Source organism: Arachis stenosperma, chromosome 1 (assembly GCF_014773155.1).
Source record: "Arachis stenosperma cultivar V10309 chromosome 1, arast.V10309.gnm1.PFL2, whole genome shotgun sequence".
Taxonomy (NCBI): domain Eukaryota; kingdom Viridiplantae; phylum Streptophyta; class Magnoliopsida; order Fabales; family Fabaceae; genus Arachis; species Arachis stenosperma.
This window is the reverse complement of record NC_080377.1, coordinates 9,422,265-9,565,073: the sequence shown is the minus strand read 5'-3', so window position 1 is coordinate 9,565,073 and position 142,809 is coordinate 9,422,265. Positions and strand designations below refer to the sequence as shown.

Here is a 142,809-nt window from a genome sequence, read left to right as displayed (position 1 = left end):
GCGTTTAACGCCAGCCAGGGCACCTGGCTGGGCGTTAAACGCCCAAAAGGGGCATCAAATGGGCGTTAAACGCCAGAATGGGTGCCATTCTGGGCGTTTAACGCCAGAAAGGTGGGGGGACCACAATTTCGTTTTCAACTCAAATTTTTTCAAACTTTCCTTTTATTACCCATACTCTTCTACATAAATGCACTTCAACCTTTCATCATTCACTCTCAAATCTTCACAAATCAAAACCATTCTTCAAATCTATCTCAAATTAATCCCAAATCTTCTTCAAAAACTCACCCTTTTTTCAAATTCTCTCCATATCTTCTCAAATCTCTTCTTATTTTTTTCAAAATCTCCTTCCTTCCCCCTTATAAGAACACGTTCGGCCCCTCATTGCCCACACCATTCGAATTTGCTCCTCTCTCTCTCTTCTTTCCTTTCTTTTGCTTGGGGACAAGCAAACCTCTAAGTTTGGTGTGCTTTTCCGTGATCACTAAGCCAAGATTCATCAATATCATGGCTCCTAAGGGAAAACAAATCAATTTAAGAGGCAAGAAAGAGAATAATCCAAAGAATCTTTGGAATCAAGAGAAGTTCTTAACCAAAGAACATGAAGACCATTATCACAAAATAATGGGTCTGAGGTCAGTGATCTCGGAAGTAAAATTTGATCTGAAAGAAGATGAATATCCGGGGATCCAAGAGCAAATTCGAAACAGAGGATGGGAAGTTCTAACCAATCCTGAGACAAAGGTTGGAAGGAACATGGTTCAGGAATTCTACTCAAATCTGTGGCTGACAGATAAGCAGAGAATGACTGGAACCGCTTACCATACCTACAGAACCATGGTCAGAGGGAAAGTTATGTACTTCCATCTGGACAAAATAAGAGAAATCTTCAAGTTGCCTCAACTGCAAGATGATCCTGACTCCTTTAATAGGAGAATGGTGAGAGCAGATAAAGGGTTGGATCAAGTTCTAGAGGACATATGCCTCCCTGGAACTAAGTGGATAACTAATTCTAAGGGTGTCCCAAACCAACTCAAGAGGGGAGACCTCAAACCAATTGCAAGAGGATGGCTAGACTTTATTGGGCGTTCCATACTGCCCACTAGCAACCGTTCTGAGGTAACTATCAAGAGAGCAGTGATGATTCATTGCATTATGCTTGGAAAAGAAGTGGAGGTTCATCATGTGATTGCTTGTGAGATCTACACAATTGCAAATAAGAATTCCACTGAAGCCAAACTGGCTTACCCAAGCTTGATCTCCTTGCTCTGTAAAGAGGCTGGGTAAAAATGGGAGTAGATGAATTCATACCCATTGAACACCCAATCACCAAGAAGTCAATGGAAGGACAAGTGCAAGACAACTCTATCAAAAGGAGGGCGCAGGAGTTCCTCCCTGAATTTCCTGAAATTGGCTACTGGGCCAGCCTAGAAGCATCTATCACCAAGTTGCAAGAGACTATGGAGCAACTTAAGGAAGAACAGCAGAATCAGAACTGCATGCTCTGTAAATTGCTGAAGGAACAAGAGAAGCAGGGGCGTGAACTCCAAGAGATGAAACGCCAAAAGCTCTCCTCTCAAGTCGAGGGAGCATCCACTTCTCAAAATCAAGGTTGTTGAGTCCTAACTCTGTGAAAACCTCTATCATTAGGAGCCTATGTTTTGCGTTTTTTTTTTGTTTTGTTTTCTATTTCTAGTTTCATCTTATATTTATTTTCTGAGTCTTGTTCTTAATTCATAATTAATAAAATTTGAAGTTTATGCCTTAAAGCTATGAATGTCCTATGAATCCATCACCTCTCTTAAATGAAAAATGCTTTAACCACAAAAGAACAAGAAGTACAGGATTTCGAAATTAATCCTTGAAACTAGTTGAATTAGTTTGATGTGAAGACAATACTTTTTGTTTTCTGAATGAATGCTTGAACAGTGCATATGTCTTTTGAATTTGTTTTTTTGAGAATGTTAAAATTGTTGGCTCTTGAAAGAATGAGGAGAAAGAGAACTGTTATTGAGGATCTGAAAAATCATCAAATTGATTCTTGAAGCAAAAAAAAAAAAATCGAAAAAAAGAGAAAAAGAAAGAAAAAGAAAGAAATAAAGTTGCGAACCAAGGCAAAAAGAGTGTGCTTAAGAACCTTGGACACCTCTAATTGGGGACTCTAGCAAAGCTGAGTCACAATCTAAAAAGGTTCACCCAATTATGTGTCTGTGGCATGTATGTATCCGGTGGTAATACTGGAAGACAGAGTGCTTTGGGCCACAGCCAAGACTCATACACTAGCTATGTTCAAGAATCATTATACTTAACTAGGAGAATCAATAACACTATCTGAGTTCTGAGTTCTCATAGATGCCAATCATTCTGGACTTCAAAGAATAGAGTGAGATGCCAAAACTGTTCGGAGACAAAAAAGCTACTAGTCCCGCTCATCTAATTGGAACTATGTTTCTTTGATATTTTGGAGTCTATAGTATATTCTCTTCTTTTTATTCTATTTTGATTTTTAGTTGCTTGGGGACAAGCAACAATTTAAGTTTGGTGTTGTGATGAGCGGATAATTTGTACCCCTTTTGGCATTGTTTTTAGTATGTTTTTAGTATCTTTTAGTTAGTTTTTAGTATATTTTTAGTAGTTTTTAGTTAAAATTCACTTTTCTGGACTTTACTATGAGTTTGTGTGTTTTTCTGTGATTTCAGGTATTTTCTGACTGAAATTGAAGGTTCTGAGCAAAAATCTGATTCAGAGACTGAAAAGGACTGCAGATGCTGTTGGATTCTGACCTCCCTGCACTCGAAGTGGATTTTCTGGAGCTACAAAAGCCCAATTGGCGCGCTCTCAATGGCGTTGGAAAGTAGACATCCTGGGCTTTCCAGCAATATATGATAGTTTATACTTTTCCCAAGATTTGATGGCCCAAACCGGCGTGGCAAATCAGCCTCAGAAATTCCAGCGTTTAACGCTGGAACTGGTATAAAACTTGGAGTTAAACGCCCAAACTGGCATGAAAGCTGGCGTTTAACTCCAGAAAAGGTCTCTACACGAAAATGCTTCAATGCTCAGCCCAAGCACTCACCAAGTGGGCCCGGAAGTGGATTTTTCTGTCATTTACTCATTTCTGTAAACCTTAGGTTACTAGTTCACTATTAATAGGATCTTTTGACATTGTAACTGTACCTCATGACATTTTTACACATTTCATTGTATACCTTCCACGGCATGAGTCTCTAAACCCCATGGTTGGGGGTGAGGAGCTCTGCTGTGTCTTGATGGATTAATGCAATTACTACTGTTTCTTATTCAATCATGCTTGCTTCCATTCTAAGATATCACTTGCTCTTAACCCGGATGAATGTGATGATCCGTGACACTCATAATCATTCTCAACTATGAACATGTGCCTGACAACCACCCCTGTTCTACTTTAGATTGAGTAGATATCTCTTGGATTCCTTAACCAGAATCTTCGTGGTATAAGCTAGAATTGATGGCGGCATTCAAGAGAATCCGGAAGGTCTAAACCTTGTCTGTGGTATTCTGAGTAGGATTCAATGACTGAATGACTGTGACATGCTTCAAACTCCTAGCAGGCGGGGCGTTAGTGACAGACGCAAAAGAATCAATGGATTCTATTCCGGCCTGACCGAGAACCGACAGATGATTAGCCATGCTGTGACAGAGCATAGGAACGTTTTCACTGAGAGGATGGGAGGTAGCCACTGACAACGGTGAAACCCTACATACAGCTTGCCATGGAAGGAGCCTTGCGTGTTTGATGAAGAAGACAGTAGGAAAGCAGAGATTCAGAAGATGGAGCATCTCCAAAGCCTCAACCTATTCTCCATCACTGCAAAACAAGTACTTATTTCATGTTCTTTTGCTTTTCACAATCAATCCTTATAATTTCTGATATCCTGACTAAGATTTACAAGATAACCATAGCTTGCTTCAAGCCGAAAATCTCCGTGGGATCGACCCTTACTCACGTAAGGTATTACTTGGACGACCCAGTGCACTTGCTGGTTAGTTGTGCGGGATTGCAAAAGTGTGATTGCAATTTCGTGCACCATGAATCAACCCTAAACACTTGAGAGAATAGAGTGCAAACACTACCGGTGAGGGTTTGATGCTCAATTACATGTTTCCACCTATGATCATCTCTTTTCATGCAAGTTTGTAAAAATATTTAATAACTCAATTCAATTGTGGATTAGACTTGCTAGTCCTTAGCCCTTATGCATATATGCTTCTTGAGAATTGATTTATTTTGACCAAGCAATTGCATTCATGTAGATAGTTGCATATAGGTAGATTGCATTTAGTTAGTTTTCATTGAATAAATGTTGATCCCTTTGCTTTCTCTTGGTTTAAGCATGAGGACATGCTTGGTTTAAGTGTGGGGAGGTTGACAAACCCCATTTTGATGGTTCATCTTGTATTGATTTTAGGGGATTTTATAACCTTTTACCCACATTTATTCAATGAAATAGCATGGTTTTATAACTTCTCCTTTAATTGTGCTTAAGAGTGAAAACATGCTTTTTAGGTCTTAAAATGAATAAATTTAATTCACCTTGATTCCATTAGATGCCTTGATATGTTTGCTAAGTGATTTCAGATTTAGAAGGCAAAGATTGGATCAAGGGAATGAAGAAAGAAGCATGAAAATATCTGAAAATAACTATAGGCTTTTCTCTCAAATGTATCACTCAGCCTTTTTCCACCCATGGCTTTTACTTAAGTTTTCTCACAGTGCCTTTTCTCACAAAAAATTACAGAAAGATAAACATAAAAAAGCACATTACAATCTGTAAAACATGAAGGTGATTGACTTCATCAACAGCCTCTTTGCTATGTGCAAAACCATATTTGCAAACCTCAGATACAGTTCTTCAGTGTTGGCCGAATGCTTCTTTGAAAGAGAGCATTATCCAAGTAGAGGAACTTCTCAGAACTCAACTCACCAAACTCTGGTTTTCTCTCCTTGGTTCTGAATGAGCAGAAAATCTTCTTTTATCTCCTTACATGTTGATGGGTTCATCTTCCTAGGTCAACTCCTTGAGCCCTGTGCTTTACCAACCCACAAGCTCACTTTTTCTCCTTAAACATCAGAGTAGGACCTTTGCTTCTGACTTCTCCAACTTGACCGAAAGCCATGAAGGAGTAACCGAAATTGTCTTTCAATGGTCAACCAAATCTGAACCGTAGAGATGCAACTTGGTCTCCAAGAATCTCTTGTGACCGTGAATTTGTAGCAGTGAAGAACAGAGATCAACTTTTCTTTGTATCCCATTTTGGATCGAGCAGAGAGTTGGGAAGAAGAGAAGAAACTTTGATGCATGCAAGAGGAAATGGGTTACCTTTAACCTTTTCTTAAGCCAGATTTGGTTTGAACTTATTGAGATGACATCTGCCTTTCAAGCTTAATTTCTCTTTCTTGCTTCTTTGGTGATTTGCTTAGGGAAGAAGCTCTCTCTCTTTCTCTTTCTTACTTTTCTGAAGCTCTGATTTGACTAAGACAAAAGAGAGAGGAACGTTGCTTTGGTAAAAGCAAGATGGAGGGAACTGAACTCAACTCGGGCTTGGATCGGATATGGTTTATGTAACCCGTTTGGCCCATCTGACTTCTTTCTTTATTTTTCATTGGGCTTCATTTGATTTACTAACCCACCAGCTTTGTTTTATTTTCCATTCCATTTGATCTGTAATTCAAATTTTGGCCTACAATATTTTATAAATAATTAGTAATATACAATTATCAATAATCCACACTAATTATTTATCTTGCCAAAAATAATGTTTGTCATCACTGATTAATTTGGTTAATTTCTTAACTCAACATAGGCGGCTAAAGTTTTTAAAGGAGAGACTTAAGATTCTTACGAAGACCAATTTTTAATAAAGGTTGAAAATGATGAATTTGTATATGTATAAATAAGGCTTCATAGCGTGAGATATAAGACACAATATAGTAACAATAAAATCACTCTCTCCTTCTTCATATAGTATTTTTCTCTTTCTCTTTTTTACAAATAAGTTGCTACACACACATATATATATAAATTATCTCTATTATATTGACATAATTATATTGGTGAATATTAATACTAAAGTTATCTATTTATGCTTCTTTATTTTATATCTATTTTCTCTTCCTTATTAATTTATTTTACAACACGTTATCAGCACGAGACTCTGATCAAATTTTTAGAAAGACTCACGTAATAAAATTTTATTATGTTAAAACTCCCTCATCTTGAATTTAATACTCTTGATATATCTGAAAATAACTATTTATCATAGATACTAGATGCTGAAATCCATCTTAATTCAATGGATCTTGGAGATACCATTAAGGCTGAAAATAATGCATCACAAAGTGATAAAGCCAAAGCCATGATCTTCTTTCGTCATTATTTTGACGAAGGATTGAAAAATGAATATCTCACATTAAAAGATCCTGCAGATCTGTTAAAAGACTTTGAAGAAAGGTATAATCATCAAAAGACAGTGATACTTTCTCAAGCCTGATATGAATGGACGCATTTGCGTCTACAGGATTTTAAATTCATAAATGAATATAATTTAACAATATTTCGAATCACCTCACGAATGAAATTATGTGGGGAAAAGATAACTAATAATGACATATTAGAGAAAACTTTCTCGACCTTCCATGCGTCGAATGTGCTCCTGCAGCAGTAGTATCGAGAAAAAGGATTTAAAAAATATTTTGAGTTAATTTCTTGCTTTCTTGTTGCTGAACGCAATAATGAGTTACTTTTAAAAAATCATGAAGCACATCCAACTGGCACCGTCCCATTTCTTGAAGTAAATACGACAAATCATAACCCCAGAAGAGGTAAATGGTAAGGTTTTGGCAACAAGAAACATTAGGGAAGGAAGAAAAATTATGTTCACAAGAAAGGATCTCACCAGAAGCGGGATAAAGAAAGAAATAATGGGCAAAATAAATTAACAGAGGATAAATATTTCTGTTGTGGTGGAAATGGTCATTGGTTGCGTACCTGTCATACCCCAAGGCACATAGTCGATCTTTATCAAGTATCTTTGAAAAATAATGACAAAGGAAAGGAAACAAATATTGTTTCAAATGATGTTGATGAAAATTACACCACTCATTATTATGTATCTGATTTCTTTGAAGATCATGAAGGAAATATTGGTCATTTGATTAATGATGGAATAATTTAATATGTGAGATTGTTAAGTATTCATGTAAATAAATAATGTAAGAAACTTCTTGTTAAATTTTATTTTTTATGCATATGAATTTCAAATATGATGTATATAAATAATGTTTAATAAAATATTTATAAATTTTAAAATTACTAAATGTGCCAAGTTCTAAAATTATAATAATAAAATTTTTAGTATATGATACTATGTATAGTGTTTCTCAGAAAAATAATCAAGAAAATAATTTTACTACACATATACTTCTACTCATTTTATTATTATTATTTGTCTTTGAAGAAAATGACAAGGACATTTAGCGAAGATATTTGCCTTGCAGATAGTGCAAGTTTGCATACTATTCTCAAAAGTAATATATATTTTACTCATCTTGTGCCAAAAGAAGAATATGTTAATACTATTATTGGCCCAGACAATGTGATAGAAAGTTTCGGAAGAGGTATAATTTTGTTTCCTGAGGAACAAAATTTATAATAAATAATAAACTATTGTCTACTAAGTCTCTAAAAAACTTATTGAGCTTCAAAGATATTTGCCGAAATGGATATCACATTAAAACAAGGAATGAGAAAAATTATGCGTACATATGTATCACAACTTATATTTCAAATAAAAAGGTTATATTAGAAAAGTTATCCTCACTTTCATCTGGGTTATATTATACTAAAATTAGTACAACTGAATCACATGTCATTGTAAACCAGAAATTTACTAGCTCAAATGAATTCATAACTTGGCATGATCGATTGGGTCATCCGAAAACAGCTATGATGCGAAGAATTATTGAAAACTTCCATGAATATTTACTAAAGAAGCAAAAGATTTTTAAATTTAGTTGTTGAGTTAAGAAATTAACTAAATTAATTAGTGATGACAAACATTATTTTTGGACAAAATAAATAATTAGTGTTGATTAATTATATTTGTATATTACTAATTATTTATTATGTGTTGCAGGCCAAAACTTAGTTTAGCAGCCCAAATTGAAATGAAGATAACATAGCAAGGCTGATGGGTCAATGAATAAACGAAGCCCATAAGGAAACAAGGCTGAAAAAATCAAAACGGGCAGAAAAGAAGTGATCCGATCCAAGCCTTATTTGATTTCACCAAATCCCTCCAACTTGCTCCCAAAAGCAACGTTCTTCTCATCTCTGTCCCAGTCAAATCATTGAACTTAGAAAAAGTAAGAAAGAGAGCTTAGTCCCTAAGCTAGTCATGAAAGAAGAAGGAAAGAGAAGGTTAAGCAAAGAAGGGTGAGGTCTAATCAACCATATCAAGAAAAGATCAGAAAGCTCAAGGTAATCTATTTCCTCTTACATGCAACACACTTTATTCTCTTCATCTTCAACCCTCTGTATCTCCGTTTTGAGCTATATGAAAAAAGGGTTTATGTTCCTCTCTGCTGTATATCCACGGTCTCAAACATGTTTTGGGGACCAAGTTGGTTTTCAAGAGTTCAGATTAAGTTGACTACTAGAAGACTTTTGTGGTTGCTGCTTTATGGCTTTCGGCCAAGATGAAGGAGTCAGAAGTAAAGTTTTCACTCTAAGGTTTAGTGAGAAAAAAGTGAATCTGTGGGTTGGTGAAACTCAAGGCTCAAGATGTTGACCTTGGAAGAAGAACCAAGCAACATGCAAGGAGATAAAAGAAGATTGGTGTTAATTCAGAAACCAATGAGAGATAACCAGAGTATTGAGGTTTTGTTCTGAGGAGTGTTATTTGAGAAAGTTCAACTAACTGGACAGTGTAACCTAATCAAAGGTGCATTCTGCCAGTATGAAGAACTGAATCAGAGGTTTGCTAATCTGGTTTTCGCATAGCACAAAGGCTGTTGATGAAGTCAATCTCCTTCATATTTTACTGATTGTAATGTACTTTTCTATGTTTATCTTTCTGTAATTTCTTGTGAGAAAAGGCATTGTGAGAAAGCTCAAGTAAATGCCATGAGTGGAAAAAGGCTGAGTGATACTCTTGTGAGAAAAGCCTAAAGTTATTTTCTGATTTCTTTAGGTTGGTTAAGTGTCTTTTATCTTGTACCTGTTAGGTATCCCTTTCTTAGTTGGGTTAGCACTAAGAGTGAATAGTTAGGTGTTAGCATAGCCAATGTCAAGTTAGGTTAGAACTTGGATGTGAAATTGGTGTATGTAATGCTTTTAACTATAGTGGAAATTCCTCCATTGTTGTGGAGGAGACTGGACGTAGGTTGCATAGCACAAGGCAACCGAACCAGGATATATGCTGGTGTTAGCTTTTCTCTTCTCTGTTGTGTTTTGTTTTCTGATATTCATGAGACAAAAATAAATTGTCTCATAAATTTCCACTGCTAAGTACAAACAGAATCAGAATTGAAATTGTTGATTTAAAAAGGTTATAACAGCAACTAAAAGAAAGGCATAGATTCAACCCCCCTTCTCTAAGCCTACCACAACCTTCAATTGGTATCCAGAGCTAAGGTCTCAAGAATCAAGCTTAACCGCTTAGAGCAAAGATGCAATGGTGAACAACTTGGATACAACCACAGTTGCCTACACCCTCACTGAAGGCCAGTCAAACAACCGGCCACCTTTCTTCAATAGGAAGAACTATTCCTACTGGAAAGAAAGGATAAGGATCTTCATCCAATCCATTGACTACAACATATGGAAGATTGTTGTGAGCGGTCCCAAGATCCCAACAAAAACAAGTGTTGATGGAGTGGTAACTCCAAAAGAAGAAGCTGAGTGGAACGAAGATGATAAGAAGAAGATAGACCTGAATGCTAAAGCAATCAACCTTCTTCACCGTGCTATTAGCTTTGAAGAGTACCGGAAGGTGTCTAGATGCAAGACAGCCAAAGAAATCTAGGAAAAAACTCCAAGTTACACACGAAGGCACTAAACAAGTCAAAGAAACGAGGATTGATATGCTGCGAAAAGAGTACGAGATGTTTAGCATGAAGGATGGAGAAAGCATTGATGAAGCGTTTGAGAGATTCTCAATCATAATCAACAACCTTAATGCTATGAGTACAAACTATACAGAACAAACCTTGGTGAGAAAACTCCTTAGAAGCCTCACAAAAGAATGAAAAAACACTGTCACTGTCCTAACCGAGAGCAACAACATAAGTCCCATAACCTATGATGAGATGAGAGGAAAACTCCTTGCCTATGAAGCCACACACACAAACACAGACTCAAAGAAAAAGAGAATAGCCCTCAAATCACAGATAGAACCGAAAGAGAGTGAGTCTAGTGATGGTATTTCTGATGATGAGCTTTTGTTTTTTGCTAGGAGATTTAGAAGGATGATGAAGAACAAGGGCAAATACAAGGGTTCAAGTTCAAAGGAGCACAAGTTCGACTTGAGCAAGGTGACGTGCCATCACTGCAAGGAGGCTGGACACTTCAAGCTAAATTGTCCAAAGCTTAAAAAGGAGGACAAAGGAAAGAAGGAAAGGAAGATAGTACTCATGGCAGCTTGGGAGGATCTTGAGAATGACTCAAATGAAGAAGAAGAATTTGAAGGTGAAGAAAAAGATTATTTCATGGCTGGAAACAACAATCTTGATGAGGTAAACTACTATGATTTGACCATAGATGATTTACATGCTACTATTGATGATCTCACCTTAAATACATCAAAGTTGCTAGATAAATACAATGAGTGCAGATTTGAAAGAGATGTGTTAAGAGCTGAAAATGATTTTTTGAAAGAAAAAGTGAAAGAAACTGAATGTGCTTTGGACATTATTGAAGAAAACAGATTTTTAAAATCTGAACTTGAAAAATTAAAAGGAAAGCACATTATGGATCCTTCCCAAGAGCTAATTGTTGAAAATAAAAGATTAAATGATATGATTAAAAGGCTAAATGGTGACTTAGCAAAATTTGCTCAAAGTTCTAATAACTTGGACAAATTACTTGCAAGCCAAAGACCATTGTTTGAAAAATCTAGTTTAGGTTACATAACCAAGAAAAGTGCAGTTTTTAATAATTCCTCTATAAAATTTGTGGCTTCTTCATCAAATACAAAAATCACATCTAACAAATCTGGTATTGGGTATGTTCCCACACCTGAGGAGAAATTTGATGAAGATCACACAAGTAAAACTGAATCTTCACCAAGAACCGAACCTACTTCAAACAGGCCAGGTTTGGGATATTTTTCGAAAAATGAGGGTGCCTTAAAGAAACCACCATTTTACAACAAAACCTCATATTCGAAAAATCCAAAGGTTTTCAAAAATTCTGGTGAAAATGCTTTTGCAAAGAGGAATAATTGTAACAAAAATCAGTTTGTCAAAAGAAATACACTTCTTCTAAAAACCAGAAAATTTCAATCATTCAATCATTTTCAGCATGGTAGCTCATCTAAATTTCAGTGATACACATCAAAAAATTATTGTGTTAATTGCAAGAAATTTGGTCACTCATATGCACAATGCTTCATTGAAAAGAGAGTTGTAGGAAACAAAGTTTACAATGTTGTTTGTGATTTCAATGCACTTGGGCAACCAAGATGGATTAACTTCAAAGGATCCAAATTAATTTGGATACTTAAGGCTACTTGAAACTCATTATGCAGATTTGCCTAGCATCCAAGAACAAAAAGGACATGTGGTATATGGATAGTGGATGCTCAAGGCACATGACTAGAAGGTTAACCTACTTCATCAAACTAAATAAGTATGATGGAGGTTTTGTGACCTTTGGAGATGATGGTAAAGGTAAAATTATTGCTGTTGGAAAAGTAGGTAATGAGTAATCTACCTTCATTAATGATGTACTTTTGGTATGTGGTTTGAAGCACAATCTTTTGAGTATAAGTCAGCTGTGTGATTTAGGATACTTAGTGACTTTCAAAAGACTTGAATGTTGTGTTGTTAATGAAAAGACAAATGAAGTGATGTTTGTTGCCAAGCGTTTTAATAATATGTATGGACTTACTCTTGATGAACTAAAGGATCAAAATGTAGCTTGTCTTCACTCTAAAGAATCTGAAAAGTGGTTATGGCACAAGAGATTGGGCCATGCAAGTATGTTTTAAATAAACAAACTTGTAAAGAAAGAAATAGTAAGAGGTCTTCCTTTGATAAAGTTTGACAAAGACATCACTTGTGATGCTTGCCAAATGGGAAAACAAACAAAAAGTTCTTTTAAACCAAAGAAAGACATCTCTACTAAAAGACCACTTGAGTTGCTACACATTGATTTATTTGGTCCAACAAGAACTCAAAGCCTAGGTGGTAAACATTATGGTTTAGTAGTTGCGGATGACTATATTAGGTTTGGTTGGGTTTTATTTCTTGCACACAAAAATGAAGCCTTTTCGGCCTTTCAACCTTTTTGCAAGAAAATTCAAAATGAAAAGGATTTGAAAATCTCTTCTATAAGAAGTGATCATGGAACTGAATTTGAAAATGATTTATTTGAATCCTTTTGTGAGGAATTTAGAATATCTCACAACTTCTCTTGTCCAAGGACACCACAACAAAATGGTGTGGTAGAAAGGAGAAATAGAAGCATACAAGAGATGACAAGAGCTATGCTTTGTGAGAGTAATGTTCCAAAATTCCTTTAGGCTGAAGCGGTTAACACAGCTTGCCACATTTTGAATAGAACAATCATAAGGAAATTTTTGAAGAAAACCCCTTATGAACTTTGGAAAGGCTACCTACCAAACTTAGACTACTTACACATCTTTGGATGCAAATGTTTTGTTTTAAATAACAAGGATAATTTGGGTAAATTTGATCCAAAGGCTTATGAGTGTTTGTTTGTAGGATATTTCACAACTAGTAAAGCATATAGGGTTTATCATCAAGATGCTAGGATTATTGAGGAGTCTATACATGTTACATTTTGTGATACTAACTTGGTACAAAGCATTTTGGAAGATTGTGATGCAGGAAATCAAGCTCAAAAGGATGTTGAAACTAGGCAAAATCAAGAAAATAGAAATTCTGCTCAACTTGACCCAGAAACTGCAGTTGCTAAAAATTCGAGAGACAATTCTATTTTGTCTCATGAATCTGAGGGAGACCCTAAAGCCAGCAGCACCCAAAATCCCTTGGTAGCTGAATCTGCCTCCAAGTCCACCAGACCTCGCGAATGAAGACTCTTGAAGAATTATCCAGAGGAATTTGTCATTGGGGACGTCTTTCAAGGGGTTAGAACTCGATCATCCACTAGAAAGGCAAATGAAGAATCAAACATTGTCCTCCTCTCACAAATAAAGCCTCAAAATATCAAGGAAGCCCTTAGTGACCCTTATTGGGTTAAAGCAATGGAGGAAGAGCTTCTTGAGTTTGAGAAGAACCAAGTGTGGACTTTGGTTCCAAGGCCAAGTGGAAAGAAAGTGACCGGCACCAAGTGAATATTTCGGAACAAGTTAGGAGAAGATGGCAGCATTGCAAGAAACAAGGCGAGGCTTGTGGCACAAGGATATGACCAAGAAGAAGGAATAGACTTTGATGAATCCTTTGCCCCTGTTGCCCGAATGGAAGCCATAAGACTTCTTTTAGCCTATGCTGCATTTTGTGGTTTTAAATTATATCAAATGGATGTGAAATGTGCATTTTTGAATGATGTGATAGATAGAAAAGTGTATGTGGAGCAGCCACCTGATTTTAAAAATAAATAGCATTCTGATCATGTTTTCAAATTATCTAAAGCTCTCTATAGTTTAAGACAAGCTTCTAGAGCTTGGTATGAGAGACTTAGCTCTTTTCTTTTGAAAAATGGCTTTCAAAGAGGCACCACAGGCACAACTCTATTTATCAAGAATTTTAATGATTCTTTTATTCTAGTCCAAATATATGTTGATGACATTATTTTTGGATCAGCAAATGAATCCCTTTGTTCTGAATTTGAAAAACTCATGACAAGTGAATTTGACATGAGTATGATGGGTGAACTTAATTTTTTCCTTAGGTTGCAAATTAAACAAACTAAAAATGGTATTTTCATTCATCAAGAGAAGTATGCCAAGGAATTAGTTAAGAAATTTGGTATGGAAAATGCCAAACCCATGGGAACTCCCATGCACCCTAATTCTAAATTAGATAAAGGAGAAACTGAGAAAGATGTAGATGAGACTAGGTATAGAGGAATGATTGGTTCTCTTATGTACTTAACATCCTCTAGACCTGACATTGTGCAAAGTGTTGGATTGTGTTCAAGGTTCCAATCCAAACCTAAAGAGTCACATCTTTTAGCAGTTAAAAGGATCATTAGATATGTTCATGGCACATCCAATTTTGGTCTTTGGTATCCTAAGATTGATGATTTTTCTGTAGTTGGTTATTGTGATGCATATTTTGCTGGTGATAGAGTTGATAGAAAGAGTACTTCAGGCCTATGTTGTTTCCTTGGAAGGTCCTTAAATGTTTGGTCAAGTAAGAAGCAACCAACAGTGGCCTTATCCATTGTAGAGGCTGAGTATATAGCTGCTTCTTCTTGTTATTCTCAGCTTTTATGGTTAAAAACACAGCTTGCTGATTACAAATTAAATGCTGAAAATATTCCCTTGATGTGTGACAATATGAGTGTCATCAATATTTCTAAAAATCTAGTTTTGCACTCTAGGACTAAGCATATTGAAGTGAAATTTCACTCAATAAGAGAACATGTCCAAAAGGGGGATATTAGTATTCAATTTGTTAAATCAGAGGAGCAATTAGCAGATATTTTTACAAAACCATTAGCTAAGGATAGATTCTGCATGCTTAGGACTTGTCTAGAAATTTTGAGTTATGATTCTCTATTTGAAAAATGCTGATGTATTTGCTGGAGCTTTTTGTCTCATAAACAGGTATGAGACAATTCTGGGCAGGTGATGAACGTTTCCTTCAAATCAACGTGTTCTGGGCCTGTTTCAAGTGAAAGTTAATCTGGGCCAACCTCAAAATCAGATCTCGAGTGGTCCAATGTGTTTTCTTAAATCCAACCATCTCTGGGCCCATATATGAATGTTACAATTTTTTGTTTGGTTGTTGTATTTGTTGGGCTGTGTGCTTAATTTTTTTTGAAAGGATTTTCATTTAATGTTCTTGATCCAAAAAGATTTTCAGTTTGATTTATTTTAAAAAAAAGGTTTTCAAAATTTAAAATTAATTTCCTGTTTTAATTTTTAAATCAAATAAAATCTTTCCTTTATGAGGTCAGGTCTTTTCATGTCATTTCAAAAGGTGATGCAGTTGCATGGTTTTAGAAATCCACTTTTGGTACGATTACCAACACTCCCTCTCTTCCCTCCATAACTTCTCCTCAAACCCTTCGATTTCTTCCCACTCACTCTCCTGCTTCTCTTCCCTCAAAAGCCTAAATCTAACCAAATGGGGAAGAAAGTTATTGCTAAAAGAGCACCGCGTGAAAAGATCCATAAGCTTTCAGGATATCCTAGACCATCAACTCGCTCTCAAGACTCCACTTTCACTCCCTCACCTTCTCCTCCTACCTCTCCTCCTCGCACTGCTTCCATGGCACGGACCAAGACCACACCATGATTCCCAGCCCCTGCCAAGCCGACGCCACCACCTAAGGCAGCGCCAACCAAACCAAGTTCTTCGAAACCTAGTTCATCCAAGGGTAAGCGTCCTGTTGTTGAAGACCCTATTCCTGAGACAACAAAATCTAAGCCAAGGTCTGTTCCTGTGCGTTCACAAAGAGGTAACCCTCATCTCCCTCTTAAATCTGTTAGAGAACCTGACATTGATCTTTTTGCTCACAAATCACACTTCATGACATCTCACTCAGACTATAACCCCCATCGTTTCAAATCTGCCATGAACCACGATTTTTATGAGGGAGCTATTCAGTATTGTACTCTGTGTCCATCTTTTCTTGTGGATTTACCTACTTTGAAAAAGAAAGGTTTTTCTTTTGTTGAAAATTTAGAATTTTTAGACTGGAATCACCTTTTCAAAATAAAAAAAACCTGTGTATCCTCTGTTAGTCAAAGAATTTTATGCAAACATGACTTACCATAAAGGAAGTGTGCACTCTTATGTTAAGGGCAGAGACATTCTTTTAAATAATGAAACTATCAGTGATTCTTTGAAGTACATTGATGTTGGGCCGTGTGCTTATACGTCTGTAAAGTGAGATGAAGGAGTTGGTATCTCTTATCATGATGCTTTGTCTCACATCTGTGAACATGTTTCCTTAATTAACGGCATCACACCCACTCACAAAGCCCTAGGATATAAACGTGCTCAGTTGCACCGAATTGTCAACCACAGTTTACTTCCTCAAAGTGGTTCATATCAACGAGTTTTTTACACAGACACACTTGTTTTGTATGCCCTAATCACTAAAACAGAAATCTCTTTTGCCTATTTGATGGCTAGATACATGTTTGATTCTGTGAGAAGTGAGAAAGATAAAGTACTACCTTATGGCATGTTTTTAACTTACATATTTGAGCATTTTGGTGTTGACCTGTCAAATGAGGATTATGAAAACATACATTCATACCTAAAAGGGGGTGGTTCAGTGAAACAGCAAAAAGTACCAACTCGATCTGAGAGAGTGGTTCTAGATGATGATGATGAAGAGTTCATTTCAGATGACTCTCCTCCTCCTTCCACCGAGGGTACTTCCATCTCTACTGGGAAGCAATCCGCTCTGCTGAATGTTGTCAAAGATGTGGTCCAGGAGTTTGTCTCCCAATCCAATCATATGATTGCCATGAGCAAAGAACAAAGGAAGCTAGCTAGCAAGCATGAGAATTTTCTCTGAAAATCAAGTGATAGAGTGACTGTATTTATGAAGTTCATTGATAATCTGAACCAGGATGAAGATCATGCCACTGAGGATGAAGAAGAAGCTGTTTCGGAGGGGAATAGTTCTGATGCCTAAGTTTTGTCTCATGAATACTGCTGCTGCCGTGATCTCATTTTGTCTCATGAATTCTATTTCATGTGCTACTATTGAACTGTTTTATCTTAGATGATTGTAATAACTCTAAATACTACTGCTTTGTTAGACTAGTTAGAACTTTGGACTGTGATCTAACCTTTTTTTGTAGGGATTAAGATGCTGTTTTTTGTTGATCTTGCTTATTGTTCACCCTTGATGACAAAAGGGGGAGTAATAGCAATAGAGTAAGAAATGTTGCTTTTGCTTTTGACAGATGAAGTTTATTGGTATTACTGCAGCTACTATTATTTTTGTGTGACTTCTATTTGACTGCTGCATTAGAAATTGCTTTCATATGATATCAGTTTGCTCTTGATTAAATCTTGATATTTTGTCTTTATTGCTGACATGATGCGTTGGGCTGATTCTGTGGTGATTGTTTGTTCTATATCTCTTAGACAGATAAATGTGTGTAGCTCTTTATTATGTTCTCTTTAAGTACAATGTAAATCAGGAACAAAGAGGAAAGCATAAATCTAGGGGGAGCTACTATTGAAAAGGAAAGGGGGAGCAACACAAAAGTAAGAAACATTAATCAAAGGAAAGTTTACAACTTTACTAAATTTCAATTCCTTTTGGTTAATTAAATATGTTTGTCATCAAGGGGGAGATTGTTGAGTTAAGAAATTAACTAAATTAATTAGTGATGACAAACATTATTTTTGGACAAAATAAATAATTAGTATTGATTAATTATATTTGCATATTACTAATTATTTATTATGTGTTGCAGGCCAAAACTTAGTTTAGCAGCCCAAATTGAAATGAAGATAACATAGCAAGGCTGATGGGTCAATGAATAAACGAAGCCCATAAGGAAACAAGGCTGAAAAAATCAAAACGGGCAAAAAAGAAGTGATCCGATCCAAGCCTGATTTGATTTCACCAAATCCCTCCAACTTGCTCCCAAAAGCAACGTTCTTCTCATCTCTGTCCCAGTCAAATCATTGAACTTAGAAAAAGTAAGAAAGAGAGCTTAGTCCCTAAGCTAGTCATGAAAGAAGAAGGAAAGAGAAGGTTAAGCAAAGAAGGGTGAGGTCTAATCAACCATATCAAGAAAAGATCAGAAAGCTCAAGGTAATCTATTTCCTCTTACATGCAACACACTTTATTCTCTTCATCTTCAACCCTCTGTATCTCCGTTTTGAGCTATATGAAAAAAGGGTTTATGTTCCTCTCTGCTGTATATCCACGGTCTCAAACATGTCTTGGGGACCAAGTTGGTTTTCAAGAGTTCAGATTAAGTTGACTACTAGAAGACTTTTGTGGTTGCTGCTTTATGGCTTTCGGCCAAGATGAAGGAGTCAGAAGTAAAGTTTTCACTCTAAGGTTTAGTGAGAAAAAAGTGAATCTGTGGGTTGGTGAAACTCAAGGCTCAAGATGTTGACCTTGGAAGAAGAACCAAGCAACATGCAAGGAGATAAAAGAAGATTGGTGTTCATTCAGAAACCAAGGAGAGATAACCAGAGTATTGAGGTTTTGTTCTGAGGAGTGTTATTTGAGAAAGTTCAACTAACTGGACAGTGTAACCTAATCAAAGGTGCATTCTGCCAGTATGAAGAACTGAATCAGAGGTTTGCTAATCTGGTTTTCGCATAGCACAAAGGCTGTTGATGAAGTCAATCTCCTTCATATTTTACTGATTGTAATGTACTTTTCTATGTTTATCTTTCTGTAATTTCTTGTGAGAAAAGGCATTGTGAGAAAGCTCAAGTAAAAGCCATGAGTGGAAAAAGGCTGAGTGATACTCTTGTGAGAAAAGCCTAAAGTTATTTTCTGATTTCTTTAGGTTGGTTAAGTGTCTTTTATCTTGTACCTGTTAGGTATCCCTTTCTTAGTTGGGTTAGCACTAAGAGTGAATAGTTAGGTGTTAGCATAGCCAATGTCAAGTTAGGTTAGAACTTGGATGTGAAATTGGTGTATGTAATGCTTTTAACTATAGTGGAAATTCCTCCATTGTTGTGGAGGAGACTGGACGTAGGTTGCATAGCACAAGGCAACCGAACCAGGATATATGTTGGTGTTAGCTTTTCTCTTCTCTGCTGTGTTCTATTTTCTGATATTCATGAGACAAAAATAAATTGTCTCATAAATTTCCACTGCTAAGTACAAACAGAATCAGAATTGAAAGTGTTGATTTAAAAAGGTTATAACAGCAACTAAAAGGAAGGCATAGATTCAATCCCCCTTCTTTAAGCTTACCACAACCTTCACTAGTGAATTTTGTTGTGCTGCATATTCTCAAGAAAAGCTGATTTTAAGGCCATCACCAGTAAAGATGTGATTTAAGTCCTCTGAATTCCTAGAAAGGATTCAAAAAAATATATGTGGACCTATTCATCCATCATGTGGATCTTTTAGATATTTTATGGTCTTAATATATGCATCTTCAAGATGGTCACATGTGTGTTTATTGTCTTTTTGTAACCTGGTATTTGCAAGATTACTTGCTCAAATTATTCGATTAAAATCACAGTTTCCAGAAAATCCAATCAAAGCAATTCGTCTTGATAATGCTGGTGAATTTACTTTCCAAGCCTTACTTTGATGCTTTTTGTATGGCTAATGGAATAAGCGTTGAACATCCAGTAGCTCATGTTCTCACACAAAATGGGTTAGCAGAATCACTTATTAAACGCCTCTAATTAATTGCTAGAACCTTACTTGCAAGAACAAATCTTCCAACCTTGACTTGGGGGCATGCTATTTTACATGCCGCAGCACTTATTCGTTTGAGACCAACAAGTTACCATCAATTCTCTCCTATGAAAATAGCTTTTGGCCAGCAGGCAAATGGTTCCCATTTAAGAATATTTGGGTGTACGATATATGCTCCTAATGTACCACCTTCTCACACCAAAATGGGACCCTAAAGAAAATTGGGGATATATGTTGGATATGATTATCCTTCTATAGTGAGGTATCTTGAGATACAAACTGGAGATGTATTTAGAGCCCGATTTGCAGATTGTTGGTGCACGAAATTGTGATCAATACTTTTTCACAGCTCAAATAATCCCTAGTAATGGCTCCAAAGACTTGGTGCTCAATACCATGGCATAAACACAACTTCGCACAACTAACCAGCAAGTGCACTGGGTCGTCCAAGTAATAAACCTTACGTGAGTAAGGGTCGATCCCACGGAGATTGTTGCTATGAAGCAAGCTATGGTCACCTTGTAAATCTCAGTCAGGCAGACTCAAATGGGTATGGTAGTAAACGAATAAAGCATAAAGATAAAGATAGGGATACTTATGTATATCATTGGTGAGAGCTTCAGATAAGTGTATGAAGATGCCTTCCCTTCCGTCTCTCTGCTTTCCTACAGTCTTCATCCAATCCTTCTTACTCCTTTCCATGGCAAGCTCGTGTAGGGTTTCACCGTTGTCAATGGCTACCTCCCATCCTCTCAGTGAAAATACGTCCCTGATGCTCTGTCACAGCATAGGCTAATCAGCTGTCGGTTCTCGGTCAGGCCGGAATAAAATCCATCGATCCTTTTGCGTCTGTCACTAACGCCCCGCCTGCTAGGAGTTTGAAGCACGTCACAGTCATTCAATCATTGAATCCTACTCAGAGTACCACAGACAAGGTTAGACCTTCCGGATTCTCTTGAATGCCGCCATCAGTTCTTGCCTATACCACGAAGACTCTGATCTCACGGAATGGCTGGCTCGTTTGTCAGGCGAGCACTCGGTTGTCAGGCGATCAACCATGCATCGTGTATCAGGAATCCAAGAGATATTCACTAAGCCTCATATGCTTGTAGAACAAGAGTGGTTGTCAGTCACTTTGTTCATAAGTGAGAATGGTGATGATCCGTGACAATCATCACCTTCATCAAGTTGAAGAGCAAGTGATATCTTGGACAAAGAACAAGCGGAATTGAATAGAGGAACAATAGTAATTGCATTAATACTCGAGGTACAGCAGAGCTCCACACCTTAATCTATGGTGTGTAGAAACTCCACCGTTGAAAATACATAAGAACAAGGTCTAGGCATGGCCGTGAGGCCAGCCTCCCAGTGATCTAAGATAGCATAAAACTCAAAGATAGCTACCCAGATTCTCCGATCAAAATACAATAGTAAAAGGTCCTACTTATAGAAAACTAGTAGCCTAGGGTGTACAGAGATGAGTAAATGACATAAAAATCCACTTCCGAGCCCACTTGGTATGTGCTTAGGCTGAGCAAATGAAGCTTTTTCGTGTAGTGACTCCTCTTGGAGTTAAACGCCAGCTTTTATGCCAGTTTGGGCGTTTAACTCCCATTTGGGTGCCAGTTCCGGCGTTTAACGCTGGAATTTCTTGAGGTGACTTTGAACGCCGGTTTGGGCCATCAAATCTTGGGCAAAGTATGGACTATCATATATTGCTGGAAAGCCCAGGATGTCTACTTTCCAACGCCGTTGAGAGCGCGCCAATTGGGCTTCTGTAGCTCCAGAAAATCCACTTCGAGTGCAGGGAGGTCAGAATCCAACAGCATCTGCAGTCCTTTTGAGTCTCTGGATCAGATTTTTGCTCAGATCCCTCAATTTCAGCCAGAAAATACCTGAAATCATAGAAAAACACACAAACTCATAGTAAAGTCCAGAAAAGTGAATTTTAATTAAAACTAATAAAAATATACTAAAAACTAACTAGATCACACTAAAAACATACTAAAACAATGCCAAAAAGCGTACAAATTATCCGCTCATCACAACACCAAACTTAAATTGTTGCTTGTCCCCAAGCAACTGAAGATCAAATAGGATAAAAAGAAGAGAATATGCAATGAACTCCAAAAACATCTATGAAGATCAGTATTAATTAGATGAGCGGGGCTTTTAGCTTTTTGCCTCTGAATAGTTTTGGCATCTCACTTTATCCTTTGGAACTCAGAATGATTGGCTTCTTTAGGAACTCAGAATCCAGATAGTGTTATTGATTCTCCTAGTTAAGTATGATGATTCTTGAACACAGCTACTTATTGAGTCTTGGCTGTGGCCCAAAGCACTCTGTCTTCCAGTATTACCACCGGATACATACATGCCACAGACACATAATTGGGTGAACCTTTTCAGATTGTGACTCAGCTTTGCTAAAGTCCCCAATTGGAGGTGTCCAGGGTTCTTAAGCACACTCTTATTGCCTTGGATCACAACTTTATTTCTTTCTTTTTCTTTCTTTTTTTTTCTTTTTCTCTTTCTTTTTTTTTTCTTTTCGGTTTTTTTTTTCGCTTGCTCCCCTTTTTCTCTTTTTTTTTTTTGTATTCACTGCTTTTTCTTGCTTCAAGAATCATTTTTATGATTTTTCAGATCCTCAGTAATATGTCTCCTTTTTCATCATTCTTTCAAGAGCCAACATTCATGAACCACAAATTCAAAAGACATATGCACTGTTCAAGCATACATTCAGAGAACAAAAGTGTTGCCACCACATCAAAATAATTAAACTGTTATAAAATTTAAAATTCATGCAATTCTTTTCTTTTTCAATTAAGAACATTTGTTTAAGAAAGGTGATGGATTCATAGGACACTCATAACTTTAAGGCATAGACACTAATGATCATAAGACACAAACATAGATAAACATAAGCACTAAAATTCGAAAAACAGAAAATTAAAGAACAAGGAGATTAAAGAACGGGTCCACCTTAGTGATGGCGGCTTGTTCTTCTTCTTGAAGGTCTTATGGAGTGCTTGAGCTCCTCAATGTCTCTTCCTTGTCTTTGTTGCTCCTCTCTCATGATTCTTTGATCTTCTCTAATTTCATGGAGGAGAATGGAGTGTTCTTGGTGCTCCACCCTTAGTTGTCCCATGTTGGAACTCAATTCTCCTAGGGAGGTGTTTACTTGCTCCCAATAGTTTTGTGGAGGAAAGTGCATCCCTTGAGGTATCTCAGGGATCTCATGATGAGAGGGGTCTCTTGTTTGCTCCATCCTTTTCTTGGTGATGGGCTTGTCCTCATCAATGGGGATATCTCCTTCTATGTCAACTCCTACTGAATAACAGAGGTGACAAATGAGATGAGGAAAGGCTAGCCTTGCCAAGGTGGAAGACTTGTCCGCCACTTTGTAGAGTTCTTGGGCTATGACCTCATGAACTTTCACTTCTTCCCCAATCATGATGCTATGAATCATGATGGCCCGGTCTAGAGTAACTTCGGACCGGTTGCTAGTAGGAATGATTGAGCGTTGGATAAACTCCAACCATCCTCTAGCCATGGGCTTGAGGTCATGCCTTCTCAATTGAACCGGCTTGCCTCTTGAATCTCTCTTCCATTGTGCGCCCTCTTCACATATGACTGTGAGGACTTGGTCCAACCTTTGATCAAAGTTGACCCTTCTAGTGTAAGGATGTTCATCTCCTTGCATCATGGGCAAGTTGAATGCTAACCTTACATTTTCCGGACTAAAATCCAAGTATTTCCCCCGAACCATAGTAAGATAATTCTTTGAATCCGGGTTCACACTTTGATCATGGTTCTTGGTGATCCATGCATTGGCATAGAACTCTTGAACCATCAAGATTCCGACTTGTTGAATGGGGTTGGTGAGCACTTCCCAACCTCTTCTTCGGATCTCATGGCGGATCTCCGGATATTCACCCTTTTTGAGTGAAAAGGGGACCTCGGGGATCACCTTCTTCAAGGCCACAACATCATAGAAGTGATCTTGAGGCACCCTTGAGATGAATCTATCCATCTCCCATGACTCGGAGGTGGAAGCTTTTGCCTTCCCTTTCCTCTTTCTAGAGGTTTCTCCGGCCTTGGATGCCATAGATGGTTATGGAAAAACGAAAAAGCAACGCTTTTACCACACCAAACTTAAAAGGTTTGCTCGTCCTCGAGCAAAAGAAGAAAGAAGAGAGTAGAAGAAGAAGAAATGAGGAAGGAGGAGATAGCTTATGTTTTCGGCCAAGGAGGGGGGAAGTGGTGTTTAGGTTGTGTGAAAATGAAGGAGTGAAGAAAGGTATTTATAGGAGAGAGGGGAGATGGGGTTCGGCCATATTGGGTGGGTTTGGGAGGGAAAGTGGTTTGAATTTGAAGGGTGAGGTTGGTGGGGTTTTATGAAGGATGGATGTGAGTGGTGAAGAGAAAGATGGGAGTTGATAGGTGAGGGGTTTTGGGGAAGAGGTATTGAGGTGATTGGTGAATGGGGGAAGAAGAGAGAGAGTGGTGGTGGGGTTGGTGGGGATCCTGCGGGGTCCATAGTTCCTGTGGTGTCAAGGAAAAGTCATCCCTGCACCAAATGTTGCTCAAAATCACGTTTTGAGCCATTTCTGGCGTTAAACGCCGGGCTGATGCCCATTCCTGGCGTTTAACGCCAGGTTCTTGCCCTTTTCTGGCATTTAACGCCAGTCTGGTGCCCCTTTCTGGCGTTAAACGCCCAGAATGGTGCCAGACTGGGCGTTAAACGCCCAACTGCTAGGTTTACTGGCGTTTGAACGCCAACAACATCTTCCTCCAGGGTGTGCTATTTTTCTTCCTGTTTTTCATTTTGTTTTTGCTTTTCCAATGGATTTTGTGACTTCTTATGATCATCAACCTACAAAAAACATAAAATAACAAAAGAAACTATATAAAATATAATCATTGGGTTGCCTCCCAACAAGCGCTTCTTTAATGTCAGTAGCTTGACAGAGGGCTCTCATGGAGCCTCACAGATACTCAGAGCAATGTTAGAACCTCCCAACACCAAACTTAGAGTTTGAATATGGGGGTTCAACACCAAACTTAGAGTTTGGTTGTGGCCTCCCAACACCAAACTTAGAGTTTGACTGTGGGGGCTCTGTTTGTCTCTGATTTGAGAGAAGCTCTTCATGCTTCTTCTCCATGGTGACAGAGGGATATCCTTGAGCCTTAAACACAAAGGATTCTTCATTCACTTGAATGATCAGTTCACCTCCATCAACATCAATCACAGCCTTTGCTGTGGCTAGGAAGGGTCTGCCAAGGATGATGGTTTCATCCATGCACTTCCCAGTCTCTAGGACTATGAAATCAGTAGGGATGTAATGGTCTTCTACTTTCACCAAAACATTCTCTACAAGTCCATGAGCTTGTTTTCTTGAGTTGTCTGCCATCTCTAGTGAGATTCTTGCAGCTTGTACCTTAAAGATCCCTAGCTTCTCTATTACAGAGAGAGGCATGAGGTTTACACTTGACCCTAAGTCACACAGAGCCTTCATGAAGGTCATGGTGCCTATGGTACAAGGTATTGAAAACTTCCCAGGATCTTGTTTCTTTTGAGGTAATCTCTGCCTAGACAAGTCATCCAGTTCTTTGGTGAGCAAAGGAGGTTCATTCTCCCAAGTCTCATTTCCAAATAACTTGTCATTTAGCTTCATGATTGCTCCAAGGTATTTAGCAACTTGCTCTTCAGTGACATACTCATCCTCTTCAGAGGAAGAATACTCATCAGAGCTCATGAAAGGCAGAAGTAAGTCCAATGGAATCTCTATGGTCTCATTTTGAGCCTCAGATTCCCATGGTTCTTCATTGGGGAACTCATTGGAGGTTGGTGCACGCCCATTGAGGCCTTCCTCAGTGGCGTTCACTTCCTCTCCTTCCTCTCCATATTCGGCCATGTTTATGGCCTTGCATTCTTGGTGCACGAAATTGCAATCACACTTTTTGCAATCCCGCACAACTAACCAGCAAGTGCACTGGGTCGTCCAAGTAATACCTTGCGTGAGCAAGGGTCGATCCCACGGAGATTGTCGGCTTGAAGCAAGCTATGGTTATCTTGTAAATCTTAGTCAGGATATCAGAAATTATCAGGATTGATTGTAAAAAAAGCAAAAGAACATGAAAAAGGTACTTGTTTTGCAGTAATGGAGAATAGGCTGAGGCTTTGGAGATGCTCCATCTTCCGAATCTCTGCTTTCCTACTGTCATCTTCATCAAACACGCAAGGCTCCTTCCATGGCAAGCTGTATGTAGGGTTTCACCGTTGTCAGTGGCTACCTCCCATCCTCTCATTGGAAATACGTCCCTGATGCTCTGTCACAGCATCGGCTATCCATCTGTCGGTTCTCAATTAGGCCGGAATAGAATCCAGTGATTCTTTTGCGTCTGTCACTAACGCCCCGCCTTCAGGAGTTTGAAGCACGTCACAGTCATCCAGTCATTGAATCCTACTCAGAATACCACAGACAAGGTTTAGACCTTCCGGATTCTCTTGAATGCCGCCATCAGTTCTAGCTTATACCACGAAGATTCCGATTAAAGAACCCAAGAGATATCTACTTAATCTAAAATAGAACGGAGGTGGTTGTCAAGCATACGTTCATGGTTGAGAGCATGATGAGTGTCACGGATCATCACATTCATCCGGGTTAGGAGCAAGTGATATCTTAGAATGGAAGCAAGCATGATTGAATAAGAAACAGTAGTAATTGCATTAATCCATCAAGACACAGCAGAGCTCCTCACCCCCAACCATGGGGTTTAGAGACTCATGCCGTGGAAGGTACAAGAAACGTGTAAAAAGTGTTATGAGGTCATAAGGTTCCGATTACAATGTCAAAAGATCCTATATGTAGTAAACTAGTATCCTAAGGTTTACAGAAATGAGTAAATGACAGAAAAATCCACTTCCGGGCCCACTTGGTGTGTGCTTGGGCTGAGCAATAAAGTAATTTTGTGTAGAGACCTTTTCTGGAGTTAAACGCCAGCTTTCATGCCAGTTTGGGCGTTTAACTCCAAGTTTTATGCCAGTTCCGGCGTTTAACGCTGGAATTTCTGTAGGTGACTTTGAACGCCGGTTTGGGCCATCAAATCTTGGGCAAAGTATGGACTATCATATATTGCTGGAAAGCCCAGGATGTCTACTTTCCAATGCCGTTGAGAGCGTGCCAATTGGGCTTCTGTAGCTCCAGAAAATCCACTTCGAGTGCAGGGAGGTCAGAATCCAACAGCATCTGCAGCCCTTTTCAGTCTCTGGATCAGATTTTTGCTCAGAACCTTCAATTTCAGCCAGAAAATACCTGAAATCACAGAAAAACACACAAACTCATAGTAAAGTCTAGAAAAGTGAATTTTAACTAAAAACTAATAAAAATATACTAAAAACTAACTAAAAGATACTAAAAACATACTAAAAACAATGCCATAAAGCGTATAAATTATCCGCTCATCACAACACCAAACTTAAATTGTTGCTTGTCCCCAAGCAACTGAAAATCAAAATAGAATAAAAAGAAGAGAATATACTATAGACTCCAAAATATCAAAGAAACATAGTTCCAATTAGATGAGCGGGACTAGTAGCTTTTTGCCTCCGAACAGTTTTGGCATCTCACTCTATCCTTTGAAGTTCAGAATGATTGGCATCTATGAGAACTCAGAACTCAGATAGTGTTATTGATTCTCCTAGTTAAGTATAATGATTCTTGAACATAGCTAGTGTATGAGTCTTGGCTGTGGCCCAAAGCACTCTGTCTTCTAGTATTACCACCGGATACATACATGCCACAGACACATAATTGGGTGAACCTTTTTAGATTGTGACTCAGCTTTGCTAGAGTCCCCAATTAGAGGTGTCCAGGGTTCTTAAGCACACTCCTTTTGCCTTGGTTCACAACTTTATTTCTTTCTTTTTCTTTTTCTTCTCCTTTTTTTTCGAAATTTTTTTTTCACTGCTTTTTCTTGCTTCAAGAATCAATTTAATGATTTTTCAGATCCTCAATAACAGTTCTCTTTCTCCTCATTCTTTCAAGAGCCAACAAATTTAACATTCTTAAAAACAACAAATTCAAAAGGCATATGCACTGTTCAAGCATTCATTCAGAAAACAAAAAGTATTGTCACCACATCAAACTAATTCAACTAGTTTCATGGATAAATTTCGAAATCCTGTACTTCTTGTTCTTTTGTGATTAAAGCATTTTTCTTTTAAGAGAGGTGATGGATTCATAGGACATTCATAGCTTTAAGGCATGAACTTTAAATTTTATTAATTATGAACTAAGAACAAGACTCAAAAATAAATAGAAGATTAAACTAGAAAATAAAAATAGAGAACAAGATTAAAAAAAACGCAAAAACATAGGCTACTAATGATAGAGGTTTTCACAGAGTTAGGACTCAACAACCTTGATTTTGAGAAGTGGATGCTCCCTCAGCTTGAGAGGAGAGCTTTTGGCGTTTCAATTCTTGGATTTCACGCCCCTGCTTCTCTTGTTCCTTCAGCAATTTGCAGATCATGCAGTTCTGATTCTGCTGTTCTTCCTTCAGTTGCTCCATAGTCTCTTGCAACTTGTTAATGGATGCTTCTAGGCTGGCCCAGTAGCCAATTTCAGGGAATTCAGGGAGGAACTCATGCGCCCTCCTCTTGATAGAGTTGTCTTGCACTTGTCCTTCCATTGACTTCTTGGTGATTGGATGTTCAATGGGTATGAACTCATCTACTCCCATCTTTACCCCAGCCTCTTTACAGAGCAAGGAGATCAAGCTTGGGTAGGCCAATTTGGCTTCAGTGGAATTCTTATTTGCAATTGTGTAGATCTCACAAGCAATCACATGATGCACCTCCACTGCTTTTCCAAGCATAATGCAATGAATCATCACTGCTCTCTTGATAGTAACCTCAGAACGGTTGCTAGTGGGCAATATGGAACGCCCAATAAAGTCTAGCCAACCTCTTGCAATTGGTTTGAGGTCTCCCCTCTTGAGTTGGTTAGGGACACCTTTAGAATTGGTTATCCACTTAGTTCCAGGGAGGCATATGTCCTCTAGAACTTGATCCAACCCTTTATCTACTCTCACCATCCTCCTATTAAAGGAGTCAGGATCATCTTGCAGTTGAGGCAACTTGAAGATTTCTCTTATTTTGTCCAGATGGAAGTATATAACTTTCCCTCTGACCATGGTTCTATAGGTATGGTAAGCGGTTCCAGTCATTCTCTGCTTATCTGTCAGCCACAGATTTGAGTAGAATTCCTGAACCATGTTCCTTCCAACCTTTGTCTCAGGATTGGTTAGAACTTCCCAACCTCTGTTTCGAATTTGCTCTTGGATCCCCGGATATTCATCTTCTTTCAGATCAAATTTTACTTCCGGGATCACTGACCTCAGACCCATTATTTTGTGATAATGGTCTTCATGTTCTTTGGTTAAGAACTTCTTTTGATTCCAAAGATTCTTTGGATTAGTCTCTTTCTTTCCTCTTGAATTGGCTTGTCTTCCCTTAGGAGCCATGATCTTTGGCTTAGTGATCACGGAAAAGCACACCAAACTTAGAGGTTTGCTTGTCCTCAAGCAAAAGAAAAGAGAGAAGAGAGGGGGAGGAAGAGGAAATTCGAATGGTGTGATGGAATGAGGGAGCCAAACTTGTATTTATAAGGTGGGGAGGGGAGTTTTCGAAAAAGAAGAGAGAAATTTGGAAGGAGATTTGAGAAGATATGGAAAGAAATTGAGAAAAGGGTAAGTTTTTGAAGAAGATTTGGGATTAATTTGAAATAGATTTGAAGAATGGTTTTGATTTGTGAAGATTTGAAAGTGAATGATGAAAGGTTGAAGTGCATTTATGTAGAAGAGTATGGTTAAAAAGAGGAAAGTTTGAAAAAAATTGAGTTGAAAACAAAATTGTGGTCCCCCCACCAAGCTGGCGTTAAACGCCCAGAATGGCACCCATTCTGGCGTTTAACGCCCATTTGCTACCCCTTTTGGGCGTTTAACGCCCAGCCAGGTGCCCTGGCTGGCGTTAAACGCCAGAAATCCTTTGTCACTGGGAGTTTTTCAGAACGCCCAGGATGCTGCACACCTGGCGTTAAACGCCCAGAATGGTGCCCATTCTGGCGTTTAACGCCCAAAATGGCACCATTCCTGGCGTTAAACGCCCAGAATGGTACCCATTCTGGCGTTTAACGCCCAAAATGCCCCTTACTGGCGTTTTTTCGCCAGTAAGCTCATTTTCTCTGCTTTTTGAGCTGAATCCTTCTGTAACTCTGTGAATTCCTTCATTTTTGATACTTGCCTCTGTAAGAACTAATCACATACCCTCCTAATGACTGGGTTGCCTCCCAGCAAGCGCTTCTTTACTGTCTTTAGCTGGACTTCTGCTAAGAATCACTCAAGTCTCAGTCTTGAGCATTCCTGCTCAAAATTGCTTTCAAGATAATGCTTGATTCTCTGTCCATTAACAATGAACTTTCTGTCTGAATCAATATCCTGAAGCTCAACATATCCATATGGTGACACTCCTGTAATCACATACGGACCCCTCCACCGGGATTTGAGTTTTCCTGGAAACATTTGAGCCTGGAGTTGAAGAGCAGAACTTTTTGTCCTGGCTCAAAGACTCTGGTTGACAATCTCTTGTCATGCCACTTCTTTGCCTTTTCCTTATAAATTTTTGCATTTTCAAAGGCATTGAGTCTGAACTCCTCTAGCTCATTTAGCTGGAGCAGTCTTTTCTCACCAGCTAACTGAGCATCCATGTTTAGGAATCTGGTTGCCCAATAGGCTTTATGTTCCAGTTCCACAGGCAAATGACAGGCCTTCCCATACACCAGTTGGTATGGAGAGGTTCCTATAGGAGTCTTGAATGCTGTTCTGTATGCCCACAGAGCATCATCCAAGCTCTTTGCCCAATCCTTTCTTCGGGCCATTACAGTCCGTTCTAGGATTCTTTTTAGCTCTCTGTTAGAGACTTCTGCTTGCCCATTTGTCTGTGGATGATACGGAGTTGCCACTTTATGGCTGATTCCATATCTAACCATAGCAGAGTATAGCTGTTTGTTGCAGAAATGAGAGCCCCCATCACTGATTAGTATTCTGGGAACACCAAATCTGCTGAAGATGTTTTTCTGGAGGAACTTTAGCACGGTCTTGGTATCATTAGTGGGTGTAGCAATTGCTTCTACCCACTTAGATACATAGTCTACTGCCACCAGAATGTAAGTGTTTGAGTATGATGGTGGGAATGGCCCCATGAAGTCAATTCCCCATACATCAAACAATTCTATCTCTAATATCCCTTGTTGAGGCATGGCATATCCGTGAGGCAGGTTACCAGCTCTTTGGCAACTGTCACAGTTACGCACAAACTCTCGGGAATCTTTATAGAGAGTAGGCCAGTAGAAACCACACTGGAGGACTTTAGTGGCTGTTCGCTCACTTCCAAAATGTCCTCCATAATGTGATCCATGGCAGTGCCATAGGATCCTTTGTGCTTCTTCTCTGGGTACACATCTGCGGATCACTCCGTCAGCACATCTCTTAAAGAGATATGGTTCATCCCAGAGGTAATACTTGGCATCTGAAATTAATTTCTTTCTTTGCACTCTGCTGTACTCCTTGGGTATGAACCTTACAGCTTTATAGTTTGCCATATCTGCAAACCATGGAGCTTCCTGAATGGCAAAGAGTTGCTCATCTGGGAAAGTCTCAGAGATCTCAGTAGAAGGGAGGGACGCCCCAGCTACTGGTTCTATTCGGGACAGATGATCAGCCACTTGGTTCTCTGTCCCTTTTCTGTCTCTTATTTCTATATCGAACTCTTGCAGAAGCAACACCCATCTGATAAGCCTGAGTTTTGAATCCTGCTTTGTGAGTAAGTATTTAAGAGCAGCATGGTCAGTGTACACAATCACCTTTGATCCCACTAGGTAGGATCTAAACTTGTCAATGGCATAAACCACTGCAAGTAACTCTTTCTCTGTGGTTGTGTAGTTCTTTTGTGCGTCATTTAGAACACGGCTGGCATAATAAATGACGTGCAAAAGCTTGTTATGCCTCTGTCCCAACACTGCACCAATGGCATGATCACTGGCATCACACATTAATTCAAATGGTAATGTCCAATCTGGTGCAGAGATAACTGGTGCTGTGACCAGCTTAGCTTTCAGGGTCTCAAATGCCTGCAGACACTCATTATCAAAGATAAATGGAGTGTCAGCAGCTAGCAGATTACTTAGAGGTTTGGCAATTTTTGAAAAATCCTTTATAAACCTTCTGTAGAATCCTGCATGCCCAAGAAAGCTTCTGATTGCCTTAACATTGGCAGGTGGTGGTAATTTTTCAATTACCTCTACCTTTGCCTTATCCACCACTATTCCCCTGCTTGAAATTTTGTGCCCAAGGACAATTCCTTCAGTCACCATGAAGTGACATTTCTCCCAGTTTAAAACCAGGTTAGTCTCTTGGCATCTTTTCAGGACAAGTGATAGGTGGTTAAGACAGGAGCTGAATGAGTCTCCATATACTGAAAAGTCATCCATGAAGACTTCCAGAAATTTCTCTACCATGTCTGAGAAGATAGAGAGCATGCACCTCTGAAAGGTTGCAGGTGCATTGCACAGACCAAAAGGCATTCTCCTATAGGCAAACACGCCAGAAGGGCAGGTAAATACTGTTTTCTCTTGGTCTTGGGGATCTACTGCAATTTGGTTATAGCCTGAATAGCCATCCAAAAAGCAGTAATAGTCATGACCAGCTAGTCTTTCTAGCATTTGGTCTATGAAGGGTAAAGGAAAATGATCCTTTCTGGTGGCTGTATTGAGCCTTCTGTAGTCAATACACATACGCCACCCTGTGACTATCCTTGTAGGAACCAGTTCATTTTTTTCATTATGAACCACTGTCATGCCTCCCTTTTTGGGAACAACTTGGACAGGGCTCACCCAGGGGCTATCAGAAATAGGATAAATAATCCCAGCCTCTAGTAATTTAGTGACCTCTTTCTGCACTACCTCCTTCATGGCTGGATTTAGCCTCCTTTGTGGTTGTACCACTGGTTTGGCATTATCCTCCAACAGGATCTTGTGCATGCATCTAGCTGGGCTAATGCCCTTAAGATCACTTATAGACCACCCAAGAGCTGTCTTGTGTGTCCTAAGCACTTGAATCAGTGCCTCCTCTTCCTGTGGATTTAAAGCAGAGCTTATAATCACTGGAAAAGTGTCACCCTCTCCTAGAAATGCATATTTCAGAGATGGTGGTAGAGGTTTGAGTTCAGGTTTGGGAGGTTTATCCTCCTCCTGAGGAATTTTCGAAAATTCCTTTACTTCCTCTAGTTCTTCTTGATCAGGTTGGGCATCTTTGAAGATGTTCTCAAGCTCTGATTCTAGGCTTTCAGTCATATTGATCTCTTCTACCAGAGAGTCAATAATGTCAGCGCCCATGCAGTCATCTGGTGTGTCTGGATGCTGCATTGCTTTCACAGCATTCAACTTGAACTCATCCTCATTGACTCTCAGGGTCACTTCCCCTTTTTGTACATCAATGAGAGTTCGTCCAGTTGCTAGGAATGGTCTTCCTAGAATGAGAGTTGCACTTTTGTGCTCTTCCATTTCCAGCACCACAAAGTCAGTGGGAAAGGCAAATGGCCCAACCTTGACAATCATGTCCTCTATTATGCCTGATGGGTGTTTAATGGAGCCATCAGCAAGTTGGAGGCATATCCTGGTTGGTTTGACTTCTCCAGCCAACCCAAGCTTTCTGATAGTGGATGCAGGTATTAGATTGATGCTTGCTCCAAGATCACATAGTGCTGTCTTGGTGCAAGCGCCTTCTAATGTGCATGGTATTATAAAGCTTCCAGGATCTTGAAGCTTTTCTGGTAAGCTTTTTAGTATGACTGCACTGCATTCTTCAGTGAGAAACACTTTTTCAGTTTCTCTCCAATCCTTCTTATGACTTAAGATCTCTTTCATGAACTTAGCATAAGAAGGTATTTGCTCAAGTGCCTCTGCAAACGGAATCTTTATTTCAAGAGTCCTTAGATAGTCTGCAAAGCGGGCAAATTGCTTATCCTGTTCCGTTTTGCGGAGTTTCTGAGGGTAAGGCATCTTGGCTTGATATTCTTCAACCTTAGATGCTGCAGGTTTATTCCTTACAGAAGTGGTTGAAGAAGCCTTGTTGGAGGGATTATTATCAGCACTCTCAGGTGTCTGATTCTCCCTTGGCGTTTGAACGCCAGGATTGGGAGGAAAATGGGCGTTTAACGCCAACTTTTCCCCCTTTTCTGGCGTTTGAACGCTAGAACTGGGCAGGGAATGGGCGTTAAACGCCAGCTTTTCCCCCTTTTCTGGCGTTTGAATGCCAATAACATTCCTCTCTGGGCTCTTACTGTCCTCAAAGGGATTTTGAACAGTGGTTTGGTTATCCTCTGTCAATTGTTCCTTGTTTGGCTTTTTGCTCTTTTGAGCAGTGTTAACTAGTGTCTTCCCACTCCTCAGTTGAACTGCTTGACATTCCTCTGTTATCTGTTCAGATATTTGCTGTTTTGCTTGATTCAACTGCAGTTCTATTCTCTTGTTAGCAACCTTAGTATCATGGAGCATTTCTTTAAATTCTGCTAACTGTTCTGTCATCAGGAGCAATTGTTGATTAAGCTCATTCATCTGTTCTTGAGGATTAGGATCAGTGACTAATGCCATGACCTCCTCTTTTGGAACGGATTCATTGCTAGAATATAAGTATTGGTTTCTAGCAACAGTGTCTATAAGCTCTTGAGCTTCTTCAATTGTCTTTCTCATGTGTATAGATCCCAGCTGAGTGGTCTAAAGACATCTGAGCTTTTTCTGTGAGCCCATAGTAGAAGATGTCTAACTGTACCCACTCTGAAAACATTTCAGAGGGGCATTTTCTAAGCATACCTCTATACCTCTCCCAGGCATTATAAAGGGATTCATTATCCTCTTGTTTAAAGCCTTGGATGTCCAGCCTTAGCTGTGTCATCCTCTTTGGAGGGTAGAAATGATTCAGGAATTTGTCTGATAACTGTTTCCATGTCTTTATGCTTGCTGTAGGTTGGTTATTCAACCACCTTTTAGCTTGATCTTTTACAGTAAATGGAAACAGTAATAGTCTGTAGACATCCTGATCTACCTCTTTATCATGTACTGTGTCAGCAATTTGTAAGAACTGTGCCAGAAACTCAGTAGGTTCTTCCTGTGGAAGACCGGAATACTGGCAATTTTGCTGCACTATGATAATGAGTTGAGGGTTTAGCTCAAAGCTGCTTGCTTTGATGGGAGGTATACAGATGCTACTCCCATATGCAGCTGTAATGGGGTTAGCATATGACCCCAGAGTCCTCTTGGACTGATTAATTCCATTTGAGTCCATAATGGACAAAAGGGAAATGATAATGATTGCAAGGAGATAAATTTTGTTTTTTTTTTTTTTGAATTTAAACGAAAAATTAAAATAAAACAAAAGGAAATTATAAAAAAAATTCGAAAATCAAAAAGAAAACAAGATCAAAACAAATTGAGAACTGAATCAATTAGCTAATTAAAAAGATTTTGAAAACAGCAATTAAAAAGATATGATTGAAAAGTTTTTATGAAAAAGATTTGATTTTTAAAAAGAGGAAAGAGAAAAACAACAAAAAAGACACCAAACTTAAAATTTTTAGAAAATCAAACACTAATTTTCGAAAATTTTAAAGGAAAAACACAAAGAGGACACCAAACTTAGAATTTTTATGAATCAAAAAGGAACTAAGAACATGCAATTTCGAAAAACCAGAAGAAAAACAAAGGCATGCAATGGACACCAAACTTAAAATATGAAACTAGACTCAACTAAAAGACTCTAAACCAACAAAAATAAAACAGTCCTAATCTAAGCAACAAGATAAGCCGTCAGTTGTCCAAACTCGAACAATCCCCGGCAACGGCGCCAAAAACTTGGTGCACGAAATTGCAATCACACTTTTTGCAATCCCGCACAACTAACCAGCAAGTGCACTGGGTCGTCCAAGTAATACCTTGCGTGAGCAAGGGTCGATCCCACGGAGATTGTCGGCTTGAAGCAAGCTATGGTTATCTTGTAAATCTTAGTCAGGATATCAGAAATTATCAGGATTGATTGTAAAAAAAGCAAAAGAACATGAAAAAGGTACTTGTTTTGCAGTAATGGAGAATAGGCTGAGGCTTTGGAGATGCTCCATCTTCCGAATCTCTGCTTTCCTACTGTCATCTTCATCAAACACGCAAGACTCCTTCCATGGCAAGCTGTATGTAGGGTTTCACCGTTGTCAGTGGCTACCTCCCATCCTCTCATTGGAAATACGTCCCTGATGCTCTGTCACAGCATCGGCTATCCATCTGTCGGTTCTCAATCAGGCTGGAATAGAATCCAGTGATTCTTTTGCATCTGTCACTAACGCCCCGCCTTCAGGAGTTTGAAGCACGTCACAGTCATCCAGTCATTGAATCCTACTCAGAATACCACAGACAAGGTTTAGACCTTCCGGATTCTCTTGAATGCCGCCATCAGTTCTAGCTTATACCACGAAGATTCCGATTAAAGAACCCAAGAGATATCTACTTAATCTAAAATAGAACGGAGGTGGTTGTCAAGCACACGTTCATGGTTGAGAGCATGATGAGTGTCACGGATCATCACATTCATCCGGGTTAGGAGCAAGTGATATCTTAGAATGGAAGCAAGCATGATTGAATAAGAAACAGTAGTAATTGCATTAATCCATCAAGACACAGCAGAGCTCCTCACCCCCAACCATGGGGTTTAGAGACTCATGCCGTGGAAGGTACAAGAAACGTGTAAAAAGTGTTATGAGGTCATAAGGTTCCGATTACAATGTCAAAAGATCCTATATGTAGTAAACTAGTATCCTAAGGTTTACAGAAATGAGTAAATGACAGAAAAATCCACTTCCGGGCCCACTTGGTGTGTGCTTGGGCTGAGCAATGAAGTAATTTTGTGTAGAGACCTTTTCTGGAGTTAAACGCCAGCTTTCATGCCAGTTTGGGCGTTTAACTCCAAGTTTTATGCCAGTTCCGGCGTTTAACGCTGGAATTTCTGTAGGTGACTTTGAACGCCGGTTTGGGCCATCAAATCTTGGGCAAAGTATGGACTATCATATATTGCTGGAAAGCCCAGGATGTCTACTTTCCAATGCCGTTGAGAGCGTGCCAATTGGGCTTCTGTAGCTCCAGAAAATCCACTTCGAGTGCAGGGAGGTCAGAATCCAACAGCATCTGCAGCCCTTTTCAGTCTCTGGATCAGATTTTTGCTCAGAACCTTCAATTTCAGCCAGAAAATACCTGAAATCACAGAAAAACACACAAACTCATAGTAAAGTCCAGAAAAGTGAATTTTAACTAAAAACTAATAAAAATATACTAAAAACTAACTAAAAGATACTAAAAACAATGCCATAAAGCGTATAAATTATCCGCTCATCAATTCTCCTTTTGGATTTTCTTCTGTATTACTTGGGAGAGTACTAGGAGGGAGTTCAGTAACTTTCTTGCTCAGCTGTCCCACTTGTGCTTCCAAATTCCTAATGGAAGACCTTGTTTCAGTCATGAAACTTTGAGTGGTTTTGATTAGATCAGAGACCATGGTTGCTAAGTTAGAGGGGTTCTGTTTAGCATTCTCTGTCTGTTGCTGAGAAGATGATGGAAAAGGCTTGCCATTGCTAAACCTGTTTCTTCCACCATTGTTGTTGTTGAAACCTTGTTGAGGTTTCTCTTGATTCTTCCATGAGAAATTTGGGTGATTTCTCCATGAAGAATTATAGGTGTTTCCATAGGGTTCTCCTAGGTAATTCACCTCTTCCATTGAAGGGTTCTCAGGATCATAAGCTTCTTCCTCAGATGAAGCATCCTTAGTACTGCCAGGTGCATTTTGCATTCCAGACAGACTTTGAGAAATCAAATTGACTCGTTGAGTCAATATCTTGTTCTGAGCCAAAATGGCGTTCAGAGCATCAATCTCAAGAACTCCTTTCTTCTGACTAGTCCCATTGTTCACAGGATTCCTTTCAGAAGTGTACATGAATTGGTTATTTGCAACCATCTCAATGAGCTCTTGAGCCTCTGTAGGCGTCTTCTTCAGATGAAGAGATCCTCCAGCAGAGCTATCCAAAGACATCTTGGATAGTTCAGAGAGACCATCATAGAAAATACCTATGATGCTTCATTCAGAAAGCATGTCAGAAGGATATTTTCTGATCAGTTGTTTGTATCTTTCCCAAGCTTCATAGAGGGATTCTCCATCCTTCTGTCTGAAGGTTTGGACTTCCACTCTAAGCTTACTCAATTTTTGAGGTGGAAAGAACTTTGCCAAGAAGGCATTGACTAGCTTTTCCCAAGAGTCCAGGCTATCTTTAGGTTGTGAGTCCAACCATATCCTAGCTATGTCTCTTACAGCAAAAGGAAATAGCATCAGTCTGTAGACCTCAGGGTCAACCCCATTAATCTTGACTGTGTCACAGATTTGCAAGAACTCAGCTAAAAACTGATGAGGATCTTCCATTGGAAGTCCATGGAACTTGCAATTCTGTTGCATTAGAGAAACTAATTGAGGCTTAAGCTCAAAGTTGTTTGCTCCAATGGCAGGGATAGAGATGCTTCTCCCATAGAAATTGGGAGTAGGTGCAGTGAAGTCACCCAGCACCTTCCTTGTATTGTTGGCATTGTTGTTGTTTTCGGCTGCCATGGGTTCTTCTTCTTTGAAGAATTCGGTTAGGTCCTCTACAGAGAGTTGTGCCTTAGCTTCTCTTAGCTTTCGCTTCAAGGTCCTTTCAGGTTCAGGGTCAGCTTCAACAAGAATGCCTTTGTCTCTGCTCCTGCTCATATGAAAGAGAAGAGAACAAGAAAATATGGAATCCTCTATGTTACAGTATAGAGATTCCTTGAGGTGTCAGAGGAAAAGAAAAATAGAAGAAGAAGGTAGAAGAATTCGAACTTGATTAGATAGAGTTCGAATTGTGCATTAAGAAGGAGTAGTACTCCATAAATAGAAGGATGTGGGAGGAAGGAAGAAGATTTTCGAAAATTCAACTAAAAAGATTTTGAAAACATTTTGAAAAACACTTAATTGATTTTCGAAAATAAAAGTGAGAAAGAAATCAAGTGATTTTTGAAAAAAAGATTTTGAAATTAGAAATTTAAAAGGATTTGATTGAAAACTTATTTTGAAAAAGATGTGAAGATATGATTGGTTTTAAAAAATGTGATTGAGAAGATATGATTTGAAAAACATTTTAAAAAGATTTGATTTGAAAATAATTTTAAAAGATATGATTTTAAAAAATGATGACTTGCCTAACAAGAAAAGATATGATTCAAACATTAAACCTTTCTCAACAGAAAAGGCAACAAACTTGAGATGGTCAATCAAATCATTAATTGTTAGTAAGTATCTTTGAAAAAGGAAAGAAATTGATTTTGAAAACATTTGATTGAAAAGATATGATTTGAAAAAGATTTGATTTTGAAAAACTTTGAAAACTTGCAAAAAAATTGATTTTGAAAACAAAATCTTCCCCCTTTGCCATCCTGGCGTTAAACGCCCAGAATGGTATCCATTCTGGCGTTTAACGCCCAAAATGCACTCTTTTTGGGCGTTAAACGCCCAACCAGGTACCCTGGCTGGCGTTTAAACGCCAGTCTGTCCTTCTTCACTGGGCGTTTTCAACGCCCAGCTTTTTCTGTATAATTCCTCTGTAGTATGTTCTGAATCTTCAATTCTTTGTATTATTGACTTGAAAAGACACAAATTAAAAATATTTTTGGATTTTTAATAATCAAAATTCAACAAGAATCAAATAACAATGCATGCAAGACACCAAACTTAGCAGTTTGTATACTACTGACACTACATGAGACACATAAACACTCAAGTCAAAAGAATTCAAAGATCAGAGTAAGAAATCATCAAGAATTACTTGAAGATCCTTGAGACACATGAATGAATGTATGCAATTGACACCAAACTTAAGATGAGACACTAGACTCAAGCAAGAGACATTAAATATTTTTGGTTTTTTTTTTTATGATTTTGTGAAAATTTTTTTTTTTTGTGATTTTCGAAAATTAAGTGGAAAAAGATATCAAAATTCTTAATGAGAATTCCAGGAATCAGTGCAATGCTAGTCTAAGACTCCGGTCCAGGAATTAGACATGGCTTCACAGCCAGCCAAGCTTTCAAAGAAAGCTTCGGTCCAAAACACTAGACATGGCCAAAGGCCAGCCAAGCCTTAGCAAATCACTGCTCCAAAAGCAAGATTGATAAAAAAAATCAACAAGCTTCTGTGATGATAAGTTGAAACCTCGGTCCAATGAGATTAGACATGGCTTCTCAGCCAGCCAGATTTCAACAAATCATCATGAAACTCTAGAATTCATCTTCAAGAATTTTGAAAAAATAAATACCTAATCTAAGCAACAAGATGAACCGTCAGTTGTCCATACACAAACAATCCCCGACAACGGCGCCAAAAACTTGGTGCACGAAATTGTGATCAATACTTTTTCACAGCTCAAATAATCCCTAGTAATGGCTCCAAAGACTTGGTGCTCAATACCATGGCATAAACACAACTTCGCACAACTAACCAGCAAGTGCACTGGGTCGTCCAAGTAATAAACCTTACGTGAGTAAGGGTCGATCCCACGGAGATTGTTGCTATGAAGCAAGCTATGGTCACCTTGTAAATCTCAGTCAGGCAGACTCAAATGGGTATGGTGGTAAACGAATAAAGCATAAAGATAAAGATAGGGATACTTATGTATATCATTGGTGAGAGCTTCAGATAAGTGTATGAAGATGCCTTCCCTTCCGTCTCTCTGCTTTCCTACAGTCTTCATCCAATCCTTCTTACTCCTTTCCATGGCAAGCTCGTGTAGGGTTTCACCGTTGTCAATGGCTACCTCCCATCCTCTCAGTGAAAATACGTCCCTGATGCTCTGTCACAGCATAGGCTAATCAGCTGTCGGTTCTCGGTCAGGCCGGAATAAAATCCATCGATCCTTTTGCGTCTGTCACTAACGCCCCGCCTGCTAGGAGTTTGAAGCACGTCACAGTCATTCAATCATTGAATCCTACTCAGAGTACCACAGACAAGGTTAGACCTTCCGGATTCTCTTGAATGGCGCCATCAGTTCTTGCCTATACCACGAAGACTCTGATCTCACGGAATGGCTGGCTCGTTTGTCAGGCGAGCACTCGGTTGTCAGGCGATCAACCATGCATCGTGTATCAGGAATCCAAGAGATATTCACTAAGCCTCATATGCTTGTAGAACAAGAGTGGTTGTCAGTCACTTTGTTCATAAGTGAGAATGGTGATGATCCGTGACAATCATCACCTTCATCAAGTTGAAGAACAAGTGATATCTTGGACAAAGAACAAGCGGAATTGAATAGAGGAACAATAGTAATTGCATTAATACTCGAGGTACAGCAGAGCTCCACACCTTAATCTATGGTGTGTAGAAACTCCACCGTTGAAAATACATAAGAACAAGGTCTAGGCATGGCCGTGAGGCCAGCCTCCCAGTGATCTAAGATAGCATAAAACTCAAAGATAGCTACCCAGATTCTCCGATCAAAATACAATAGTAAAAGGTCCTACTTATAGAAAACTAGTAGCCTAGGGTGTACAGAGATGAGTAAATGACATAAAAATCCACTTCCGGGCCCACTTGGTGTGTGCTTGGGCTGAGCAAATGAAGCTTTTTCGTGTAGTGACTCCTCTTGGAGTTAAACGCCAGCTTTTATGCCAGTTTGGGCGTTTAACTCCCATTTGGGTGCCAGTTCCGGCGTTTAACGCTGGAATTTCTTGAGGTGACTTTGAACGCCGGTTTGGGCCATCAAATCTTGGACAAAGTATGGACTATCATATATTGCTGGAAAGCCCAGGATGTCTACTTTCCAACGCCGTTGAGAGCGCGCCAATTGGGCTTCTGTAGCTCCAGAAAATCCACTTCGAGTGCAGGGAGGTCAGAATCCAACAGCATCTGCAGTCCTTTTGAGTCTCTGGATCAGATTTTTGCTCAGATCCCTCAATTTCAGCCAGAAAATACCTGAAATCACAAAAAAACACACAAACTCATAGTAAAGTCCAGAAAAGTGAATTTTAATTAAAAACTAATAAAAATATACTAAAAACTAACTAGATCACACTAAAAACATACTAAAAACAATGCCAAAAAGCGTACAAATTATCCGCTCATCAATTGTCATTTTAATGAATCAAAATTTTCAACATTAGAGGGAGAGAATAAGCTTTTTGAGAAGGAACTTAATTGGAATGCATCATCCTTGATGCATTTAGATCTTCGATCAGGGCAATGTGAACTAGAAATTCAAAAGATTATACATTTGCAAAGAATAGCAAATGAATTGCCTGATGTATTTTTTGATACAAAGAGGATAACCAAATCTTATATACCAGCGAAAAATATTTCAATTCGAATTGATGTCCTAGTTGGACAAGTGGCCACTGAAACAAATTCACGCTAGAAGCTTGGTAGACTTGTCGATTCCAAAGACAAAAATTCTCGAAAAAGAAAAGAGGTAAATACTATTCCTGTTGAAAAAGGCATAGTAAAGACATTTGTAGTTGTCCAAAATTATGATATAGTTTTGACACCAGAAGACATTCTGGTACCTGAAAATTATGAAAATGATAAGATCTCGATAAATTATGTCTTTACAGGAGAAAAATAGGACCAAAATAAGACAATTGTCAATGAAATATTTGCATATAATGTAGCATTAAATATCATGCATAAAAGTAAGGATATTGAGCCAAGAACAGTCGAAGAATGTCAACAAAGGAATGATTTGGCCGAAATGGGAAGAAGCTATGAGGGTTGAGTTAGACTCACTTGCAAAATGTGAAGTCTTTGGACCTGTAGTCCGTACACTAGAAGATGTAAAACATGTTGGATACAGATGGGTATTTGTGAGAAAATGAAATGAGAAAAATGAAATTGTACGCTACAAAGCTCGACTTATGGCACAAAATTTTTCACAAAGGCCCGGTATAGATTATGAAGAAATATATTTCCCTATAGTGGATGCAATAACATTACGTTATTTGTTCAGTTCATCCGCATACCATAAACTACATATGCATTTAATAGATATAATAACAGCCTACTTATACGAATCATTAGATCGTGATATCTATATGAAATTTTCTGAAAGATTAAAGATATCTAAATCATCCAATGAATCTTCACAGGGATTATATTCAGTTAAATTGTAAAGATCCTTATATGGTCTAAAGCAATCTAGACAAATGTGGTATAATCGTCTTACTGAGTATCTGGTCAAAAAATAGATTTAAGAATGATGATATCTGCCCATGTGTTTTCATAAAGAAATTTGCATCTGGATTCATTATAATGGCTATGTACATTGATGATTTAAATATCATTCGAACTCTTGAAAAGATTCCAACAATTATAAAAACTTTAAAAGAAGAATTTGAGATGAAAGATCTTCGAAAGACTAAATTTTGTCTCGGCTTGCAAATTGAGCATACAAGAACTAGATCTTTATTCATCAAACAACATACACATAAAAGATCTTGAAAAGATTTTATATGGATAAGTCACATCCATTAAGTACCCCAATGATCGTAAGGTCTTTGGATGTGGAAAATGATCAATTCCGTCCTAAAGAAGAAAATAAAGATATCCTTGATGCTGAAGTACCATATGTTAGTGCCGTTGGAGCGCTAATATATCTTGCTAATAATACACGACCTAACATATCATTTGCGGTGAATTTACTAGTAAGGTATAATTCCTTTCCAACCAGAAGACATTAGAATGAAATCAAACAAGTTTTTCGATATCTTCATGAAACTGTAATATGGGATTGTTTTATCCCTATAAATCCAAGTCATAATTAGTTGGCTATGCAGATGCAGGATACTTGTCTGATCTATACAAAGAGAGATCTCAAACAGAATACTTGTTCATATATGGTGGTACAGCTATATCATGGAAGTCCATGAAACAGACGATAGTAGTAACCTCCTCTAATCATGCTGAAATACTAGTGATATATGAAGCAAGTCGCGAGTGTTTTTAGCTCAGAAGTTTGATTCAATATATTTTGTCATCATGTGAACTGATTAACCATAAGATAGCTCCAACTATCTTGTTTGAAGATAATACAACATGCATTGCTCAATTTAAGGGTGGATACATCAAAGGTGATAGAACAAAACATATTTTTCCTAAATTCTTCTTCACTCATGATCTTTAAAATCAAGGGACAATTGATATCCAACAGATCCGCTCAAGTGACAATCTGGCAGATTTACTTACAAAGTCACTCCCAAAATCCTCGTTCGAAAGATTGGTACATCAGATTGGGATGCGCTGATTTTGAGATATTAGATAATGTCGACAAGAGGAGGAGACTGTACTCTTTTTTCTTTGGTCAGGTTTTTTTCCCATTCGGTTTTTCTTGACAAGATTTTCAATAAAGCAGTTCCCATCACAAAGGATGTTGTACTCTTTTTCCTTCACTATTTTTTTATTGGATTTTTCTTTAGTAGGATTTTAATTAGGCATAATCCTAAATAGTCATCTAGGGGAAGTGTTGTGATAAGAAAATATGAGGTGGATGCCCATTAATAATATGGACGGCTAGAGTTTTTAAGGGAGAGACTTAAGATTCTTAGAATAAACTACCATTTCTACCCATAAAAGTTGAAAACGCTGACATATCTACCCATAGAAGATAAAAATTACCATTTGTACCCATAAAAATTAATTTTCGCAAGCAAAATTACTCAAACCCTAAATAATTACATAAAATTCCTAAACTACCCCCTTATTTTCTCACGCACGCACCTACCCTCACTCACTATCTGCAGCACCTAAACCACCATTGCCGTAACATCATCTGCCTTCCTACTCTCTCTCTCTCTCTCTCTCTCTCTCTCTCTCTCTCTCTCTCTCTCTCTCTCTCTCTCTCTCTCTCTCTCTCTCTCTCTTTCACTCACTCACTTTTTCTCTCTCACCTCTTGAACATCAACATAGCCCAGCCACTATCCTCTTCAAAATCACAAAATAGAACAAACTCAGATCAAATTGAAGAATAGAGCATGCATAGAACCTTCACAAAAAATTGTCAATTTCTCAGATTCAAGATCACTATTTTTGTTACAAATAACACAGAACATTAATTCGATTTTGGCGATGCTGGGAGGAGATGATGAAAACGCATCGCTAGGAGGAGAAGAGAGCAGCGACACTGAGAGAAGGAGAATACAAAGATATGACATTTGAAAAGGGAAGGAACTCAACATTGAAGACGTTGTGGTTGCAGAAAATAGAGGACTCAAAATTGCTACTTCCTAAAGGCAAAAACTTCCCGAAGAAGAAGAAGAAGAAGAAGAAGAGAAGGAGAGGAGAAGATGGAGCTCGCGACGGCAAAAGGACGAACCACCATTAATGCATAGAGGAGAGAGAAGAACGACAGAGAAGAGAGAGACATCAATAGGGAAAGAATGGGAAGGAGAAAAGTGCGAAGAGGGAGGAGAGAAAGAGAGAAGGACGATTGAAGAAGATAGAAGAAAAGGAAGAGAGAGTGTGTGTGGAAAAGGGAGGGTGCTGCAGATAGTAAGTGAGGGTGAGTGCGTGTGTGAGAGAAGAGAAGGGGGGTAGTTTGGGAATTTTATGTAATTATTTAGAGTTTGGGTAATTTTGCTTGCGAAAATCAATTTTTATGGGTACAAATGGTAATTTTTATCTTCTATGGATAGATATGTCAGTATTTTTAACTTTTATGGATAAAAATGGTAATTTACTCAACAAAGACTAACTTTTAATAAAGGTTGAAAATAATAAATTTGTACATGTATAAATAAGGATTCATAAGTTAAGATATAAGACACAATATAATAACAATAAAATCACTCTTTCATTCTTTATATACTATTTTCCTCTTTCTCTCTTTTACAAATAAATTGCTATATATATATTTATTTATTTTATAACAAATTTTCCATTTTCTGCTCATTTTTCTTTAAAAAAAAAATCTTGAAAGTAGGATAAGAAACAAAAAAGAAAAAGACATGTCACATGACCGAAGGAGTGGATAAATATATGATAAAGATCCAAAGCATGAAAAAGGGGCCCACCACTCTCATGATTTTTTGTGTACAAGTGGCGCTTTGTAAGAAAATCCACTGAACACTCACAAGTGTAGCATTGAGTGAGCTACTTAACTGTTTCTTCGTTCTTCTTCTTCTCCATCTTCTTCTTCTTTCTTATTAGGGCTCATCCATTTCTTTATTCAGCCGCAAATCTCTCATCTCTGGTAATCATCTCCTTTCTCTTTTTCTTTTTGTCCGATAAGCAGATCCTTGCTTTCTTTCATTTCGTGATGTGAGATCTTATCAGTTTTGCCTTTTTTGCTTTGATATCATGCATATAAATTTATTTCTATGAATTTCATGATTTAATTTCTAGATTCTCAATATAAGATCTTGTAGGAATGACATGAACCCGAATTTTCAGGATATTGCGTCAAGATTAAAGATAGATGAAAATCTTGTTTATATTTCACTGTAAAATGACAAAATATCAAGGGTTATGTTATGATCTGTTTGTGTGTGTGTGTGTGTGTTTGATTCACAGTTGAAAGAAGAAAATGCAAGGAGGATTCCGTTCGATTTTGTCTCATGGCAACGTTGTCAAGAGCGCAATTCTGCAGAGAATGCGCATGGTGAATTCCCCTCAATTGCAGCCTCTTGTGCTTAAGAGGTTCGAGTCGTCTGCTGCTCCGGCTCGCATGGAGGAGCATGGATTCGAGAGCACCACGATTTCCGACATCTTGAAGGTGAAGGGGAAAAGCGCAGATGGATCTTGGCTGTGGTGCACCACGAATGACTCTGTTTATGATGCTGTTCAATCGGTACGCAAATCTGATCCCTGTTGCTATTGCTATCAAAATGTAGAAGTTTCTGGTGTTTTTTGAACTAAATACTTTACATCCATTGCAGATGACTCAGCACAATGTGGGAGCATTGGTTGTTGTGAAGTCTGATGAACAAAAGTCAATTGCGGGAATTATAACAGAAAGAGGTAAATTCACATTATAATGGTAATTTAACGAAACAATTGTGGATGCGTAGCCAGATCAGGAACTTTAGATATAACGAAAGAACAAAAAAATTGTGGTTAATGATTCCGAGGAACAATGAAGTTGTGTGAGGAATCAAAATGTGAATGTAGAATATCTTCCTACTAATGCATTCAGAAAAATTCATGAAAATTTTAGAGAAGTGAAGATGATTTTTAAATGCAAATACAAAATGGGAGGATTATGGATCTGTTTGGTTTTTGGGGACATTTATTTTTTTTTTAACGATCTCCTCTGTGCTCTATCGCTTTCCTTTGTTGCTATCTAAGTCTTCTAACTTCCTTTAGAAACCCATAGAAAAAGACTTGTTAAGATCAGTTGTGTTGTAGTTGGCGTAATAAGTTAAGCCATTAATGTCTACATTAATTATCACCAGAAAAATGAGGCTATCATGAAGGGACATCATCATTTCGTGTGCTTCCGAAATATATGTAGATGCAAATCAACTAGCTAAATATAATGACATAATGGGGAAAAGAAGTTCCTTGAACCTTGATGTGTACTTTAATGTAGTTTTAGAATTTAGACAAAGTGTGATCCAATATCTATATACAGAAATGAAAGTGAATTAAATTTATCTCTTGGTTGTTCATGTAACAAGTTTTTTTCATCCTGTTATCCAGATTACCTCAGGAAGATTATTGTGCAGGGAAGATCATCCAAGTCGACTAAGGTCGGAGACATCATGACAGAGGAGGTATAAGCAATTGTCCTTTATTGTATAGGAAAATATCTTCTGCTTATGTCACTTTCCTTCTCTATTTATGTATTTAATGTTTTGGAGAATTTTATGGTTCACCTAATTAGTGGTCCCCTGCCCAATTTTGGATGCAAGAAATGATGAGAACCATAAAAGATCTCATTTATTTGCTTTCATTTAAAATGTTAACAATTTAAAGATACCAGTAATTGTGATTTCGTGGCTGCAGAACAAGCTCATCACTGTCACACCTGATACCAAAGTTCTAAAAGCAATGCAATTGATGACAGGTACTCTGTGATCCTAAACGAGAATATTAAATATGTGTCATATAAATTGACTAAAATTGCAAATTTACAAAGCTAGAATAATGTAACCTAAAATTTGTTTTTTTAAACATAACCATAGTGGCAGCAGGATGAAATGATACTGTACATATTTATTCATCCACATCAATCTGGCACTGGATATTTTGCAGAAGATTCTGGTCATCTAGTATTCTTCAAAGTGTTTAATTTCTATGCACAGTTGATTTATAACTTCTACATGACCATTCAATCAGGTGCTACCATGTAAATAAAAGTAGTTGATTTCATATTTACTATCTCAAAAAATCACCACTTTTATCTATGTGGTAGCACCTAATTCAATGTTAATGTAGAAGAGTTTTTACACATATACATGGATAAATTATAATTGTAAAAAGGAAAAGAAATGACCAATTGAGATTAACTTGGCAATTTGTTCATGTTCCTTTCATCCTCCCACTTTTTCCAGATAACAGAATCAGACACATTCCTGTGATCAATGATAAGGGAATGATAGGCATGGTGTCCATAGGAGACGTGGTTCGTGCAGTGGTGAGCGAGCACCGACAGGAACTCGATCGTCTGAATGCTTACATACAAGGAGGTTACTAAAGGGTTATGTAACAGCCCTTACTTTTATGGCACTCAAGTTGACTTTGGATTATTATGTTAATAAGCTGTTTGAGTGCTTGTAAATATGTTTATGGCCACAAAAGCCATCTTGTTTTTACTCTTAGTACTTTGGAACAGAATGTTAATAATCACTTCTTGATGATACTCTTTGGAATTTCATTTTTCTGTGCATTTCAGAGGGGTGTGTTTCAATTTAACATGTTTTGCTTTGCTTTGCTAGCTGTTTATGTTGCATGTTTGGTATGGAATTCAGATTAATGCAAAGATGTGTGCCATTTGTAATTCAAAATTTGTGCCATATTTGAAAGGAAAAACACCCTCTGGCTCCTATTCATTATTACCAATTTAGAGTCTAGACAATTTGTATCTAACAATATAAAAATTGACAAATGGCCCCTCAATTTCATTTTCTTTTAGACACAAACTCTTTGTGCTTCTGAGTTGGTCTTTACAAATCTGACGTGGATCGAAACTTGTTTCGGACACTTAATTCCCTGTCTACTCATTTAGGGTGTTCGAATTTTTTCCTCCTACTTCTACTACCCATATAATTGGAGAGGTAGGAGGAACTTCTGTCTAATGAAAATGATTGTTAAAGGTTAGATTGTCACTTTCTTTTCATAAGGAGACTAATTAGTTTTTCGTGAAGAGAAACAGCCAGAAAATTAGATGGAGTATTACTAACTGATCTCAAATCTCATTCGCTAACGCTTACGCAACATTGTGATAATGGGCCTTGGTATTTATGACTGGGGACAAATAATAAATGCATTCGTCTGAATGGCTCTGATTTTACACTACATTGGAAAAATACGTGGATTAGAAGGAAGAATTATAGGCTAGGATTGGGGGCTGTCTGCCCAACCTGATAAAAAAAAAAAAAAGAAGAATTATATAAATTATTAGATGATTCAATTAAATATATTTAATTAGATATATAAAATTATCTTAATAAACTAATAAAGGTAACCCTCTTAAATTAAATTGGCCACTATTACTACAGAGTATGATATTTTGGTGTACTTCTCTCTTGCTGCAAACTCGACTGCTTTTCAGTTTCACAAAACGTTTACCATCAACTGAAAATCCACCATGTTAAAATTATGATTAACTATACATGAGTAATCTAATAGTTATGCCCGAGATAGTGTCTTAAATTTGAGTCTTTTGAACAAAAAAATCATCTATGGTAATCGTCTAAAGTGCTTTAATTTCCATGCTTATATAACGTGTTTAAAATTTTCAAAGGGCTAATTTCAAATTAATATAATGTATCTTGAACAAGTATACGGATCAACATTTTACTCTGGAATAACAAACCAATAACAATTTTACTTTACTAAAAATAATAAAACTAGAAACTATTTTAGAAAATATTCGAAAGCAGCACAAGAGTCAACCTTAAGACATCATTATATATATATATAAGAATTAAAAAATTTGTTGTAAATTATAGTTTCAACAATAAAATTATACTGATATTAATTATTAATTAAAAATATATCTATATTAATCAATATGACCATTGATAAAAATAATGATATTAGTATCAATGATACTAGATATCTATATCTATTTATTTAAACCACATAAAAATATTTTAAAAATATTAAATCACCGACAAAAATACCTATAAATTTGTTAATGAAAAAAATATTTCAAAAAAATTTTAGAGATTGCATTTCGATAAATAGAATATTTTTATTCTTAAAACTGGATGATTTTACGCTAAATATTTTTTTTGGCAATCATTTTTGTTAATGGCCAAAAGTATATTTAAAAATGCAGAAATATTTTGGTATGTTTTTTTATTATATATTTTTAAATAATTATTCAAATATCTAATTTCAAATCAAATGCACAAATACTTCTTGGCAACTTATTAAAAAATATATTATTATTATTTTAATCATATTTTAAAAAATACTGTTGTTAATAGTTTGGCCATTAATATTTGTAATAGTAAATTTTTTTGTTATCCATGGTATTCTTTAATATGACAGATTAAGAATTAATTTGTTGCGAATCTGAATTTTATTTAAAGAGTTTGTTATTGACCAATGAATTGTTGTATGCACAGAATTTAAATCCTATACTTATTTAAGCCCACGAGTGAGACCGAATTCATTTTGTTAACATTTGTAATAGTTTATTCTTCATTTTTAATAGTGGATATTAATATTTCATAAATAATGAGAATACATATTCACTCTTAATAATTGTGTATAGTACGTATTCTAGAAGATAAGAGTGAGCAAAGGGATAAAACATAAGGAAAATACAATTCATTCTTCCATTTTCCGTAGAAATGCCTGCGTAGCATTTCTCTCTCTCTGGTACCCTGTCTCTCTAAAGTTTCAAGCTTTGAATTCAATTGAATTTAATGTGGCTAATAGTAGTAGTTATGAATGGGGTATCCCAGATTCCCTTTACCATTTTCTTTCTTTTTTAGTCTTTTGCTTATTTCAATTCATTTTCTTTTCCCTTTTTGTTCTTTTCCGGTTAACTCTTTCTGTTCTTCGTTCTATTTCCAGCTCTTTCTTTTTGTTTTCTTTCCATTGTTCTTAGGTAACGCATTAGCACCTTTGTTTGATTCATTGTTGTTGTTTGTCACAATATGTGATGAAGTTCCCTCTCCTTTTGTGTCCATTTGTTAATTTTATATGATGAGAGGTTTGTTTGTTTTCCAAGAAATTATACATAATCTTAAATTGGTTCCTTACCTATGGGATTAGCTAGTCAACTTGCATTTCTTGTGATGAACTAATTAATAATTATTATTCATTATTTGGAGGTTTCATTTTTCTAATATATATTTAGTTATTGTTAATTTATTGTATTTCAGTTGTTGCTTGTTGGTGAGATTACTTACAAGTTAAAACTGTTCTTTATTGTATGCATGTTTGAACTTTGAAGTAGTTGTCTTTGAGCTGTGGCACTCAGATATGAATTGTGATGTCTTTTTGGTGCAGTTTGTTCTGATTTAGTGATTTTCAACAAGGAGGAGATTGGATGGGACTTATTGCTTCTTTCGATTTCTCGACCGGTTCTGTTTTGTCTTATGACTTTGCTAGTTCTAGAAAAGAATTTCAATGGCTGGCATCTGTATTCACAGGCATCATCTTTTGTGTTATTGTAAGTCAAGTCCAATAGTTATGAGTGGCTTTCATGTAGAAAATATCAAATTAGATAACTTTTTAGGAATTTAAAGGAGGATGGAATGCAGCAATAGCATTTTACGAGAACATATGATTAACAGAAAGAAAGAATATGATTTTTATATATTACCTTTTTTTTGTTACTGTTAAGAGTGTGTGTAGTTTTTTTCTGTTCCCAATAATGGTTGCTTTGAAAATTTGTTACCCTCCTAAATTAAAATATTGTAAACTAGAGGAACTAACTTGTACTAAGGACAACACAAGAAATCAAATTGTGGAGTGGAACATCATTCAAAAAGCATGATTTGTTATAAAAAGCAAACCTGCCTATTCGTGTCTATTTTTGTGATGAAGATGTTTGTAGCGGTTTGTATTGGATGCATGTTCAAGTGGGTAGTTTAAGGTTATTGTTGTACTGAAATTACAATTGGGCTAGTTTCGAAACAAATAAACCTTTTGGATTGCTCTATTAGCTACTTCAGTTCAAAGAAATATGTTTTGGTCCTGTTCTTAAGTTTTTTCTTTTTCTTTTTGTTACTCCCGAGATAACTTTCCGTAGATGATGAACCATTGCTTTAACAATTCTGAAGAAGAATCAAAGTTTTCACTACCTGACAAAATATTCGATTAAGTCGTTGTCAACATAAACACTTGGAGATGATTTTAGTCGTACTGCTTATATAAACTTCCAGGAAGTGAATTTATATTGCTTTATAGCTCACTTAGATTTGGACTTGTTCTAAAGACCATGAAGATCATTTTAGCTGACCTTGCCTTGTTCAAGGATGAAATTAGCCCTGACTGTTTGTTATTGTGGATTCCCGACTCCCTAGTCTTTACCCCTTTCCAATTGATTTATGTCCTGATTTATATGAATAGGATATATTGCTAAAAGAATTATTGACCTATCAATTTGTAAATTGTTTCTTTTTTATTATCTTGAAGGTTTATAGATTGATGGATATTATGAGTTCTCTGTTGTTCATGAGATATGGCAAATTGAGCGATAAACAGAAAATAGAATGGAATAACAGGTAAAATTCCTTGCGTTATGATTTCAGTCTATAGATTTGTTCCATAATTGATACTTTTGCTTGAACAACAACATTTTGTATTGCAGGGGATTCTCTACTGTTCATGCTATTTTTGCATCTGTTGTATCTTTTTACCTCCTTATGAGATCAGATCTCTTCAGTGACGATTCACGTGAAGAGCTAATTGTTCATAGATCGTCTACCTTCTCAAATTCAGTATTGGGAGTAAGTCTCTGTTATGACAAAAGTTAATCTTAATTCTATCCAGTTTATGTAATGACATGATGCATGTATCGTTGTTAATAAAATGTGCAGACTTATGATAATTCTTACTGTTACTTTGTCTGCTGCATACAACATATTTAAATATATTTTTCTATGCTTTAATTTGCCTTTAGCTCCCTTTTTTTTGTCACTTAATGTCTCTTTCTCCTAATCTTCTTAGTTATGTTATTTTTTAGGAGTTATTACTATGCTGATTGTTCAATTAGTTTGTTTGCTAATATATTCTTCCTTTTCTTTTTCCAGATTTCTGTAGGTTATTTTCTAACAGATTTGGCAATGATTCTTTGGTATTATCCAGCCTTAGGGGGTATGGAATATGTAAGTTGACAACATAAGTTTTCTTGCTATTGATGATGTATTACATGATATCGGATACCGTGTTCTTTCAGCATCTCTTTTACTTTCAAGATGCATTGAACACAATTGCAAGTTATGTGATTTAGAAGTGGCAGACGAACCTCATTCGTTTACATGTAGATTCTGCACCACGGGCTATCCTTGTTTTCAATCATCCAAGCTTTGCTAAGTGGTCAAGCACAGATCTACATACTGATGGTTCTTTTCACTGAGAGCACAACTCCTTTTGTAAATCTGAGATGGTAATATATTCTGTCGAATCCCTTTCGCTTTTACATGCATCGAAATATTGATGTTTTAATTGCATATACAGGCACTTGGATGTAGCTGGTCTCAAGAGCTCTAAACTTTACATTTGGAATGGCGTTGCTTTGTTCTTCGGGTGGTTGGTACTGTCTGAACATACTTTTCATCTCAACTCTAGTTCCACTATTTTGATTAGGTTGCAAAAAGCACCTTAAGGAATTGTATATGGCCATATATGATTTTGTTTTGGTTCTTTATTTTTGCACTTTTGCTCTTTAGGTTCTGGATGAACCATATTTGGGCTAAACAGCAAGATAGAAAGCAATAGTTAACAAAATAATTAGAAGGGATGATTAAAAGGGTTTTAAGTTCTAACCATGAAAAATGTGGACTGCTGCATGTCTGAGTATGAATCCTTACGGAGATGTTTTTTCTGTCTTGGAGAAAAACATTATTTTCTTTTAAAAATAAACTTACAACACTATTAAAGTGGTTGACATGAGCTTCTGAAGGCTTATGTATGTTAAGAGTCATGAAACCATCTCTGGTAAAAACTTGATATATTAGTTAGAGGAATAAATTATCATTTGTACCCATGAAAGATACAGACGCTGACAAATGTACCTATATAAGAATAAAACGACGAGCAATGCTAGGGGGCCAGCAATTTTTGTGATTGTTAGCCATCAACTAGCCATCAATGATGATTTGATGGTGTGAGATTGGTGTGAAATTTCATCCAATGGCTCACCTTCCTCTGCTGGTTACATGCTGGCCAAAATTCAATAAAACTGCTGGCCCCTTAGACTTTTCCTAAAACGACAATTGTAACCACGAAAAATGGCTTCCGTGTGCCAAGAGTACCCTAACGGACCAATTGTGTAACTAACATCTGGGTACTCTTAGCACACGGAGGCCATCTTTCGTGGTTACAATTGTCATTTTCGTGGTTACAATTGTCGTTTTATTCTTATGAGTACATTTGTTATCTTTCATGGTTAGAGGCACATGAATAGTTATATATCTTCACACCTTCTCGTATTGGAAGCATTTGGTACTTGTCTTGAGACAGAAAGGAGAAATATATAAAACAGAGATGCATCTTCTCTCCTGTATTCCTTTTCGTTTGTCGTGTAGAAAATCGACTTAAAATATTTCCTAATTGTGTCCTCTGTTTTAGAATTACATAAATTATCCAACAAGGACACATGCATCTACATGGTATCACAATGGTTTGTTTATGTTTCATAGATTATAAATTCAAGTATGGGACTACTTTACTCTAGTTCTTATTGTTTGTCTTACTGACTTTTATCCCCTCATATTTTCTGCGCTGCAGATTGCTAGGATTATTCTTTTCATATTCTTTTTTCTCCACATGTATAACCATTTTGATGAGGCAAGCATCCTTCTGTGTTATCCATCTTCTATGGAAAAATGTTTTGTGTACTCATTGTACTTCGTACACCGAGTACACCGAGCCAACTCTACACTACACGTGTGATGGCTCGGTGTACGATGCAAAAGTTAGCACAAATGACTTAACTTTGTCTTGTATGTAGTTGTTTACTCCCTCCCTCCAGGAATAACTCACATTGCTAAAATTGGTAAGTGCAGTTATTTCTGAACGGAGAGAGTAGTAAATGAATCTAAACTATTTCTTGTTAGCAATTTTCAGGTCAAGCAGATCTTCCCTCTGGGTTACTATAGCGTGCTCACGGTGCCTGCTACGTTGGCTATGATGAACGTATATTGGTTCTGGAAGATTGCGAGGGGAATGGTTAAAACTCTTGCGAAAGCAAAAGAGAAAAAGCATGACGAGTGAGCTGACCACGCACCCCTGTATTCCATGTACAAAAAACCAGTGCCTTGATGCATGAGATGGCCATTTTGATTGATTTTAAGTACAGTTGCAACCAACATTTTCTTGTTAACTAGTAAGATTCAGTGATGATGTATATTCTGAACCATTGCTTTCTATAAATTACAGGAGCTAAATTTCTAAAAATGTATCCAACAACATTTAAACATGGAATCAATAAAAGTAAACTATGGTCTACAAGACATACAAACACATTTTTAAAATATAAAACTAATATATAAACAATTAATATTAGTGTTTTTATATTTTATTAATGTTATATTTAGGTCGTATTTAAAATACCAATAAATTTTAAATAAAAATAATTTAATTTTAATATATTAGTAGTATAAATACAGTTGGATAACTATATCGATATTTTTAGATAATTATTTACGCAATCAATAAAAAATAATTATTTTATTGATATAATATTATATAATTTAATGTATATGTAAAATTATTTTATATTAATATTATATTCAAATTAAATTTAAATAAAAAATTGCAGATAACAAATATAATAAATATAAAATAAAAATTTAAGTATAATTAATTTTATGTAAAATTAATAATTAAAAAATATTAAATAATTTAATAAATTTAACTAAATTATTATTTAATAATTCTCAAATAATAATTCTCAGCTTCCAATTTGGCAAAAGTTAACTGCTTTTGCAGAAGAAAAGACTCAGAGATACATGAAAACTGAAACAACTACCAAAAACTGAAACCATAGACGTTGTTTGGAAAGAGAGTGAGTAAGTATGATCATACGAAGTGTTTGGAAGCATCGTGTGGCTCCAACAACTTCCTTGATCTCCTCCTCAACTTCACTACTCTCTCACACTCTCGCGCCGGAGAAGGAACAACAATCGCCGCCGCTTCTCATTTCGCACCCCTGGCCTGAATGGATTCACCTCATCGACTTCCTCCTCAAGAGAGGCTACTTTGTTGCCAATCACGAACTCAGTTTTGGTCCAAAAGAATTATCCAATGCTATTAGGACCGCATGCCTCAATTTCGGTAGAGACCACTTTGATCTTTTGAGGTAAAAAGAAGGAAGAGAAAACGAATTTGGATTTTGGGTTATGCACGCAAGGTGTTTGTGTTTATGACTCAGATAGTTTCACAAGAAAATTGTTGTGCACGCAAGGTGTTTGTTCTTTGGACTGTGATATTTTCACATGAAAATGAGTAGCACATTTCAGAGGATTTGTTTTCACTTTAAATTCAATCAAGGAGCCTTTATTCTAGCGCGACTAGGTGTAACAAATGAACTTGAGTAATGTACTGATCATGCTTGCTACCTAAAAGTAAACATCATATGACAATCATACTTCCAGACTTCCAGTCATGGTTTTAATGATTGTAATTTTAGGGTTAATGCAATTTTCCTGCTAATGAACTTGGGTTAATGAAGTTTTATCCTATATTTGCAATTTGATTATATTTAATTAAAGTGAATGACATTATCATGCAATTTGTTTTTGTTGTTTTAAAGTCCATTACCTAGTGAGCTTCATAGTAAGTGATCAATTTGTTTTGCAAATGACTTTGCTGTCAGGTTCTTGCCTAGAAAAGATATAGCAAATACTGTAGCATTCGGATGTCCTAGCTTAGATAGGAAAGTGATAAACTCAGCGAAGCGTCTGAGGGCACATTTGAACTTTGATGAGGGAAATGTAAGTGATGACTAAGTTTCTACTATCATATACTTTGCAAATTTATTCTCTCTTTTCTCTATTTTATTGTGTTTTTGTCTTGGCTTTTTTTGTATACTCTTTTTTGTAAACTTCGTTTTCCTTTTATAAAAAGGTGCATATTCTGCAATTTCTTTAACTAAAGAACTGCATGCCTGATGCTGCGGCCAGGTTTGCAGCTCCTGTAATTTGAGAGGGGATTGCGACAGGGCATTCGTGAAGGCCCGTGAAGATCAAGGTGGAAGAACAGTAGATGTTATGCGCATTATTTTGACTTATGGTCTTGACCCAATTATTGGTTCGGTGGATAACAAAACATGTCTAAAAAAGAATGTCAAAGAATCTGTGAGAAGTCTTCTCAAAGAAATAGTAGAGCACAGTACTAGCAGCAAAAATCCTTATCTTCCAGACACCACGGAGGCTGTTCCTGAACAACTGCACCCAGATTGGCAAGACAAGGGCAACATAGATGTTCTTATGAAGCAAGGCGACTGGGTTTGTCCCAAGTAGAGCATAATTTTCATCCAGCAACTACATATTGTTATAATTATTGCATTTTCTTCTTCACTTTCTTAAAATTTCACACTTAAATTTTTCATTGGCTAGATGCAACTTCCTCAACTTCGCCAGAAATATCAGGTGCTTGCGCTGCGACAGTCTATGTGAGCAAAAAATTAAGCAATTTAAGGAGGATAACAACCACCTACCGTTGAAGAAAGGAGACTGGATATGCAACACGTAATGCTTGTTCATAAAATTTGGCGTTTCTCACTGGTATTTAATCTCTAATAACGACCATGACTTTGACTCTTGCAGATGCAACTTCCTAAATTTCGCAAAGAACACAAGATGTTTTCAATGCAAAGAAAAGCCTCCCAAGCGGCACCTGAATCCAGGGGAGTGGGAATGCGACTCGTAGGTTCTTTCTTATTAAATCATAGCATTTTGAAATTCAAACATTTTCCCGTCCCCATCACTTGATTTTGAGGTGATTGGATTTCCTTTCTGTGTAGGTGTAACTACATCAATTTCAGAAGAAACATGGTTTGTCTCAAATGTGATCACAGACGGCCTAAGGCGTCTTCTCTTCAACCCGAACAAGAACATAACCATCATAAGAATAACAAATTGACACGTTCAGGACATCAGGTTGGTTGCCGTGACAAATCGCTGATGGAGTCAGAAAGACAGAACAGCAAGAGAGGTTCACTTACTTGGAGATTCGTAGAGGATAAAAATGAAAATCACAAGCGCTTAAGTAAATTGAAGGATCCCTCCCAATTTATTGATTTTCCTATTGCTGGAGGTAAGACCAGCTTATCTGAGCCACAAAGAAGAGAAGCATATAAGAATGAGTTGCTGAGTCAGAGTGAAACAGATGATGACTTATGGTCTGATGATAATGCGAGTACTGATGAGGAAGAGATGTCTGAATGGTTTGGGAGTGCAAAGAAAGTAAGGTAGGATTCTGGAAGTGATTATAAGTTTGAATATGAAGCAAGAGTATAAGACATTATTCCATATCTGCAAAGAATGGAGAGAATTAGTTAAATTTGCTAGATTGGACATATTTATTAATTTAAAGGCCAAAAAACTTTGTTATGGGATAAAAAGTTACAACATTGCCTTGGAACAAACTTGAAACTTTAAGTTTATATTACATGGTTAGAAAATGATGAAGGGAATTCAATTTTTGTTAAATGAATACCAAAACCAAACTGTAGTACTTCTTTATGTATCAATTCTTATAAATAAAAAAAAAGGTACCAAATCTCTTGTTAGGAAATTCGGGTCTTAATTTCTTTTAATGGAGTTAAAATGTATATTTATCAAATTATAGAAATTTAAAAATAAGACAATTTTCACTTTTTATGTTCTATTAGTATAACAAAAATTTACATAGATAACAAATTATGTATTATCATATTAATGAAAATAATTATTTTTAAAATTAATTATTTTTAAAAATATCTAAACATATAAATTTGATTAGATGACTTTGTTTAATTTCGTGAGATTGTTTAGTCCTTCTGTCAATGATCTCTCTTCACAACATATTTATGTGACACGTTAATTATTAATATATCTTTCATTTAATTTTTATAAGTAAAAATAATTTAAAATCTACTGATATTTTACTTTTACATAATAAATTTAACAAATATATTTAAAAAAGGTAATAAAAAATATAAAAAAATTAAACGATCTTGACAATTATCTTTAAAAAATAATGAGACTCTCAACAAAAATTGTCAATCTTAATTAATGTTTAATAGATAAATTAATAGTTTAACATGTTATATAAGTTTATTCTGTTAATAATAAAATATTAGCAGAAACACTAATCAATTTTATAAAAATAAAGATTAAAAACCAAAAAAAATAAAATAAAAATCTCATTATTTTTTAAAATGAGTGTCAGGATCCGTTTAGAGATTCTTTGATTATGTGAAGGTAGATTTTTCAAAATTAATGCCATTAGCGTAAATAGAGGTGCATGTTGTATAAATTCTGCATATCTGTCTTCAAACCAAATCTAGTCTTGTGGTCAGTGGTCTTAGCCAATCTCTATATCTAGTTATTGGAAATGGGACCTACCTACATACCTTTATCCCAAACCCTTTTTCCATATCGCGTTTCGCCGTTAACTACCTTTTGTTAACTACCAGTCAACGTTATCCCGCGCTGACTAACACACGACAACTTAACGGAAACCCTTTCGTGGAATCGTGGTGGACGACTCCGTCAACCTCTCCAACTCCCACCTTCGCCCCCCCACTCTGCTATTGTTCCATACTCGCTTTTCTTCTTTCTTTTTCATTTGGGTTTTCATCTTTTTCTTCTCTTTAGCAAATAATAATTCGTAATTAATGCATTAAACTAACCACAGTTTCCGCCATTCCATTTTCCTTAAGAGAAAGTTGATGCCTTTAAGGCTTTAAGTATCAAATTCAATGACTGTTAGGTTTTTTTAAAGATTGGTTTTAGGATATTTCAGGTTTTCATGGTGAAGGCTGTATTGGGCAGCTTTGATTTTTAGTGATATTCAGCTTTTTAAACATAAAAGTTATTTTCTTTTTCTCTTTCTGTTTCTGGGTTTTGAAGGGAAAAATGTGGGGTAGGTGTTGGTGTTCTGGTGGTGCAGTTTTTGGATCTTTGAGGAAAAGGGTATCTTCAATTGTTAATATAAGTGATGGGTATGTTAAAAAGCTTGGTCCTTTTGATCCTTATTTGTTGGGTTTGAAGGGTGTGGTTCTGGGTGCTGTGGAAAGAAGAGGGGCATCTTTATCGATTGTTGTTCTGAACCAGATCAAGAATAGAGGTATATCTTCTTCAAAATTGGTTAAATCTTCTGACCAGAGGTTCTTTTCCAACAGCAGCAGCAAAAATTCTTGTGGTGATGGTGATGATAACGGTGGTGTTACTGTTAGCAATGGTGGAACACAAGAATTCATATCATACTCTGAAGCAAAGAAGCTATTGAGATTGGTGAATGTGGAGACACTGAAGATGAGACTTGGAATGGAAGGGAAGGAAGTTATTCCTTACACTGAACTTCTCGAAGCGTGTGAGAGCACTGGTATTGCTAGGAGTAAAGAGGAAGCTATAGCATTCTCCAAGGTTCTTGATGAAGCTGGTGTTATTCTCCTTTTCAGAGATAAGGTGTATCTCCACCCTGATAAGGTTTGAATGACTCCCTCTTTTGTATTGTTTATGTTGTTGGGCCATAGTTAATACTTGTAATTTCATCACAAAAAGTAGTGAATTGTAAACCAACCACGTATCCAATCTGGTAATGACTTTTTTAGTAACTATATGTTTGCCATAACAACAGAATTTGTGCTTGTGGGGCTCACTAAAACCATGACTAGATCTTATTCTATTTTCTCAGCATAGCTGAATTAGATGCCCCTTATTGCTCTTTTTATCTTCTTTACTGTTAGGGGGTCCTCTATGTTTCTTGTGTTAACATCACCTTTTGAATAAGGAAATCAATGTTTTATGGTATATCAATGTTTGGTTATGAATTCTGTGAATATGCATCGAAAAGGTTTGGATGTAGTAGGATCCATGTATGTATATGTATCTGTAGAACTTTATGGTATTTAACCCTTTTGAATTATCCATAGGCGAGTTGTGGTTGTGTCTGGAAAAATTCTCAAAAATGAGGAGAATTGTAAAGTGGCAAAGTAAGGAGGTAATCATTCTTGAATTTGTAACTTTTATCGGGTGTGAGTCTTACTATCTTGATTTAAGGGGGATTAGATTTTCACTTTCTCACTTTTTCAACTTCTTCACTTTAAAGGAGTTTGATCTAGTGGTGTCAACCGAACTGATCACTATAACTAAGGTCAAATGGGACCGAATATGCCAGTTTAGCAGTAGAAGTAACATATGTCTGATGATTCGGTCTTCAGAGCAATGTAAAATTCTTTGGGGTGTGTACCATCGCCTCCAATCTAATTGCAAGGGATCTACCTGGTCTGATACAAACTATGTATTGAGTTCAAGCAGTATTGTTTTTATTTTTCCTTTAATCGATAGAATCAATATTCTTTAAGATATGATACTGAAAAAGTTATGCATTTTAGAGTTTGTGAAAGTACCAGTGAATTGTATGCTTTAATTTGTGATGCTTTCTTAATTACAGATTCTTTTTCGGTTGTTTGGCTACTTTGCGCTTGTTTAGGTGGTGGATCTGGTTCGAAGGGCTGTTCCGCTAGCACTGACTGCAGACGACGATCCTGTGAGGGAGGAGATAAAGAAGCTGCAGGAGAAAAAAGAGGAAATTGATATTTTGGCCCACAAGCAGGTCCGGCGCATCCTTTGGTCCGGACTAGGATTTGGTGTAGTTACTGTTGGCTTATTCTTTCGGCTAACATTCTGGGAATTTTCCTGGGACGTAATGGAACCTATCGCCTTCTTTACAACGACAACAGGTTTAGTCATAGGTTATGCCTACTTTCTATTCACTTCAAGAGACCCAACTTACCAAGACTTAATGAAGAGGCTCTTCCTCTCAAGACAGAGGAAGCTTTTCAAGCGGTATAACTTCGACATTGAGAGATTCAAGGAGCTCCAGTGCAAGTGCAGAACACCATTAGATGCTAACACTGTTTTGAAGAATCGCATAGGGGTGCATCTTGATCTCGACGATGCTATACATAGAGATTGATATTGGAACACATTTTGTTTTGGGGAATATATAGTTTCAGTTAACTTTGTTTCCCTCTTGTTTTAACGTTGTTGGGAACAAGTTTAATACCTAACTGTTGTAATGAACTAATGGCTCCTCGGCTATATACTTTATACACACATTTTCCTTCATTTTCTTAACCTTGAATGGGAAAAGATTGCTTTGTTTTTTAGTCCAGTCAATGCTCAATATCTTTGAATACATGAATACTTTTGAAACACTAGCAAATGGGTTTGAGAAGATGAATCAAACACCTTGAATAATTGGTTCAATCCAGGTTTGCAACTCAAGTTTCAAGGAAAGAAACAGGTTATTCTTTGATTACCACAAAGTATATAAGTTGTCCAAATAGACTAGAAAATTGAGAGTTTGGTGGTTAAATGTTTAATCAGGAAATCTTCTTTTTCTCTTTTAAAATATAAGATTTTGGTAATGTTCAAATATTATTCTGTTGCAAATTTTAAAGCATCAAATGATGAACTTTCTGTATTCATCTGCCTCAAGAGCCATTTCTTCAAGGCTTCTGTCTTTCCTCTCTTTATCCACCTCAAGCTTTTCTTTCAACTCTTTCTCCTTTTTATTTATCTACACAATTCACAAACATCCAAAAAGAGAATAATAATAATCATTAAGGAAATGTTTTAGATGCACCAAGTTGAATAATGAGATAATGGCATCCATCATGTTTCAAATCTATACTGTTGGAATTTTTTAGTGCATGCTACATCAAGTTCAAATAGACAAGTCATAGCATTGTTTAAACAACAAACTAAAGTCTCAGTATTAGAAGAATTAGCAGTATAAAACAGACAAATTAAGAGAAACAAAAGTAAATAAGAAGTTTCAATCTTACATCTTCATAAATGTCATCATTGTTCTCATAATCACGACTCATCCGAGGAAGGATATGGATATGAACATGAGGTACTGATTGACCTGCTTGTGGCCCATCCTAAGGTTCAGAAAAATATCATTTGGTTAGATTTTACAAATTGTAGAAGCTTAGCATACAAGGAAGTTTTATTTCACACTTGTTTAATGTTCAAGACATGGAAAACACTTTGTTAAAGATCAGTGCTCTGCAGCGTGCACTATTATAGGCTATAAGTCCTGCCTCACGATGATTAAGTCGAATACTTTTACTGACGTGACAATACAATGATAATGCATGAAAATTTAAATATATTGTACTTTGTAAACACACTTTGTTCAACTCTTACTTGGATACAAAATGTAAGTGATGATGCCTTATGATAGCTCTCAAGCTGCCTACCAACTTTCTGTGATATCATCCACAGATCAGTAATCTCTTCAGCAGTGAGATCAGCAACACGCTTGACTTCGCGCTTTGGACAGATCAGAACATGTATTAAATAGTGTTAAGTCAAACAAAATAATATGTGTTCCTAAGAGCCTTGAGGCTTTTACATTCATCTAGTAACAATGTGAAAATCAAGCATTATATAAGGTGTTGATGTTCTGGAATATTTAAAATTGTTAATTGGGGAAACTGTTTCTGGAAAAATTCTGGCTATGGAGAACAATTCTTAAAGATTTCTTAACAAAACAGTGCCACTATGTCAAATCTACTCAAAAGTCAAAACACTACTCCATTTCAAAGGATATGACCTGCAAAATGAAAAGACAAATCAATAACAAAGTGGTGTGTGTATATATATATATTAAAACATGGATGACATGATCATCAAAGAAGTGAGGACATGAAGAGTTTATAGAAGTAGCATACCAGGCACAGCCGGACGAAGGTTGACAAAGGCGAAACACAGATCATTTGTATAGAACACTGAACTGTGATGGATCTTGTATGGTCCAAAATCATAGTATTCAGGAGCCATGATCTATACTTGGAAGAAAGAATGAAAAAAATCTTAATGAAAAAGAATACAGATGATGTTTTTCATAATTCATTTTAGTTGTTTACTTACCTTAATGGAATTAGCAAGAGAGGAGATAGTGCTGCTTTACTTAACTTAATTCTTATGAAGAAGAATGGAGAGACTATTGTAAACTATGAAGTCTTTAGAAAAAGTATTTAAAAATGTGAGTGGTTACTGATTTGAGAGTAGTTAATTGAGTCAACGTTGAATAACTTGTTAATTGAGCTTGTGTAAGAACATTGTTTTAACAAAAAATAATTCATATAAAATATTTAAGTATGTATTTGTGTATATTTATGCGGAAAAAAAATGCTACCTGCACAATTAAAACCAGTTACTATATATTTGTGTATATATACAATATGTATTTTCGTATTTTAACATGTATTCTACACGAGCTACTAATTTAAAGACTGATTTTTTGTGTGTACATAGTATGGTTGTGCAAAAAATTACAAATAATGGGGCAATATTGCTTTTCAATCTCTTCCTATGATGATTGACACTTTTCTTTATAACAGTATTCCATCATGAACAAGGAGTGTTTATTTCAACGAAAGTGTTTATAACAAGATTATGTAAACAGAAACTCAAAAACTCAATCATGTATTCCATAAGGTTACTTGTATCATCATGCAATATATCAAATAAGAACATAAGTTAATTTGAGCCAAACCAAATTGTCAATTTCCCTAAAAAGAAAAACTATAGTCTTTTCAGCTAGAATTTGTGTGATTAATATATGGTCAATCAAGTCCAAGCTCATAAGAAGAGTTTTCTGTATTCATCTGCCTCTTGAGCCATCTCTTCAAAGCTTCTGTCTTTCCTCTCTTTGTCCAAATCAAGCTTTTCTTTCAATTCCTTCTCCTTCTCATCCATCTGAAACAAACACAAACGGCAAATAAGAACAAATATCAAATCAATCACGGTAATAAGAATGTGTAGGATAGTCACGAGAAGAGCGTATCATACTGCATCATATATCTCGTCGTTCTTCTCGAAATCGCCACCTCTTCGGGGAACAACATGAATGTGAACATGAGGTACTGTCTGTCCCGCTTGAGGTCCGTCCTATGGTCCAGGAAGATAATTCCGTTGGTTTTGTGAGATACGGTTAGCATATCATGCAGGAACATCCGAACATAATCCGAATAAGTAGGAAAATGTTGAATACAACAACAGCTCAAAATGGCAAAACTAACACATCCTTTAGCAATGAAGGTGGTGTGTCTTAGTATTTTATCATCTTATCAATAGTAAAATTTCTTAACATCAAATAATGAAGAGAACGGTTATTTTGAAATTTCACCATACTGTTCGCACGATAGCAAGTGTGTGTAATGAGAGTCACTAATAGCGAAGAGAAAATGGTGAACAATTTGAAAGAATGACATGGAGGAAAAAATAGGCCAGCAATCTCATTTCTGAATTCTTATCCAGTTAAATATAAAAGGTGAGAGCATAACCAAAGATAGTGATTGCAAACCAAAGTGCAAAAATATAACTGAATTAGCAATCTGAGAAATAAAAATATGTTCAAAAAATAAAAAAAAAATGCTTAACTTGGATAGCAAATGTAAGTGACGAAGCCTTATGGTAGCTCTCAAGCTGGTTCCCAATTTTTTGCGCGGTGAGCCACAAATCAGAAGTCTCCTCAGCAGTGAGATCAACAAAACGCTTTACTTCACGCTTCGGACAGATGAGCACATGTGAATACTGTTAAGTCAAACAAATTCAACACTAAACTAGACTTTCTAGTCAGCTGGAAATAACCTTTAGAACTTTACATTAAGTAAAACTTCCTTTCAAGAAAAATGCATAATCATTGAAAGGCTTTAGCAAGTAACTATGAAGCAAAGGTATATGTCAAGTCTAGGTGTACTTCTAACATATTATTTATTTATTGATCTCGCTTAACATCTAAAGCACAACATCAAAGGAAGTCCCTCATAATCTTTTCAATAGTGTTGACCACTCCTACTGGAATACGAAACAAGGATAAGAAGTAAGGATGACTACTGGAGAGGCATGTGTGAATGAGAGTGGTACGACCACATAAAGAAAAATAGGCCCCTTTCCAAATTGGCAAACACTTAGAAATCTATTCAACAACAGGATCCCAAAAGGAAATAGATCTAGGACTACCACCTAGTAACCTACAGAACACCTAGATAATCAAGAGGCCACTCCAAAACAAAACACCCAGCCATATATGCCAAACTAGAAAGGTCATGAGGCCAAGCTAAACCACTCTTTGACATACTGATCTTTAAACCAGAGCACAACAAGAAAAATTGAAAAATAGAGAGCACATTCACTCTATCTATCATTTTCCATACACAACATGGTGTCTAAGGTATGCCGAACACAAGTGGGTTAATGATTAACCAAATGGATATTCTAACAGTGCAATGCCCTTTATGTAGTGGTAACCAATTAACCATGTTAAAATAAATTGAAATAGACAATGACCTATTATAAAGATGCTCCATAATTGCAGGATTTCAAAGTTTTTGTATATGTATGTCTTGCAGTGTTCATTGTGCAACCTAGGTTAACACAGCCTATTTTTGTTTTCCAATTGAGAAATTATTTCATGCTGAAGGTAAAGAAACTCTTTCTCTGAGCATGCATTTCACCCAAAAATTTCTGCTTTCGAAACAAACCGGTGAAAAGCTATGAAATTTACCAATCCAATTTCAAATTCTGTTTCCATCTTGAACTACATTTTTCTTTTTTATCGGTTTTGGTTAAACAAAGAGTTCAACCACACTGAAAGCGAACTATAGCACTAAAATGAACTTCACCAAAACACTAAACCAAACAATAGTAAACTAAGAAATAGATAAACAAAAAAGAAACATGAACCATGCCTAGCCAGCAGTATCATATTACTATTATTGACAGCCAGAGAAAAGGATATGACCTGCAAAGGGAACACAAAACAATAAACTTCAAAATGAAGCCCCTTTTAAAAAAATCTCAGAGAATACAACAATGTCCCTAACAACATATAGCTAAAAAGATTATCCCTTTTAGGAGTTTTTCTTTTCTTTTCTTTTTTCAGAAAGAAGTTAAAGGGGAACTGATGAAAATTATTATAATTGAACAATAATTGGGAGAAAACAACAGTTTCCTAACAACATAGAAAAAAAAATTACTTTTTTTTTTTATGGATCACCAAAATGGGTCATTTTCCCAATTTATATTTTTTCTAGCAAGAACAAATATGAGTGAGGTTAAGTTATGACTTATGAGTTACCAGGAAGAAGGGGACGGAGGTTGACCATGGCGTAAGAGAGATTTGTTGCGTAGAACACTTCGCTTTTGTGTATCTTGTAGGGTCCAAATTTCAACTCTTGTTTTTCTTCTTCCCCAGCCATCTGCACAATTCATTCAATTTCCATTCAAAGAAGAATGAAAAAGTGTTGATTTGAACGATAATGATGATGATTGTTGATGAGTGAGTTCGAATCACCTTAATGGAGCTGAACGATGAGATTCGTAGGATTCGTAGTAGCGGCAATGTTGAAGAAGAAGAAGAAGAAGGAGAGTGTAAGAAGAAGGAACGAGGGAAGTGAACACCGTACGGAAGCAGAACCTGCTTTAGCATTTCCACTTCCAAAGGAGGAAGCTTTTTTCTTCTAATTTCTAAACTTTAAATTTTTATGCTTTTGTTGAAAAATTATAATTTGATAACTAAAAAAATTCCTAAAATTCTTTTGGTGAATATTTTTATTTCTTTAGATAATAGTTTTTGAAGAGTGCTACACATACAAGTCTTTTTGACTTACAAGTCTTACAAGTTGCTACACATACGGGCCTTTTAATGCGTTATTCAACCGTTTCCTGTTTTCAAAGCGCTACACTCAGAATGGTTCTTCTTCTTCTTCCTCTTCTTCTTTCTCTTCCTCTTCTTCTTCTTAGTTTTTTTTTCGATTTTCCTGTTTTTAAAGCGCTACACTCAGAACGTTGAAATCGTTTTGAAGAAGAAGAAGCAGAAGATGAGGAGAAAGAGAAAGAGTTCTGAATTATGCAACGAATTTTGGGTGTATTTCTTAAATCTTTTGGGTGTATTTTTGTAATCCTTTGGTGTATTTCTATAATCCTTTTGAAGATAATGGAACTTCAGAAATACACCCAAACGATTAAAGAAATACACCAAAAGATTACAGAAATACACCAAAAGGATTTAAGAAATACACCAAAATTCGTTGAAGTACATCTTAATTCAGAACTCTTTTTCTTTCTCCTCCTCATCTTCTGCTGCTTCTTCTTCTTCAAAAACGATTTTACCATGAAAAATCGAAAAAAAATGAGAAAACAGAGAGAAAAGAACGTAAATGAAGAAGAAGAAGAGGAAGACGAGGAAGAAGAACGTGTAGAAACGAAAGAAAAGAAGAAGAAGAGTAAGAGGAAGAAGAACGTGCAGCAAGAAGAAGAAGAATGAGGAGAAAGAGAAGGCAAAAAACGAAAGAAAAGAAGAATGAGAAAATGAAGAGGAAGAAGAATGATTCGAAGCGCGTTTTGAGTTAATTTTAATTGAACTTGTAAGGTTTACAAGCTTTAATCGCTTGTATGCGAAGAATAACTCATAGTTTTTACATTAAATTATTTGTGTATATAAAGAAATAATTTCATAATTTTAAAAACTTTTTGAGATTGTTATATTTTTATTAATTGATAACAGATATTAATTTGATTAATTTTTTTTATCAAATTTAACGTAAAGATTATTCTATATCAAATAAATAATAGAAATTAATTTGATTATTAAAAATAAAATATTTAACTGAATCTTTTAAAAACTAATTCTATGTATTATTCTTTAAATAAAATGTAAAAACTATAATTTAAAGGATCATTTACATAAATAAAATGAAGGAGAGAAAGTGTTGCACAAATACAATATTTTAAAAAATCAGACACAAATACAACAAACTCAATTATATGTAATATGCGACACTCTAACGCGGAACTTGAAAATACGCGTAATCCGTTACATCCTGTCGTGGATTATGTTGAGAAGCTAAAATACATAAACCGCTACACCACACCCTGTAACGGTTTATAAACAGATGGATTCAAAGCATATTCTGCCAGACACTGTAGTGGATTATGAAGAAGTTAACTTACTATATAAACTGCGATACCCTACAGCAATTTCATAGCATTAGCCAACTCCTTTGTAATCCGCTACAGCATCTCGCAGAATACGATTTGAATTCATCTATTCATAAACCACTACAGAATGTAACAGTTTACGTGTTTTAGCTTAACACTAAACTAATGCTATGTGGGATAATAATTCTAATATATGTAACTTTTTGTATGAATCAAATCTAATAAATTAATAATAAAATTTAAAATAAAATTAATTAAATTAATTTTTATTATATTACACTAATTTAGTTAGATTTGGCTTAAAAAAATTTATATTTATAGCATTAATAATAATAATAATAATAATAATAATAATAATAATAATAATAATAATAATATTGATGAAAAGAGAAAGGAAAAAAACAACTAAAGCAATTAAATATTAGAAAAGGGTGTTTAGGATTTAGAGATAACTAGATAAGGTTGTGTTTGATATCTTTAGAACTTGGTTCCACTGTCCTTTTGCCAGTTGCCATTCCTCTGAAAGGGGAGATTCATTCACTTCCTCACTCTCACTCTTCTCTATGCTTCTTTCTTCTATGTCTCAATAACCTCACTCTTCATCTCTAGACACACCAAACAAGATTATCATCATTATGATGTTGGGTATGGCCACTTTAACTTTGGGTTCATCAACTGCATTGGTAGTTGCCAAGACCCAACCTCACCATGCCACTATCAATGGCAACAAGTTGTTAGGAACCAGAAACCAAACCCTTCATATGTCTTTGCTTCCTTCTTCTTCAGCTAACCCAAAAAATTGCAACTTGTTCTTTCCCTTAAACAAAAATTCAACTAGACCCTTTACCACTGCTGTTGCATCTGTTGATTCTGACCAGCTCAGTTCTTCTGATCCTCCCAGCAAGGTTCTATTTTGCTCAAACCCCATTTTAGAATTTGTCTTCAATTTTTACATTTTGTTGCAGGTTCCTTTTTTTTTCTTTTTCTTTTACTCAGTTGGTTGAATGCTGATTGGTTAAGTCATTCATGTTACTTGTCTAATAAAAAGAACAAAACAAATTCTAGTGCTTGAATGCTGATTGGTTTGTTACATATTTTAATCCAAATAGTAGAGAGATTGGAAAAGTTTGATTTTTTAGAAACTATGGCCACCTAGTGGGACAAGGCTATGTTTGTATGGCCATGCTATGAGAATAAGCCTTGTCCTGAAAGAAAAAAGTTTGTCCTTTGTTGAGGATTTATACAAGCATGTGATTCATGTCACAATTTCTAATTTGAGGTCTTGGTTTTTTATGGTAATTAGTTTATTTATTTTAAGTTTTTGGATCATCTTTGCAGAATGAAGCCAACAAGTACTATTTTCTTGTTGCCAATGCAAAGTTTATGCTGGATGAGGAGGAGCATTTCAAAGAACAGTTATTCGAACGGCTCCGTCTCTTTGGAGAGCGAAACATAGAACAGGATTTCTGGCTTGTCATTGAGCCTAAGTTCTTGGACAAATTCCCGGATATCACCAAGAGGTTACGCAGACCTGCGGTTGCTCTTGTGTCGACCAATGGCCCCTGGATCACGTAAGAGCAACATTGAGTTTAAAATTTTCCGTTTATTGATTCAACAATTACTATTAATAGTAGAATATATGAAATTCTAATGGCTCATTGATGCTTGAAGTGGCTGTTATAAACAATGAAAGAGTGGAATTTTCCTGTGATCCTCCTTAGGATCCATGGAAAGTTTATGTTTGGGTGTTTCTTTTACAGTGCAAGCTGCCTTTATCAGAAGGAAGGCATTGCTTCCTTTCCCAAAAGATGAAGAAATCGTGTTTTGGCTTCGAATTCATTTTTTTTTTCTATTGGCCTAGAAAATCAAATGGGCTGAAAATGTGTGTGTATGTGTTTTAGTCAGTTGTTGAGTGTAGGAATAGATTTTTGTGTAGTAGGCATGAATTACGACTAAACACTAGCATTGTTTGATCCATGTAGCCGAACCTACTTAGTAGGAGAAGGCTTGGTTGATTGTTTTTCCCTACTTTTGGTGTTAGGGTCAAGCTGAAATGAGCTCGACCCTTTTGAATTAACAATGATATCTGCGAAAAGAATTGCATGTTAAACAAAATTGCTTCAGTGTAAAAGCCAGATTTTCCATGTTTTAGACAAGTTGTAACTATGTATCCCGACATGTTCTAACAGATTCATGAAGTTAAGACTGGACCGAGTTTTAACAGAAAGTTTTGTAGCCGAGAGCCTGGAAGAAGCACTAGCCTCCAATCCTACTAATCTGGAGTTTGAGAAGCCTGAAAAATGGGTGGCGCCGTATCGCAAGTATGAGTTCGGATGGTGGGAGCCCTTTTTGCCTTTTGCACAGAAAGAGGTGACATCTTAAGATATCTTCTCGCTTTACTCCGGTACTTAGTGTTAGTAAATCTTTTTCTCTGAGGATTTTTGTTCATGTATAACTGGATGTTAGTTGAAGACTTGAAGTTGGTTAAATTCGCTTTAAATTTTGCAAGTGTATTTATATGAAATTGATGTGTTTCCTTTAGGATCTAGTTCTAGGAACTGCATTATCTTGCGTAAATGAGTAAATTATATATATTATTATAAATTCAGTGTTCTCTTTTGTAAGAAATGTATAATTCCTTCACCTTCCTTTAAATGCATACTTCTATCTTATGCTGATATGCTGTCCTATCACAACATCCAATACTCCTTCAGCTTAATCATTTTAAGGGTCTTGTGAACAAGTGTGCTAAGGGCACTCTTTAAGGATCAAAAGTGGAAGATTTTTTGTTGAGAAAATAAGAAATTTTAGGGTGCATTTGATTTACGTTTTCATTATTTATTTTCAGGATTTTGCAAAGAAAAAAGAGAAAACAATGAAAACAATAAAATCCTGTTTTTGCATCCTGATTTTGCTTTTTTCTTCACCACATGACATTTGATGCATAAAGAACTTAAAAAAAAAAAAAAAAAAAAAACATCTTTTGGATCTTTAAAGCTTGTCTGCCATATTACATGATATACCTTTTCATTACTGAAAGTAAGTTCATAATCTGAAACATGCTGAAAATTTTCTCAATTATAGTGAAGTTATGCATCAAATTAAAGAAAAGGACACCACTAAGAACAATGTTTGTTATGCTGCATTTCTTAAAGGTTGTGGTGTGATCTTCTATTAAATTCTTCTTCCCTTCCATGTTCTGCAATATACTTCTTCAACTATAATCTGCCATCAGTTATGGTCCACTTCGGAGCGGTTGTTAATCGCATTCTTCAACCATAGACCATAGTTTATGGTTCGGTTTCTTCATGATCAGAAATATAGGCCTTTACTAGTTGTTACTAGCTGTGACATTCTCAATTTAAAGCCTGCATTCTGAATTACAATTCAAAATTGGTCATTAGTTATTGTTCCAAAGATCTCATGACTTATTCTCCAATCAAATACTATCATTTTTATCTCATGTAGAATCTTTCTTTTTTGGTTTCTGTTTTCATTTCCTTACTTTTAGTTTTAAGAGTGAAAAAGGCGACATTGTTGGAAATGAAAACAGAAACCAAATACACTCATGATTTATCATAAACCTCTCTATACATAAATTCTTTTGGTACATATATTGACACTTGATATCAGCATTTATGAACAAACTTAACTTGAGGGGTCTGCATGTTTGGCATAAATTATATCGATTTTCGTCGAGGTTAAACAAATTTACACTATATTTTTCTATTTGTAAAAGTATATACAGAAATTGAAGTTATATGACATCTTATTTTTTCAACCAAAAAAAAAAATTGAATTAGTTACCTCTTATTCTGGACTAATACACCCCTCATGTAAGTGTTGGGAGTATCCAAAGTACTTTTTCATTAACTCTGCATATTTAATATTCAATTCAAGCATTGCTTTGCGAATAAGAATGTCAACAATGTCTTCAGTTCTTTCATATGCTGCTGGAACTATCAGCAACATCACTGTCCCTACACAAAAATAAAAACAAAGACAAAGAAAAAAGATAAGCAGAGATTATTGCTGATATACTGATAGAGTAACTTGCATATCAAAAGGAATCATAAGAAAACAATGGTGATTTGGAATAACATTATTTGAATACTCATGTAACCTGCAATATAGTGCTTACCAATGTAGAGGAGAGTTGGAGCACTTAAGAAACTATCAATAATGGAGATGGCTCCCAATGTCACTGTAACCTGCAAATTACTTTCTTGTCAAAGAAGATACCGAGTGACATTCTGGCATCAGAAAATTCTTTATTGTACTTGCAGCCAATAAGAGAATGTTGTTTAAGATAAAAGTTTAAATCAGCATTAACATCTGTCTTAAAATGTCATTAGCATGACAGAAAAAATAATAACAGTATGGAAAGCTTAAAAGGGTGATGAAAGAAAGAGACCAATAGAAATGTCTTCAAATCATGTCCAGAAGCTAGGAGTCCAAATGTTGTGAGTAATTGGTTAAGTAGGTGTGTGATTGAAATAGCAGCATGAACAACCAACCCTTCTGGTAGGATGAAGCTTGATGATCTAGGTGATGATCTGTATTGAAAAATAAACTAACATTATCACTTAGTGTAGTTTTATGATCTAACAAAATGTGCAGAAGAAAGCAAACCTGATGAATTACCTAAACAATGTTCTACTGAAATCTGATCATATTTAAGAGCAAGTATAATAATTTTTTCAAAATAAGATATATTAAAAGAGAATAATTATTTTAAAACAAGAACTAAAATTGGTTTAGATTGAGAAATCTTAAGCTAAATAGAACAGTTGAATATATATTGATAAGATTGAATGAAACTTACATGTTGATGAAGGAGGTTAAGTGTGACCAAAGAAAGAGCATTGCCAATAGGAGTATAAGAGAGTCACAAGTGAAACTAAGCAAGGTGTAATCCATCTTCACATAGAATAACAACAACAAAGTTACACCAACAATAACACTTGTTGAGATACTCTTCTTTCTCCATAGTATAACATCAGCAACTAAACACACAAAAGCACAAGTTTGTCATTAATTTCATCACAATTTCAATAATAAAAACAAATTCAAAACTAGCAAATGAGTTAAACTCCAAAGTGTTTTTTGAGATTGGTTGCGTACACTAAAATAGTCCCCGAAATCCCAATTGCACCAATTACGTCTCTGAGATTGGCAAAAGTGAAACATATTAATTCCTTAGTCCCTTTTCCATCAAGTAACTCGTCACGCAGTTAAGGACTAACGTAGTATACTTTTGCTAATTTTAAGGACATAATTAATACAATTGGGATCTTAAGGACTATTTTAATACACGCAACCAATACGAGGGACCACTTTAGAGCTTAATTCTTAGAAAACATACCGTAATAAATTATGATACGAATAATAATAAAGAGTCTTAACAAGAAAATTAGTAACAAGTACTATATGATCTTAATCTAAGATGAGAAGCTGTTCTATTTGTTCTTATACTCTAAGAGAGAGTTCTATTAGATTCAATGCAAAGAAGCACAAGAGAATATACCTTTTCCGGAGCCTAGAATGACATGGAGTGGCCGTTTCCGGCCGAACAAACGTCTCCTAGAGGCCGAGAGCAACACGTAGTGCTCGAAATCAGAGTCGAATTCCGAGTCATGATTGATATCATCATTATAATCTCTGCTACCAAGAAAATCTCTATCTGCAATATCCATGAAATCCGTTTCTTGAACCATAATTTATCCTCCTTTATTTGTTCTCCTATGTACCTTAGATCTCTCCTCCAATGTTACAAAAAAATACAGCAAAACCTGTAAAGAAAAAGTATATAAATAAATAAATAAATGACATCACCTATGAAAACAACATAGACTAGGTTAATAACAATATGTATATGTATAAGCACATTGCATAACAAAGATAATCAAATCATAATGGTATCATATGCATAAACATTAATAAATTTGCTGGGTTGAATGATGAAGGGTAGAGAAGAATAGAGATTAACATTATTAACAATTTAGTAGTTTGGTGATATTTTAGATCATTTAATGGGAGAGATCTCTGCCTTGTAGATCAGCAAAAAGCAACAAATCTCAGGAAAACTGAGCTTGAACCCTCAATGTTGTCACGTAAGCAACTATGATTTTGATGAAATTAACATGCTTGAAATTGGTTATAGTAGTAAAATGACATATAGATTTGTGTAACTGATCAAAGAAAATTTTGTAATTATCCTCAAACATTTAACGTTTTCTATCATATTACAATTTTTTAAGGTGGTATATGCTTAACTTATTTCTTTGTATTATGGATTAGAATTATTATTTTTCCATTTTATATTCTTAAGTTTAAATGTTAATGCTATTATCTTTATAAGAAGTGTGGTTAAACTATAAAACATTTTACAATCCCGCTACGTTACCAACACCATTTCTGCCAACATCTGCCAATTTTTATTTATAATTGTGTTTAATGGAAGTGTTTTTGTGGATGTGTCTAATAAAAATGTCTTTTTTATAGCTGTGTTTTAATAGAAGTGTCTTTATAGATATATTTTTGGATGTATCTCTTTATATATGTGTTTAAAATATAATAACTAATCATTGTTGGCAATAAGTTGGCAGATAATATGTTGATACCCTATATTTTTCCAACATTTTATTATCTTCCTTTATTCACTTTTACTTAACTTTACTATATAGACCACATTACACCCGTTATTCTTTTGTATTTTTCCTATTTTCAATTTTAATCACATTGTTCTATAGTTTGTCACAGGCATGTGTCTATGTATAAATGTTATTTGTCAACCACATCTCTTTTTTTTTTTTTGATGATTCAATTTGCATTTTTTTTCATAATTTGTTATAATGGTGGTTATTAGTCCTATAACTACTCTCTTTAAACTGAAAATTTATCCAGGGTCAAGATTCGTAACAAATAGTAAAATTAAAAAATTAGATAATTAAAACTTTTAAAAATATTAAACCATTTATACTTGTGTTGCATTGCATGTGATACTTTCAAAATTTATATATTTCTTTATTTTAAGAATTTAATTTTAATGCACTATCGTATAAAATATTTTACAATCATACAATTATATTCATTCTTTTTAATGACCATATACGTAATCAATGTAAAAAATAATTATTTTTACTGATGTAATATTATATAATTAATATATATGTAAAACTATTTTACACTCATAGTATATTAAAATTGAATAAATAAAAAAAGTAAAGAAAAATGAAAGAAATATAGTAATATACATAAGAATATAGTCCTAAAAATACTCGTCACCACTCTCATGTCAATGCATCATAGCCACATGTCAATTTAATTTTCAAAAGAATTTGGAAATTAATTTTCCAATTACTAAATTGATATTCTACGTGATCAAAACCTTTTAATATCAATACAATACGCAGTACTCCGTAGGGCTGCAACCACAATCTATATTGCAGCCTGTTATGGTTTTATATATAACACTACAAAATAAGAAATGAAATGATAAATTTAAACCAAAGAAACAATATAGTGACATATTTAAACAAACTCCCTTCCACTATAGAAAGATATGATACAAAACCGAATCAAATTCTAAACCAAAATCCAAATTCGGAAACATGTTTAAATATATCTGCTCACACACACAAGTGTGCACACAAAAATGGGGACTTAGTAGTCCCAAGAACTGCATCCACCATAGAGGTGAATCTGAACCAAAGCTTCATTCCCAATCATATACAATTGGCTTTCTTCTGAGTACCAAACCCATCATCAAAAAGGGCTCTTCTCTCATAGAGCATAGTGATGGTTGGGCCACCTTGGATATGCACGTTTGAATAGATTCATGCAAATAGTATCACGCTGTTCAAGAACCCCATTCAGTAGGCACTTCATTGCTCCTGAAACAACACAGCAGAATAATGATCACTGTCATTTAACCAAAAATTAAACAAGCTTTGAAGTACAAACTTCATCTACAATGTATCGATCGATTATAACTTATGTGAAATTAGGTGCTCAAGTAAAAAATCCTCATAGAACCCCAGGGAAGCATTTCTCCCATAATTCCTATTAATGAATAACAACATATTACAGTGGGGAAATTAAACCAAACACAGTCCATATAATGTGTCACAAACTCACAATTGAGAATCAAGATATAAATACTTTCAACCTATATAACACAATTAGCTTGCCAGGTGGTTTATTAGTAATTGATGGTAAAGGTTTCAAACATAATTAACGTACCATGTGTGCCAACAGGCTCTTTGATCCGTCCACGAAGACCACGCTTTGTATAAAGCTCTACAGGCTGCAATCGCCATAAGAAATCTCATTAGGATGACAATTCACCAGATACATTTTCGGACAGTTCACTTTCAATATTCTGCATTATCATTCAAAGAGAATCTGAAGATTCCAGGAACTCTCACCTTAAACCATTTAACGTCCTCTGGATTATAGAACATGTGTTTCACGGAGGCCTTGCGTTTTGATACTCTCTGGGGGTAACTGCACCAGGAAAATGATTAATTACTTCCAATCATCATCAAAATGTAAATTCTATCACTGTTGCACAGCGGTGAAATTGCAATAACAGCATTTCTTTGGAAAAGGTGTCAATCGCAAAAGTTATCAAATGGTTGATCTTAACAAAAAATATCAACATACCCTGTCAAAATAACCCGTTTAAGGATTATCCTATCGGGATCAATGGACTTAAGTGAGCCAACGGCAACCACAGCAGGTGCTACATCCTCTCCAGTTCTTTTTAAGATGATTGAAGGAAGAGGTGGAAATGATATAGGCGCATAAATTGAAGCAACTGAAAAGCGCCCAGGATGGAGAAACCTCTCCATCTTGTTCTTGTCTGTATTGATATATTCACTAGAGAAAAGTGGCCTGCAAAAAAATCATTATTACCTCTACTGTTTCCTAAGATCTATTAAATGACATGGTTGTTCAAATAGACTACCATACCTGCCAACAAATTGCCGAAACCCAACATGAAATAATAACTCCTCCTTGGATTTGATGGGCAAATCATATGTTTCGTTCTTCTTCACACTACACAACAAAAGTGACATTGGGTTGGTAACATTTCTCTTGAATATTCAGGAACGGTCAATATTCTAGTAGGCCACTAGAAAGCCCCAAGGTCGAAAACAGTAGAATGGTCAAGCACCAAAATACCTGAAGTGAAGAACGGATACTTTTGATTCATGCTCAAGCAGGCCACATGCTGTAATCGGGGTTGTCTTTCCAAGTGCACATAATTTTGAAGCAATGGCACTGGGCACTTCCCTGATATGCAGCCTAGCATACGAGCCAACTGGTATACAGTCATCCATGTTTTGTTGCTCCTTTGCTAAAGCTTTAGCAAGAACATGTTTTTGTGTTCTCTTTAAGTTATCAAATTGAAATATTCTGCCATAATCTTGTGGTAGAGATTCCTGATTTTCATTAAACAAGGTCAGATTTTTTTTGTTGTTAACTACAATGACTTAATTAAAAAAATTTCTCCAAAATTCATGCACGTACTTTTGGATCCCATGAAGAAGTCCTAAAGGACTTGAGTCCTCGATATTTTGCAAACCGTTTCCTAGCAGGAACATCCATTGGTGTATCCACTTCATCCGGGAATTCTGCATTGAAAAAACTAGTCGGTTATAAGCGACAAACATGCATACAACTTCAGCACAGAAAGACCAACAACTAATCAATTTTGCACCAAAATTGCGATTGCAACAAATAAATACTAAACAGAACAAAAAGAAAAGCACCCTCATCTGCAGCATGTGCTTCTTTAAGTTCCTTAAGTTCATCTTCTATCTTCTCTCTTGTTATATTATCTGCCTCCTGTAAAACAAGAAAAAAATTGAGTGATGATGGTCCACATTAGGATCTATTGTCATCATTTAACCCAAAATTTAAACTAATGGATAGCTTTTGGTTGGATGAACTTCCCACACAATTCACCAGCAGTTTGCAAGTTTACATGATACAACATCATGCTCAAAAATATTGATTACAGTATCCAACATTGTTTATATACAACAGAAGTGTCTTAATCAATAAAATTCATTGTACAACCACTTAATAATATATTTGTTCAGCTATTCTTATTTGGACTTTACAAGGAATGCAAAATCCACATAATAATTAGATACAATTGGGCAGTTGGATTGATCCAAGTCATTGTCTATAAATAAATTATCTTCTCTCATCTGTACATACATGCATTAAAAGAAATGTCTTTTGGAAATTCACAAAAAGTTATGCAGACAGCCAGCTGGTGACAAGCATTACCATACTAGAACTTCTTACTATATATGTGCACCATATAAACTATAAAGGAGACCAAAATCCATATTGATTACATATAAATGAGACAAAGGACAAGACAACCATTTGAGTGATGTGTCTTACCATCATCACTGAATCAATGTCAGTTTCTTCATCAGAATCTCCAAACCTAACCGATGCTCCATCACCATCAAATTCGGTGTACTCTTTTCCTTCTTGACCATCTTCGTTTTGATCCAACACCATACCATCATCTTCGTCATCACCATCTGACTCCTCTACATCAGAGCCATCAACAATCCATGCAGCCTAAAAACAAAAATAAAATCCAGGGATATTCAGTAAGCAATAATATAAAATAATCTAAAATATAGTTAAACCAAGTTAGGACCTGATATTCAGAAGTGCCTCGGGGAACAGTCCTCTTTCGTGTCTTCTTTTTCTTAAGATCTTCATCAGCCTTAGCAATTTCAGCCTCTGTTGGCCACGTCTAAGAATATGAAATGATGTCATATCCAAAAAAAGTTAATACATAAATAGAAGCAAATAAAAAATTACAATTTTTACAAATGAGTAATACTGGAAACAGAATTGCATTATCTACCTGCTCCCCAGCAAGAGGATCAGGTTCATTCTCGACAATTAAAGCTTCCTGTTTTTCAGGATCTGGAGCCAGACAACCAATGACCTAGAACATTAAAAAGGAGGAAAATCCAGGAAGAAGGCAAATAAGCAGATATAAATGGTTAAGAAAGAATGAAAGATCTACTTTAAAAAAGGAAGATCACAATATCTTGCATGAATAACAGCTCTTCTTTTTGGATGAAAAAAAGGGCCTGGGATACTGACTATCTCAATCCAAATGAATAAAAAAAGATATTGTTGCACATATTTACATTGACATGTTTACACCAATGGTTCTTAATCTATTAATTTTGACATAAAGATGGATGTCCATACCTTCACGTCATTCATTTCATCCAAATCCATTATGTCCTGATTTTTCCTTGAATTCAAAGGAAAAGGGTCCTTAAGAACTTCTATTTTAGACAATTGGAAATCTCCCGCACCTGTTACATGAACCTGACAAAATGAAAGTGAGATGGCAAATAAACCACAGCAATTATAATTGCAAATCCATGACATTGATGGCTACCAATTGATTCACTGAGAGGCTACGAGCACGAAGGTAGCCGGTTAAAAGGAGAGTGCATTTTTCTGAGTTGCCATCAGATGCTGCATCGACCTGTAATTCACGGTATACATTTACTCAATACCAAGAAATCCATGTATACTCATAGCAACAACCAACATCTGAATCAAATTACAAAAATGGCTAGAAAACATACATTTGATGATAGAGGGTATGAGGTAAGGTAGTTGAGTTAATACTCAACTAGAAAAATATAATGAATAACTCAAAATACGATTAAACAACAACATTAATCTTTTAAGAAAGACGATCAGCATGAATTCAAAACCTTTTGAGCCATGAGGTAAGGTCGTTGAGCTCTCCAATGGGGAACTTTGAGCCGCTGCTCTTTAAAGAGCCACAAGAACTGCAATTGTAAAAATAGAAGAAATGTTCAGCTTAGACCATCAAAATGAACTTACGTTTGACAATATGTTCAGTATATAGAATTATAAATTCAGAATTTTCTTGGAATAATGGATGAAATCATTACCTTGTGCAGCTCATCCTTGGTATCAGCTGGATAAAACTTACAATCCTCGGGAAATTCAGAGGCGAGACTAGATGTGCATAACTTCTTTAGTTCATTTCTTTGTTTCAGCTCAGTGGGAAGATCCTGGAGGCACAGAATAAAAGTTACCCCTAAATATTAACAACCAAATAATGTACAAACTCCTGTAAAAAATTACTTCATAAGTTCAGCACATAATATTAGCATTAACTTACTCGAATAAAGACAACAGTGCTTGGTAAGCCAAGAGACCTAAATACAGAAAGGCATTGATCTCCAAATGAATCAATGTAGTAAGAATCAGTCTCTTCAGATAAAGAATTTATCGAGGCCACAAAAGCCAGGAGATCAGCAACCTAAAATACAATGTGAAATGTGTCAGATATAAGCACCTATAGACTCATGGATTAAGATTTAAAAAATTAAACAAAAATACCTTGGCCATTTCCATACATGCCAGTAGATCACCATGAGGTGCTTTGAGTAGCTGTAGCATATACCAAAATCAAAATTGATCAATACCACAATATCCTATCCATCACATCATTACTAATTTCTGGGGGAAAAAGGGAAGGAATCCATTATTACTGTAGTTCTAGTCCGGTAATCAGAAGAAGCAACTGTTCCTGACGACATCCCAGAAGACGATTCTTTAGAAAGTAACGATAACAGATCATCATTGAGTGAATCTAAATCCACAGAAGCAGAAAGTCCAAAGAGAACCTGCCATAGTTAAGTATCCATTATACAGTTATTATTGGGGATGGAAGATGGAATACAATAAGCCAAGTTCAAAAAACACACCAACAAATGTGCAATTCAGTAGGACAGAGTGTACAGTTTCACTCACAATTACTCGAGGAGGACTTCTCGATCCACTGAGCTCTCTCTTTTCTTTCAAAACGGCAGCCCTCTTCTGGTCACGTATCTGTAAATTTAGCACCAAATGAGTGACTTTGGGGAAGAGAGTGTAGTGAGCATGGGAAAACATATACCCAAAAAGTTTTACACAAGCATCAAATATTGAATTGCCACATCAACAGAAACAGTAGTCTTAACCACACACCATCTCAAAAGTAACACTACAAACCCAAGCATTTAATTGGATGATACCTTTATATTGTCAATGTCAATGCATAGGAATTTAAGCGCATTGAAAAAACAAACTAATGGCATTATCATCTAATGCATTGTGATTGCAAAGTTACATAATTCCCTAAACCCTAAACTTTAATGGAAAAATAAAAAGCTCAATTTAGAGAAGCCTTGTTCAAATTACAAATTTACAAATATAATTAGAGAAAATAATACCATTTTATTTCGCTGAATTCTTGCGGCACGAGCTCCCTTGCCGACATTGCGCTCAGTTTTGACAACCGCAATTCTATCTAAACAATCCAATTGGGAATCCAAACACAAATCATGGAAAATTAAGAAACCAACAAAAAAAAGGGGGGAAATTCACCAACAACAACACATAACAATCAATTATACAAAACCTTTAACAGAGGTTTTATGAACATTGCGAGAATGTTTTGAGGAGAAGCGGGACTTGTGAGCCTTATTGACTTGAACTCGCGACCCTCCCATGGTGGTCGCAGATGCTAGTTTTCACACACAGTGATTCTAGGTTTGAAAGAAAAGCCAAAGTTTGAAGGAGGAAGCAAGTGAACGAAAAACAAAGGACGGCGGCGACGGGCGGTGGTGGACGCGCAACGGCGGCGGCGATAGGCGTAAGAGGTTTGGGTATGAGGAGTGGCGGCAACTATGAGTAGGGTTTTAAGAGTTTACGAACGTCACTCCTGTTTTATTAAATATATTAAAATTTTGTGTTTTTTATAAAAAAAAAAATATTTATAACTTTAATATTTAAAATATATGTTAGTTTTATTCTAAATTTAAATATACATGTATTTGATATATTAAATAAATCTTTTTGTATAGTTTATTTAAAGATGACATATTATATTTGAATTAAATTTTAAATAATATCACATTATTTTTATTTTTATGGAACTATAAAATATAAAAAATAATTGTATAACGATTCACATGGCAAAACTTTAAGAGAAACTGTTAACCAATTAATGGAGGACAAATATAAATACGTGACTGATTTTAAATTTTTGGAATGATTAGTTTGATTAAAAAATTTATTTAAGAATAAAAATGATGATCGATTCATTTTTAGATACTAATTTAACCATTAATTTTATATTTTATACCAAATATAATATAAATATTTAATTTAATTTCTGTCCCTTAGTCTAAGATATTGAGCCCAAGGTATTGAGCCTTCGAAATTCTTTAATCTGTTTTCCCTTTTTTTATTGGTTTGTTGCCAATTAATTTTTACGTGAACAAAAGTAATAAGCCTATTAATTCTCAATTGGTTTAGTTGAAGTGATTAATTTAGAATTTGTTTGGGTGAGCTTTTAAGAAAGATCTTTTTTTGAATTATCTTTTTTTAAAAAATCTTAGTAAAAGTAATTTTATGTTTAGATATCTCATGTAAAAAAATCTTTTTATCTATTAATTATATTTGTGTATAACAATATAAAAGTACTTTTTTGTTTATTTATTATATAAAAAATATTTTTTTTAAAAAAAAAGATTTTTTTTGTGACTGAAATAAATTAAACAAAGAAAAACAAAACAAACAAAACAAGGAACTGCTTAGATAGAATGGCAGTCCCGTTTAAGACTACTCTTAAACTCTTCCCAAGGTGAAAGAAGCTCCACATGCGAAAGTTGTAACTTCATCGCCATCTTTGCCATAGTATCTGCCACCGTGTTTGCATCTCTCATAATCAAACGAAAGTCAACACGCCAATTCCAATGCATGATATCTCTTATTTTGAGCACCAATGGATCAATAAACCCAAAATCATCTTGAGTAACAAGATTAAATGCTTCCACACAATCCGTCTCACAAATAACATCTCGTTGACCCACATCCCAAGTTAAGAGATATCCTCTCCAAATAGCAAACAATTCTCCTTGAAGAATATTATTACTCTCAATCATTCCCAAACACCCCCTTTGCCAACTCCCATTACAATCTCTAATAACACAAGCAAAACCAACACTATCACCCGAACCAAGATAACTAGCATCACAATTAATCTTAAAAGTACCAATGGATGGGGGATTCCAAAAACCATTTAGAGTAGAGGGAATGGACATACGTTGTAATTCAAAAATATTCCTAAGCTCATTTTCTGAAGTTAATGCCAGACAAATCACTTTTTCCGGAGGCCAAGTTTCATGGGGATTAAATATGTCATTATTCCTTACTCGCCATGTCCACCAAAGTCCCGAAAAGAACTTGAACGGATGCTCTCTGCTATGATACAAGAACCAGTTCTTCAAATCCAAAGGATGACAAGAAATATCCAACCTATGCCAAACAAGCTGAGCTTTTGGACAATCCCGAATACAATGTAAAACCGATTCCTGGCTAGAAAGACATCTTGGACACCTATCCGATGACGACATCCCTCTTCTAAAGCGAAAACTTGCAGTAGGAAGAGCCTCCTTAAGACACAACCAAGCCAAAAACTTATGCTTTTCCGGAACAAGCTGACGCCAAAGCCAAAGCCAATTCTCCCGCTCCTCCCAACCAAACAGTTGCTTACACAACCACAAGTAACCATTGCGTGAGTTATAGACTTTGGCAGCAGACCCACTCCAATACCAACCCACTTCCGGACCTGCTTGTTCATCTGGATTGTAAGAGAGAATATTACCTTTCAGATTTTGAGATAAAGGAGAATAAAGAGTATCCAAATGCCACCTACCAACCGACCAAATATCTTGTATCCGGAGATTCGAATCAGAAATGTAAACATAATCCATCTCATTAGATAACCGTCCTTCTCTCCTCCAGCTAGAAAACCAAAAATTATGGTTCAAATCTCCAATACACCAAGCAAACCCATCCTTCAACACTTCCCAAGCCTTGCAAAGACACCTCCAAATGGGAGAGTCCTTGTTCTTAGGATAACTAAAACAATCATATAGAGATGATCGGTACTTGGCATCCAACAATTGGACCCATAGCTTGTTTGGCTGCTGGAAAAAAGTCCAAACTAGCTTCCCAAGAAGAGCAATATTTACACAATAAGGATCTCTAATCTCCAAACCTCCATATTTTTTTGGAGTAACTAGTACCTTCCAACTAACAAGATTCAAAAAAGATTTTATTTTAATTTTACGAGTGATTTTACTTTTACTACTAGAAATTTGTCAAACACGTTAAAAAAATAAAAAAAAAGATCTTTTTTCAATAATATTGCCTAAACATGCACTTAGTCAGATCTTCAAATAGCTGAAATTGAGAGAAAAAATTAGAATGAACCCACGTGATTTCCAATACTACAACATCATAATTATAGTTGATTAAGCATGATTATTGCATATAATTTTATAGCTCGTCCCTTTTTGGTGACTATTATAGCTCATCCATTTGAACCACCACCCTTCAATCTTCACATTTGAGGTGCAAAATAATTTGTTTTATCATTCATAAATGTGCACAATACTTGCATGAAAAATGTTCCTAGTAAATGGGCATACTCAATGAATACATAATGTATGTTTAGAAGAACATGTATTAAACCTTATTAAGAATGGTTGTGGAAGATTTAATTATATGTACAAGGAACTTCATTTTCCCTATATCCTTTTGTGTAGTGCCTTGGGTTCTTCAACCTTGAAGCCAAATTGATATGAATAATGTATTGGAATCTTGAAAAGTTGGAAAATCATGATTAGCAATATCAATCTTCAGAGGCTGTTAAGCCAGCAATTTCTTTAAGTGGCTTCCACATAAACTTTCTCCTAATCATTGACATAAACATGACAAGTTAAGCAAATTCAATTCATAGGAAACAATTTTTGCAGCAAAAAGCATGGCAATTTCTAAAGAAATCATCTAATCAAGAAAAAAGATTAAAATTGAAAAAATAATTAGGATAAAAAATGACTACACCTTATTTCTCAAATTAGAATTGGCTACTTTGATGAAATAATTAGGGGGTGTTCATGAATCTGATCGTATCCGCAGATCCGCGGTAAATATCCGCATCCGATCCAAAAGCTGCGGATACGATCCGATCCGCAAATTGATCGGATCGGATCGCGGATATCTGCTCTACATCCGCGTATCCGATTCGCAGATCTGCAGATCCGCATAATAATAATTAAAAATAAATAAATATATATATATATATTTGGTATTATATTTACTTGTTTGTATATTTTAGTTAGTAATTATTATTCATATATTGTATTATTTTATTTTTGTTATTTAGAAAGAGTTTGATTAAAAATATTTTAGGAATAAATAAGTTTAAAAGTATAAAAGAAATATTTTTATTGAATTTTTTTACATAGAAATATGATTAAAAAGAGAAGGTTTAATTATGCGGATATATCCGATATCCGATATTTACGGATCGGATCGGATCTAGCACTAAAAAGCGCGGATATCATATCCGATCCGATCCGATGAAAATTGTGCGGATCGGATCGAATTTTTGGCCATATCCAATCTGATCCGATTCGCGGACACCCATAGAAATAATATCACACTTGTCGTATAAATAAAAAAAAAAGAACATAACAATATATGAATATTTAGAAGTGAGAGTCAATTAAATGCTTAACAAAATCCAATAATAAAGGTTTATAATTCAACTATAGAAAAACATGTCAAATTCTAAGAGTAAGCATGAATTAAAATCATTTAGGGTGTGTTTGTTTATGTTTTTTCTATTTTTATTTTTAATATTTCTGTCTTTAAAATTTTATGAAAAAAACTAATAATAAAAATAATAAAATTATATTTTCTATTTTTACCTCTTTTTTTTTTTCATTTTTCTCACATATTTTTTATTTTTACCTCTTGTTTTTTGTTTTTTTTCACAAAATTTAAAATATAAAATATTAAAAATAAAAAAATAAACTCTTAAAATATGGTTGGTTTACATTTTTATTTTTAAATTTTAATATTTTCTATTTTAAAAAATGTGTGAAAAAAAAAGATGTAAAAATAAAAAATCGTACTGTCTCTTTTTTCTTCGTGAAATTATAAAAACAGAAAACCCTAAAAAATAAAAATACAAACCAACCGGACTCTAAGTTTCAAAATGTGCGTCTTATTTTTTATGAAAAAATAGCCTATATATAACGAGTAAATAATTAAAAAAAATAAAAATTGGAAATCCTACCAGTTTCCACATTCAGCAATGACTCTCACATTAGGGCGAAGAGTTGGGAGCAGAGCAAGGAACTGCAATTCTGCCTTGGAGAGAACCTGTTATAGCCAAAAACTAAATTCACATAGAGAATTTCTTAATGGAGCTTGGAACACCATGTGCAACTATATATTATACTTGAAGCTATTAAGAATAGGTCATCATCTCTTAACAAAATCTTTCTTTCTTTTTTTTTTTTACACAAATATATAAAGGGGTATATTAACATGAATAAAACTGTTAGAATAATCCACACCTTAGCTTCAATTATCCACACAACTAGTCCTTTGGCCTTTGGTGGAAGTGCTTGTAATCTGTAATCAACTTCTGGTGGGAAATACCATCTTGCTATTGGTTGCTTCCCAATATGAGGCTAAACATTCATATCCAATCTCAACATTAAACAAAATATTAAATCAAACACATTTTCAACTTTGACGTAAAAGAATATCAAAATTCTAGTGTAAGTTATAGACATGTGTTATATTAGGCAGTTTAATTTTTCATATCAAATTATATCTAAACATTTTTACCTATTATTTTCACTTGTTAATTAGTAATAAAATCGTACATTTGTATATCAATTGTAATTTTTCTTTGGTCACGAAATTTGCAATTATAATAACGACTATATGTACAAAATAAAGGCAAAAAAACTCTTCATATAAAATTGTTAGTTAAAAATCATTAGATTAATTGACATATTTGACAAAATTATTATCTTACAATTTTAAGCTAACAATTTCACATGAAGATAACTATACGTGAGTTTCCACAAAAAATAAAACACTTACCGGACAAACCGGGTAAACCTTGGTGAGGGTGGTTTCAGGGTCGCCAAGGCCGCGAGCCGAGAGGTCAAGAAAGTAGTAGCCTTGTCGCCGGAGCCGGGACAAGTACCGGCCTTCATAACCACCTTCATGAGGAGAGTAAATTGCAAGTGCTTTGTGTTCTTCAACATCTGAAAGCCACTTTCCAAGATCAAGCTTCAACAAGTCCCCTCCTATGAAGTCCTCTATACCAATTCCATTACTACTACTACATTTCACACCAAAATTTACCATTTTGCCCTTGTTGCCAACTCCACCATGTTTTCTTCCTCTCCAACAACAACCCATCATCACCCCAACGGTGTTATCATGAAATTTGGACATTGTAACACTGAAACATTTTGGTCCTCCATAACCATAATAACTCAAGCTAGCAACACTGCCTAACATTTTTGTGCTAAAGATAAATAATTAATTTCCTTTTTCAATGGGGGTTGAGAACCATTGTGTTTTTTTCTCGGTGTGATGTAACATGAAAGAGAAAATATATATTATTGGTTAGAAGAACAAGAGTTTATGGCAAGATTATATATGGTGTGTGGTGTATGGTGTAGAAATGAGATAAAGTGATCAATGGCAGTGGATTTTTGTCTTTAGTGAGTTGTAACCTTTAATTTGATTGTAGATGGAGCCTGGCTTCTTTGTGAATCCTTATTCCCTGCCATTTATTTTCTCGGATGAATAATAATAATAATAATAATAATAATAATAATAATAATAATAATAATAATAATAAGTACTTATACTTTTAGGATTTTTTATATAAATTAAATAAATGTACTATTTACGGATATAAATAATTTTCAGCATTTTTACCAAAGCACATCGTATTACTTGTTTTGTTTACACGGTAAACGAGTTAATTTTGAACGTGTAAACGAAATAAGGTTGAAAATGTGGCGACCGTATGACGTTTGCATATATGTTGTGTAACGCTCCTATTTCGTTTGTAGTGTAAGCAAAATACATTCAACATTAACTCGTTAATAATGTAAACGAATAAGAATAGGAACACCTATATATATGAGTTTCGTTCACAGCACCACCAAAACTAAAAAACCTTTCATTTCCTTCACTTTTCTCCCATTTTATCCTTCTGTGATCAAACCTATGAGTCACCTAAAGATTATGGTGCGCGCCGTTCAGCCTAATGTAAACATTAATAGGCTGAACGCCATGTGACACGTTATCAGAGCAGAAGACTTTGAGGTTAGTCTTGTTTTTCATTTAATATTTATGTTAAATATGAAATATGTTGCCATATTAGTTCTATACTAAGTTCAATAAAAATAGTATGCAATAGATATTAGTTCTAGCAATATATTATTGTAAGTGGTTTGAAAGATCTAGTACGATGTTAAAAGAACTTTGATATGAATTTGGTAGGTAAAAATTTATTTGAGTTTGTTTTTAATAAACTTAGTTATAAAAAAAAGGTTACTTAGATATATTGAAAAACTTAATTACGTATGAATATGTACCTTATAAATTAGATGAAAAATGGACGATGTTATTATTTGTTTACTTTAAATTACATAGACGTTCATCAATTTAGTTACTAAATTTTTATTTGGATATTTTAGATTAAATTTAATTATTAGACATTTGCCAATTTAGGTACGATTCTGTAATAGCCCATATCACTCGTTAGTATCATATTGTCCGCTTTGGCGCACAAGGCCTCATGGTTTTGTCTTTGACGATAGGAATGATAGCTGAAACTCCCCACACTCACACGTCAAAATACGTCATGCTAGGAAGAGGTATCCACACCCTTATAAGGCATGCTTCGTTCCCCTCAACAACCGATGTGGGACCTTACAATCCACCCCCCTAAGGGAGTCCAGCGTTCTCGCTGGCACATCGATCCGGACTCCGGCTCTGATACCATCTGTAACAGTTCAGGTCACCCGCTAGCACGATATTGTCCGCTTTGGCGCATAAGGCCTCACGGTTTTGCTTTTGACGATAGAGATGATAGCCGAAGCGCAGCCTCCCACACTCACTCGTCAAAATACGTCATGTTAGGAAGAGGTATCCATACCTTTATAAGGCATGCTTCGTCCCTTTTTCAACCGATGTGGGACCTTACAATTTTTGTATTTAGATTTTTTATTTAAATTTAATTATATACACGTTTATTGATTTAGTTATGCATTCAATAAGTAATCGTTTTTATTTAAAAGATTTGAAAGTGCAGATGACATGTATGTTTAGTTATTTATTAACTTCATTTTATAATTTAGTTATGTAAACGTGTGTTGGTTGGACGGAATTTTTTAAGGTTAAGTTAAAATAATAATTAAGTTAATTTATTCTAAATAAATAAATTATTAGAATTATCTAATATGAGGTTTTTATAACTCTATAGGTTGACAGACTCCTGATATTAAGTTTTTATTGTTTACCAGCTGGGTCGTCTATTTCTGCCCATGAGAGTTAGCCATAGACTCTCACCACCAGACGCCATTCTTCCCTACCTGAGGGAGGCTGGATTTGGCGACGCAGTGCCACTGAGAGACTTTGTATTCGACAACTCGATGATCACAGCGTTTGTTGAGCGTTGGCGTCCAGAGACCCACACCTTTCTCATGTCATGGAGTAAGTGCACGATTACACTCCAGGACGTCGCCTACCATCTCGGGCTGCGAGTTAACGGTGAGCCCGTTGGTGGTTGCTTTTGCAACTTCCAAACTTAGTACCACACCAGGGCTTGGGAGTTGGTCGAGTGTTTACTTGGTGCCAAGCCTCTTGCAGTAGTGCAGCAAGGAGCGCAGAAGAGAGAAGCTTTCTCGCTGAAGCTTACATGGCTTCGGAAACAGGTCCGACAGATGCCACTGGTTACCACCGATCCGGACACCTTGCGATAGTATGCAAGGTGCTACATCATGTTGATGATTGGGGGATACCTACTGATGAGCGGATAATTTGTACGCTTTTTGGCATTATTTTTAGTATGTTTTTAGTATGATCTAGTTAGTTTTTAGTATATTTTTATTAGTTTTTAATTAAAATTCACTTTTCTGGACTTTACTATGAGTTTGTGTGTTTTTCTGTGATTTCAGGTATTTTCTGGCTGAAATTGAGGGACCTGAGCAAAAATCTGATTCAGAGACTGAAAAGGACTGCAGATGCTGTTGGATTCTGACCTCCCTGCACTCGAAGTGGATTTTCTGGAGCTACAGAAGCCCAATTGGCACGCTCTCAACGGCGTTGGAAAGTAGACATCCTGGGCTTTCCAGCAATATATGATAGTTCATACTTTGCGCAAGATTTGATGGCCCAAACCGGCGTTCAAAGTCACCCTCAAGAATTCCAGCGTTAAACGTTGGAACTGGCATAAAACTTGGAGTTAAACGCCCAAACTGGCATGAAAGCTGGCGTTTAACTCCAGAAAAGGTCTCTACACGAAAATGCTTCATTGCTCAGCCCAAGAACACACCAAGTGGGCCCGGAAGTGGATTTTTCTGTCATTTACTCATTTCTGTAAACCTTAGGATACTAGTTTACTATTAATAGGACCTTTTGACATTGTATCTGGACCTCATGACATTTTTACACGTCTTATTGTATACTTTCCACGGCATGAGTCTCTAAATCCCATGGTTGGGGGTGAGGAGCTCTGCTGTGTCTTGATGGATTAATGCAATTACTACTGTTTCTTATTCAATCATGCTTGCTTCCATTCTAAGATATCACTTGCTCTTAACTCGGATGAATGTGATGATCCGTGACACTCATCATCATTCTCAACTATGAACGTGTGCCTGACAACCACCTCCGTTCTATTTTAGATTAAGTAGATATCTCTTGGATTCCTTAACCAGAATCTTCGTGGTATAAGCTAGAACTGATGGCGGCATTCAAGAGAATCCGGAAGGTCTAAACCTTGTCTGTGGTATTCTGAGTAGGATTCAATGACTGAATGACTGTGACGTGCTTCAAACTCCTAGCAGGCGGGGCGTTAGTGACAGACGCAAAAGAATCAATGGATTCTATTCCGGCCTGACCGAGAACCGACAGCTGATTAGCCATGCTGTGACAGAGCATAGGAACATTTTCACTGAGAGGATGGGAGGTAGCCACTGACAACGGTGAAACCCTACATACAGCTTGCCATGGAAGGAGCCTTGCGTGTTTGATGAAGAAGACAGTAGGAAAGCAGAGATTCAGAAGATGGAGCATCTCCAAAACCTCAACCTATTCTCCATTACTGCTGAACAAGTACTAATTTCATGTTCTTTCGCTTTTCACAATCAATCCTGATAATTTCTGATATCCTGACTAAGATTTACAAGATAACCATAGCTTGCTTCAAGCCGACAATCTCCGTGGGATCGACCCTTGCTCACGCAAGGTATTACTTGGACGACCCAGTGCACTTGTTGGTTAGTTGTGCGGGATTGCAAAAGTGTTATTGCAATTTCGTGCACCAAGTTTTTGGTGCCGTTGCCGGGGATTGTTCGAGTTTGGACAACTGACGGTTTATCTTGTTGCTTAGATTAGGACTGTTTTATTTTTGTTGGTTTAGAGTCTTTTATTTGAGTTTAGTTCTATATTTTAAGTTTGGTGTCTTCTTGTGTTTTCCTTTTTTTGAAAATTTGTGTTGGATTTTCTAAAAATTTTAAGTTTGGTGTCTTTTGTGCTTTTATTCACTTAAAAATTTTTCAAAAATTTGTTCTTGGTGTTCATCTTGATCTTCAAAGTGTTCTTGGTGTTCATCTTGACATTCAAAGTTTTCTTGTTTGTTATCTTTGCTTTGATCTAAAATTTCTAAGTTTAGTGTCATTCTGTTGTTTTTCTCTTTCCTCATTAAAATTTAAAAATAAAAAAATATATCCTTTCTTTGTTTCACTCATAATTTTCGAAATTTTGCATTAAATTAGTCAAAGATTTTCAAAATCATATCTTTTCAATCATTTTTATTTGCAATCATATTGATGAGCGGATAATTTGTACGCTTTTTGGCATTGTTTTTAGTATGTTTTTAGTAGTTTGAGTTGAGTTTTTAGTATATTTTTATTAGTTTTTAGTTAAAATTCACTTTTCTGGACTTTACTATGAGTTTGTGTGTTTTTCTGTGATTTCAGGTATTTTCTGGCTGAAATTGAGGGACCTGAGCAAAAATCTGATCCAGAGACTCAAAAGGACTGCAGATGCTGTTGGATTCTGACCTCTCTGCACTCGAAGTGGATTTTCTGGAGCTACAGAAGCCCAATTGGCGCGCTCTCAACGGCGTTGGAAAGTAGACATCCTGGGCTTTCCAGCAATATATAATAGTCCATACTTTGCCCAAGATTTGATGGCCCAAACCGGCGTTCAAAGTCACCTACAGAAATCCCAGCGTTAAACGCCGGAACTGGCACCTAAATGGGAGTTAAACGCCCAAACTGGCACCAAAATGAGAGTTAAACGCCAAGAAGAGTCTCTACACGAAAATTACTTCATTGCTCAGCCCAAGCACACACCAAGTGGGCCCGGAAGTGGATTTTTATGTCTTTTACTCATCTTTGTACACCTTAGGCTACTAGTTTTCTATAAGTAGGACCTTTTACTATTGTATTTGGCATCTTCGGACATCTAGTTCTTAGATCATTTGAGGGCTGGCCTCACGGCCATGCCTAGACTTTGTTCTTATGTATTTTCAACGGTGGAGTTTCTACACACCATAGATTAAGGTGTGGAGCTCTGCTGTACCTCGAGTATTAATGCAATTACTATTGTTCTTCTATTCAATTCCGCTTGTTCTTTTACCAAGATATCACTTGTTCTTCAACTTGATGAAGGTGATGATTGACACTCATCATCATTCTCACCTATGAACAAGGTGACTGACAACCATTCTTGTTCTACAAGCATCCGAGGCTTAGTGAATATCTCTTGGATTCTTCGGAATCTTCGTGGTATAGGCAGGACCTGATGGCGGCATTCAAGAGAATCCGGAAGGTCTAAACCTTGTCTGTGGTATTCTGAGTAGGATTCAATGATTGAATGACTGTGACGTGCTTCAAACCTGTAACCTACTGGGCGTTAGTGACAGACGCAAAAGAGTGATTCTATTCCGGTAGGGGAGGGAACCAAACCGGTGATTGGCAGCACCGTGACAGAGTGTGTGCATTAGCTTTCACTGCGCGGATGGGAGGTAGCTGCTGACAACAGTGAAACCCTACACGAGCTTGCCATGGAAAGGAGTAAGAAGGATTGGATGAAGACTGTAGGAAAGCAGAGAGACGGAAGTGAAGGCATCTTCATATGCTTGTCTGAAGCTCTTACACCAATGATATACATAAGTATCTCTATCTTTATCTTTATGTTATTTTCGTTCATCATCTATACCCATTTGAGTCTGCCTGACTGAGATTTACAAGGTGACCATAGCTTGCTTCATACCACCAATCTCCGTGGGATCGACCCTTACTCGCGTAAGGTTTATTACTTGGACGACCCAGTGCACTTGCTGGTTAGTTGTGCGAAGTTGTAGTGATCACAATTTCGTGCACCAAGTTTTTGGCGCCGTTGCCGGGGATTGTTCTTGTGTATGGACAACTGACGGTTCATCTTGTTGCTTAGATTAGGTATTTTTCTTCAGAGTTCTTAAGAATGAATTCTAGTGTTTCAAGGTGATGTTCTTATCATCACCAAAGCTGATTGATTCTCATCAATTTAGCTCTTGAATGCAATGTCCTGCTGAAGCTTTGCCGGCCATGTCTAATTCCTTTAGACTAAAGCTTTAGACTAACATTGCATGATTCCTGGAATTCTCATTAAGAATTTTGATACCTTTATTTTCCTTTTCACTTAATTTTCGAAAAAAGCACAAAAAAAATTACAAAATCATAAAATCCAAAAATATTTCTTGTTTGAGTCTAGAGTCTCATCTTAAGTTTAGTGTCAATTGCATGTTTCTGTTCTTACTGCATTCATGCATGTGTCTTCATTAATCTTCAAGTTGTTCTTGATGATTTTCTTGTTTTAATCTTTGAATTCTATTGACTTGAGTGTTTTGTTGTTTCCCATATATACAAACTGCTAAGTTTGGTGTCTTGCATGCATTGTTATTTGATTTTAGTTGTATTTTGATTATTCCTCATTATTAAAAATCCAAAAATATTTTTTATTTGTGTCTTTTCAAGTCAATAATACAGAGAATTGAAGATTTAGAACATACTGCAGAGGAATTATACAGAAAAAGCTGGGCATTCGAAAATGCCCAGTGAAGAAGACAGACTGGCGTTTAAACGCCAGCCAGGGTGCCTGGCTGGGCGTTTAACGCCCAAAAGGGTAGTAGTTTGGGCGTTAAACGCCAGAATGTGCACCATTCTGGGCGTTTAACGCCAGGATGGCAAAGGGGGAAGATTTTGTTTTCAAAATCAATTTTTTTCAAGTTTTCAAAGTTTTTCAAAATCAAATCTTTTTCAAATCATATCTTTTCAATCAAATGTTTTCAAAATCAATTTCTTTCCTTTTTCAAAGATACTTACTAACAATTAATGATTTGATTGAACATTTTTTGCCTTTTCTGTTGAGGAAGGTTTTATGCTTGAATCATATCTTTTCTTGTTAGGCAAGTCATTAATTTTTAAAATCATATCTTTTCAAATTGTTTTCAAATCATATCTTTTTAAAATTGTTTTCAAATCATATCTTTTCAATCACATCTTTTTAAAACCAATCATATCTTCTTAACCACATCTTTTTCAAAATAGTTTTCAATCAAATCTTTTTGATTTCTAATTTCAAAATCTTTTTCAAAAATCACTTAATTTCTTTTCCACTTTTATTTTCGAAAATCAATTAGTGTTTTTCAAAAATGTTTTCAAAATCTTTTACTTAATTTTCGAAAATTACTTCCCTTCTTCTCACATCCTTCTATTTCTGAACTAACTCTACTCCTTAATGCAAAATTCGAACTCCATCTTCTTTGATAAGTTCGAATTTTCTACTTCTGTCTTCTACTTTTCTTTTCCTCTGACACCTCAAGGAATATCTATACTGTGACATAGAGGATTCCATATTTTCTTGTTTTTTTCTCTTTCATATGAGCAGGAACAAAGACAAAGGCATTCTTGTTGAAGCTGACCCTGAACCCGAGAGAACCTTGAAGAGAAAGCTAAGAGAAGCCAAGGCACAACTCTCTTTAGAGGACCTGACCGAATTCTTCAAGGAAGAAGAACACATGGCAGCCGAAAACAACAACAATGCCAACAATGCAAGGAAGGTGCTGGGTGACTTCACTGCACCTACTCCTGATTTCTATGGGAGAAGCATCTCTATCCCTGCCATTGGAGCAAACAACTTTGAGCTTAAGCCTCAATTAGTTTCTCTAATGCAACAGAATTGCAAGTTCCATGGACTTCCAATGGAAGATCCTCATCAGTTCTTAGCTGAATTCTTGCAAATCTGTGACACAGTCAAGACTAATGGGGTTAACCCTGAGGTCTACAGACTGATGCTATTCCCTTTTGCTGTAAGAGACAGAGCTAGAATATGGTTGGATTCTCAACCTAAAGAAAGCCTGGACTCTTGGGAAAAGCTAGTCAATGCCTTCTTGGCAAAGTTCTTTCCACCACAAAGATGGAGTAAGCTTAGAGTGGAAGTCCAAACCTTCAGACAGAAGGATGGAGAATCCCTCTATGAAGCTTGGGAAAGATACAAACAATTAATCAGAAGATGTCCCTCAGACATGCTTTCTGAATGGAGCATCATAGGTATTTTCTATGATGGTCTCTCTGAACTATCCAAGATGTCTTTGGATAGCTCTGCTGGAGGATCTCTTCATCTGAAGAAGACGCCTGCAGAAGCTCAAGAATTGATTGAAATGGTTGCAAATAACCAATTCATGTACACTTCTGAAAGAAATCCTGTGAACAATGGGACTAGTCAGAAGAAAGGAGTTCTTGAGATTGACACTCTGAATGCCATATTGGCTCAGAACAAGATATTGACTCAACAAGTCAATTTGATTTCTCAAAGTCTGTCTGGAATGCAAAATGCACCAAGCAGTACTAAGGAAGCTTCATCTGAGGGAGAAGCCTATGATCCTGAGAACCCTTCCATGGAAGAGGTGAATTACCAAGGAGAACCCTATGGAAACACCTATAATTCTTCATGGAGAAATCACCCAAATCTCTCATGGAAGAATCAAGAGAGACCTCAACAAGGTTTCAATAACAATAATGGTGGAAGAAACAGGTTTAACAATGGCAAGCCTTTTCCATCATTTTCTCAGCAACAGACAGAGAGTTCTAAGCAGAATACTTCTGACTTAGCAACAATGGTCTCTGATCTAATAAAGACCACTCAAAGTTTCATGAATGAAACAAGGTCCTCCATCAGAAATTTGGAAGGACAAGTGGGTCAGCTGAGCAAGAAAGTTACTGAATTTCCTCCTAGTACTCTCCCAAGTAATACAGAAGAAAATCCAAAAGGAGAGTGCAAAGCCATAACCATGGCCGAATGTGGAGAGGAAAGAGAGGAGGAAGACGCCACTGAGGAAGACCTCAGTGGGCGTGTACCAATCTCCTCTGGGTTCCAATGGGAATCTGAGGCTCAAAATGAGACCATAGAGATTCCATTGGACTTACTTTTGCCATTCATGAGCTCTGATGAGTATTCTTCCTCTGAAGAGGATGAGTATGTCACTGAAGAGCAAGTTGCTAAATACCTTGGAGCAATCATGAAGCTAAATGACAAGTTATTTGGAAATGAGACTTGGGAGGATGAACCCCCTTTGCTCACCAAAGAACTGGATGACTTGTCTAGGCAGAAATTACCTCAAAAGAGACAAGATCCTGGGAAGTTTTCCATACCTTGTACCATAGGCACCATGACCTTCAAGAAGGCCTTGTGTGACTTAGGGTCAAGTGTAAACCTCATGCCCCTCTCTGTAATGGAGAAATTAGGGATTTTTGAGGTGCAAGCTGCAAGAATCTCATTAGAGATGGCAGACAATTCAAGAAAACAAGCTCATGGACTTGTAGAGAATGTTTTGGTGAAGATTGAAGACCATTACATCCCTACTGATTTCATAGTCCTAGAGACTGGGAAGTGCATGGATGAATCCATCATCCTTGGCAGACCCTTCCTAGCCACAGCAAAGGCTGTGATTGATGTTGATAGAGGAGAGTTGATCATTCAAGTGAATGAAGAATCCTTGGTGTTTAAGGCCCAAGGACATCCCTCTATCATCATGGAGAGGAAGCATGAAGAGCTTCTCTCAAAACAGAGCCAAGCAGAGCCCCCACAGTCAAACTTTAAGTTTGGTGTTGGGAGGCCACAACCAAACTCTAAGTTTGGTGTTGAACCCCCACATTCAAACTCTAAGTTTGGTGTTGGGAGGTTCCAACACGGTTCTGAGTATTTCTGAGGCTCCATGAGAGTCCTCTCAAGCTAATGACATTAAAGAAGCGCTTGTTGGGAGGCAACCCAATGTTTTATAGTTAACTATTTTCTTTGTTATTTTATCTTTTTTGTAGGTTGATGATCATAAGAAGTCACAAAAACAATGAAAAAGCAAAAACAGGATGAAAAAACAGGAAGAAAAATAGCACACCCTGGAGGAAGAAGCTGCTGGCGTTTAAACGCCAGTAAGCCTAGCAGTTGGGCGTTTAACGCCCAGTCTGGCACCATTCTGGGCGTTTAACGCCAGAAAGGGGCACCAGACTGGCGTTAAACGCCAGGGGCTACAACCTGGCGTTAAATGCCAGGAATGGGCACCAGCCCGGCGTTTAACGCCAGAAAATGGCTCAGAACGTGGATTTTGATGCCATTTGGTGCAGGGATGACTTTCCTTGACACCTCAGGATCTGTGGACCCCACAGGATCCCCAAACAACCCCACCACTCTCTCTTCTTCACCCATTCACCAATCACCTCAACATCTCTTTCTCTTCACCACTCACATCCATCCTTCATACCACCACTTCTCCCCTTTTTGGCCGAACCACAAAGCCATCTCCCTCTCCTCCATTTCTTCTTCTTCTACTCTCTTCTTTCTTCTTTTGCTCGAGGACGAGCAAACCTTTTAAGTTTGGTGTGGTAAAAGCATTGCTCTTTGTTTTTCCATAACCATTTATGGCATCCAAAGCCGGTTCAACTGAGAAGGCATGACCTCAAGCCCATCACTAAGAAGAAGATGGAGCAAACAAGAGACCCTTCTCATCAAGAGATCCCTGAGATACCTCAAGGGATGCACTCTCCTCCACAAGACTATTGGGAGCAACTGAACACCTCCCTAGGAGAATTAAGTTCCAACATGGGACAACTAAGGGTGGAGCACCAAGAACATGCCCTCCTCCTCAAAGAATCATGAGAGAGGAGCAACAAAGACAAGGAAGAGACATTGAGGAGCTCAAGCACTCCATAGGATCTTCAAGAAGAAGAAAGAACCGCCATCACTAAGGTGGACCCGTTCATTAATCTCCTTGTCTTTATTCTTCTGTTTTTCGAATTTTAGTGCTTTATGTTTATCCATGTTTGTGTCTTATGATCATTAGTGTCTAGTGTCTATGCCTTAAAGCTGAATATGAATCCATCACCTTTCTTAAATGAAAACTGTTTTTACAAAAGAACAAGAAGTACAGGATTTCAAATTCATCTTTAAAACTAGCTTAATTAGTTTGATGTGGTGGCAATACTTTTGTTTGAATGTATGCTTAAACAGTGCATATGTCTTTGAATTTGTGGTTCATGAATGTTAAAAATTGTTGGCTCTTGAAAGAATGATGAAAAAGGAGACATGTTACTGAGGATCTGAAAAAAATCACAAAATGATTCTTGAAGCAAGAAAAAGCAGTGAAAAAAAAAAAAAAAAAAAAAAAAGGAGAGAAAAAAAAAAAAAGAAAGAAAAGAAAAGAAAGAAATAAAGTTGTGATCCAAGGCAATAGAGTGTGCTTAAGAACCCTGGACACTCTAATTGGGAACTTTAGCAAAGCTGAGTCACAATCTGAAAAGGTTCACCCAATTATGTGTCTGTGGCATGTATGTATCCGGTGGTAATACTGGAAGACAGAGTGCTTGGGCCACGGCCAAGACTCAATAGTAGCTGTGGTTCAAGAAGAATCATACTTAACTAGGAGAATCAATAACACTCTGGATTCGGAGTTCCTAAAGAAGCCAATCATTCTGAATTTCAAAGGATAAGTGAGATGCCAAAACTGTTCGGAGGCAAAAAGTACTAGTCCCGCTCATCTTTGGAGCTTAGTTTCATTGATAATTTGGAGTCTAGTATATTCTCTTCTTTTTATCTTGATTTTCAGTTGCTTGGGGACAAGCAACAATTTAAGTTGGTGTTGTGATGAGCGGATAATTTGTACGCTTTTTGGCATTGTTTTGTTAGTATGTTTTTAGTAGTCCTAAAGAAGCCAATCATTCTGAATTTCAAAGGATAAAGTGAGATGCCAAAACTGTTCGGAGGCAAAAAGCTACTAGTCCCGCTCATCTAATTTGGAGCTTAGTTTCATTGATAATTTGGAGTCTATAGTATATTCTCTTCTTTTTATCTTATTTGATTTTCAGTTGCTTGGGGACAAGCAACAATTTAAGTTTGGTGTTGTGATGAGCGGATAATTTGTACGCTTTTTGGCATTGTTTTAGTATGTTTTTAGTAGTTTGAGTTGAGTTTTAGTATATTTTTATTAGTTTTAGTTAAAATTCACTTTTCTGGACTTTACTATGAGTTTGTGTGTTTTTCTGTGATTTCAGGTATTTTCTGGCTGAAATTGAGGGACCTGAGCAAAAATCTGATCCAGAGACTCAAAAGGACTGCAGATGCTGTTGGATTCTGACCTCCCTACACTCGAAGTGGATTTTCTGGAGCTACAGAAGCCCAATTGGCGCGCTCTCAACGGCGTTAGAAAGTAGACATCCTGGGCTTTCCAGCAATATATAATAGTCCATACTTTGCCCAAGATTTGATGGCCCAAACCGGCGTTCAAAGTCACCTACAGAAATCCCAGCGTTAAACGCCGGAACTGGCACCTAAATGGGAGTTAAACGCCCAAACTGGCACCAAAATGGGAGTTAAACGCCAAGAAGAGTCTCTACACGAAAATTACTTCATTGCTCAGCCCAAGCACACACCAAGTGGGCCCGGAAGTGGATTTTTATGTCTTTTACTCATCTTTGTACACCTTAGGCTACTAGTTTTCTATAAGTAGGACCTTTTACTATTGTATTTGGCATCTTCGGACATCTAGTTCTTAGATCATTTGAGGGCTGGCCTCACGGCCATGCCTAGACTTTGTTCTTATGTATTTTCAACGGTGGAGTTTCTACACACCATAGATTAAGGTGTGGAGCTCTGCTGTACCTCGAGTATTAATGCAATTACTATTGTTCTTCTATTCAATTCCGCTTGTTCTTTTACCAAGATATCACTTGTTCTTCAACTTGATGAAGGTGATGATTGACACTCATCATCATTCTCACCTATGAACAAGGTGACTGACAACCATTCTTGTTCTACAAGCATCCGAGGCTTAGTGAATATCTCTTGGATTCTTCGGAATCTTCGTGGTATAGGCAGGACCTGATGGCGGCATTCAAGAGAATCCGGAAGGTCTAAACCTTGTCTGTGGTATTCTGAGTAGGATTCAATGATTGAATGACTGTGACGTGCTTCAAACCTGTAACCTACTGGGCGTTAGTGACAGACGCAAAAGAGTGATTCTATTCCGGTAGGGGAGGGAACCAAACCGGTGATTGGCAGCACTGTGACAGAGTGTGTGCATTAGCTTTCACTGCGCGGATGGGAGGTAGCTGCTGACAACAGTGAAACCCTACACGAGCTTGCCATGGAAAGGAGTAAGAAGGATTGGATGAAGACTGTAGGAAAGCAGAGAGACGGAAGTGAAGGCATCTTCATATGCTTGTCTGAAGCTCTTACACCAATGATATACATAAGTATCTCTATCTTTATCTTTATGTTATTTTCGTTCATCATCTATACCCATTTGAGTCTGCCTGACTGAGATTTACAAGGTGACCATAGCTTGCTTCATACCACCAATCTCCGTGGGATCGACCCTTACTCGCGTAAGGTTTATTACTTGGACGACCCAGTGCACTTGCTGGTTAGTTGTGTGAAGTTGTAGTGATCACAATTTCGTGCACCACATATCTTCTCAATCATATCTTTTTTCAAAATAATTATCAATCATATCTTTTTAATTAACTAATTGATTCAGTTTTCAATTTGCTTTGATCTTATTTTCTGTTAATTTTCGAAAATTTATTTTAATCCCTATTTATTTTATTTTATATTTTTTTTCGGTCACTTTAAAAAAAAAAATAAAATAAAAATAATAAAAAAAAATTAAATAAGTAAATAATCTACTTGCAATTCATATCATTTCCCTTTCTCCATCATGGACCTAAGTGGAATTGAGCAGTCCAGAAGGACTCTGGGGTCATATGCTAACCCCATTACAACTGCATATGGGAGTAGCATCTGTATACCTCCCATTAAAGCAAGCAGATTTGAGCTAAATCCTCAACTCATTATCATAGTGCAGCAAAATTGCCAGTATTCCGGTCTTCCACAAGAAGAACCTACTGAGTTTCTGGCACAATTCTTACAAATTGCTGACACAGTACGTGATAAAGAGGTAGATCAGGATGTCTACAGACTATTGTTTCCATTTGCTGTAAAAGATCAAGCTAAGAGGTGGTTGAATAACCAACCTACAGCAAGCATAAAGACATGGAAACAGTTATCAGACAAATTCCTGAATCACTTTTACCCTCCAAAAACGATGAAACATCTAAGGCTGGACATCCAAGGCTTTAAACAAGAGGATAATGAATCCCTTTATAATGCCTGGGAGAGGTATAGAGGTATGCTAAGAAAATGCCCCTCTGAAATGTTTTCAGAGTGGGTACAGTTGGACATCTTCTACTATGGGCTTACAGAAAAAGCTCAGATGTCTTTGGACCACTCAGCTGGTGGGTCTATACATATGAGGAAGACGATTGAAGAGGCTCAAGAGCTTATAGATACTGTTGCTAGAAATCAATATTTGTACTCTAGCAATGAATTCTCTACAAAAGAAGAAGTTATGGCAGTAGCCACTGATCCTAACCCTCAAGAACAGATGGTTGAGCTTAATCAGCAATTACAACTGATGACAAAACAGTTAGCTGAATTTAAAGAAATGCTCCAAGAAACTAAAATTGCTAACAAGAATATGGAAGCACAATTGAATCAGACAAGGGAGCAACTATCTAAACAGATAACAGAAGAATGCCAAGCAGTTCAACTGAGGAGTGGGAAGACATTGAATAACATTGCTCAAAGTCGCAAAAAGCCAAATAAGGAACAATTGACAGAGGATAGCCAAACCACTATCCAAAATCCCTCTGAGGACAGTAAGAGCCCAGAGAGGAATGCTATTGGCGTTCAAACGCCAGAAAGGGAGGGAAAGCTGGCGTTAAACGCCCATTCCCTGCCCAGTTCTGGTGTTCAAACGCCAGAAAAGGGGGAAAAGTTGGCGTTAAACGCCCAATTTCCACCCAATCCTGGCGTTCAAACGCAAAAGGGGATTCAGACACCTGAGAGTGCTGATAGTAACCCCTCTAAAAAGGCTTCTCCAACCACTTCTATAAGGAATAAACCTGCAGCAACTAAGGTTGAAGAATATAAAGCCAAGATGCCTTATCCTCAAAAACTCCACCAAGCAGAGCAGGATAAGCAATTTGCCCGCTTTGCAGACTACCTAAGGACTCTTGAAATAAAGATTCCGTTTGCAGAGGCACTTGAGCAAATACCTTCTTATGCTAAGTTCATGAAAGAGATCTTAAGTCATAAGAAGGATTGGAGAGAAACTGAAAAAGTGTTTCTCACTGAAGAATGCAGTGCAGTCATTCTGAAAAGCTTACCAGAAAAGCTCCAAGATCCTGGAAGCTTTATGATACCATGCACATTAGAAGGTGCTTGCACCAAGACAGCTCTATGTGATCTTGGAGCAAGCATCAATCTAATACCTGCATCCACTATCAGAAAGCTTGGGTTGGCTGGAGAAGTCAAACCAACCAGGATATGCCTCCAACTTGCTGATGGCTCCATTAAACACCCATCAGGCATAATAGAGGACATGATTGTCAAGGTTGGACCCTTTGCTTTTCCAACTGACTTTGTGGTGCTGGAAATGGAGGAGCACAAGAGTGCAACTCTCATTCTAGGAAGACCTTTCCTAGCAACTGGACGAACCCTCATTGACGTCCAAAAAGGGGAATTAACCCTTAGAGTCAATGAGGATGAGTTCAAGTTGAATGTTGTCAAAACTATGCAGCATCCAGACACATCACATGACTGCATGAGCATTGATATTATTGACTTTTTGGTGGAGGAGGTCAATATGACTGAAAGTCTTGAATCAGAGCTAGATGACATCTTTAAAGATGTTCAGCCTGATCTGGAGGAACTAAAGGAAATAAAAGAAATTCTGAAAATTTCTCAAGAAGAAGATACACCTTCTAGACCAGTAGCAGGAGCATCCCTCCCTCCTACTGAGATCTCTGAAATCTTTCCGGATGAGCAATTGTTTGCTATTCAGGAAACTCCATGGCTTGCAGACAGTGCAAACTATAAGACTCAAGGTTCTCCTTCTGTAACCATGGAGAGGAAGCATGAAGAGCTTCTCTCAAAAATGAGCCTCCGTGAGGCTCCATGAGGGCCCACTGTCAAGCTACTGACATTAAAGAAGCGCTTGTTGGGAGGCAACCAATGTTATATTTCATCTAATTTCCTTTGTTATTTTATGTTTTCTATAGGTTGATGATCATGAGAAGTCACAAAATCGTTTAAACGCCCCCAGTCTGGCACCATTCTGGGCGTTTAACGCCAGAAAGGGGCACCAGACTGGCGTTAAACGCCAGGAAAGGGCAAGAACCTGGCGTTAAACGCCAGAAATGGGCACCAGCCCGGCGTTTAACGCCAGAATTGGCCCAAAACGTGATTTTGCATGCCATTTGGTGCAGGGATGACTTTTCCTTGACACCTCAGGATCTATGGACCCCACAGGATCCCCACCAACCCCACCACCCTCTTTCTTCTTCACACATTCACCAATCACCTCAAGACCTCTTCCCCATAAACCCTTCTTCACTCCTTCATTTTCACACCATCTAAACACCACTTCTCCCCCTTTTGGCCAAACCACAAAGCCATCTCCCTCCCCTCCATTTCTTCTTCTTCTACTCTCTTCTTTCTTCTTTTGCTTGAGGACGAGCAAACCTTTTAAGTTTGGTGTGGTAAAAGCATTGCTTTTTATTTTTCCATAACCATTTATGGCATCCAAAGCCGGTTCAACTGAGAAGGCATGACCTCAAGCCCATCACTAGGAAAAGGATGGAGCAAACAAGAGACCCCTCTCATCAAGAGATCCCTGAGATGCCTCAAGGGATGCACTTTCCTCCACAAAAACTATTAGGAGCAAATCAACACCTCCCTAGGAGAATTGAGTTCCAACATGGGACAACTAAGGGTGGAGCACCAAGAACACTCCATTCTCCTCCATGAAATTAGAGAAGATCAAAGAATCATGAGAGAGGAGCAACAAAGACAAGGAAGAGACATTGAAGAGCTCAAGCTCTCCATAAGACCTTCAAGAGGAAGAACAAGCCGCCATCACTGAGGTGGACCCGTTCTTTAATCTCCTTGTTCTTTATTTGCTTGTTTTTCGAATTTTCATGCTTGTGTTTATCTATGTTTGTGTCTTATGATCATTAGTGTCTTAGTGTCTATGCCTTAAAGCTATGAATATGAATCCATCACCTTTCTTAAATGAAAACTGTTTTTATTACAAAAGAACAAGAAGTACAGGATTTCAAATTCATCTTTAAAACTAGCTTAATTAGTTTGATGTGGTGTCAACACTTTTGTTTTCTGAATGTATGCTTGAACAGTGCATATGTCTTTTGAATTTGTTGTTCATGAATGTTAAAAATTGTTGGCTCTTGAAAGAATGATGAAAAAGGAGACATGTTACTGAGGATCTGAAAAATCATAAAAATGATCCTTGAAGTAAGAAAAAGCAGTGAATACAAAAAAAAATGAAAAAAAAAGGGAGAAAAAAGAAAAAGAAAGAAAAAGAAAGAAAAAGAAAGAAATAAAGTTGTGATCCAAGGCAATAAGAGTGTGCTTAAGAACCCTGGACACCTCTAATTGGGGACTTTAGCAAAGCTGAGTCACAATCTGAAAAGGTTCACCCAATTATGTGTCTGTGGCATGTATGTATCCGGTGGTAATACTGGAAGACAGAGTGCTTTGGGCCAGGGCCAAGACTCAATAAGTAGCTGTGTTCAAGAATCATCATACTTAACTAGGAGAATCAATAACACTATCTGGATTCTGAGTTCCTAAAGAAGCCAATCATTCTGAATTTCAAAGGATAGAGTGAGATGCCAAAACTGTTCGGAGACAAAAAGCTACTAGTCCCGCTCATCTAATTTGGAGCTAAGTTTCATTGATAATTTGGAGTCTATAGTATATTCTCTTCTTTTTATCTTATTTGATTTTCAGTTGCTTGAGGACAAGCAACAATTTAAGTTTGGTGTTGTGATGAGCGGATAATTTGTACGCTTTTTGGCATTATTTTTAGTATGTTTTTAGTATGATCTAGTTAGTTTTTAGTATATTTTTTATTAGTTTTTAATTAAAATTCACTTTTCTGGACTTTACTATGAGTTTGTGTGTTTTTCTGTGATTTCAGGTATTTTCTGGCTGAAATTGAGGGACCTGAGCAAAAATCTGATTCAGAGACTGAAAAGGATTGCAGATGCTGTTGGATTCTGACCTCCCTGCACTCGAAGTGGATTTTCTGGAGCTACAGAAGCCTAATTGGCGCGCTCTCAACGGCGTTGGAAAGTAGACATCCTGGGCTTTCCAGCAATATATGATAGTTCATACTTTGCCCAAGATTTGATGGCCCAAACCGGCGTTCAAAATCACCCTCAAGAATTCCAGCGTTAAACGCTGGAACTGGCATAAAACTTGGAGTTAAACGCCCAAACTGGCATGAAAGCTGGCGTTTAACTCCAGAAAAGGTCTCTACACGAAAATGCTTCATTGCTCAGCCCAAGCACACACCAAGTGGGCCCGGAAGTGGATTTTTCTGTCATTTACTCATTTCTGTAAACCTTAGGATACTAGTTTACTATTAATAGGACCTTTTGACATTGTATCTGGACCTCATGACATTTTTACACGTCTTATTGTATACTTTCCACGGCATGAGTCTCTAAACCCCATGGTTGGGGGTGAGGAGCTCTGCTGTGTCTTGATGGATTAATGCAATTACTATTGTTTCTTATTCAATCATGCTTGCTTCCATTCTAAGATATCACTTGCTCTTAACTCGGATGAATGTGATGATCCGTGACACTCATCATCATTCTCAACTATGAACGTGTGCCTGACAACCACCTCCGTTCTATTTTAGATTAAGTTCTATTTTAGATTAAGTAGATATCTCTTGGATTCCTTAACCAGAATCTTCGTGGTATAAGCTAGAACTGATGGCAGCATTCAAGAGAATCCGGAAGGTTTAAACCTTGTCTGTGGTATTCTGAGTAGGATTCAATGACTAAATGACTGTGACGTGCTTCAAACTCCTAGCAGGCGGGGCGTTAGTGACAGACGCAAAAGAATCACTGGATTCTATTCCGGCCTGACCGAGAATCGACAGCTGATTAGCCATGCTGTGACAGAGCATAGGAACATTTTCACTGAGAGGATGGGAGGTAGCCACTGACAATGGTGAAACCCTACATACAGCTTGCCATGGAAGGAGCCTTGCGTGTTTGATGAAGAAGACAGTAGGAAAGCAGAGATTCAGAAGATGGAGCATCTCCAAAACCTCAACCTATTCTCCATTACTGCTGAACAAGTACTAATTTCATGTTCTTTCGCTTTTCACAATCAATCCTGATAATTTCTGATATCCTGACTAAGATTTACAAGATAACCATAGCTTGCTTCAAGCCGACAATCTCCGTGGGATCGACCCTTGCTCACGCAAGGTATTACTTGGACGACCCAGTGCACTTGCTGGTTAGTTGTGCGGGATTGCAAAAGTGTTATTGCAATTTCGTGCACCACCTACTGACTGATAAGTCCAACAACACGGTCCATCTCTGTTGGCTCCCGCTGTTAGATGTTTTCGAGAGGTGTCGTTCCTTGTCCTGGGGTTCGGCGGTGCTGGCATGGAAGTACCATTTCCTGTACAGTGCAACCCACCACCACACCACAGACATCGCGGGGTGCACTCTTTTGTCGTATTACTTATTTTGTTTACACCGTAAATGAATTAATTTGAATGTATTTCATTTATACAATAAACAAAATAACCACGCCTCAGTATGTCAGTCTTATTTCGTTTACACTATAAATGAATTACGTTCAAAATTAATTTGTTTTGCAGTGTAAACAAAATAAGTAATACGATGCAATTTGGTAAAAATGTTGGAAATTATTTATATCTGTAAATAATACATTTATTTAATTTATATAAAAAAATACGGTGCCTTCAATTTATTTGTATTGTTTAATTTTGTTTATAAATGATCCAAAATCAAACGGTATGATTTGTATTTTTGAAAATAAAAAAATTTCAATATTAAAATCGGACCATCTAATTTTTGTTTTCAAATTAAAAAAATTAAAAGTACAAATCAAACCTTTCGATTTGTGATTTATTTTTCCAATTCAAACAAATCGGACATTTTGATTTGATTAATATCAATTTAAAAAAAAAATAACACCATGTCAAAAAGAAACACCTAATCTTCCAATAACAACGTATTATACATATATTTAATTAATATAAAAAAATAGCCTCGAATCAAGAGAGGCACAGGCTTTTTTTACTGAAATGCGCATGGAAAATCTTTAATTTCCATTATACGCACGGTTTGAAACTCCTCCTCAAATACGCACAGCCATTTCGCAACGGTCAGCCACAAAATGGATAGAGGAACCATCTCAAGATTGGTGAGCACGAAATGGAGTATGCCGTCTGACACAGGTCATTCCTTGTGCATCAGCCACGAAATGGGAGACCTCAGCTATGACACACACAAAATGGTGAAGCTCGGGTATGACGCACACGAAATGGCCAACTCAGTGGAGGCACACACGAATAGACCATTTCGCTTATGGCAGGCATGAAATAGCTGCGCGTCAGTGAAGGCAGCAACTCCCAGTAGTGACAGTTCCCGTACGAACATGCAGTGAGTAGTTTGGGAGGCAACTTATTGTAGTGTTGTGGGTGAAGCAATATAAAAGGGGGTGAAGGGGAGGGGACCAATTCAAAGGGTAGGAAACAGGAGAAAGTAGTGGGGTTTATTGTGTTGTTGTGTTGGTGGTGGGGGAAAAAAATTTTTTATGGTGGAGAAATTTTTTTTTAATTCCAAAAAATGAGTAGTAGTGGAATTAATGTGGAAGAAAACCTTAATAGGTTGGATGAATTTCATATTTCTACATATTTACATGTGAAGGTGAGTTTTTTTTATAAATTAGTAAATTTTTTTAATGATTATAACAATTGTTGTAAATTGAATAATTGTGTGTTTATGCTTTTCTATTTCAGCTGGCACGTGTGTTGACTCTACATGACACACTAGTCGATGTTTTTACTTCAGATGAAGCAGATCCTAGTATGGAGATTAGGAGGCAGATGCTTAAACCGTATCTAAGAAGAGTCGGATTCTATTATGCGTCTTTGATAAAGCGTTTTGAATACGACAACTCATTGATTAGTACTCTTGTGGAAAGATTGCGTCCTGAGACCCACACATTCCACCTGCCATGGGGTGAGTGCACTATTACTCTGGAGGATGTTGCTATGCAATTGGGTTTACCAATCGACGGTGAGCCAATGAGCGGCATTCTAAGGTCTTGGAGTAAGTTCCACCAGAGGGATATTTAGCAATGGTGTGAGGAACTCCTTGCTGAAGTTCCTGATGGACATGTTGGGACCACGAAGTATAATATAAAGTTGAAGTGGCTCAAGAGTAGACTCAAACAGTTGCCTCTTGACTCTCCCGAGGGCGCTGTCATACGATATTTACGTTGTTACATTATGTATTTATTGGGTGGCATTTTTCTTCCTGATAAGGCGAACAACACAGTTTATGTTCATTATCTTCCTCTCTTGGCCAACTATGACGCCATTATTACATATAGTTAGGGAAGTGTCATTCTGTGTTGGTTGTATAGAGCCATGTGCCTAGCGACTGATTATAACATCGAGGGAATGTCTGGCTGTCATACATTGATGATGTCTTGGATATACTTCAGGCTTCCTTTCTGGGCACCAGACGTCACGAGCCCATATACGTTTCCGTTAGCTACAAGGTAATATATTATGCTACATAACATCCGTAAGGATGACTTCTGTGTTATTTCATGTGCGTCAGAATTTAAATGTGGTTATGTTCATCATGTTTCTTTATAGGTGGGTGGGTAAGAGAGGAAAGAATGACAACACCGAGCAACACTTGCAAAGGCACCGTCTGAAATTGGACACTCTGAAGGTGGATGAGGTAATTATTTTCACTGTTTGTTAGAGCATGATTTTGTTTTCTCCAGGAAGATTCGTTTAACTTTTTTTTACGTTTGGTTTTGGCAGTTTATGTGGATGCTGTATAGGGATGCACGTATTCTGTCGAAGGTGCCTGCGGAGTTTCTTGGAGCCCCACATGCTGATTTCTATACTGCGGTCGTCCCACTGATTTTGTTTCGATGGATCGAGATTGTTAACATCGATAGAGTGATGCGGCAATTCGGTGGCAAACAAGGTCAGCCGAATCTTCCGTTAAACATCGACACCTTCCATCGCCAATCGTCTCGCAACGACGATGGATGGCGGCCCATCTGCCTCCAGACATGGTTTGAATTGTGGGCAAATCGACAGACTAAATCATACTGGCTATAGATTAATCGCGCAGATACCTTACACCCCAGTCGTGATTATTATAGGTGGTATTGTGCGAGGAAAAAGAGGGTTTTGTCATCTCCGGATGTGTTTTACGACCCCCGAGGTGATGACATTCCACAAGGGGCCCCGGCAGAATATCGGAGAGCCCCAGTCGTTCACCTACCCGTAGTTCCACAGGATAGAAGGCGCCATCGTGCACGACGAGGCAGACATCATGCTACCCAAGATGATGACATGCATGCCAGATTTTTCACTTCAAGATCCACCTCAGGTTGATGCTTGGGATCAACACGAGTGTCCACCGGTGGTGATGCATTTTCCAGGGGATGTCTACTGTCCGCAGCCGTTCGTGGTAGACGACCCCTTTCAGTCATCCACCATGCATCAGTATACGCCGTATCATAGTACATACGAGGAGGGTGGTTCATCTTAGGGGGCGGTACACAGGATCTGATTGATTCTATGGATCGAGTTGGTTGGACAAACTTTTCATCTTTATTTGATGGCTTTGATCAATTCATTCCTCAGCAGGCATTATCACACATACCCACCGACCTAGGACTTGCACTTCAACGCTCTGATTCTGACAGTCATCCCCTTGTTGGAGGGAGGAGATCTGCTTCTGTAGGTGACACTGCCGGATCCCAACTCCGCTCGTTTTATGCCTCGTTGTGGAGGGTCATCGCTTATCTTATGGGGGGCTGATGAACCGGCAGTGGAGGCTCAGGCAGGACGTCCCTGCCGCGACAGTCGAGCACTTTCTTGTGGTACAGGTGGGAGGTTGAGACATGGGGGACACCAGCACTAGTTCACCTTATGGCTCTGTCGGTGTTGTATTATCGTCATGGTTGTTGTTTCTTGTTGTTTGTAGTTTCTTATGTTTTAGGTTTCATATCTCGTGCTTGTATCTTCTTATGGTTTATGTTTTATGTTTCTTGTCTCGTGCTTGTATCTTATGGTTTATGTTTTATGTTTCTTGTCTCGTGCTTGTGTGTTAGTGTGGCAATAATGTACTCTTTCTTCTTGCCCGTTGTTGATTTGATTGAATTCGCTATTGTTAAGAGTCATGTTCCAATTATTGCAAACCTATTTATTATTGTGACAATAAACAAAAACATTGCATTGATCTTGTTAACTACACATAATAAAAGACACCCACGAAAATGGGGAACTACATTAAAGGGAAAATATAAGCACGATCAATGTCTGGTAAGGCCACGATCCTAAGTTCCAGCAACATGGGAATAATGTCTTCTGGTATGCCCTGGTTGCCTGCAAATACCGCATCGCTTTCCCGGTCCAGGCTCGACGTCATCCATCTTATTCCGAAGCCTTGTGGAAATAGGTCGGCCCTTCATTGATCGTCGCATGTGGGGATTGGGACGGAGGCGTTATCCTTCATGTGGTGGCCACACCTCGTAGGGCAACGGTGGAAACTCCATTTGATATACCCGAAACACAGTATCAACCCGATACATACACATCGTCGACATAAGATTGCCAGTCAAGCCTTGCATGAGCACATGCAGCCAGGGCATGAGCACACGGGTAGTGCAATGCTTGGAAGTATCTGCAATCACACCTTCGTTGATGGAGGAAAACTCTAAATATGGACTTTGCCCCTACGACGGCTATCTCGTTGATGGGGAATATTGACGTCGCCATGTCGTACGATGTGACAAGCATCTGCGTGACTCTCTCCCTGTTGGCAAGTATTGCATTTTGCAAGAATTGTGAAAATATCTGGCCACATGCAACCTGTGCTTCTGCCTGTCGACCCTTGTTGACAAACAATGCATTTAGGCATTGGTAGGTGGGCTTAACAATTGCACAGACTGAAAGATTACGAATCTCCTTGAGCACAGAGTTGATACACTCAGAAAGATTCGTTGTCATGTGACCGTATCGGCGACCCTCATCGCGGTGTTGGAGCCATTTCGGTGGCTCTAACCCTCTAATCCAAGCCATCATTGTAGGGGAGGTTGCGGGATCCTCGGCATTGATTAACTCAAGGTAGTATTGAGCTTGCTCTTGCATCTTCGAGTATGCCGCATTAACAAGGTGCCTTTTCGCTTCTTTGCTCTTGAAGTTTGTTGCAAAGTTGGATGCAATGTGTCGGACACAATAAACATTGTGTTCCCATCCACAACCATCTCGCTCCAGCGCAGCCTTTATAGCTGCATGCCTGTCAGAGATAAGTAGAACTCTCGATTGAGTAGCCACATGTCTCCTTAAGTTGGTCAGAAAGAACTACCACGCATCTGTGTTCTCCCTTTCTACAAGCGCGAAAGCTATGGGAAGTATGTTGTTGGTTCCATCCTGTGCTATTCCCATCAACAAGGTTCCCGTGTACTTATCATACAAGTGTGTTCCATCAATCGAGACAAGTGGCTTGCAATGCTTGAATGCTTCAACACACGATGGGAATGACCAGAATACTTAATGAAACATGACACTGTTGTGGTCGAGCGTGTTGCCAACATAGTATGGTCGGGTTTGAAGGTCAACAACTGTCCCAATGACGAAAGTGCAAATTTATCATTACAGAATAACAAACTTAAAACAAGTACTGATTCCGACATAAGTCTCGCATGGTCTTACCTAGAATGAAAGTTTGCAATGCATTGAAATATCTCTGCAGCTGGTTATATGAATCATCTCAGTCTCCAAAGATTCTGGCTATTGCCTTTTGCTTCGCTAGCCAAACCTTATTGTAAGGTACCTTGTATTCGTACGCCGACTCCATAGAACACTGCAACACCTTTACGCAAATGGTCCCGTCTGCCTGAACCATGGGAAATATGTGCTGGCATATGACATTTAAATCAAGTTGAGCATGATCTTGCGACGTCGCAGACGCCAAACAACTATGAGGCCCTTGGTATTTTTGAACTTCCCAACATCTGGAAGCCCTCGTCTTCGCAATCCTTACCATCTAGCAACATTGGTCACCAAAAAGTTTGCATCGACATACATACCGAGTATGATCTGACTCTACCACTTCGAATTTTGCACTTCTACGAATGTTGTAGTTCTTAACAGCAAGCATAGTTGCTTCTTTATTAAGGAATTTCAATCCAAGCTCTAGCTCCATTTCACCTGTCAAATAATAGTTGCTTTGTATGTCCTCCGCGGTAGTCAAGTTCATTGGACCAAGACTCAGGTGCAGATAGTGGTCGGGGGTGCTGCTGGAAAGACCTCCTACCCCCATCACATTTATCGGTTTGACCCGAGTTGGGATAACCCTATCGCCTTCAAGCGGTTGCATTTTTGGAACAACTTCTGCTTCCTCTCCGCTATCATCTTCAATCTCGTCTTTCTCAGACGAGTCAGCCAACCCGTCGGTTATTCCTTCCGGATATGCAACATGGACAGTGAGGGAGGGACGTCGATGAGGATTTTCTACATTCTGGGCAGGTGCCACAAAGGCGTTAAAAGAAAGACTGCGAGCCCTACCAATCCTCGAAAATGGAATGGCTTAACCAGCACCGGAATTTTGCATTTGCTCCACGTTATTGAAACTAGATGAGTGATGCGTAAGCATCTTTCCTATCTTTTCTTAGTGAATTTGCATCTAATTTGTTGAGTTTAATTAAGAATTAATTATATTTTAGCCACTATGGATGCTATTTTGAGTTTTGTGCAATTTTATTTATTTTAGGTAGCATTCGGAGGGATTTGATGAAGTTTTTGCAGAAAAAAAAGAAGAAACCAGAGGGATGACCAGCGAAGACCGACGCGGACGCATGGCTCACGCGACCGCGCGGAATGGAGAAATCGCAATGACGCGATCGCGTGCCTGACACGAACGCGTGGACTGGAATATGCACAAATGACGCGAATGCGTGGACGACGCGGGCGCGTCACATGCGCGATCTGCAAAAATACAAATGACGCTGGAGGTGATTTCTGGGCTGTTTTGACCCACTTTCCAACCTAGAAAATATAGATTAGAAGCTGCAGAATGGACAAAGCAAGTGGTCCCCACCCATCAACTAAAAATCAGTTAATTAATTCGAATTTAAATTCAAATCTTATCTTTTAGGAAAAGATATTATTTTTATTTTGAGATAATTAGATTTTAAATTAATTAGGATTAGTTATAAAAAAGGGAGACTTCTCTTCTATTAGGTACATCACATTACATTAGATTAGGGGGATTCCATTAGGGAATTCTATAAAAATTTACATTCTACATTCCATGAGCAACTAAACCTCCACTGTTAAGGTTAGGAGCTCTGTCTATTTGTATGGATTGATTTTATTACTTTTTCTATTTTAATTTATGTTTTGGATTTATATTTAAGAATTGTTTTCGTTCTTTATTTTATGAATTTGGGTGGAACGAAAGTATGACCATCTTTCTATTTGAGTTATTGTAAAACTTGGAAAAGCTCTTTACTTGAACAACAGCTTAAAAACATATTCTCCTAAATTTTAATTATTTGGATTTAATGGGATATGTGACATATAATCCCCTTATTTTTGGGTAATTAGAGTTTTTGTGGCATGCAAACTGGAATTTGATCATGTACCCCTTAATTGGAATTAATTGACCAAGGAATTGGCAGTTAATGAATTTTAGAGGAGACTAGGAAGGTCTAAGGAATTAGGGTCTAGTCACATATAGTTTGCCATAAATTAAATCCTACATAATTAAAATAAGTTAGTAAGAAAAGTAAGTCCGGAAAAATAGATAACTCTGAAGCCTTAACTGTTTATCCATATTTTATTCCCAATTTATTTAATTGTCTATACTTTTGATATTTTGAATTCGAACTTAAACCTTTTAAATATCTCAAAACCAATTTCTGCTTGCCTAACTAAGCTTATCACTCAATAACTGTTGCTTAATCCATCAATCCTCGTGGGATCGACCCTTACTCACGTAAGGTATTACTTGGTACGACCCGGTGCACTTGCCGGTTAGTAGTGTGGGTTGTAAAATACCGCACCAATAAGCTACCCCCCACATCTTGGAGCTTCACACAAAGTTCCATAGATTAGATGCTTCCAATGCTACGACGATACGAAAACATCATCGACACGTACTGATCAAATTTAATATGTATTTTCTAATATGCAAACGAACTAGCTACCGCAACTGGCATCCTGTAAATCAGGGCACTGATCTCCTTTTTTCCAACCAACCCAGTGTTCATCAGAATCAGATTTTTTAGTTGTTGCAGATATGATTGTGGGAGAATTATTATCCAAAGTGGGTCATCACACATAAATGTCACCCCTTCGGTTGTATACGAAATTTCTCTATTGGGATATATGACCACATAAATGTGTTCAGATGCCATCACCACACCAAAAAATGGTGAAACCAACTTCCATGGAAATGGAATTCACAGAGAGGAAACGAGGGTAGAAGAAGTGAGAATTGGAATTGTGGCATCAGTTCTTCAGGAGAAGGGTTTTTATAGCCTAGTCGTTGTTTCAATTCGTGTGCGGTACAATTGGCATGAGGTGTCCATATCGTGTGAGTCCAACCTGAAATGCTCCCCAACTCACCTCTGTCGTTCCCCTAATTCGTGTCTGCCGTCCCTGATTTCTCCTGTCTATTTCGCTGCTGCCACGCATGAAATGAGTTCTCCATTTCTTGCCTGCTGAACCTGAAATGATGTTGAAATTCATTTTGTGGTCGCCATCTAAGAAATAGCCCTATGCATTTTGAGAACAATTTCTACATATACGCATTTTGAGAATTAATGAATTTTCCGTGCGTATATACGTAAAAAAGCCAGAGGCACATCACGTAATAATGATAAATGTTATATAAGTTACTTGTTTTACAAAATTCGGGTAAATTTCGGTACTTAAAAGTTTATATCAATAGTAAAAAGAATTTTGAAAAATATAAATAATATTTTAAATAATTTATAAATATGATAAAAATAAATTTGTATAAATAAAAAATAATTTTTATATTTAATAAATAACTTATTTATTATTTTGATTTAAATTTTTATTGAAATATTTGAATAATTATTTAAAAATTATAAAAAAATATTTGATCTGTAAATTTTATTTAATTTTTTTAAAACATCAGTCATTCATAAAAAGAATTTGAAAAAACTCACTAGAAAATATTAAATTTGAGAAATAAAAGCATTTATAAGTGTTGACTCATCGATTGAAATTTCTTTCAAAAGAATAAATTAAAGGATTTAGTTATTTTAATAATATAATAGTATAAATTTTTTGTGTATTTAATATTCTTAAAATATAACATAACTATTTTTTAATAACTTTTAGTAAAATATTTATTTTTATAATTCTAAAAAATTATAGAGAGCCAATTTCTAAATAAAAAATATTAGTCAACTTTATTATTTGTTAGAATATATTAGAATCAATTAGTTTTTATTATAATTATTTAGCATATGTTTAATTACTATGTTGGTCTCTATAGTTTCGCAAAATTTTTAATTAGGTCCCTATACCTTTTTTCCTTTTAATTGAGTCCTTGCACCAATTTTTTTAATGGAGTCCCTATACTTTTTTTTCCTTTGATTTGAGTCCCTGCACCAATTTTTTTTCTAGTTGGATCCCTATACAATTAAACCAATTACTACCAAGAAGGACCTAATTGAAAAAAAAATTGGTGCAGAGAACCAATTAAAATTAAAAAAAAATATAGGGACCTAATTAAAAATTTTGCGAAACTATAGGGACCAACAGAGTAATTAAACTTTTAACATATTTGAATATTTATTATAGGATATTACGGCTTTATTATTTTGATTCTCTTAGTACCTATAAATACCCTTCTATATTATATCATTCTACAACAATTTAAATACACACAAATTCTTTTTCTATTATTCTCTCTTACTCTTTCTAACATGGTATTAGAGTTATAGTATTCTCCTTGAAGAGGATATGTTGTTTTTCATTTGGTGAAATCATCATATTTTTCACACTTTTCCTTTATGCCAATTTTTCATGTCTTTTATCACTCTTTTGATGTGTTTTTACCTCACTGATTAGTCTATCATCTCCTTCTTGTGTCTTTTCTAATCTAATGAATCAAACACCATTGTTATCCGCTGCTTATCTATTCTCATGGAGAAACCAAATATTTTTTGTCACCTTCCAACAGTTCGTCATCTTCTGGCATTTTACTATTTCTTTGCAGTTTGCCACTTTTTCGACAGTTTTCGGGTAGTTCGCCATCTTTGCGGCAATTTTGTCTATGCTTTCCTTGCGACATTCCGTCTATGCGTCTTCTCTTGCAGTTTCGTATGCGCTTCCCCTCCGGTAGTTCTATCTGCGCTTCCTTCCAGTAGTTTTGTCTGCGCTTCCTTGCGGCTGCTCCATCTGTGCTTCCTTGGCAGCTCCGTCTACGCTTCTCCTTCGGCAGTTCTGTCTGTGCTTCCCCTCTGGCCAGTGATGGATCCAAAAAATTTTGTCAGTGGACACAAATCATACATAATAAGACAATAATTTTGGGGTAAAATGTACTTTTTGTTCTTAATATTTGCAATTTTTTGAAAATATACCTAGCATTTAGTTGCATTCAATTTTGTCTCTAACGTTTTCAATTTTTGTCAAAAATATCCCTAGACGTCAACTTATATAAAATATTAGGAATAAATTGAAAATTTTTAAGGATAGTTTTGACACAAATAAAAAATGTTAAGAACAAAATTGAATGAATAAAAAACGTTAGGGAGAAAATTGAATGAAATCAAATGTTAGAAGTATTTTTGAAAAAAAAATGCAAATATTAGGACAAAAAAATATTTTACCCTAATTTTTATAATTATATTTATTATTGTTAAATATAATTTCAAACATTTTGTCATTGTCCATGATCTGCTATAAGAAATTTCGCCTATGCTACTCCTGTGGTACATAACCGATCCCAAACCCGGATAAAGAAGGAGGGCTGTGTTAGGCCTTCGACTGCAACATAAAAACTTAGTCGAATCTTCATGACATGGATCAAAGACATTCTTGCGCTAAATCTAGGTCATTGCCAGGAAGCAACTCGTTGTATGGCTCGCGTACAGTGTCACATGAGCAAGAGCCGTTGCATCGGTGCCTAGACATAGTGTTAAATGAGCAAGGGTTCCCGCGTTTTTGTGAACAGACGAGGGTAAATAAGTTTGTTCACAAAAAATATGTAAAGGTAAAGGTCGAGATGACAGAAGGTGAGATTTAGGACATGGAACATAGACACTCTAACAAAAAAACTCATGGATGTGTGGATACCATGACAAGGAACAAGATTAATATCTTGTACCTACAAGAAGCAAAATGGGTTAGCGCGAAGGCTAGGGAGTTGGATACCTTCGGGTTCAAACTTTGGTATACAGGAAAGGTGAAAAATAGAAATGAGATGGTATTATCGTGGATAAGTAGTGGAAAAATAACGTAGTGGATGTCAAGAGGGTGGGTGATCGGATCATTTCTATCAAACTTGAGGTGGAAGGAGGTACTTTTCAAGGGATTAGCGCTTATGCACCACAAGTGGGTTTGGACAAGCAACACAAGATAAGGTTTTGGGAGGATCTAGAGAGTTTGGTCTAACACATACCTTCAGGAGATAAGATTTTCTTAGGAGGAGATTTAAATGGCCAATTTGAAAGAGAAGTGACTGGGTATGGAAGTATTCACGGAGGCCCTGGTTTCAAGGTGGCCAAACCGAGGGTAAAACTATTTTGAATTTTTCTTCAATCTTTGATCTTTTCATCGCAAATACATGTTTTAAAAAGAGAGACGAACATCTTATAACCTATAGGAGTGACAACATCAGTGACGGATCCAGAAAATTTTGATAGTGGGGGCGAAATATATATAGCATGATAATAATTTTTATAATAAAAATATTACGTTTACATAAAAAAAATTAGCTATCAAATTATCTACTATAAATTTGAGTATAAATACATATATTAACTTATTTTTAATGTGTATTTTATATTTCAAAATTTGTATTTTAAGATTTATTCTGTACAAGTGATTATTTTATGTATATGTAGCATAATTGTTGTTATAATTATATTTTGTCATTGTAAAATATAATTAGGTTTCAAAATATCTAATTACAAATTAAAATACTAAAATAGTAATTTAAATAATAACACATAATTTAAAATTTAATGTTTTATATTTCGTATTTTGAAACTTTGACAAAATAATCAAAATGTCTTTTTTTATATGTCGTTAAACAATTATTTAAAACTCAACTTTCATACAATTAGGAATTAGCTCTTTAATGATATTCACAGTTGAAAAAATTCATTCAATTAGTGTAGTTATTATGAAAAAAAACTAAAGCTAATTTCAAAAGAAGAAACACAAATGGATAGATAATATTCTTTCGAGTCGATTTCTAAGAAAGAACACTAATCTTATTTAAATTTAAAAATTGATCATTATAATAGACATCTAATATTAAGTTCTCAAATTGACTATCAAGTGTCAAAAATTGAATAAAAAATTATTGTGGGGTCAAATTTAATAATTTAGTGGGGGCAAATAAATATTATTATTATATACTACTCAATAAAATTTCAAATTGTAGTGGGGGCACTTGCCCCGACACCTATAAGAGTGAATCTGTCCCTGAGTGGCATGACAAGCTCTCAAATCGACTTCTTCTTGTTGAGAAAAGTCGACTGGAAATTTTGCATTACTTGTAAAATTATTTTGGGAGAGAGTTTAACAGCACAACATAGGATACTCATCATGAACTTTCGTGTTGAGCAAAAGTTAAGGAAAAGACACCATACGAAGAACCCAAGAAAGAGGTGATGGTGAATGAAAGGTGAGGAACAAAGAAGCTTCCTAAGACGAGTAGGAGAAGAGGCAAAGTGGGAAAGGGATGAAAGTACAGAGGAGATATGGAGGAAGATAGCAGAAGTTATTAGATGAATAGTAAAATAAAGTTTTGGTGAATTTAGAGGGATAAGACCAAGAGACAAGGAGTCTTGGTGGTGGAATGCGAGTGTACAAGAAAATATAAAGGCAAAAAGGGAGAGTTTAAAGAGTGATTTTTGTGCCGCAATGCAGATAATTGGGAAAAATATAAAACAGTTAAGAAAGAGACAAAAGTGGCTATAAGCGAAGCAAGAACAAGAGTATATGATGGTCTCTACCAGTCTTTAGGCACGAAGGATGGAGAAGAAGGTATATATAAAATTGCAAAGAACCGTGAAAGAAGAATGAGAGACATGGATCAGGTTAAGTGCATAAAGGATAAAGACGGAGAGGTTTTGACTTAATATGAGAAGATCAATGAAAGGTGGAAGAGTTATTTCTATGAGTTATTTAATAAAGGATAGAAGACTTTTCCGAGCCTTGGTCGGTCATGCACGGAGGAAGAAGATCAAAACTTCGACTACTGTCGAAGGATTCGAGAATTCGAGATAAAAGAGGCTCTAAAACGAATGAAAAATGGCAGGGCAATAGGACCTGTAACACCCTACCACACAGAGACTTATGCTTAAGTCATAAAGCTGAGGTGGCAAGGTATTACAACCTCTAAAAGTAAAACATATATAATAGTAATAACGAAAAAGAGATAATATACTAGGAGCCTTGAAAGGTCGGAAAAACAAAATCACAAAATCAAAAAGCGCAACTCTCAGAAAACGTGGTTACTTGCGTGAGAAGAAAACTAAAGATCAACAACAAATATATACAGATGACACGAGTAGAGGGTCAATAATACAAGATAACAAGCTCCTAACTCAGCCTACGAAGCCAAGGCTGGCCGGAGAACATATATGTACATATATATACATAACAATAACCCAAAAGAACATGTTCAAACCCTAGTTCTCCATAAAACTTCTAAGAGGTACATAACAAAGTGTTTTTACATACAAGTGGAGAAACTATACATATATATACATCAAAGAACAAAAGGAGATCCCAAGGTAAACCACTTCGTCGCAGAAGCATCAGACGCCTACCGAGGTGCCGCTCGACCTGCATTTGAAAACAACAACACAGTATGGGATGAGAACCGGGGGTTCTCAGCATGATAAAGGTGCCACGCATATAATATATAATGTCCTGGGAATACTAGAGGCAATCCTAGAGCGCCGACTCTCAAATTATAAAGCTTAATTGACTAAACAGAAATCATAAAAGAGGTGGCCTTATATGGAATTCTAAACCTAGCTTAAACTTTAACCTTAACTCTAAACCTGTCCACCTTTCCTCCGTACCTCCATCTCCAATGATTCGCATAGACAAAACAAACAGAAAAGGCAAGCACAGGTAGAAAACAAGTAGTTCAAGTAACAAATACAACAATTATCAGAATATAATCAATTAGGCATTCCCAATTAAGGCATAGCAAACAAAGCACACATATGCATATGATGAATGTCTATCCTACTGGCCGTGAGCTCACGTGTCAGTTACTTTGCCAGAACCCGACACATCTGGTAGCTAACCCATACATTGGTCTCTAGGTTTCACATCTCCAGGAGGATCATAAACGAAGGAGAGTGCCTTTCCACCTTCTCCTGGAGGTTTCACGAAGGAGAGTGCCTTTCCACATCGAAGGAGTGTGCCTTTCCACCTTGCAACCAGAGAAGAATGTGGGAGAAACAATACGAAGGAGGGTGCCTTTCCACATTCCCCACATCTACATCACGACAAGAGAGGGAACTTCCGTCCTCAACTTGCCATATCGGCCATTTTGGCCACACACAGTCATTCCCAAATCTCATCATTTATCATAATCATTTCCTTTCATTCGTTTTTTATAGCCATAGCGTCATGTATTCATTTAGCTTTCACATCATTCTCTTAAAATTCATCACGTTTACCCTTTTCTTCATCCCCAAGTTACCTCAATTCCCTCGCTTCAACTAGCTACTAAGTTTAGTATTATACTTTATGACTAAAAGGAAGAAAATAGAGGTTTAGAAGTCTAAAATCTGGTTTAAAACACAAAATTCAATTTTGCAAGAAACAAGAGCCACGCGGGCGTGTGGGTCACGCGTAAGCGTGGTAGTATGAAAAAGTAGCATGCGCGCGCATTCCCCTTACCATGTGTACGCGTAAGTGAGAACAGCATGTCACGCGTACGTGTGGGTCATACCTACGCGTTGTCATGCATGTTGGCTCATCACGCGCACACATGGGCTACTCACGCAGGCGCAGTTTAAAATTTCACACCACGCGTAAGCGTGGGCCACGCGTACACGTGGGTGTACGTTGTTCAAAAAAACACAGTTTACCCAGAAAGATGCATAACCCACCTGCATAATACATAACACACACCTAAACTTCCAACGTTCATAACTTTTGCTACAAAATTCTGTTTTTCACAAGATTTATACCATTCAAAAGCTTACAAAACCATCTTTGAGTTGAAACAAATTCCATCTCCAACCAAAATTTGAGGCCCCAGTTATGAACTGCCGAAGTTTGGCCGAAAACCAAGTTTTTCACAAGACTTTAAAACCTCCATTTTCCATCAAGTGAACTTTCAAAATCAACCTATAACATGCAATTTCAGCTTCAACTCATATAATATCATAACAACATCACTCCACACTAAATCACCACCCATCAACCCCAAATTTTAACAATTCTAGTACATTAACTTCATATATGTATCAACATAATCACTTATGATCCACTTTACACACAAGACTATTACCTTTAGTTTGCCAATCCTCATTAACATATCATTCAACATTCATTTTTTCCCATATACTACCTCAATCAAATATACCTCAATTCATACACATTCTTCTACCTAAAAGAAATCATTACTTCAATCACAACATTTACCAACATGCCACCACAATTCTTACCCATTCCCTTACCTTTACAAGCATCACTAATTCATCACTTAACAAGTCAACACCAATATCCATAATAAGTTAAGACTTCATCATTAGACACTAAACAATTTACATACTCATACATTCATTCCTATCTTATACTCAACTAGCCTAAGCTTTCGTAGAACATTATATATTAAATACGTGAAACATAAACCATACTTTGGCCGATTTTCGCGTGTTGTCCAAGGCAAAACACCAACCAATACAGCCCCTTCAACTCCCCAAAATCATCAAAGCTCACAATTCAAGCTCCAACATATACACTTATACCCCTAATTTCACATATATCACCATACATACTGAAAATTCACAATCTATCATACTAGAACCAAAATTGGCTAGGGTTGATGAACTTTACCTTGTATATGCCTCAATCAAACAAAAGCTCACCAATTTCTCAAGTCAATTTGATCCTATAACATCAATTTAACCAAAATCTTACCATACCAAAAATCCCAACATTTCACATTTGAAGAAGAGAGAATAGGAGCTGAGATTATGATTTCCTCACCTTCAAAGGTACCGGGCTTTGTAGAGCTCATCATTGCGGACGCGTGGCTGCAAACGGTGCAGTGATCGGAGCTCCGGATCAAAAGTTATTAGAATTTATTCAAAGCGAAGGGTTTTGGAACTTTGGAATCGTTCTTCCCCTTTGCTGAAATGTTTCAGCATGCTTGCATGCAGAGGGAAGAAGAGTGGGCTGAACTTATTAAATGGAATGGGTTAGTTGGGCCCACGGGCCTGGTTCGGGCTCGATTTGACTAGTTCGGCTCGTTCGGCCCAATCTTGGGCCAAATTCTTTGAAATTTGTGTCAAAATTCTCGTTTTAAAGAGCTCTCTCCTATTTTAATATTAGATTTATATTTTTAATTTTTCTTATTAATAAATTTAATTTATTAACTAATTATTCGCTAATTTTTCGGGGTTTATAGGACCTGATAATATTCCGATTGAAGTTTGGAAAGGCTTTGGAGAGAAAGGTATCAGTTGGTTAACTGATGAGCGGATAATTTGTACGCTTTTTGGCATTGTTTCTAGTATGTTTTTAGTAGTTTGAGTTGAGTTTTTAGTATATTTTTATTAGTTTTTAGTTAAAATTCACTTTTCTGGACTTTACTATGAGTTTGTGTGTTTTTCTGTGATTTCAGGTATTTTCTGGCTGAAATTGAGGGACCTGAGCAAAAATCTAATCTAGAGACTGAAAAGGACTGCAGATGCTGTTAGATTCTGACCTCCCTGCACTCGAAGTGGATTTTCTGGAGCTACAGAAGCCCAATTGGCGCGCTCTCAACGGCGTTGGAAAGTAGACATCCTGGGCTTTCCAGCAATATATGATAGTCCATACTTTGCCCAAGATTTGATGGCCCAAACCGGCGTTCCAAGTCACCTTCAGATTTCCCGGCGTTAAACGCCGGAACTGGCACCTAAATGGGAGTTAAACGCCCAAACTGGCATAAAAGCTGGCGTTTAACTCCAAGAAGAGTCTCTACACGAAAATGCTTCAATGCTCAGCCCAAGCACACACCATGTGGGCCCGAAAGTGGATTTTTATGTCATTTACTCATCTCTGTACACCCTAGGCTACTAGTTTTCTATATATAGGACCTTTTACTATTGTATTTTTAATCTTCTGATCTTTGGAATCCTTTGTTCTTTATATCTTTTGATCACTTTGGGAGGCTGGCCTCACGGCCATGCCTAGACCTTGTTCTTATGTATTTTCAACGGTGGAGTTTCTACACACCATAGATTAAGGTGTGGAGCTCTGCTGTACCTCGAGTATTAATGCAATTACTATTGTTCTTCTATTCAATTCCGCTTGTTCTTATTCTAAGATATTCATTCGCACTCAAGAACTTGATGAATGTGATGATTATGTGACACTCATCATCATTCTCACTTATGAACAAAGTGACTGACAACCACTCTTGTTCTACAAGCAAACGAGGCTCTAATGTTTATCTCTTGGATTCCTGATACACGATGCATGGTTGATCGCCTGACAACCGAGTGCTCGCCTGACAAACGAGCCAGCCATTCCGTGAGATCAGAGTCTTCGTGGTATAGGCAAGAACTGATGGCGGCATTCAAGAGAATCCGGAAGGTCTAACCTTGTCTGTGGTATTCTGAGTAGGATTCAATGATTGAATGACTGTGACGTGCTTCAAACTCCTGAAGGCGGGGCGTTAGTGAAAGACGCAAAAGAATCACTGGATTCTATTCCGGCCTGATTGAGAACCGACAGATGGATAGCCGTGCCGTGACAGGGTGCGTTGAACATTTCCAATGAGAGGATGGGAGGTAGCCACTGACAACGGTGAAACCCTTGCATAAGCTTGCCATGGAAAGGAGTAAGAAGGATTGGATGAAGACAGTAGGAAAGCAGAGAGACGGAAGGGATAGCATCTTCATACGCTTATCTGAAGCTCTCACCAATGATATACATAAGTATCTCTATCTTTATCTTTATGTTTTATTCATTCATCATCTATACCCATTTGAGTCTGCCTGACTAAGATTTACAAGGTGACCATAGCTTGCTTCATACCAACAATCTCCGTGGGATCGACCCTTACTCGCCTAAGGTTTATTACTTGGACGACCCAGTGCACTTGCTGGTTAGTTGTGCAAAGTTGTGTAGTGATCACAATTTCGCGCACCAAGTTTTTGGCGCCGTTACCGGGGATTGTTTTGAGTATGGACAACTGACGGTTCATCTTGTTGCTTAGATTAGGTATTTTTCTTCAGAGTTCTTAAGAATGAATTCTAGTGTTTCATGATGATCTGTTGAAGTCTGGCTGGCTGAGAAGCCATGTCTAATCTTATTGGACCGAGGTTTCAACTAATCATCATAAGAGCTTGTTGATTTCTATCAATCTTGCTATTAGAGCAATGATCTGCTAAGGCTTGGCTGGCCATTGGCCATGTCTAGTGTTTCGGACCGAAGCTTTCTTTGAAAGCTTGGCTGGCTGTGAAGCCATGTCTAATTCCTGGACCGGAGTCTTAGACTAGCATTGCAATGATTCCTGGAATTCAAATTAAGAATTCTGAAACCTTTATTTTCTATTTTCATATAATTTTCGAAAAACCACAAAAAAATTTACAAAACCATAAAAACCAAAAAAATATTTTATGTTTCTTGTTTGAGTCTAGTGTCTAATTTTAAGTTTGGTGTCTTGCATGCCTTGTTTATTTGATCTTGGTTCTATTTTCAAGTCAATAGTACAGGGAACTGAAGATTCAGAACATGCAGCAGAGGAATTACACAGAAAAAGCTGGGCGTTCAAAACGCCCAGTGAAGAAGGACAGACTGGCGTTTAAACGCCAGCCAGGGTACCTGGTTGGGCGTTTAACGCCCAAAAAGGTAGTGCATTGGGCGTTAAACGCCAGAATGTGCACCATTCTGAGCGTTTAACGCCAGGATGGCACAAGGGGGGGGATTTTGTTTTCAAAATCAATTTTTTTCAAGTTTTCAAAGTTTTTCAAAATCAAATCTTTTTCAAATCATATCTTTTCAATCAAATGTTTTCAAAATCAATTTCTTTCCTTTTTCAAAGATACTTGCTAACAATTAATGATTTGATTGAACATTTTAAGTATGTTGCCTTTTCTGTTGAGAAAGGTTTAATGTTTGAATCATATCTTTTCTTGTTAGGCAAGTCATTAATTTTTAAAATCAAATCTTTTTAAAATTGTTTTCAAATCATATCTTTTCAATCATATCTTTTTAAAAGCATAATTTTTTATCATATCTTTTTAATCGCATCTTTTTCAAAACAGTTTTTAATCATATCTTTTTGATTTTTAATTTCAAAATCTTTTTCAAAAATTACTTGATTTCTTTCCCACTATTGATTTTCGAAAATCAATTAAAGTTTTTCAAAAATGTTTTCAAAATATTTCACTTGATTTTCGAAAATTTCTTCCTCTCTTCCCACATCCTTCTATTTATGGAGTACCACTCCTTCTCAATGCACAATTCGAACTCTATCTAATTAAGTTCGAATTCTTCTACCTCTTCCTTCTATTTTTCTTTTCCTCTGACACCTCAAGGAATCTCTATACTGTGACATAGAGGATTCTATATTTTCTTGTTCTCTTCTCTTTCATATGAGCAGGAACAAAGACAAAGGCATTCTTGTTGAAGCTGACCCTGAACCTGAAAGGACCTTGAAGCGAAAGCTAAGAGAAGCTAAGGCACAACTCTCTGTAGAGGACCTAACAGAAATCTTCAAAGAAGAAGAAGACATGGCAGCCGAAAACAACAACAATGCAAACAATGCAAGGAAGGTGCTGGGTGACTTTACTGCACCTACTCCCGACTTCTATGGGAGAAGCATCTCTATCCCTGCCATTGGAGCAAACAATTTTGAGCTTAAGCCTCAATTAGTTTCTCTAATGCAACAGAATTGCAAGTTCCATGGACTTCCATTGGAAGATCCTCATCAGTTTTTAGCTGAGTTCTTACAAATCTGTGACACTGTCAAGACTAATGGGGTTGACCCTGAGGTCTACAGACTTATGCTATTCCCTTTTGCTGTAAGAGACAGAGCTAGGACATGGTTGGACTCACAACCTAAAGAAAGCCTGGACTCATGGGAAAAGCTAGTCAATGCCTTCTTGGCAAAGTTCTTTCCACCTCAAAAATTGAGTAAGCTTAGAGTGGAAGTCCAAACCTTCAGACAGAAGGATGGAGAATCCCTCTATGAAGCTTGGAAAAGATACAAACAATTAATCAGAAAATATCCATCTGACATGCTTTCTGAATGGAGCATCATAGGTATTTTTTATGATGGTCTATCTGAACTATCCAAGATGTCTTTGGATAGCTCTGCTGGAGGATCTCTTCATCTGAAGAAGACGCCTACAGAAGCTCAAGAGCTAATTGAAATGGTTGCAAATAACCAATTCATGTACACTTCTGAAAGGAATCCTGTAAACAATGGGACAAGTCAGAAGAAAGGAGTTCTTGAGATTGATACTCTGAATGCCATTCTGGCTCAGAACAAGATATTGACTCAACAAGTCAATTTGATTTCTCAAAGTCTGTCTGGAATGCAAAATGCACCAAGCAGTACTAAGGATGCTTCATCTGAAGAAGAAGCTTATGATCCTGAGAACCCTTCAATGGAAGAGGTGAATTACCTAGGAGAACCCTATGGAAACACCTATAATTCTTCATGGAGAAATCATCCAAATTTCTCATGGAAGAATCAAGAGAGACCTCAACAAGGTTTCAACAATAACAATGGTGGAAGAAACAGGTTTAGCAATGGCAAGCCTTTTCCATCATCTTCTCAGCAACAGACAGAGAGTTCTAAGCAGAACACCTCTGACTTAGCAACCATGGTCTCTGATCTAATCAAAACCACTCAAAGTTTCATGACTGAAACAAGGTCCTCTATTAGGAATTTGGAGGCACAAGTGGGACAGCTGAGCAAGAAAGTTACTGAACTCCCTCCTAGTACTCTTCCAAGCAATACAGAAGAAAATCCAAAAGGAGAGTGCAAGGCCATCAACATGGCCGAATTTGGAGAGGAAGGAGAGGAAGTGAACGCCACTGAGGAAGACCTCAATGGGCGTGCACTAGCCTCCACTGAGTTCCCCAATGAGGAACCATGGGAATCTGAGGCTCAAAATGAGACCATAGAGATTCCATTGGACTTACTTCTGCCTTTCATGAGCTCTGATAAGTATTCTTCCTCTGAAGAGGATGAGTATGTCACTAAAGAGCAAGTTGCTAAATACCTTGGAGCAATCATGAAGCTAAATGACAAGTTATTTGGAAATGAGACTTGGGAGGATGAACCTCCTTTGCTCACCAAAGAACTGGATGACTTGTCTAGGCAGAAATTACCTCAAAAGAGACAAGATCCTGGGAAGTTTTCCATACCTTGTACCATAGGCACCATGACCTTCAAGAAGGCTCTGTGTGACTTAGGATCATGTGTAAACCTCATGCCTCTCTCTGTAATGGAGAAGCTAGGGATCTTTGAGATACAAGCTGCAAGAATCTCACTAGAGATGGCAGACAACTCAAGAAAATAAGCTTATGGACTTGTAGAGGATGTTCTGGTAAAAGTTGAAGACCATTACATCCCTACTGATTTCATAGTCCTAGAGACTGGGAAATGCATGGATGAATCTATCATCCTTGGCAGACCCTTCCTAGCCACAGCAAAGGCTGTGATTGATGTTGATGGAGGTGAACTGATCATTCAAGTGAATGAAGAATCCTTTGTGTTTAAGGCTCAAGGATACCCCTCTGTCACCATGGAGAGGAAGCATGAAGAGCTTCTCTCAAATCAGAGTCAAACAGAGCCCCCACAGTCAAACTCTAAGTTTGGTGTTGGGAGGCCACAACCAAACTCTAAGTTTGGTGTTGAACCCCCACATTCAAACTCTAAGTTTGGTGTTGGGAGGTTCCAACATTGCTCTGAGTATCTGTGAGGCTCCATGAGAGCCCTCTGTCAAGCTACTGACATTAAAGAAGCGCTTGTTGGGAGGCAACCCAATGTTATATTTTATCTATTTCTCTTTGTTATTTTTTGTTTTTTGTAGGTTGATGATCATAAGAAGTCACAAAATCAATTGAAAAAGCAAAAACAGAATGAAAAACAGAAAGAAAAACAGCACACCCTGGAGGAAGAACCTACTGGCGTTTAAACGCCAGTGAGGCTAGCAGATGGGCGTTTAACGCCCAGTCTGGCACCATTCTGGGCGTTTAACGCCAGAAAGGGGCACCAGACTGGCGTTAAACGCCAGGAAAGGGCAAAAACCTGGTGTTAAACGCCAGAAATAGGCACCAGCCCGGCGTTTAACGCCAGATTTGGCACAAAACGCAAATTTTCTTGCCACTTGGTGCAGGGATGACTTTTCCTTGACACCACAGGATCTGTGGACCCCACAGGATCCCCACCAACCCCACCACCCTCTTTCTTCTTCACCCATTCACCAATCACCTCAATACCTCTTCCCCAAAAACCCTCCACCTATCAAATCCCATCTTTCTCTTCACCACTCACATCCATCCTTCATAAAACCCCACCTACCTCACCCTTCAAATTCAAACCACTTTCCCTCCCAAACCCACCCATACATGACCGAACCATAAGCCCCTCCTCTCCTATATAAACCCTTCTTCACCCCTTCATTTTCACACAACCTAAACACCACTTCTCCCCCTCTTTGGCCGAACACAACGCCATCCCCTTCTTCCTCATTTCTTCTTCTTCTACTCTCTTCTTTCTTCTTTTGCTCGAGGACGAGCAAACCTTTTAAGTTTGGTGTGGTAAAAGCATTGCTTTTTGTTTTTCCATAACCATTTATGGCATCCAAGGCCGGAGAAACCTCTAGAAAGAGGAAAGGGAAGGCAAAAGCTTCCACCTCCGAGTCATGGGAGATGGAGAGATTCATCTCAAGGGTGCATCAAGACCACTTCTATGAAGTTGTGGCCTTGAAGAAGGTGATCCCCGAGGTCCCTTTTTCACTCAAAAAGAGTGAATATCCGGAGATCCGACATGAGATTCGAAGAAGAGGTTGGGAAGTTCTCACCAACCCCATTCAACAAGTCGGAATCTTAATGGTTCAAGAGTTCTATGCCAATGCATGGATCACCAAGAACCATGATCAAAGTGTGAACCCGGATCCAAAGAATTTGCTTACTATGGTTCGGGGGAAACACTTAGATTTTAGTCCGGAAAATGTGAGGTTGGCATTCAACTTGCCCATGATGCAAGGAGATGAACATCCTTACACAAGAAGGGTCAACTTTGATCAAAGGTTGGACCAAGTCCTCACTGACACTTGTGAAGAGGGCGCCCAATGGAAGAGAGATTCAAGAGGGAAGCCGGTTCAATTAAGAAGGCATGACCTCACGCCCGTGGCTAGAGGATGGTTGGAGTTTATCCAACGCTCAATCATTCCCACTAGCAACCGGTCCGAAGTTACTCTAGACTGGGCCATCATGATTCATAGCATCATGATTGGAGAAGAAGTGGAAGTTCATTAGGTTATAGCTCAAGAACTCTATAAGGTGGCGGACAAGTCCTCTACCTTGGCTAGGTTAGCCTTTCCTCATCTCATTTGTCACCTCTGTTATTCAGTAGGAGTTGACATAGAGGGAGACATCCTCATTGATGAGGACAAGCCCATTACTAAGAAAAGGATGGAGCAAACAAGAGACCCCTCTCATCATGAGATCCCTGAGATGCCTCAAGGGATGCACTTTCCTCCACAAGATTATTGGGAGCAACTGAACACCTCCCTAGGAGAATTGAGTTCCAACATGGGACAACTAAGGGTGGAGCACCAAGAACACTCCATTCTCCTCCATGAAATTAGAGAAGATCAAAGAATCATGAGAGAGGAGCAACAAAGACAAGGAAGAGACATTGAGGAGCTCAAGCACTCCACAAGACCTTCAAGAGGAAGAACAAGCCGCCATCACTAAGGTGGACCCGTTCTTTAATCTCCTTGTTCTTTATTTTCTTGTTTTTCGAAAATTTGTGCTTTATGTTTGTCCATGTTTGTGTCTTATGATCATTAGTGTCTTAAGTGTCTATGCCTTAAAGTTATGAATGTCCTATGAATCCATCACCTTTCTTAAATTAACAATGTTCTTAATTGAAAAGGAGAAGAATTGCATGAATTTTGAATTTTATAACAGATTAATTATTTTGATGTGGTGGCAACACTTTTGTTTTCTGAATGTATGCTTAAACAGTGCATATGTCTTTTGAATTTGTGGTTCATGAATGTTGGCTCTTGAAAGAATGATGAAAAAGAGACATGTTACTGAGGATCTGAAAAATCATAAAAATGATTCTTGAAGCAAGAAAAAGCAGTGAATACAAAAAAAAACGAAAAAAAGAGAGAAAAGAAAACGAAAAAAAAAAGAAAAGAGAAAAAGAAAGAAAAAGAAAGAAATAAAGTTGTGATCCAAGGCAAAAAGAGTGTGCTTAAGAACCCTGGACACCTCTAATTGGGGACTTTAGCAAAGCTGAGTCACAATCTGAAAAGGTTCACCCAATTATGTGTCTGTGGCATGTATGTATCCGGTGGTAATACTGGAAGACAGAGTGCTTTGGGCCACAGCCAAGACTCATAAAGTAGCTGTGTTCAAGAATCATCATACTTAACTAGGAGAATCAATAACACTATCTGGATTCTGAGTTCCTAAAGAAGCCAATCATTCTGAATTTCAAAGGATAAAGTGAGATGCCAAAACTATTCAGAGGCAAAAAGCTAAAAGCCCCGCTCATCTAATTAATACTGATCTTCACAGATGTTTTTGGAATTTATTGCATATTCTCTTCTTTTTATCTTATTTGATTTTCAGTTGCTTGGGGACAAGCAACAATTTAAGTTTGGTGTTGTGATGAGCGGATAATTTGTACGCTTTTTGGCATTGTTTCTAGTATGTTTTTAGTAGTTTGAGTTGAGTTTTTAGTATATTTTTATTAGTTTTTAGTTAAAATTCACTTTTCTGGACTTTACTATGAGTTTGTGTGTTTTTCTGTGATTTCAGGTATTTTCTGGCTGAAATTGAGGGACCTGAGCAAAAATCTGATCCAGAGACTGAAAAGGACTGCAGATGCTGTTGGATTCTGACCTCCCTGCACTCGAAGTGGATTTTATGGAGCTACAGAAGCCCAATTGGCGCGCTCTCAACGGCGTTGGAAAGTAGACATCCTGGGCTTTCCAGCAATATATGATAGTCCATACTTTGCCCAAGATTTGATGGCCCAAACCGGCGTTCAAAGTCACCTTCAGATTTCCTGGCGTTAAACGCCGGAACTGGCACCTAAATGGGAGTTAAACGCCCAAACTGGCATAAAAGCTGGCGTTTAACTCCAAGAAGAGTCTCTACACGAAAATGCTTCAATGCTCAGCCCAAGCACACACCAAGTGGGCCCGGAAGTGGATTTTTATGTCATTTACTCATCTCTGTACACCCTAGGCTACTAGTTTTCTATATATAGGACCTTTTACTATTGTATTTTTAATCTTCTGATCTTTGGAATCCTTTGTTCTTTATATCTTTTGATCACTTTGGGAGGCTGGCCTCACGGCCATGCCTAGACCTTGTTCTTATGTATTTTCAACGGTGGAGTTTCTACACACCATAGATTAAGGTGTGGAGCTCTGCTGTACCTCGAGTATTAATGCAATTACTATTGTTCTTCTATTCAATTCCGCTTGTTCTTATTCTAAGATATTCATTCGCACTCAAGAACTTGATGAATGTGATGATTATGTGACACTCATCATCATTCTCACTTATGAACAAAGTGACTGACAACCACTCTTGTTCTACAAGCAAACGAGGCTCTAATGTTTATCTCTTGGATTCCTGATACACGATGCATGGTTGATCGCCTAACAACCGAGTGCTCGCCTGACAAACGAGCCAGCCATTCCGTGAGATCAGAGTCTTCGTGGTATAGGCAAGAACTGATGGCGGCATTCAAGAGAATTCGGAAGGTCTAACCTTGTCTGTGGTATTCTGAGTAGGATTCAATGATTGAATGACTGTGACGTGCTTCAAACTCCTGAAGGCGGGGCGTTAGTGACAGATGCAAAAGAATCACTGGATTCTATTCCGGCCTGATTGAGAACCGACAGATGGATAGCCGTGCCGTGACAGGGTGCGTTGAACATTTCCAATGAGAGGATGGGAGGTAGCCACTGACAACGGTGAAACCCTTGCATAAGCTTGCCATGGAAAGGAGTAAGAAGGATTGGATGAAGACAGTAGGAAAGCAGAGAGACGGAAGGGATAGCATCTTCATACGCTTATCTGAAGCTCTCACCAATGATATACATAAGTATCTCTATCTTTATCTTTATGTTTTATTCATTCATCATCTATACCCATTTGAGTCTGCCTGACTAAGATTTACAAGGTGACCATAGCTTGCTTCATACCAACAATCTCCGTGGGATCGACCCTTACTCGCGTAAGGTTTATTACTTGAACGACCCAGTGCACTTGCTGGTTAGTTGTGCAAAGTTGTGTAGTGATCACAATTTCGCGCACCATTAACCAAGCTTTTTAATGAGATTTTAAGGTCAAAAAAGATGCCAAATGAGTGAAGAAAGAGCACCTCAGTACCTATTTACAAGAATAAGGGGGATATATAGAGTTGCAAAAACTATAGAGGAATCAAGCTCATGAGCCATACCATGAAGTTATGGAAAAGGGTGATAAAATAGAGGTTGAGACAAGAGACACAAGTAACAGAGAACCAATTTGATTTTATGTCAAGCAGATCCATCACTGAAGCTACATACCTATTGAGAAGGATGATGGAGAGATATCGTAATAATAAAAGGGATCTACATATAGTATTTATTGATTTGGAAAAAGCATACGATAGGGTGTCAAGGGATGTCTTATGGAAGGTTTTGGAAAGAAAGAGAGTAAAGATCGCATATATTTGTGCAATTAAAGACATGTATGATGGGATACAACTAGTGTGAAGACTCAAGGTGGTGTGACAGAGGAATTTTCTAATAGTATAGAATTATACCAGGGATCATCCTTAAGTCCATACCTTTTTACATTAGACTTAGAAGTACTCACAGAGCATATCCAAGAGCATGTGTCATTGTGCATGCATTTTGCAGATGATATCGTTCTTATGTGAGAATCAAGGGAATATCTGAATAAAAAGTTAGATTTATGAAGAGAATCTCTAGAAGTGTATGGTCTGTGCAGAAGTCGTAGCAAGACAGAATATATGGAATGTAAGTTCGGCCGTCGAAGTGAAAACTCTAATACAGAGGTGAAAATTAGAGAAAATATGCTATGAAAAGTTAAAAGTTTTAAGTATCTTGGATGCATCATACATGATAATAGAAAGATTGAACAGGATGTAAACCATAAGATCTAAGCAGGTTGGTCAAAATGGCAGAGTGCGTCTGGTTTTATATGTGATAAAAAAGTACATTTAAAACTTAAAGGTAAATTTTATCGCACTGCTATCAGACCGGCTATGCTTTATGGTATAGAGTGTTGGGTGGCCAAAGAGGAGCACGAACATAAGTTAAGTGTGACAGAGATAAAGATGTTGAGATGGATGAGTGGTCATACGCAATTGGATAGAATAAGGAACGAAGATATAAGAGAGAGTTGGAGTAGCACCTATTTTGGAAAAGATGGTAGAATCGCGTCTCAGGTGATTTAGACATGTGAGAAGAAGATCGACAGAGCACCCAAATTGGAGGATGGATAAGATGGAAGATGGACAAGGGGTAAAAGGCAGAGGAAGACCTAGAAAGACCATCTATGAGATGGTCAAACGAGATCTACATATAAATAGTCTCTCTGTAGACATAATACATTATAGAATTCATGTAACGACCCAACTTTTAACATGTCATAACGAATGCTAGCTGTCATGCGCTACTTCACGGCTTTTCTTAGAGACTCTAGACCTTATATTAAATATATACATATGAGCCTGTAGCGCTAGTCAAGATCGCGTGTCAGATATATAGATATAACAGAATAGGTAATAATTAGACAAATAATATCTACATGAAGCATAAAAAATACATAAAACGTAGTAATATCATATATATATGCTCGAAGGATCATTTACTACATCATAGTTCACAGTGGATCACGTCGTTGCTTATTCATAAAAATATTTACAGAGTCTATATTTATACTAACAGGCCTCGATTCATAAGAGTAACCTTAGTTTGGGACCTGTTTTAACTTATTTTTTATAGATATTTACAAAAGCACCTAACCCTCTAAAAATCTATACAAAATGAAGGCAAAGACTACTACTATAACTACTACTGGTCACCAATTTCTGGCAGCTGAAGAAACACGAAAATGCTATGTGGAAGTAAAAAAAGTCACTTTAACCCACCGGTAATGCTACTACTACTCGCCCATCTCAAGGCTAGAAATTCAAATAAGATCTTGCCGGTTTGCATCTGCGAAATGGGAGAAGTAAGGGGCGAGAATCTAAGGTTCCCAACAAGGTACTATTCGAAAAAATCTAAGGGGTTCCACAGCCTAAATCTGAGACTTCGCGCGGTTATGTAGGTAAGTCACGCAAACATGTATAAGCATGAGTGTTTAGCAAAATAGTAACCAAGTACGGAATACAAGAAGCAGAGACAAAACACAATCACAGGTATAAGTAGGGTTGGCAATGGATAGGGTAGGGTAGGGTTTAGACTCTACCCTAACACTACCCACGAGTTGAAAACTTTCTTAAAACTCTATCCTACCCTACCCGTGGGTTGAGAATCTCTCAACCCTAACGATACCCGCATTCTAAAGTTCTAAATCCTACCTTACCCGACCCTGCCTGAGAAACATAAAAAATTTTCAAACAAATATAAAATTCAACCATTCCAAATTTCATATATATATTAATAAAAATAGAAAATAAAAACTAAGTTCGAATTAAAATTAAAAACAATAACATATTAAAGAAATTCAACATAAAATTATAAATAATATGATCATCAACTAGCTTAATGGTTATTTCAAGTTTTTATAAGAGGAAGATTGTGAGTTCGAGACTCACTTTCTTCATTACATACATAAATTTTACATATATATTATATAATATATTAGGGGTGCGGATAGGGTAGGGTAGGGTATGTCCTAAACACGTACCCTACCCTACCCACAGCCAAATTCACACCGTACTCTACCCTACCCACAGCGGGTAGGGTAGACAATCCTACCCTAACAGATTGGTCCGGGTTAGGTACCTGCGGGTAGGGTATATATTGCCAGCCTTAGGTACAAGTAAGCAATCACAAATATAGAGAATGCAGCAATCAAGTATGATGCATATTTGGTCCTATGCAGACCATGAGCTCATGCATCAGTTGACTACCTGCAACCTGACGTTACCTAGGAACTAGTCCTAGATATGGATTTTCGATTGCGTCCATCTATGCATAGGTGTCAGTGTGGTTAATAATACCTCCAGTCTGTGATATAGGCAATCATCGCAAAGCTTGATGCCGTAATATATACGCAAAAAGGGAAATAGAATATTAACCGTGAGTGGGTAATACCTGCCTCCAAACAACCTCTAGCATCTTGGAATTTATAGTTCTTTTTTTGCGATGCATCTCAAATAAAATTGATCCCTAAGGGACTTCTTTGTCCTTCTTTTATAAAAATTTGTACCCGATCTTTTTCTTAAAATATCTTAGCCTTATCACATTTTACCATTATATCCTTTTTGTTGAACTTCTTTTTTTACCGTTTTCTTTAAGTTTTTAATGATACTTTTACAACTAATATTATTAATTTACCATTATACTCACATATTTTTACTACAATACCTTTTTACTTTCATTAAATTAATTAATCATTTTTTATTTTGTGATGTTATGCCTAAAAATTCTATTTTTACACTTAAGTACTCAAGTTTTACCATTTGACCTTGTTTAGCGTCAAAATTTTACCAGATTAATCCTGATAGTTTTCTATGGCCAAATTGTTCCTAATATTTTTATTAAATGCCAATTTTTACCACTAGGAACCTAAAAACCAATTTATCCTTTATTAATTTATTTACTTGCTCTAATTATCACTTTTGCCATTTTACTTCTAACTTTTACTAAAAATTTTATTTAAGTTTAAAACTTTATTTTAAATATCACTTTGACCCAAATAATTTATATAACTATTATTTTACTCCTAAGCCTACTAAATTCAGAATTTTATTTATATCTTGTTTATATCATATTTTTAGCCATCTTTTTATCTGAAATGAGTATAACACCCATTTAATTTTTATCTACTTATTCCATAGGATTAAAACTATTTTTTTAACTTCTTTTTTACTCTTTTTCACCATAATTTTTGTGTTCTTAGTGGCTGAAATTTTTAGAGGCACAATTTTATATTTTTCTCCACTTTTAGTGACGTTTAAGGCTTGAAACTTAAACTCCAAGTACTTCCGTATTTTTGCTGTTACTACACAAAATCCAAAGATAATTATACTCCATATTACACGTATTTATCAAGCTAAAACAGAGACAACTCACAAAATTTTTAGATTTACAAAACAAGCACAACTTATCCACAAAGTAGCTCATATGAATACTGAAAATAAGCACAAATATATTCTAACCGACCCTAACCTTTACCTTTTATGTAATTCAATTTGTAGACTTTTCACACACTAAAAAACATGCACACAAAGACAGAGGTGCGGCTAGTGGTGGTGCAGTTTCATTTTTTAGCCGAAAAGCATCTCAAAAAGTGTTAGAATTTGATCGCTTTGAGTTTGAATTTGTATAGCTCCTTATGTGTACTCCATATAAGTTTCAAGAGAGTTTTTTAGACACATAATAGGATAAGAATTCATCATGATTACTGCTAAAAAAAACAAAAAAGAATAGAGAAGGAACAAGAGCTCACCTTGTTGAATTTTTGGAAAAAAAAATGCAAGAATTAGTGAAAACGGATAAGGAATTGTGTTTGTATGTCTTGGATTCTTGAAGAACACTTGAAGAACAATGAAAAAACAGCTGAAATGAGGGATGGAACGTCGAAAAGGAGTTCAGAATTTCAATATTTTTCTCTCTCTAAAACACGTAAAAAAAAGTAACAAAATGTATAAAGTGTTTCTGAATTTTGTAACCAATGCTTCCTTGAATAAAAAACCAAAGTCTTGATAAATTTATGATGGTAAAAGAGGCTGAAATTTTCATGGTCAAGGGCTGGGCTTTAATTAAGAAGGGCCATAAAAACGAGAAAGCTTGATTAGCGGTTGTGTATTGAGCTTATCCGCAATTAACCACAGTTAGTTACCCGAGGTTAAAAACACAACAGATAGGGGTGAGAGGCTGAGATAATCTCGGCTCAGAGGTTGAGAGGGAGGGGCGTGTAGCTTGAAAAACAAGCAAGAGGATTCGAAGTCTCTAAGAGTCGTTTGCGAAATACTAGCCAAAAATTAGGTTCGGGTAACTTTTACCGTGTGGTAAAATAATTAATTGCTAATATTTATTTTTAAAAGAGTAAATCATGAATGGATGACTAATATAAATCTCATACATTTAGTTGGATAGAAATTACTTTTACCATTGATTTTGAGGTTTTCGATTACTAGAGTTTTCTCAGCGCATGCAAAACCGTCACTAAACGTGTTTTTCCGTCTCAAAAGTCTCTAGTAAAAAAAATTAAACCAATGGTAAGCTAATATTTATTATTTATTAGTCAAATTTGATCGAGAGAAATTGATTGCCCTCGTAAAGTCAATTTTGACCTTATTAATGATATTTTTCTATTTAATTTTTTTATTTTTTTACTATTGGGCCAACCTCACTATTTTTTGTTGGGTCGTGGTTTGAAATTTTGCGAAATAAATTTTAAAATAGTCAAAAAATTCTGTTTACCGAAAATCGAGTTTTACCAGCTCAATGGCGTTATTTAATCCATATAACCGACTCCATCTAATAGGATAAGACTTTATTGTTGTTGTTTATCCAGGATCTGTTATAAGATTTTTTACTTTGAATTTTAAAATTGTCTTTTTACTAGAAGAGGTTGATAAATTATTTTGGGATTTAAATTCTAATGATAATGATTTTTTTAAAAATATTTTTCATTACTAAAAATAAATTTATAAACTTAAATTAATTTATTAATAAATATAAATATTATAAAAATATAATTTATAATTTCACAAACAAATTAAAAGTATATATGAATATAAAATACTCAGCAAACTAATCATAAAAAAATATTAATAAAATTTTATTGTACAATAACCATTAACCAAAAAATAAAAATATTACACAATAATATAATTACAAAACAAAGGTAGTATAGTTTAATAAAATAAAAATTACAAAAAGATAAAAATAAACTTTTAATTAAATCAAAAGAAATTGAAAAATAGAATAGACAAAATAAAAAAATAGAAACTGAAAAAAAGTAAAGAAAGATAGCAACGAGAAAGTTGGTTTTGGAAATAATTAGGATAGGGTTGCTTATTTTGACTTCTTGTTCTTTTATTATTATTTATTTAATTATTTTTTATTAAATAGTTAAAATTAAATTTAATTAAATATCTTCCAATAATATTATAATTGTGAAGAGTGGGATTAAAATTATTTATATAGTGGGGCAACTAAAATTTAATACTATATACTATTTGAGAATTTATAAAATTTAATGGGGCACTTGTTTTCACATATCACCAAATAGATCTGTCTTTGCCTTCATCAGTTTTGTCTCTGATTCTTTCTGACAATTTCGTCTGCACTCGTTCTAATAGTTTATTCAATTTTTTTTATTTTATTATTTTAAATAAATTTCAAACTCAAGTTGTCACTTAAATTTGAGGATGATATTAGAATATATTAAGATCAATTCGCTTTTATTATAATTATTTAGTGTATATAAATATTTATTATAGGATATTACGTTTTTGTTATTTTAGTTCTTTTAGCACCTATAAATACCTTTCTATATTGTATCATTTTACAACAACTTGAATACATACAAATTCTTTTTCTATTATTTCCTCTTTCTCTTTCTAACAGTATTTAAGTTTATAATTTAAGATTTAAAATTAAAAATTTATGATTTAAGATCTAAATTAAAAAAATTAAAAAATTAATTGATATTAACTCAAAAAAGTTAATTACGTAACTTTAATTTTAAAATATATTCTTAAACCATATGTTAACAAACTTTTAATTAAATGATGGGATGATTTTTTTTTAATAAAAGAAGAAGGATTTTTATTAATTTATATTTTAAGGGTATTCTATTAATTCATTATATAAAATTTAACGGTGGTGTTTATACATACCGTTATCTACTATAATGTGTTTATTTATGAAAGATCGTCATGTAGATAATAACTTTTGAAGTAAAATTTTACCTGTTTAGATAGAATTCGTAATAAATAGAACGTAATTGATAAATGTTATGTTAAAACTCGAAAGATAACAAATGTTTCACTATCCAAAACTACATTATTTTAATGCTCATGTGGCAGCAATAAAACATGCACTACTGTAAACAATGAAACAGATGGACAATTCCATTTTGTTTCGTGCTATCCATTGACGCTTTGATGGAAGAAAATACATGTCCGCCATTTGTTATCGTGGATGACCTACTTGATACTTTTTCTTTTAAGAACTAATTAGTTCGAGGTCAAAATCTTCAAGGGTCTAATTATTACTTTATTTTAAATTTTTTATATTTTCAATGCATTGAATATATCAAAAAAATTATTATTGTATGTTTAAACTTTAAAATATATCTTAAAACACCTCCAATTGAGTGTTTTTAGAGTATCACTTTTGATACTTTTAAGAAATGAATTAATTTAGAAATGAAATTTGCATTAGAGTTGATTGATGAAATGAATATAATATCATCTTAGAGATATGGTATCACTTTGATGAATAACCAATAAAATTTTTTCATTTATATAAC

The 142,809-nt window shown here is 36.6% G+C and overlaps 10 protein-coding genes and 1 non-coding gene across 14 annotated transcripts; 5 read left to right on the top strand and 6 right to left on the bottom strand.

The window, feature by feature from the left end:
• The first annotated feature begins 45,988 nt into the window (after positions 1-45,988).
• On the top strand, positions 45,989-48,810 carry LOC130934135 (CBS domain-containing protein CBSX3, mitochondrial-like). Its single transcript, XM_057863743.1, has 6 exons — positions 45,989-46,168; positions 46,489-46,765; positions 46,854-46,935; positions 47,617-47,690; positions 47,923-47,983; positions 48,471-48,810. Exons 2-6 carry the CDS (start codon positions 46,502-46,504, stop codon positions 48,611-48,613), a joined length of 624 nt encoding a protein of 207 aa, XP_057719726.1. The 5' UTR covers positions 45,989-46,168; positions 46,489-46,501; the 3' UTR covers positions 48,614-48,810.
• A 2,068-nt stretch (positions 48,811-50,878) lies between these two features.
• LOC130948937 (uncharacterized) lies at positions 50,879-55,764 on the top strand. 3 transcript variants are annotated; one of them, XM_057877816.1, is made up of 9 exons: positions 50,879-50,970; positions 51,607-51,769; positions 52,738-52,826; positions 52,913-53,051; positions 53,355-53,429; positions 53,589-53,710; positions 53,782-53,857; positions 55,054-55,113; positions 55,393-55,764. In XM_057877816.1, the coding sequence occupies exons 2-9, from the start codon at positions 51,647-51,649 to the stop codon at positions 55,537-55,539; spliced, it is 831 nt and encodes a 276-aa protein (XP_057733799.1). In that variant the 5' UTR covers positions 50,879-50,970; positions 51,607-51,646; the 3' UTR covers positions 55,540-55,764. The 3 variants fall into 3 exon arrangements, with proteins under 3 accessions (XP_057733799.1, XP_057733891.1, XP_057733848.1); XM_057877908.1 differs by having other exon boundaries at positions 55,054-55,240; positions 55,393-55,572; XM_057877865.1 differs by having other exon boundaries at positions 50,943-51,047.
• A 451-nt stretch (positions 55,765-56,215) lies between these two features.
• On the top strand, positions 56,216-59,021 carry LOC130962768 (zinc finger protein VAR3, chloroplastic-like). 2 transcript variants are annotated; one of them, XM_057888938.1, is made up of 6 exons: positions 56,216-56,626; positions 57,143-57,260; positions 57,450-57,784; positions 57,885-58,016; positions 58,095-58,193; positions 58,292-59,020. In XM_057888938.1, the coding sequence occupies exons 1-6, from the start codon at positions 56,343-56,345 to the stop codon at positions 58,740-58,742; spliced, it is 1,419 nt and encodes a 472-aa protein (XP_057744921.1). In that variant the 5' UTR covers positions 56,216-56,342; the 3' UTR covers positions 58,743-59,020. The 2 variants fall into 2 exon arrangements, with proteins under 2 accessions (XP_057744921.1, XP_057744924.1); XM_057888941.1 differs by having other exon boundaries at positions 56,389-56,860; positions 58,292-59,021.
• Positions 59,022-59,931: 910 nt separating this feature from the next.
• Positions 59,932-62,647, top strand: LOC130947026 (calcium uniporter protein 5, mitochondrial-like). The gene is made up of 2 exons (XM_057875910.1): positions 59,932-60,962; positions 61,969-62,647. Exons 1-2 carry the CDS (start codon positions 60,390-60,392, stop codon positions 62,452-62,454), a joined length of 1,059 nt encoding a protein of 352 aa, XP_057731893.1. The 5' UTR covers positions 59,932-60,389; the 3' UTR covers positions 62,455-62,647.
• Positions 62,648-62,744: 97 nt separating this feature from the next.
• On the bottom strand, positions 62,745-64,505 carry LOC130947074 (bifunctional bis(5'-adenosyl)-triphosphatase/adenylylsulfatase FHIT-like). Its single transcript, XM_057875913.1, has 5 exons — positions 64,422-64,505; positions 64,221-64,334; positions 63,696-63,842; positions 63,329-63,427; positions 62,745-63,060 (listed from the first exon to the last, which is right to left on the bottom strand). The coding sequence occupies exons 2-5, from the start codon at positions 64,329-64,331 to the stop codon at positions 62,944-62,946; spliced, it is 474 nt and encodes a 157-aa protein (XP_057731896.1). The 5' UTR covers positions 64,332-64,334; positions 64,422-64,505; the 3' UTR covers positions 62,745-62,943.
• Positions 64,506-64,953: 448 nt separating this feature from the next.
• LOC130947058 (bifunctional bis(5'-adenosyl)-triphosphatase/adenylylsulfatase FHIT-like) lies at positions 64,954-68,067 on the bottom strand. The gene is made up of 5 exons (XM_057875912.1): positions 67,852-68,067; positions 67,634-67,756; positions 65,937-66,083; positions 65,346-65,444; positions 64,954-65,252 (listed from the first exon to the last, which is right to left on the bottom strand). Exons 1-5 carry the CDS (start codon positions 67,984-67,986, stop codon positions 65,136-65,138), a joined length of 621 nt encoding a protein of 206 aa, XP_057731895.1. The 5' UTR covers positions 67,987-68,067; the 3' UTR covers positions 64,954-65,135.
• Positions 68,068-69,957: 1,890 nt separating this feature from the next.
• LOC130947042 (uncharacterized) lies at positions 69,958-72,145 on the top strand. The gene is made up of 3 exons (XM_057875911.1): positions 69,958-70,402; positions 70,836-71,068; positions 71,687-72,145. The coding sequence occupies exons 1-3, from the start codon at positions 70,133-70,135 to the stop codon at positions 71,877-71,879; spliced, it is 696 nt and encodes a 231-aa protein (XP_057731894.1). The 5' UTR covers positions 69,958-70,132; the 3' UTR covers positions 71,880-72,145.
• Positions 72,146-73,307: 1,162 nt separating this feature from the next.
• LOC130974894 (reticulon-like protein B1) lies at positions 73,308-75,214 on the bottom strand. The gene is made up of 5 exons (XM_057899734.1): positions 75,025-75,214; positions 74,323-74,503; positions 73,912-74,053; positions 73,639-73,708; positions 73,308-73,477 (listed from the first exon to the last, which is right to left on the bottom strand). The coding sequence occupies exons 1-5, from the start codon at positions 75,212-75,214 to the stop codon at positions 73,308-73,310; spliced, it is 753 nt and encodes a 250-aa protein (XP_057755717.1).
• A 1,642-nt stretch (positions 75,215-76,856) lies between these two features.
• On the bottom strand, positions 76,857-83,268 carry LOC130967838 (uncharacterized). Its single transcript, XM_057892904.1, has 21 exons — positions 83,002-83,268; positions 82,814-82,890; positions 82,353-82,430; positions 82,091-82,225; positions 81,939-81,989; positions 81,718-81,858; positions 81,485-81,607; positions 81,281-81,358; positions 80,956-81,045; positions 80,760-80,882; positions 80,404-80,487; positions 80,191-80,289; positions 79,923-80,108; positions 79,277-79,352; positions 79,035-79,138; positions 78,687-78,946; positions 78,474-78,560; positions 78,165-78,395; positions 77,927-78,005; positions 77,742-77,805; positions 76,857-77,392 (listed from the first exon to the last, which is right to left on the bottom strand). The coding sequence occupies exons 1-21, from the start codon at positions 83,090-83,092 to the stop codon at positions 77,283-77,285; spliced, it is 2,367 nt and encodes a 788-aa protein (XP_057748887.1). The 5' UTR covers positions 83,093-83,268; the 3' UTR covers positions 76,857-77,282.
• Positions 83,269-85,997: 2,729 nt separating this feature from the next.
• On the bottom strand, positions 85,998-89,121 carry LOC130961684 (NAD(P)H-quinone oxidoreductase subunit N, chloroplastic). Its single transcript, XM_057887671.1, has 4 exons — positions 88,557-89,121; positions 88,019-88,135; positions 87,736-87,821; positions 85,998-86,344 (listed from the first exon to the last, which is right to left on the bottom strand). The coding sequence occupies exons 1-4, from the start codon at positions 88,980-88,982 to the stop codon at positions 86,284-86,286; spliced, it is 690 nt and encodes a 229-aa protein (XP_057743654.1). The 5' UTR covers positions 88,983-89,121; the 3' UTR covers positions 85,998-86,283.
• An 8,052-nt stretch (positions 89,122-97,173) lies between these two features.
• LOC130951860 (small nucleolar RNA R71) lies at positions 97,174-97,281 on the bottom strand. The gene has a single exon (XR_009074129.1). It is a non-coding gene; the product is annotated as a small nucleolar RNA R71 (small nucleolar RNA).
• Between the last annotated feature and the right edge of the window lie 45,528 nt (positions 97,282-142,809).

What these genes read in the sequence shown, in the direction of transcription:
- LOC130934135 (XM_057863743.1), top strand. Translation starts at nt 46,502, where the DNA reads ATGCAAGGAGGATTCCGTTCGATTTTGTCTCATGGCAACGTTGTCAAG. An exon ending in TTTATGATGCTGTTCAATCG is followed by an intron (nt 46,766 to 46,853) that starts GTACGCAAATCT and finishes CATCCATTGCAG; the next exon opens with ATGACTCAGCACAATGTGGG. An exon ending in GGGAATTATAACAGAAAGAG is followed by an intron (nt 46,936 to 47,616) that starts GTAAATTCACAT and finishes CCTGTTATCCAG; the next exon opens with ATTACCTCAGGAAGATTATT.
- LOC130948937 (XM_057877816.1), top strand. Translation starts at nt 51,647, where the DNA reads ATGGGACTTATTGCTTCTTTCGATTTCTCGACCGGTTCTGTTTTGTCT. An exon ending in TCTCAAATTCAGTATTGGGA is followed by an intron (nt 53,052 to 53,354) that starts GTAAGTCTCTGT and finishes TTCTTTTTCCAG; the next exon opens with ATTTCTGTAGGTTATTTTCT. An exon ending in CTTTGTTCTTCGGGTGGTTG is followed by an intron (nt 53,858 to 55,053) that starts GTACTGTCTGAA and finishes TCTGCGCTGCAG; the next exon opens with ATTGCTAGGATTATTCTTTT.
- LOC130962768 (XM_057888938.1), top strand. Translation starts at nt 56,343, where the DNA reads ATGATCATACGAAGTGTTTGGAAGCATCGTGTGGCTCCAACAACTTCC. An exon ending in GACCACTTTGATCTTTTGAG is followed by an intron (nt 56,627 to 57,142) that starts GTAAAAAGAAGG and finishes CTTTGCTGTCAG; the next exon opens with GTTCTTGCCTAGAAAAGATA. An exon ending in TGAACTTTGATGAGGGAAAT is followed by an intron (nt 57,261 to 57,449) that starts GTAAGTGATGAC and finishes TGCTGCGGCCAG; the next exon opens with GTTTGCAGCTCCTGTAATTT.
- LOC130947026 (XM_057875910.1), top strand. Translation starts at nt 60,390, where the DNA reads ATGTGGGGTAGGTGTTGGTGTTCTGGTGGTGCAGTTTTTGGATCTTTG. An exon ending in TGTATCTCCACCCTGATAAG is followed by an intron (nt 60,963 to 61,968) that starts GTTTGAATGACT and finishes GCGCTTGTTTAG; the next exon opens with GTGGTGGATCTGGTTCGAAG.
- LOC130947074 (XM_057875913.1), bottom strand. Translation starts at nt 64,331, where the DNA reads ATGGCTCCTGAATACTATGATTTTGGACCATACAAGATCCATCACAGT. An exon ending in CACTTACATTTTGTATCCAA is followed by an intron (nt 63,428 to 63,695) that starts GTAAGAGTTGAA and finishes TCTGAACCTTAG; the next exon opens with GATGGGCCACAAGCAGGTCA. An exon ending in ATGATGACATTTATGAAGAT is followed by an intron (nt 63,061 to 63,328) that starts GTAAGATTGAAA and finishes TGAATTGTGTAG; the next exon opens with ATAAATAAAAAGGAGAAAGA.
- LOC130947058 (XM_057875912.1), bottom strand. Translation starts at nt 67,986, where the DNA reads ATGCTAAAGCAGGTTCTGCTTCCGTACGGTGTTCACTTCCCTCGTTCC. An exon ending in CATCGTTCAGCTCCATTAAG is followed by an intron (nt 67,757 to 67,851) that starts GTGATTCGAACT and finishes TGAATTGTGCAG; the next exon opens with ATGGCTGGGGAAGAAGAAAA. An exon ending in ACGACGAGATATATGATGCA is followed by an intron (nt 65,253 to 65,345) that starts GTATGATACGCT and finishes TGTTTGTTTCAG; the next exon opens with ATGGATGAGAAGGAGAAGGA.
- LOC130947042 (XM_057875911.1), top strand. Translation starts at nt 70,133, where the DNA reads ATGATGTTGGGTATGGCCACTTTAACTTTGGGTTCATCAACTGCATTG. An exon ending in CTTCTGATCCTCCCAGCAAG is followed by an intron (nt 70,403 to 70,835) that starts GTTCTATTTTGC and finishes TCATCTTTGCAG; the next exon opens with AATGAAGCCAACAAGTACTA. An exon ending in ACCAATGGCCCCTGGATCAC is followed by an intron (nt 71,069 to 71,686) that starts GTAAGAGCAACA and finishes ATGTTCTAACAG; the next exon opens with ATTCATGAAGTTAAGACTGG.
- LOC130974894 (XM_057899734.1), bottom strand. Translation starts at nt 75,214, where the DNA reads ATGGTTCAAGAAACGGATTTCATGGATATTGCAGATAGAGATTTTCTT. An exon ending in CATTCTAGGCTCCGGAAAAG is followed by an intron (nt 74,504 to 75,024) that starts GTATATTCTCTT and finishes TTGTGTGTTTAG; the next exon opens with TTGCTGATGTTATACTATGG. An exon ending in TCCAACTCTCCTCTACATTG is followed by an intron (nt 73,478 to 73,638) that starts GTAAGCACTATA and finishes ATTTTTGTGTAG; the next exon opens with GGACAGTGATGTTGCTGATA.
- LOC130967838 (XM_057892904.1), bottom strand. Translation starts at nt 83,092, where the DNA reads ATGGGAGGGTCGCGAGTTCAAGTCAATAAGGCTCACAAGTCCCGCTTC. An exon ending in ATTACCGGACTAGAACTACA is followed by an intron (nt 81,990 to 82,090) that starts GTAATAATGGAT and finishes TATATGCTACAG; the next exon opens with CTACTCAAAGCACCTCATGG. An exon ending in ACATTGATTCAGTGATGATG is followed by an intron (nt 79,353 to 79,922) that starts GTAAGACACATC and finishes CTTGTTTTACAG; the next exon opens with GAGGCAGATAATATAACAAG.
- LOC130961684 (XM_057887671.1), bottom strand. Translation starts at nt 88,982, where the DNA reads ATGTTAGGCAGTGTTGCTAGCTTGAGTTATTATGGTTATGGAGGACCA. An exon ending in AGGTTTACCCGGTTTGTCCG is followed by an intron (nt 88,136 to 88,556) that starts GTAAGTGTTTTA and finishes ATGAATGTTTAG; the next exon opens with CCTCATATTGGGAAGCAACC. An exon ending in ATTGCTGAATGTGGAAACTG is followed by an intron (nt 86,345 to 87,735) that starts GTAGGATTTCCA and finishes GTCAATGATTAG; the next exon opens with GAGAAAGTTTATGTGGAAGC.